At 41.5% G+C, this 121,929-nt stretch overlaps 1 protein-coding gene across 5 annotated transcripts; it reads left to right on the forward strand.

Moving 5' to 3' along the window:
* The first annotated feature begins 4,889 nt into the window (after positions 1 to 4,889).
* Positions 4,890 to 121,331, forward strand: LOC137452513 (cadherin-6). Of its 5 annotated transcripts, XM_068160984.1 has the most exons (14): positions 4,890 to 5,269; positions 39,234 to 39,349; positions 40,133 to 40,218; positions 68,610 to 68,965; positions 90,887 to 91,181; positions 92,697 to 92,816; positions 94,578 to 94,745; positions 96,356 to 96,543; positions 97,955 to 98,208; positions 103,922 to 104,058; positions 108,966 to 109,087; positions 109,888 to 110,005; positions 110,092 to 110,343; positions 114,557 to 121,331. In XM_068160984.1, exons 4-14 carry the CDS (start codon positions 68,735 to 68,737, stop codon positions 115,045 to 115,047), a joined length of 2,376 nt encoding a protein of 791 aa, XP_068017085.1. In that variant the 5' UTR covers positions 4,890 to 5,269; positions 39,234 to 39,349; positions 40,133 to 40,218; positions 68,610 to 68,734; the 3' UTR covers positions 115,048 to 121,331. The 5 variants fall into 5 exon arrangements, with proteins under 5 accessions (XP_068017085.1, XP_068017084.1, XP_068017086.1 ...); XM_068160983.1 differs by lacking the exon at positions 40,133 to 40,218; XM_068160985.1 differs by lacking the exon at positions 40,133 to 40,218 and having other exon boundaries at positions 4,890 to 5,265.
* The last annotated feature ends 598 nt before the right edge of the window (positions 121,332 to 121,929 follow it).

Raw genomic sequence — 121,929 nt, forward strand, 5'->3', positions numbered from 1 at the left:
CTCTATTGTATTTTGAACAGAAAATGTTTTTGTCCTTTCAGGCCTCTTCTATGGCAAGTAGAAGTGCTAACTGCTTGTGGGAGTGCTGATTAGAGCAATTATAACTTCCCCTACCTGTTGAGGCAATGAAACTCCCAAGGCGTTAACTGCTATTTACATCTTATTTGTTATGCTGACATTTTTATGCTTCTATCACAAATCAGACACATTGGTAATGCAGAGCTGAAGGACTCCCTCACTGTCATTTTTAATGGCAGTTTCCTTGTAGTTTGTGTGAGGAGTGAACCCTGAAATGCAAACATTCAGTTTAACTAAACATACCTAAACTAGAGGCGTGTGAAACTTACCTCTCATCCTTTCGCCTGTTACTTTCACAATTCCATAATTACTGAGTCCAGAAGCAACATAACAACAGCTGTTCTTGTGGTATTTTAATACCACTGGAATTAGGTGAGGTAAGAAATTCAGAGGTGTATGACAACTTTGAAAATATCTGTTTCAGTGTGAGTTTAATGCGATTGGTTTTGCCATCTGTAGGCATGGACTAGACACCAGAGGATGACTTAGAGGAAGGCCAGGATGGCCAGGATTATTGAATTCAGAAGTAATAGCTACTTCTTAAAGCAAAGTGTTGCTATTTGGAGGAGTTCACATGGACACAGAGTAGCAGAGGAATAGGCAGCATGGTAGCTGACTGACAAATTGAATTTCCAGAATGCTTTTTAAAACAAATTCTCATCTTCAACCAGGACAACAGATGGAAGTTCTGGTTTGTTGAGAGAAGCTAAACTATTAATGAATATAACTATTTCAAGGCTAAATCAAAAATGTTATTACTATTTTCTAATTACCTTCATGTCCTGACTTTCACCACTTACATGGGGAAAGAAAGGCACTCAAGAACCCATGAAACTGCAGAATTTGCAGTTTGGGAGGCAGCTGAGAGGTTCAGGCAGTAAGCTAAGAAAAACCAGGCAGGTTTCATAATGTTTCCATAAAATCAGCAAGCTCTGATGCAAAATTTGCTTCTTTGCTCTTTTGGACCTTGCAATGGGAATCTCTTTCACAGTACATCACAGGTTGGACTTGATGATCTTTGAGGTCTTTTCCAACCTTATTGATTCTATGATTACCTGTCTATGGTATAGGCAGAAATAGAGAAGTTCCTCATGTGGCTTATGATGCAACCAATCAAGCCATCACCAGCTTTTCTTCATCACTTCTAGGTGCTAAAACATTTAGCAAACCCTAATTAAAATAAGGAATTCAGATTTCTCTTTCTCTAGTTTTGGGGCCTCACTGAAAGAAGGACATCAACAAAGAACAAACCCATTCAGAGGAGGGAAAGAAATACGCAAATCTGCATGCAATGACTGGAGTCCATCTGGTAAACCATCACTCCTTCAGTGATCCAGCAGACCAGGGGGATGGATAGGAGAAGCTGGGAAACTGATTGGGGCCAACCTGTTTCTTTTGCATTTGGAACAGGTTAGGACTAGGAAAACACAAGGAGTCAGTTTCAGTGCTGTAAGAATTGCCTGGCTCATAGATCTGAAGGACTGGGTTTAGAGACTAAGGAGACATTGCAGTCCTTCTTGGGAAAGCAAGAATAAATTTTAAAAAATATATTCTATTAGCACAAATAAATGAAAATTGTGGTTGAAACTATCCAGGAGCTCATTATTTTCTTGATACTTAATATAAAACTGACATTGGCATGAAAAAGCTATAAATACAAAGCAAACAAAGAAACAAAGACCTATTTATGCTCTACACAGTTCACCTGTGGAATTCATTATCCCAGAAGGACGCAAGTGTTGGATTTTTAAAGATCTGGAGAGTGACCATGCATAGATCCATAACAATGTGACACCAAGTTAATAATTGATTCTACCCCCAAAATGTTGGCATCATCTAATTGCCTACTAGGTTCAATGTAATTCCCCCCCAACCCCCCACCCTTCTACTTGCAGCGATGCAAACTGTAGTCATACTCTGTTTTGGAATGTTTTCTACCTCTCCCTGGCTGCCTTTTCCCAGCCCCCTCCCCCTGGGAAAAAGGAAAAAAAAAAAAAAAGGCAGAACGAAGTGAAGAGAAATTATCTTAGACTTAAGTTTCCCCTTTATAAATTTAGAATAAGGTTCCTTCACATTTCTGGAAAATAAGCAGGACTGGGAAAACTCTGAAGTGCCTGACTGATGTGAGGAGGAGGAGTTACAAAGGGAGACCTTCAGATTGTTTCATAGATACTGCAGCTTGTAGTGAACCACAGGAGGCTTTTCATCAGCGTCATGATTTTTCTTTGTAGTCCTTAAATCCCATATAGGTATCTTTCATTGTTTGGAAACAAGATTTCTCCTGAACAGCTTAGAGAAAGACATCACATATTTCTAGCTCATGCTGTATTCTGGTTTTGTACCAGTGACTGAGACTCGTGGACATTTCTGTCACAGTCTGCAGTGTCTGGGCATTCCAGAGAGACCAGGTAAGCAGTAGTTGCCACTTTGGATCTTTGTTCTGGCTAATTCAGTGGTGTATCTGTCCATGGACAGGGATACCTGCTTCAGAAAAGAGCAACAGAGAAGTGAGGTGTGAGACATGTTTTACATGGAATATTCATGTGGATTTCCAAATATTAGATTACTACAAGAGCTGGGGAAAAAAAAAGTTTGATCTTCTTTCTAGTCTTAGTCAAACGTAAACATTCAGTCCTTATTTGGATCTTCTTAAATTCTCATGACAGGAAATCTGATTTCAACTAATGCTGATCTTGATTAATTTTCACAATCCTAGCTGAGCCTTTCACTAACTTTCAGCTAATGAGTCAGGTATAGGACACTTCATGGGCTAGTGACCTGATCTAGTCTAATACCATTATAGCTGTCAAGAGAAGAGAGTTAAGGAAGAGAACCATCTTGACAATGTCCATCAAAAATGAAAAAAGTTTTCTTCACACAGCTGTGGACCTAAAATTGTCAAGCACAAATTCATATAATTAATGAGAAGATAACAATCTCATACACATGCTCTGCAGAACAAAACAATTCTGTACTAACTCTTCCTTTCTGACAAAAACACAAATGTCCATCTTGGACATAAGTAAGTCTGTCCTGTCTGAGGAAATAAGAAAAAGAAAAACCAAACCACAAAAAACCCAGCCTTATTAAAGCTAACTGGAATGAGACATATCCAGGAAAGAATAATGCCCAAGGAGACCTCAGGGTCAGAGTGGGCAGTGAATCAGACATTGACAACGCAATATGGCACGGAAAAAGAAAGCCTGCAAATGTGGTCTGTCATAAAAGAGAGATAGATGGTCCAGAAGGCTCTCATGGGAATACTCTGCAAATGCTCACCGAGATCCTGACCTGTTATTGCCCAAAAAAAAATAAAATGGGGGGGGGGGGGGGGGGGGGAACTCGAGGAAGTTCAAAGAAGAGCAATCAGAACAATCTGCAGGCTGGAAAAACTCAGCTGTGTGGGAAGACTAAAATGGCCAGATAATGTCAGTCGTACCTAAGTGGCTTTTCTGGGTGATATACTTAAGCAGAGTTCACAAATATATGGAAAGCAGAATCCAGCCTCTTTACACTGCTTTAGCAGGTATGACAGAGTCCTTAGAAGCTAAATCTTGTGCTGAAGAAAGATCCACCAACACAGGGACTGCAGGGAATAGCTTGAAGGCTTCCTTAAGAAGCCCAGTACTGTTTTCAAGGATAACAGCTATGCTGTGGAGATGGTGCTGCAGCACTGTAGAAATTGCAGCACAAGCAGCTAAACTGTTACCTGAACTTCTGGTGCTCAGAATATTTAAATTATACTAAAAGCTTGAAATGGTCCAGAAACAGGAGAACACAAAAGTGGCTTAGAGCCAGCACTGACCCGTCCTTACGACAGACAGCAAGCACAAATTGGGGGGGGGGGGGGAGAGAGAGAGAAAGATGACTTCAGATTGACTAGCAGGGGGGGAAAAAAAATAACATCATAAAGGTCAAACTTCTCACTGTGGAGATGGAGAGGCAAATGGCAGAAAGCTTCACTTCTTGCAACATTTGCCATGAATCTTAAGGGGCCAGCAGCTGAATTGCGAGGGGAGTCTTGTCAGGTAAATAATGAAGTGTCAGCCAATTTCCATCTTGTCATTTAATATTTAGATTAGAACACCTAAAACGGGGTAGGGCTGTACAGCAAGTATGTGTGCAAAGGGGCTCCACGAGTCCCACGGCAAAAGCCCCGATTTCAGTCCGGTTTGCATCAAGATTAGTCACAACCTCCTGCGTGGGGAGCCCCCTGGGAAGACGGGGCCCAAGCACAGACAGGCACCCTGCAAAGCCCTCCTCCGCTGCTTCCCATTCACATAGGTATCACTACATGTGACCACCCCCACAAAGTGTCATCTCCATTAATAATTCACTGAAATTCTTGATTCATGAAGTCCAGGAAGTTCCTGGGAAGTGTGGAAAAAGACCAGGTGGGCACCTCTGCTGTCAAGCGAGACTTAAACCCGGCTCTGAGGCTGAGAAGCCGCACCGCACACATACACAGTTCACAATAGGTGCAGCCTCCCCCTCCTCTTTATCCGCTCCCCCTCTTCCCCCCCTTGGATTTTATTCTTCTTTTACTATCACTACCGAGCGATTAGGAAGAAACTGGCTGCTCTCCACCTCAGGCACGGAGCGGCACTCGGGGGGGAAGGGGGGACGCCGTACCACAGCCCTCCCCCTCTGCCCTCCTACCGCATTCACTTGCAAATCCCTGCCCGCCCGGAGGAGCCCTCTCCGCGCCCGCTCCGCGCCTCCCCGGCCCCAGTGCGGCAGCTCCGGCGGCTCCGGCATCCGCAGCGCCGGGGGCAGGAGCGCTGCGTGTGTTTGTGCGAGCGTGTCAGTGAGTGTGAGCGTGTCAGCGAGTGTGAGCGGGTGAGTGTGAGCGGGTGAGCCTGAGTGTGCCAGCGAGTCTACGACCGTGTGGCACCGTGTGCGCGGCTGCTGGGGAGGCAAGCGGGGAGGGAGGAGTTTGGCGCTCCCCCCACTACCCCCTCCCCCCCCCCCCTTTTTTTTTTTTTTTTATTAATCAGGAGCACTGAATGGAAACCAATCAGCTAGAGAGCCCCCTCGGCTTGGGCTGCCTGCATGCTGGAGTTAAAAAGTGCTGCTGGCCGAGCGGGAGCCCCAGTGAGAAGCGGGGAGGCTGAGCGGCGGCGAGAAGGGGCAGGGGAGCCGCGCTGCCGCCGACCCCGCTGAGGCTCGGCCCCGGCACCTCTGCTTGTGGGTAAGGAGATGCGGCTTTGCACTTCTTTAGGAGCAAGTTTCAATTGTTATCCCTCTCCTCCTTCCTCCCCCCCCCCCCCCCCCCCTTTTTTTTTTTTTTTCCGTGCTCATTGGGAATGCTAATTGGGGGGGGGGGGAGGGGGCGGGGGGGGGCAGGGGGAAGCAAGCACTTATTTTGCAAAGTTGGCAGGTGCCTTGCCGAGAGCTCTGCACCCACCGCCGCGCTGCGCTGCGCTGGCTACGCCGGGCTCCGCGGCGTGCCCGCTGCCTCAGGGGCGTGGGGGGCGACCACGTTTGCTGTCATTCCTAAGGCAGGCGAAGGGATGCGGCGTTTTCCTGGGAAATGGTATCGCCAGCAAGACACTTAGGTCGAGGGGAGGTGGTGAGAGCGGGAGGAAAGTCGTGTGTTTGGCAGTTAATAGCAACAACAACAAAAGGAGAAGCCTAATGAATAACTGGAAAATAATCCTAATAAAAATGTGGCTCGGTTTCTTGACACTGCCTACTTTTTGCGAAACGGATACAGGGCAAAACCCTTGGAATCAGGAGCAAAATCCGAGGCAAAGTGCAGTGCTGAATGCAGAGCACAGTTGAAACGAGGCTCTCCCTCAGAGAAAATAAGGGGACAGAGGGGGCAGATCTGGGGACGTTACAGGAATTGACAAATGTGAAATCTTGTTTGGTAAAAGAAGGGGTTGGGGAGTGATGGAGGTGGTAGCAGAAAGGAGGTAGGCGTACATGCATTGTACAGAAGTTGGATAATTGCAGAAAGAAAGTGCAGAATTTGGTTCTCTTGCAAATATTCCTAAGGAAGCGGCAGCATACTTTGTATGTCAGTGAACTGTATCTGTACTCACATGGATAGAACACCTACATGTGCACACAAAGAACACAGCGCACGGGATGTATACTAGAGATGTATTCTTATGCAAAAGGTTGAGTCAAGAGATAATAGCAGTAGAGGTCAGTGGACGTGGAAGGAAGTCTTGCCATTGCTGCAATAAAATCCATATTTTACAGAGAGTTAAATGCAGTACATTGTAAGTGCAAGTGGATGGTCACCCTAGTAATTCCTGATGACATTCAAGGATCAAGAAGTTTAATGACCAAAATTACTCCCAACACGATGGCACAGCTGCTACTTTTATACGAACTGAGAAGATGGGGCACCTTTTTCCCTTGTGTATGGTGTGGGATTTTAAACTTCTGTTAGTACTGCATGGAAGACTTGTGTAGCTAAAATTACAGAGTGTAAGGTCAGTCCTTTCTCCAGATTTACTGTACTTCTAGCACAGCTGGAATATAAAGTACAGTTCCTGTCTATTCAGGAATCTGTGAGGACAGAACATCCATCCTACATGTGTACTTCATGAGCTGTATGCATGAACATACGCACTAGGTGAACACTGCAATCAAGTGCAAGGTTATTTCCATTTCTTTTTGTCATAGAGCCATACCTAATAGCACCTTGGAAATAGCAGAACTCCAAGGAAATAAAATTGCTTGAACATGCAGACCTTTACAGTTTTAATCAAAAGAGACAAAACCCTCCCAGTCAAGATATAGGCTTATGTCATGTATTTGCTGGGCTGAAATCTCTATTATGCAGTCAGTTCTGTGCAAAAGTGCTTGCATATTACTTAAAGTATTCCATAAAATTGATTAACATCTGTTCCTGAGCAATATAATGCAATGCAGTATAATGCTATGGGTAATGGGGCATCCCTATTCTTTTTTTTCCTAATTCCTGTGTAAAGGCAGTAAGTTTGCATATCACAAGAGAGTTGGGTAGGGCTTGGAGGCTTGTGATCGAGATCAAGCAGATTCCTTTATCGTGGATACATACAGTTCCAAAGGCCTGACTGCAATGACACGATTGGATAGCTCCTTTAAACAGCCCAAACATGCTAATAAAAACTGCAGGGCTGAATCCCGTTTTCCTCTCCTCTGAGATGTTATCTGACACAGCACCGGTAAATATATAATCTCATATGCTTCTGGCTTTCAGCTGCACTGTAATCTTTCTGGACATATTTCTAGTGGCTTGCAGTTGACTTCTGAGCTGGGAGAGGGAGGGGGAAAGCAGCTAGTCTTTTCAGAATAATGTAGTCAAGAGGCAGCGATACATTACTCTTTTTTTCAGGGTAAATGGCATTGATTCAGTCCTGTTGTAGTTCACTGCAGTTATCCTCTGCAGCCATTTAAGGAACTGGGATCCCTGTAGGGACTTTTTAGTCCTTCTAGGTATTTTAGATTTCATGCTAGTTCACAGCTCTCACATACATTCATGCCAGCATGCCAAAGATTACATTTATAGACATGGTCATAATTTTCTAACCAAGTTGTTCAGTTAGAAATACACATCTTAACTTCTGACTCTTCCCTCTTTCCCTTCCTTCCTCCCTTGCGCAGCCCTCCCATGCAAAGAGTAACCTGCTGCACTAGGCAGCCCTCCCCTTCATAAAGTTTGCATTTTGCCATCTGCTGTTTCAATAATATTTAGTTGAGAGACTTCCTTGAAAGCAAAACATACATGTTTAAAAAAGTTGTGGATTCTTCTTCCCTCCTTTCTGCTGAAAATCTCGAAACTAGTGCAAACCTGATAGAAGTTAGGAATGTGCCAGCTGAGATCCTGCCAGAGCACCTTCTGTCAGAAAGCAACCCTCTGCTCAAGGGCACACTGGATTCCTTGGGGCAGGATCCTCCGTCCCATCCACTGTCCCCTCAAGTCTGCTACATCATTTTTGCTTGCACGGAAGATTTCAGGACACCAATCTGCTGTTTATTAATAGCATCCTGCAGTAGTTTGGAATTTGGAAGGAACTGCTGTCAGGTTTTCCAGGGGATGCCCGCGCACCATGCTGTGGTCAAGCAGATCTAGAGGTCATAGACACGTATCTGGTACATGAAATGATAGTCTCAGCCTTTTGCTTGACAGAACTTTCTAGTGTGCTGTCTGCTCGTTGTTGACTACTTTTAAACTATGTTCACTTGCTAGTGCAATCTTGAAGCATTATGGCTCAAGATGGGCAGGAAATTGCTTATGGATCTCCTTGGAAATGGTGGCTAATTACTAAAATGAAAGATAGCTGAAATCTATAAAAATGAGTGAGTAGAATTTGTTGAAAACAGCAGGCCCCACTGTGATGGTGCCTCGTCTTGCATAATGGTTGCAATTCCTCTAGTGGCTCTGCTGCAATTATAACAGAATAAAGTAGAATTGGTTTTCAGTATCTTTTGATTATCATAAGCGTGCGAGAAATGCCATGGAGGGGTTGTGCCTTGGAAGCTGGGTGTTAGGGAGACTTCTTCATTAACCCCTTGAAAACCTAGTTAGCTACAGTATTTTTTCTGGTTTCTTCAAAGGCTTTGCATAATTTGGGGTTTATTACTTTTTTGTTTTTCACAACTCACAGAAACAAGGCATCGGCCTTACTATGTTTATTAAAACATAGCTGGGATTACCCTGACTGTCCTGTGGGGCCAAATTCAGGATCATTTCAACAAACATCTTTAAAGTGAGTCCCCCGTCCTCCACATGAAGTGACTGGCTTGTGCTGCTGAACTTGCAGTATAAATACAGTTCTGAAGTTTAAATATGTTCTGGTAGAGATAAAAATCCAGTAGCAGCTGATTTGTTCATGCTGCTTGCATAGTCATGGCAGACCTTTCCAAGGGGTTTGGAGAAATGGCTCTGTGAGGAGGGAGGTGTTACGACATCTCATCTTGTTTCATTGGGGATGGAGAGAGATGTAGAGGGAATGTTTAGTGCCATTAAACTCAGTTGCTATCAGTCCTTACTGGTTAACAAAAGGTACAGAGCAGATTATTAGTCCCTGCCAGAGTTTCAAAAACACCTTTAAGAATGCATAATTAACGCAAAATATCAGCAGATAAAGTAGTCCTCTCTAGGTTGTGCTGTGAGTGATGCTGCAGTGGAACTAGCTGGAGAAAGTGCTGGATAAAAGCATTTTCAAAGTTTTAGTTTGAACATTTTACAATCATTTGGGTTTTTGGCCATAAATCTCAGCCTAACAGCTTCTCTCTTATCCTTCTTCAATGACTGCCCGGTATCTGTTGGGAATCCATCCAGCCTCAGTTTCCTAAGCTTCTCCAGGGCACTGCTGTGTGTCCTAATCCTCCTCACCCATCAGCAGCTTTCCCTATTTCAGGAAGCATTATCCTTCCTTGCACCAGTGACCAGGTGACCACTCAGTCCAGGTGGGGCTGGTTGCCAGCATTGTCTTTCACTATTTATTTTCCTAGCTGTGCACTTGGCAATGAAAGACCCATAGAGATTCTGTGAGTATTTGTATTTACGCTTGTGTTTGTTGGTTAACAGCAGCAGAAGAAATAAGGATAACTATAGCTTAGGACTATTTAAGAGTGGCATGAATTGATGTTACTCATTGGTATGTCTGGTTTCTTGGAGCTATCCATTCCTCGAGTATTTTCTTTTTTCAAAACAGAGGAGTTTTTCCTGCAGGGCTGGAGGGAGGCAACTTGTGTGGAAACTGCAGCTGCAACCCTTTCAGCAGCAGCAAGGAGCAATGCTGATAGGGAAAGGAAACTGCATCTTTCTGGACTTCTTGCAGCCTGCAAGTCTTGCGAGGATGGAAAAGACACGTCTGGCACAGTGTCCTTCATGAGTTATGGTGTTGGACCTCCAAAAAGAAGCTTTAAGCAAAGAAGCAACTGCTTAACTGTGACAGTGCCAGAGCACTTGATAGCACTCTGCTGAAACATCCAAAATTGCCCTAATACTGCATTATCTTTCTTCACACCCAGCCACAAAACACCCTCTCCATAGTCTCCTCTTTGCCAAGTGCACAGACAAAAGACCATATATATTTCCATCTGGTCACATTCAGGAACAGTGCCAACTTTTCTATATTTTAAGTAACCTGTTCAATAATGGCATTATTCTGGTTGGAGTTGTGGGCAAATATTTTATAGATTAATTAGCCCTTCTTGTCAGGATATACATCTGAAAGTGCTTCCTTCTAGCCAGAATGTGACTGTTAGATTTGATTTGTAACATGAATACCCATCCTAACCCCTCTGCTATTCCTCAGTGACACTCCACAATGCACAGAAGAGTGCACCTCATGAATGAGATTGGTCCTGTACTATCTGGGTACCTTAACTCCTCTCAACTGAACTAATTTAATTATCTTGCTGTAATGTTTACAGCTGCCTGTGAGATAATAGCTAGTGTATCTTTCCAGCATTCCCACTTCTGCATCTAATCACAGAGCCAGAGCAGGAGGACCTAGGAGAAGGGTCAGCAGGAATTGAAAATTAGCACAGAAATGAAACACTAGTTGACCTTACCCAGGTATTGCAGGTATGTGCTTGTGTGGCTGTGAGGCAGAGCTGCCTACTCCCTACCTGTTGCATTTCAGTTGTCAATAGCATCTATAAGCACAAGGGCTGCTTAATCAACATGATCATTTAGAATGTAGCTCTGCTTTGGAATGAAGGGTAAGACTGGACTCAAAGAAAACACTTGCCTTTGACATTTACTCAGAGCATGCTTTGACATTGACTTCAGAGGTCATGGGGATTCAGACCTGTCCTGTGTGTGGGGTGGTGGGGTAGAAGGAAAACCATGTGTGCCTGTAGGTCCCAACCAGCATGCAGATCACATGCATCATGGTGACCAACCTCTGTACTGACAATCTCACCAAAGGGAAAGCCCTCTCGTCCATCATCCCCTCCTACTTCCAATACATTAACAAAATTAAAAGCACAGTTGCTTTAAGTTTTGCCTTAAGCATTCAGGTGAAATCTCTTTCTTTGCTGAATTGATTCTTTGAGTGCCTGGTGGTTTGTAACCTTAAGGCGTAATTAATCTGGCAATCATTATTTGACAAAAGCATCTTCATGGACAAAAAGAAAACTAAACAGGTTATAGTATCCTGCCAGAAAAAAAAGCCAACACTATCATTGTGAGATGCTCTGGACATTTGGAAATCTTATTTCAAGTGAAGAACAAAGCATAGTTGATCAACATGGAGCCTTCATTCCAAAACTGTTCATGTGTTCCACAATATCTGAAAATTGTGTCTTTATCACACAGTCCCCCTGCAAGACTGGCCTGTATAACTGGCCTTGTTCTAGAGCAGGGAAAAGCAAATTACAGCAGGGATGAGTGACTTGGGTCGCTGGAGGAGGCCTTAGCACAGCAGGGATGCTGAACCAGGATCTTAGAGCAAGTACAGCTTGCAGTCAACCCTGCCGCCTCTCTGCTGCTCACTTGAGTTGTTGGAGCTGATCAAAGAATGGTCAGAGGGAAGAGAATCAGATTTGGATCTCTTTTTTTCATCCAAAAGAAAGCCAAGTATTTTTCTCAAGGACTTCTTGGATCCTCTTTGACACTCTCTCCAAAGAATTTTCTGAATGTTTTTTGCTTGTTTGTTCCGCCCTGTTCTGTGAGGAGGGGAGGGTGGAGGCTGGGTAGCTCCAGAGCCATCTGTGACGAGATTGAGTGTCTTACTCCCGGGAGAAAGTAATCTGAGCTGTCCCCAAGCAAGGTGGTGATGACCTTCCTCTCTGCATTGGCCCAGTTGGACTGGCCACAGAGTTTCTTTATGATTCCCTGCCTTGTCCATTCCCACCTACTTATGCCTGTGGGAGAAAAGGGGATAAAAAAGCCTCATAAAAGGCTGCCTTTTCTGCATGCTGCTGCCCGTGGTTTGGGGCAGCCAGAGGTCACATCACACTCTCTCTTGTTCACATCCATGCCTGTATGAATTCATTTCAAAGCACCCCTGCTCTGTAAACATCTAAGGAGCAGTATTCCTAGTGCATAGATATGAAGCTGAGTCAAAGGGAAGTTACTTGAATAAGGACATGGTATACACCAATACCCCTGGCATGAGTATTGATCCTAGTATAAATAAAGAGAGAATTGTGAAATCCTAAGGAGGTGGCATATACCAATACCCCTGGCATAGGTATTGATCCTAGTGTAAATAAATAGAGGAAGAATTAGAAAAACACAGAGGAAAAAACACTAATCAATTTCATAAGTTATATGTCAGGATTGGATCCAGATAGTAACCAGGTTCTGAGCCGTGTGCTACCTACGATGCCCCTAATGCTTTTGGAGCTGGCCTTGCAAACTGATCAGCCACTACAAGAATGAGCCTATTTCCTCATTTTCACACTCTGAAGAGTGCTCTGGCAGATCACAGAGCAGGAATACATAGAGTTAGAATTCCTTTCAGGGAGTAAATTCCTTTTTTGAAATTGGTGCTCAATTTAGTTGTCACTACTGAAAGGGAAAAAGATGCAGAAGCAACTTTCAAGCCTGGCAGCCACATCCCTTTAAGCAATTCTTGCTGTGCCAACCAGTTTTATAAACCTCTGTATTGCATCTAAATGCCATTTAAGTCTAAATAATATGAATGCCCTGCTATGGTATTTCACTTCTCACTGCTGATAATCACCAAGATATTTCTGCTATAAACAAAGCAGTGTTCTTCTCTATGCCTTATCATACCTGATCCCAAAGAAGTTCACTTTTAAACTTACCAATAAACTGTACTGAGGTCCACAAGCCTGAATACTTAGGTGCCTTTCTGGATCAAGACATCAGGACACTACAATGAAGAGTTTACAACCTTGCAATGATTTCTGTGGTGACCAAACATCTAATAATTTGTGTACTTGATCTCCCCAAATAGTAGACAAGGAAAAGTGGGGATGGAAAAAAATAAATGTAAGGAATGATCATTATTTCCCATCAAAGCTCCTTCACCAACATAGCCCTGGCTCATTTGTGCAGCATGGAGATGGATTCTCTGCTGTCATTCTGCTCCCATCAGCAGCTGGGACATTTGCAGCAAGGATGCAAAATATTTGACTGAGATTGTCACTTGCTGTCTGGGTCTGCTGCAGCATAGCAGGAGCATCTTCTCTTTGTGCAAGTGTCACTGTGTGTTACATCTCTAAAGTCAATTCTTTCTGGTGCCTGTGTCTTCAGGTCATCTGTACATAAGAGGAAGTAGTGCAGAAGCACCCAAGGAAAAAAGCTGGCCCAGTGTATCTTATTTATTAATATTTACACTGTCAGTCTATTCTAAGCAGCTTTGAAATTCAGTGCTTTTCAGAGCAGGGTTTCCCATCAGAAACAGAGGTATGCATTCTGGTTTGTAGAAAGAGTTCCTCTTCCTCTTGGAAAAGCAAAACAAAACAAATCCACAAAATCAGGCTCCCTCTTTTCTCAGCATAGAATTTGTATTATTATTAAATGTATTCCTACAGGGTAACATGTTAGGGTGTCTTTTGCAGGTTTTCTGAATTGGCTCCTCATTCGCCTACTGTAATTCACTTGTCAGATATCTCAAAGCTACTTGATATCACAGTTACTTTAAGGTATGACAGAGTTTTCCTTAGCAACAGGTTGTAATTTCAACCAGGCTGGTAAATGTGAGGTCAGAAGCTGGTTGCAGCAAATCTAGGAGGTTAGAATACCTTGCACATCCTTGTTCTCTGTTGCAGCACCATTCTGAAGCCCGGATAAAGAAAAGTAAATACTGGCCTTGCTCAGGAACAAAGAGGTTTTGCCCTCTTGGAATGGCTCACTTCATGTTAAGAGTATTTTCTGTTCATTACAGAGATATTTATGTTTGGTCAAACTGGCATTAAAACCATGCCTCATGCGATGCAGGCATCTCAGGTGCAGATTTTGTTTCGAGCCCTGACCTGACCAAGTATCTGTTACGTCTGAGAGGCTGTGGGTCACTGACAGACAAACGTGCTGGAGCAGTGGTGCTGCTGGGGGGTGGGGAGGGTGGGAGTTAAGCAGCAAGCATCCTGACACAGGCAGGCACCCTGATATGGGTGGCATTGCAGCCCCAGGAGGCAGCTAGGAAGCTTCTGGAAGCTGACCTTAGAAACAGCAAGGACATAGACTAGATGGCTACCCCTGATCACAGCTTCAGTCAGTGTTTCACTGGGGCCAGGTTGGTGTAGTCCAAAACACCAGAGATCTTCAGTTAAGTCCCAAACAGTGTGGTTTGCTACCATGGTGTTAGAAAGTACTAGATGGTGGCAGTGACAGCAGTTTTCAGCTGTGGAAATGGTGGGGTGAGCAGAAGGAGGAGATAGCCAGTTTCAAGTCCCATTGTTCGCTTCCTTCAAAGGTGGCACGGTGGAAGGTTCGATATATATTATATGTATATTATATGTATACTACTGATGGTGCAGGACACATGCCAGCATTATTTATGGGATGTATTATTTAAAGGTGAGGCTCAATGGGTCTCTGGATGACTTGATCTGGTTGAGGATGTCCCTGCTCACTGCAGGGTGGTTAGACTAGATGATCTTTAGAGGTCTCTTCTGACCTGGATGATTCTATATAACCTGGATGATTCTATATAAAGGGTATAAAGGGTAACAAGGACATGTTTTCAGGCACTACCCAACTTTCTGTATTCTCATTCTTGCACTGAACTGTTTCATTGTCATCTATTGTTTTTTAAGGTAACGATCCTTTGCCCAGCTCTGTGCACATTACACTCATAGAATTGTTCAGACTAGAAAAGACCTTTAAGATCATCGAGTCCAGCTGTTAACATAACACTGCCAAGTCCACTAAACCATGTCCCTAAACGTCATGTTGCCTCTGGGAAGACAAGGTGTGCCAGGAAGCCAAAAGTTCAGTAGACATCAGTGTGTTGGAAGTAGGTCTTTGTCCTCATATGATGCATCACAGGACTGGATGAGCTCGCTCTGCACTTGCTGTTTTACCATTTTCTCCTACTGCTCAAACACAGAAAAGAGACCAGGCAGGATTCAGCCACAAGCTGGGATAGGATGAATTATTGTAAATAACTGAGATGAGCCATTAGAAATAAGTTGCTAATGTAAGCAAGATTAACTTGATGTGCTGCCTGAAATGAGATATTAGAGATGATAGGGGAGAGAGAGAAAACTTTTCATTTACATGGAAACAGGACTGATTAATTAAGCAGTAACGAACAAGGAACCTTGCCTTGAATTGCTATGAGGCTTGCAGTGTTAATTTAACACAAAATACAGCTCCCAATTTGTTATTAAATTAAAATGGCTTTTAAAATTGTTTACTTTTTTTTTTCCTCCTTATCTGCTTCTGTGTGGCAAAATGATTATTCTGGCTAGTTAAAGAAACCAATCAGAGCAACAGAAAGTGTAGATTGAAGTGGGCAAAGATTGTACTGTTGTGTAATTAAGAAATATACACTAATAACCATGACATCATGAATAAGCACTTCAAAGTAGTAAGTGTGCTCTGTATTGCATATTAAACCAAACAATTAGCATTGCTAACAAGCTGCTCTGGACGTACAGTGAAAGGGCACTGCACTTAAGGAAATTAGGTGTGGTTTGGGTTTTTGTTTTTTTTTTTGGTGTGGGTCTAAAGATCACAGAATCACAGAATTGTCAGGGTTGGAAGAGACCTCAAACATTCACCAGTTCCAAGCCCCCTGCCATGGGCAGGGACACCTCGCACTAGATCAGGTTGCCCTGAGTCCCATCCAGCCTGGCCTTAAAAACTTCCAGGCATGAGGCTTCTATCACACCTATGAACCTGACTGACAAATATTATTAAGGAATAATAAGAAAATGTTCTTTTTCTTCTTTGTTTCCCCTTTGCTTGTAATTTTCAAAGCAGTTTTAATTTGGCAAACTTTGTGGTTAGCCTGTATAAGGGAACTTTTGCTATTCCCATCAAAGTATATGATGGAAATGTGAAACATGTCTGCTAGACAAATCCCATGGAACAACAGGGAAAATAACCTTGCTTTTTTAGCCTCAAATGAGTTTTTCTCTTGACAGGAATGATTCTATGTAATTTATTGTAGGATAGCTCAACAGTAGCAATTTGTCACGCCTTGTCATGTAATTTGATGGGTTCGTTTCTTGAACGAATTATGGATTATGGATTACCTCTGTATATCAACAACAGAGCGGTATCATTTATATAAGTATTCCCTTAACTTTTCCTTCCTCTTCCAATCCATTTTCCCTCATACAGAGATGACTTTTCTCCCATCTAATCTTTCTACTAATAAGGGGTTTAATAATTTAGCAGCCTAAAAAATGAGCATATTTCAAAGGAGTTGCTATCAATGGTAGTGTAAGAGCCTCAGGCTACAAAAATGTGGATGAGGCTACCAAAGTTTTAGAGTCAGGATCCCAACTGTCTTTCTGCTTCAGGCAGCTATTTTATTAAAGTTGGTATTAAACAACACCGCCTAAGGTCTGATTAACAATTTATGACTTACTAAGAAGGATTAGCAGAAGCCTATCATTTTTATATTTAAATACTAATTTGCATCTAAGAGAGGCCATACCCGGGTTTATATTTTCATTACTTGTTATTTTTATTATTACTATTGCTGCCTCTAAAACTTGCTTAGGTGAACATTGCAGGCAGTTCTGACCTTTCAGTACCTCAGCCCCTCACATGTGTCAGGCAGAAAACTGGCCTCCTGCATCATGCAGTGGGTTTGATCTTCCACAGTTAGGGCTTTTGTCTCTTGCTGTCTTCTGTCTCTGACTGTCCCTGAAGTCCATTTGGATGGAGGGTGATTGGCACTTCACAGTATCACAGTATCACAGTATCACTTAGGTTGGAAAGGACCTCGAGGATCATCGAGTCCAACCTATCAACACAGACTTGGCAGAGTCAGGCAAGGATCTGCAAGCTCAGGAGCTGAACATTACTTTAAAGAATGGAGTCCAGGTGTACGTGACTAAGGCTTGCCTGATACATGTTCCTGGAGAGGAGGAATTTTCCTTTCTGACATTTACTTTGTGCAACTAGTCGCATCTCTGTCTCCGTGATGGTCTTCTATAAGCCTCCCAGCCCTTCTCACTAGGTTACTACTGAGCAGCCTCTGCTAAGAGACGAGATGGGGTGATCCTGCTGCTATATTCTGGAAAGCAATGGAGCAGGAGCTCTTGCTGTCTGCTAATGCAGAGGCAGCCCAGGATGGAGCATGCTACTAGGCGGGAAGGGATTGAGGAGCAGATAGCAGTAAATCTTGCTGGCCAAACTTTGCTCACTCTCCAGAGTACAAAATCAGGCCAAAGATGTGTAGCTTAATGGAACAGAGTGGAATTTATTCTACTTCTGCCAAAGCTATTTTTGATGTTACTTTTTCTTTTTTTTTTTAATGTTCAACTAGAAAATAATAACAATGGTCTCTTCTTTTATCTATTTTCAAATTGACCTAATGCTCCCCCTTGACTTTGTCTTCTCCAAGTTCAGCTGCTTCAGAAAATTGTATGGCATATTTTCTTTTATTATTTTTTTCCCCCTGTGTATTTCCATTTCTGATACTCTTCAGTGGATTTAATGCTCATTTTGCCAAGGGTTGAATGTGGTGGTCATAGCCTGTAGAGCTAAGGGAAGAGATTGTCAGCTCTGGGCTATGAGCTCCACTGGCTCACAGCAAGAAATGTTATTTTTGTCTTCTTGAGCTTCTCTAGTCAGTAAGACACTGAAAGGCTCAAAAGAAATGCTGATATTTAAGCATCTTCATTGCTTTATTTGAACTCTCAACATCTCCATGGCTTTTTTTTTTTAATCAATAGCTTCTTTTTTTTTTGTCTTAGACTTGAGGGCTTTAAGCTTTAAAATACTAGAACTGTAATCTGAAAACTGCTGGTTCTTCAAAGCAAAAATGAGCATTAACACATTCAGAGAAGATTTCTCATTTTCCTGGCTTTTCAGGATGTGATAAACTGAATTGTAGTTTTAGGGTTGCATTCACATTTCAAGGATCTGCTGTTAGGAGGACTGAGGATTGCAGTCAGAATATTTTCTTGTGGCACTTTTCGTTCAGCATGTGCTTGTGGGCCATTACTGTCAATGGGATTTAAGCAAATGCTCAAAAGATTGTGCTGAATCAGGAAGTGAGCAGTACCTGTGAGGAATAAGGCACTTACATTCAGGATTAGCAACACTCAAGGTTTCTATCTTATTCTTCAGTTCTGACTGAAATTTTATCTCGTCACATTTGCAGTCAAAGGCCAACAAATTAATATTATTCAGCTGACTTCTGGGGAGCTGTAATGATAAACATGAGCTGAAAAACTGGACTATGCAAGCAGAAGAAAGTGGATGAATAAATTATCAACAGTGGACATGCCCAGGAACTGAGAGCAGTCAGCTCCCCCCACTCTTTCCACATTCTCCCACTAAAAAATCCTCAGCTGTGTACCAAGAGAGCAGGAGCAGTATCAGGGCAGTGGCATAGCAAACAAGAAGCATGAGCAAGTACTTCATACTTAATCTTTGTGATGAATTTATCCAAACCATGCCACTGCAACACATTATTATTATTTATTTGTATGGTATTCGTGCTCACAGGTCCTAGTTGCATGAGGCACTGCTCTAACCTAATAGAGTCCCAGCTGGCAAATATGTTCAGAGAAATCAGACTTGGCTGCAGGATTATTTGACCAAAATGTGGCTAACTTCAAAGGAAATCGTATTAGAACAGAGTAGTTGAGTTCTACCCTGTAATAGATGTGTAAGTTAAACACATCAGCAATGCTTTTGTCCCATTAAAGCACACATGAAAAACAAGTAGCTGGATGCCTACTATGGTATGATTTGTTCTGTAACCACTGGAATGATTTTAGAGTCTTCTGTGTACAGAATTCTCAGGTGAGGTCAGTGTGATTTTTCACTCACAATGATAACTTCTTGGTTCTCTAAAATATTTTAATCAGAAGTAAAATAATTATTTTTTTTTTTAAAGGAGGTCTGATCATAACACAGAAGCACATGTTCAGTAAAGGAACAACATGGTACCAGACCTAACCTGATATCAAAATTATTTGACAAAAGTAAGAAAAATAACTGGGAAATAACAAGTGACATACAAAACACTTGCTGGAAGCTCCTGCAGGTCAGTGGAGACTGTAATACTTGTCTTCAATGGTCTTCAGAATGACTTCTGCCCTTGGTGCCACACATCTTTCCACTGTATTTGTGGTTAGGACTGTTGCCAAGAAAATGACCTCTTCTTTGCTTTGCTTTTCATTTTATCCCTATTCTGTGACTACACAGACCTAGCCACTCTCTAGTACCTTGTTATATATATGCTGCTCATCCTGGGTCAATAGGTACTTTCTGGTTTTCCTGAGTTGCTGTCTGCAGCAGGGATGACAGAGTTTTGTGGGAAGTGTTGGCTTTGTTCCACACGAGTCTGCAACAGCACACCACAGTTGGCAGATACGGCCATGGTATGCGTCAAAGGAACTGCCAGATGAACAAAATCTGCACCACCTGGTTTGAATACATCTCTCAACCTTCTCTTTTGGATGCTTAGTACTAATTGAGTTCTACCACAGACCAATGCACTAAAATTTTCTCATGTGGATGTCATTTCCAGGAGAACATATTAGCTTGCAGTGGAGTGTCAGCTGGCCTGAATCCAAAGTAGAAGGCCCAAATGCCTGCACAAAATGAAAGTGTTTGGAGACTGAACTGAGGTCCGTGTTGTGCAAGTGGCCTCATCTTGGCATGACCAAATAAGGGAAATGCATGAAGTTGTGATGTGTTAACATCTTCTCCTGCCTAATTTCCTGAGCCTTCTGAGAACAAGAAGACACCCAGCTCTGGATTCACCCACTTTAGCCTTAAATGGGTTACTGACAACCATCTCTGCACTTTGTGGCTTGAGTTTTTCTGCTACTGCAACCCAGCTCAGAAATGTGTCCCTCCAGGTTAGCCTGCATAAATATAAAGCCCCAAATTAGCATTGCAAGCAGCCATTGCCCTCAAAAGCCAGTAGTTCATCTGTGCTCAGTGTATATTTGCCATCTGCTAATGCATTTAAAGAAAAAAAAAAGTGGGCCAAGTCCTTAACTGGAGTAAATCCATGCTTAAGTCTAGGAACTTCAAGGAACTGTCATTGCCTCAACCAGCTGATGAATGAGCCTCTGCCACTGCAAAGCAGAGGATGCTTTGGCACATTTGGGCTATGCATTGTTTCTGCATGACTGAAAGGATGCCAAAGGGAGGGAGTACATTTTCATGGAGGTAGCCTTCTGGATGTTGTCTGCTGTGCAGAACAGGGTGTATACCTACACACTGCAAGCTTGCTGTGCTTCTGCTGCTTGGCTCTAGGCACAACTTGCATACCTTGTAATATAAATACCCAGCTCTGCTTTCTCAGCTCTAACCCTTCCTATGCAAAGTCAGAAGCATGGACACTGTGCCAAAAATAGGAAGCTGAACGCTAGCTCCTGCAGAAATGATCTCTTTAAAAGCCATAAGCAAAGAGGGAAAATTTTGTGGGACCATCTCACAGCAGAAAGGGTGTTTGGGGGGTTTGTGATATTTGTCCTCAATCAGGGAAGGGGGGGGGGGGGGGGGGGGGAGAGAAAAACAAAACAACAACAAAAGGCAAACAGCAACCTTAAAAGATTACAATCCTAGTTTTTCTGGACACTGGGAGTGGTCATTTTAACATGACTTAAATGTGACATCCTGGCCAGTGAGCAATATTCCATACTAAATAGTATTCTAAAATTCTGTTTTCAAAAAGAGAAAGAGAGATTCTTAGCATTTCACTTTTCCTTATAATATGGTGGATTGGTAAAAGTTTCTGGGGGAATGGTATCTGGGAAAAGAACTGAACAGTCTCCAAAAGCTTTTAACTAATGCTACTTGGACAGTGCAGAGTAAGAGTGTTTAAAAGGCCTCAGAAGAGAAATTTTACATCTTCATAGCTCACCCTTACATGCCAGTCTCTTTCAATAAACTGCCATTGAGAGCACCTGGCCTGCTGGCTGGTATCACACATCTTTCAGTATGTTGATACTAACATAGCTGGTATTGCTCAGAGAACTGGCAAGCAAACAGGTTTTTGAAAGCCCTCTACTTTCAAGTCCCCTATTCAAACCCCATCTAGAAAAGATGCCAGCAGTCAGAAGCACCATTAGTACAATCTAATGGCTTTTCAGGGGACTGGGTTAAGTGAAACAAGTATTTCCATCCCCTTTCATGCAGAACAAAATTAAATAGCAGGGGTTGTATTAATAGCATTGTTTGTTGAGAACTCCAGTGGCCCATGAACTAGTAGAAGTGATGTGGGGGACAGCACCACAAAACCAGCTTGAAGCTCCTTGGTGAGGTAGGCTTAAGAAATTTTCAGTCCTGCTCTTCATCCATTATCTGCTCTGTGGACAAGCAAGAGTCTTCAGCTGCTGCAGCTACCACTGCAGAAGCATTACATCAGTGCAGAGATTTAAAAGAAAAAGAAAAGTGCTCATTCCAAAGTAGCTGATTTGCCATGGAGGCAGGCACAGGTAGGATTACTGAATTTTTGGGCCCCTGAGTTATTTGAAAAGCCTGCAGCCTGTATTTTCTCATATCTGCAGAGAACTACAGGCAGGACAGTATCTTATCTCAAGGTGGAATTCACTTCTCTCCCACACTACTTATGCAAGGAAAGATCTGCAGTGAATATATCTAACGCATTTTAGACCCCATTTTTAAACCTTAGACCTTAAAACTTTGACTTGCAGTATCTCCTGCAATGGAGGGTGAACAGGAGGGGACAAAAGACACAGCTTTGCAACCACCCATCAGAGACAAGTTTTAAAAATGAATGGGATAAGGCTAGGTATTTGAATGCCAGTGCCCTTCCTTTTATGAGTCATCATTACTTGTGGTAAGTTCAGTTCTTTTTTTTTTATATAAAATGCATTTTATCACTATGTTTTAAGGGCTTTATACCCCAGAGCAGATCATTTGCAAATTTACAATGGAAAAATTGTTTAATGAAGCCAGTGGTGACTCACTTGAATAGGAGTTTGTAAACCTAGACACTGATGTTTGAAGATTCTCTGAGTATTCATGCTTTGTAAATATGCAAGGAGAGACCATATGGCAGGCATTTGTAAATAGCAAAGCCTTTGCCCTCACACCAATAGATGTGCATCTGAAAATGCATATAGCTGTTCAGCTCACGAAAACACAGTTTTCTTCCACTTAGTTAAGTCAGACCTAAAGCTCAGCCTTAAGTTTCAGTTCATCAGACCGGCAGATAAGTATTCTAAAGGAAAAGCAAAGCAAAACTGAATGAAATTTATGAGAGCTGAGGACATGATCCTGTTTTCTGTCATTTAGGTTATCTGGTCAAGTGACAGCACCTACAGTCTCTCTTATTTAAATCAGATTATTGGTCTTCCCTCACCATTGGAGATCTTGGCAACTATTTACAGTTTTGGTCCCTGCTATACAAGAAGGATGCAGACAGGCTGGAAAGGGTCCAGAGAAGGGCCATGAGAATGATCAGAGGACTGGCAGACCTATCATGTGAGGGAAGGCTGAGAGAACTGGGTTTGTTCAGCCTTGAGAAAAGAAGGCTTAGGGTTGACCTCATAATAATGGACAAGTACATAAATGGGAAGTATTGTGAGGAGGGGAGACTCTCCTTGTACAGAGTCCCATGGTAAAGACAAGAGGTAACAGGGACAAGTTGAGGCTGAGGAGATTCGGACAGGACACCAGAAAAGCTTTTTTCACCATTTGAACTATTGGAATAAACTCCCAAGGAAGGTGGTGGATTCCCCTGCATTACAGAGTTTCAAGGCCTAGCTTGACAGGGTGCTGGACCATCTCATTTAAACTATAGGTTGGACTAGATGATCCTTGAGGTCCCTTCCAAGCTGGTGTTCTATGAATCTATGAAATATTTTCAATGGACTTCGATGAGTTTGGGAGGTTAAGGTCTGTAGTTTCTCAGCCCTTACATTTTATTTTTTGGTGGTGTTTATTTCATCCATTGCAATCATCCATTGCATCTGTCATTCATTGTTGTACACTCTTACCATTCAGTTTCCTTAAAGCTCTGACCTATTAAGGTAAAGATGTTATTACACAGGGATTTTAAATATCACTAAAGAAGTACAATTCCTAGCTCTTTTATACAGAGAAAGCCTTAGAAACGTGAAGGCTACCAGAGGATAAAAATAGAATAAGCTTAAGTTATTTTAAAGTCAGTCCAATTTATGATTTATTTGGAGACTCAGGGTTGGCAATACAGTTAATTTAATTGCAATAATTTACTAACAGGTAGCTTATTATCTTACCAGGAAACTTACCTCTCTGCTTTCCAGAGCAGGGCAGATTTCAGAACTCCACCTCTCTGTTCCTGTGGTCTCACTGGCTGGCCTGTGTACAGCCTCACACACAGATGTCTTCATCAGAAGCAGCTAAATAAAATGAAAATGCATCAAATAAAGGTGAAGGATAATGACTGTAATACTTAAGGCTTACATGTTCCTCCGTATCCAAGTGCTTCACAAGCAGGAACTAATTACAATACATTCAGTAATAATGGTGTGTTCAGAGAGATGCTAAACTGTGTCCTTACTGTAGTAAAACTGCTGTGCTGGGATGGGAAATCACTAGATTATAAAATAGGAGGCAGCTTTAGGATAATCTCTCTGTGACCTCATACACCCAGGTCCCTCATTGGAGATGGCACACATCTAGACTCCTGCACAAACACCTACTCTTCTTTTGGAACTGGTTACACCTTGCCTGCATTGCCTTTACTTCAGCTGTATTGGTGCAAAGGGGCTGCAGGGCTACAGGAACGTTTGCCTGTCTGTTTGTGATACAACACAGACACTTTTTAATTGCCACAGGTTTAAAGAAAGCTGACTAACCCCTAAAGCATTTTCTGTTACATACTGCAGAGCAAGAGGGGAAAAAATCCTCTTTGCAGCTCTCCTGGTACAGCTGTAGGAGAGGCATGTTGTGAGTTTTTTCCCTTGAAGTATGTGATGCCACAAAAAAATTAATTACTTGAGCAAAAAGAAATAGGATTACAGGGAATAAACAGATTTGTAATATTAACCTGATTATAGCTACAGGTAATAGATAATCTGCTGTATCTCGTGGGAGAAAAGATAGCTTGTTTAAAACATTTACTATCAAAATTTCCTAGTTTTATATGAGGTGTTTATCAACAAAGAAAAGGAAAAAAGCACCATCCATGGATTTTTGCATTTACTTATTTGTAGAAAACCTGCCAAGGGAGAATTCACAGTTCAGTGTTTTCTTGTTTTTTAACTTCAGCCAATAACCTTTTTCAAGAATTAATTCCACTGCATAGAAGAATTTTCAAGAATTAAGGTGACTGAATGGAAGAGGTAGTGGCAAATGATCTCTAAGAGTAAGCTAAATTGTGTGGGTTGTGGTTTCTGCCTGGTGAGCCTCTTTTCAGGCTCCATGAGGCTGCCCTAGAGCTGCTTTTGAGGGGTGCCAGGACATGGTTATGCAATTACCATTGCCCAACAGGGAACAAGGTCATTCTGGATCACAGAAAACCATTAACCCACAAAGTTTTAGGAATGAAAGAAACTCTGGAAACAAGCAGGAAGTTCTGTGTACTAGGCCAGGTTCCTGAACAACTAAGTTCATGGCATTTCTGAGCTCTCCCAGAACACATCATTGAGGGTAATTTTGCTTTTCTATGTCAAGGGTGGTGAGATTCCCCCTCCACGGCTGCTTTGGGCATAGAATCACAGAATTCTCAGAGTTTGACCTCAAAGATCATCCAGTTCCAACCCCCCCTGCCAGGGGCAGGGACAGGGACACCTCACACTACATCAGGTTGCTCAAAGCACCATCCAGCCTGGCCTTAAAAGCTTCCAGGGATGGGGCTTCTACCACCTCCCTGGCAACTTGTTCCAGTGTCTCGCCACTCTCATGGTGAAGAACTTTTTCCTAACATCCAATCTGAATCTATCCACTTCTAGTTTTGCTCTATTGCCCCTAATTCTGTCACTACGCAACGTTCTAAAAAGTCCCTCCCCAGCTTTCCTGTAGGCCCTCTTAAGATACTGGAAGGCCATAATAAGGCTCCTAGGAGCCTCCTCCTCTCAGACTGAGTAACTCCAACTCTCCCAGTCTGTCTCCATAGGAGAGGTGCTCCAGCCCTCTGATCATGGCCCTTCACTGGACACGCACCAGCATGTTTCCTGTTATAGAGGCTCCAGAACTGGACACATTACTCCAGGTGGGGTCTCACCAGAGTGGAATAGAGGGCAAGAATCGCCTCCCTCGACCTGCTGGCTACACTTCTCTTGATGCAGCCCAGGATACAGTTGGCTTTCTGGGCTGCAAGTGCATACTGACAGCTCATGTTGAGCCTTAGGTTCACCAGTACGCCCAAGTCCTTTTCTTCAAGGCTGCTCACAAGCCAGTCACTGCCCAGCCTACAATGATGCTTGGGAAGTTCTTAAGAAGACACACAGACACTTAAAAGTTGTAGTGGTGGATACCCTAGTTACTGACAATATTGAGGGTAATGGAAGAACACTGCCCCACACCCAACTTCAGTTTCTTGACATTAAAAATTTATATTGAAATACCAGCCCTGTAAAATCCATTGATTATTTTTTCTAATTCAAGAGAGAAGACATTTCTGAACTTCAGTACTTATAATACAGATTTAATGAAGGTGGATGTTGCCAGTTTCATGGGTGGTAACAGATTGGGTTGAGCTGATCATTGCTTAAGTGGCATTTGATGGCAGCTTCCATACACTAAGTTGCTGAAGATCTTTTTCTTCTCTCAGCTTTCTAAAAATCAGAGTGTAATGCAATGCCTGTGAACATCAGCCTGCAGATAAAAGATAGCTGAAATTCCACTGGATGCCTATTTAAAAAGGTTATTATTCTTTTAAAATAAATAAAAAATGAAAAGTCTGTCCTTTCTTATTGGCAAGGGGTTTGATTACTTCTCTCATCTACCTACTTTCTGTTCAGCAAATCCTGTAATTTAGGCAAATCCTAAAAGCAGTTTTAAAAAGTATTAGAGCACAGTTTTACAACAGATAACTCCTCTTTTTCTTTTCTATTTTTGAGAAGTCTTCCTAAAACTATCTCTTTGACCTAAACTTTCAGGGTTTACAAAGCACTAAAACATGGAAGATAATAAGCTTACTGGCATAGTTAGCATAGTCCATGATCTAGATGATCCAGAAGAAATAGTTAATTTTCTACAATGCTGTTTTAAGAAAATACCAAACTGAAGGTGTTTACACTCAGAAGACTAAAGTAATGCATTTATCATTGAAAACCAAAAAATAAACCAATGCAAGGCCAAAAATAAACAAACAATCCCCAGCTACACAAGCAGACTGTGGAAAATGGGAATGATTTAAAAAAGACCAAAAATCTCTGATCAAAAAAACATCTGCATGCTAATCCCTGTGTTTTCAAATGGAACAATGGAATCAGAGGAAAAACCCCACATATTTAAGAAGAAATGTGAGAAGCAAACAAAAAAATGAAGAATGGAAAAATACAACCAAGTCAGAAAAATTCAGAGAAAGAAACAGATTGAATCTGTGAGTTCTTTCACAATGGAGCTTCTGCTGGTGTGACTGCATATTCAGCAGTGTGAACGTTATAATTAAAGAATGTCAGCTCAAGCAAAATGTTGTAAAACCTTCCTATTAATAAACAGATAAACTGCTTAAAAACACTGATTATATTAGGGGGAAAAAGGATGTGTTTGGGTTCTGTGTTTCAATTTCTTTCATCCACTGTAACACATTTAAATAGCAGGTGTCTCTCCTAGGCAGTGTTTCATAGCACTACTGTTGATTTTGATTCTGAGGTGCTAAGAACATCACTCTGGAGGGGTTTGGTGCTGCACTGCAGATCCCAAAGATCACAAGGGTCAGAATCAGTGCCAGGCAGAGACCCCACAACAGCTGAGCTGTACCAGCCTTGTGCTGTGTCCTGGCTGGTTAACTCTGCCCATCAGCAGGATGGATGAGGCAAGGTGCAGCACGCAGCTGGTACAGTGAGGAGAGCTGGGGGCTCTCTACATTGCAGCCCGCTGCACAGCCTTGTAGTCATGCCCTTACAAGTGCTGCAGACAAAGAGCATGAGTCCATACAACACAGGCAGCAAACGCTTGCAGCACTTTATTATCCTAGGTTTGGAGCAGAACAGGAGCATATGAGAGAGAGCTTGCCAGCACCGTGAAACGTGGATGTGAGGTCAATGCAAACTTCTTTCATTTCTGGAGTTCAGAAAATTCTTCACACCAAATTGCTATTGAAACCACTGCTGCTGTTCATAGTGGTGTGACAAAACTATCAGGATATTGAACAAAGCACAGTTATGAGTGCTAAAAAAAAAGGTTACACTAAAATACAAATGAGCTCTGATGGTCTGAGGTTAGACCAGATGAGCCCAATCTTGCAATACTTATGCAGATACATATTTTTACAGAAAGAAAATCTCTCAAGCACTTGCACTTGTAGCCACTTGCTTATCATTCAGAGGTTTAAGAAAGATCTAATCATTGCATGCAACGATTGTAAGAAAGATCATCACAATGTTGCTTAAACCCATGTATTTTTAGGTTGCTTTAAGATACCATTCCAATGCAAATAACTCAGAGTTGTCTGAACTGTGAAAAATGGCAGATGAAAAAGAACTGCTGATGTATATATTCATCCTGGGCTCATAGGAAAACATTTGTCATTTGGAAAGCCACTCTGAGCCTGTATCAGAACATCTCGAGATTTTTGTCAGGCATTACTTCTGAGGCTGCAGTGCACTTTTTCTCCCCACTGTGGCCAAGCTCTGTGTTTTGAGCAAGGCAGTTTACCTGAGGTGGCATTACAAAATGTGAGAAAATCATCATCATAAATCGTCAGTGTGAAAGGAAACACAGCCTCTGGGATTGCAGGATTTCTTCCAAAATTTTCACCTTTCTAGGAGGTGTCTTGTAAACTAACATTAGGTTTCTGTCTTTATCAGTTGCTAGAGTGCTGTTCTGCATTTGTAGGTTTCCAGAGAGTCGCCATGGCAGTTAGACTGTTAACCCAACCTTGAAGAGCAAACGACAGCACAAGCAACAGCCTGGTTATAAATCTGTAAACATTACCTCATCCCTTTCAGAGGTATTTTAACTCTTCCTCATTCGGACAATGAGATACAAACTTCCAACTCCAATGTCAGCTGTTTGGGTGCCCAAACCATAAAACATTATAAAAAAAAAAGATTAAAAATCCACAGTAACAAAGTGCACAGCCTGGTGACATCCTGATTAGACATAATCTGAGTAATTGGTAGACATAACTAAATACTTTTTTTCTGAATTTATAAGTTTAACTTTGCTCTGTATAGAAATCTCCCAAAACACAACTGAAGTTTGGAATTTGACAGAGGAGAGGGGAATGCATTCCACTACATAGGTGTGTAGTAGAATTTTGTGATGCCCATCTAGACAAACAAAAGGCTTCATGTTTAACAGGCAGAATTTGAAGAGAATGCTGTAACATACATTCTGAACATGACTTACCCTCCTCATTCTTTCATTCAATTTTTGCCTTTTCATGCTGTACTAGTTTTACATTTTGGTATCAGCAAATTCTTTATTTCACATTCGTGGTCAATCTCTCTTCACAGTCCGATCATAACTATTTGGCCACTGTTTCTTGCTGTGTGCTGTTTTGGTTTAGGCTACTTAATTTGAAATAGCTAATTGGCCCTGGTGCCTTACAGGTGAGAAAATAACAATCTTAAACTGCATTAAGGTCTCATAAATATTTCACTCCATGCTAATTTCTGTGCTTCCAGCTGAACTGTTTAAAATGCTCAATTCCACCCTTTCTGTTACAGTCAAACACTAAGAAGCAGAGAAAGGATTAGCCGTTTGTGTTTTAAAGTACAGATCAGGGAAAGATATACTTATAAAGATATACTTATAAAAACCAAACAAGACTGGCAGCCCTTTTCTGCTTACCCTTAAATTATTTCCCGAGCTACATATCCCTTCGAAGCACCGATCCAATTTCTGTTTTAAACCATCAGCGGACCGAAGCTGAGGACCAGTTTAGGCCCGGGCCGACGGCGGTCTGCAAAGCCTGGAGCTCCCCCATGTGGCCGCCCGCGCCTGGAGTGGACCCGGGCCCGAGAGCGGGAGCCGGGCGGGGCCGGGGCCTGGGCCCGGGTCGCAGCCGGAGTCGGAAGCGGGCTGGGGCTGGTAGCTGGGGCTGGTAGCTGGGGCTGGTAGCTGGGGCTGGTAGCTGGGGCTGGTAGCTGGGGCTGGTAGCTGGGGCTGGTAGCTGGGGCTGGTAGCTGGGGCTGGTAGCTGGGGCTGGTAGCTGGGGCTGGTAGCTGGGGCTGGTAGCTGGGGCTGGTAGCTGGGGCTGGTAGCTGGGGCTGGTAGCTGGGGCTGGTAGCTGGGGCTGGCCTGTGCCTGGGGCTGGGCCGGAGCCGGAGTTGGGAGTAGATCGGGACGCCTGCAGGGTGGGTTTCCCTGCACCTCGCGCATACCTCGCCAGAAGTTCAGCCCTGCCGCCAAAGGCAAACGTCTGTCAGAATCGACACTGCAGTGCTGCTTTTAACTGTTAACCCCACCCCCCCAACAACCTGTACCGTTTCGTTTGGTTTTTTCAATCTTTTATCAAATCTACTTTTGCAAGGTTATCTTCAAGAGCAATGAAAGAGGAGAAACAAATTCCACCAGAGAGTACTGTAGTCAGACTTTTTTGGACTTAGTCACCCCTTGGGTCATAGCTCATTTCCATCCAAGTCACTCTGGGATGCCCTGGATGCTGCAGACAGAATGGGACTTGAGATGCCATGGCTATTGTAAGGCCAGGTCATGTCCTTTGACAGAAGGAGAGTAGAGAGGCTTAAAGAGGGCTATGTGGTGCTGTCAGACAAACACAAAAGGCTGTAGGCATGGGCAGGATGTGGGTCAGGGGGCCACAAATACCATGTGCTTCCACTGAGCATTCACTGGGGAAGCATTCAGCTATGGGACAGAATGTGGAAATGGTTTAAAAGGATTTTGGCACCACCTGCATGTTGCCATGCAGCGGTTAGTATTGACTGAGTGCAAAGTCACCCAGACCAGTCTTCACTGATGTGTAAGTTCAGTGTGCAGACTTTTTACCAGAGTAGCTGAGAACTGCACCCATGTAGACTGTGTTACATGCTGGGTAAAGACTTCCAATGAGGTGCTGTGACTTATCTCTTGGTCTGAGCCCTGCAAATACCTGCATTACATTGACTACAGCCCTTGCCTTTTTGAGCTCCAGAGCCTATGTATTGGGTCAGCCTGTGCCCTCCATGAGAGGGTGGGTTTGGCCTCTTTCCAACACTTATATTAGAAACATGCAGGCTATAAGGGATGAACAATTTTTTCTGGCAAGCACAGAAATCTACCAAGATAGAAAGCACAGGAAGTTACAAGGGCTGATAGCATCAACTCTTTCCTCAAATTTTCAGTATCCTTATTTTGATATGTATAACAAGGCAGTATGCTTTTATTTGGCCATATTGCTGCTTCTTGCAGCTTCAATTTATACCCAGCTGGTGTAATTTCAAAATGCCAGCTTTTGAATCACATGTGAAAGCACAGATTCTCCCTTCAACATCCCATCCTTTCTTTACTTTTTACTAGCTCCAGTCAGAGCTCTGAAGGAGCTCATGGTCAGAACATCATGCCTGTGATCAGATCACAGTTCAGTAATATGGACACAATTTTGTCCACCTATTTTTATAAGATGGTTCCTTTAGTGGCTTGATAAAGCACTCATGCAACTGAGTTGCATTAATGGGGACTGAAAATGGGTCAAGTTATTAGTTTAACAAATGAAAAATCAAATACCAAAGGGTCCAGCCTCCAGCCAACTAGGTCTCAGATATCAATCCTAGGCCTTAAATAATTCTGCTATTGTTACTGCCTTTCCAAAGTCAAACCCTGTTTGCATTACTGCAGACTGACACCATTCCTCTACTACAAATCACCTCTTGCTCAGCTCTGGAAAGCTTATCCGAAAACAAGTGAATTCTCAGACTCAGCAGAGCATTCCTAGCAGATTTTGTGTTACACTCTCTGCAGAGAGTGTAAGTCAGGACTTGGTCTTAAATGTCCTTTATCACCCTGTTGAATCCCTGCTGTGTTTAGCAGCTGGCACAACTTAAAATAGCATTCAGGCTACTCCAAATATTGCTGAATTTCCTGAGAACATAGCACTAGAAGGAGTCATTTGGGACAGGGTCCTGTTCTCCCATAATCATTAGTCTCCACATAACAGACATCTAGTTTGCAGGAGTGCATAGCACACTTCACCCTTCACTACATCCTGTTACCCACCTGAGACCTGAAGTACAAGATGCACAAGAAGCTAAAAAATGGCAAAACATTGCAATAAAGGAAAGAGATCAAGGGTATGATCTAGCAGAAACTTGATGGAAAAGTAGTAGGATATAAGGGTGACATAAAACTACCTTTACTCTCACCTTTGCTCCCCAGACTGCCCCAAGCTGCTCTTAAGCCACAGCTTAGTCTAAGTCAGGCTCCCCTATGCTGCTGTTGTGCAATGCTATCTTTATAATCCCTTCTAGAAGTACAGATCATTGGCAAAAAGATTTGTGGCGCTCATTTTAAAGCCTGAGTGCTTTGCAGCTGTGTAGGAGTTTGCACCATATGGTTTCTGCTGGATCATGTAATGTCATGCTGCTGAGCTGAAAACCGCATGATGAAACAATTCTGTTTGATACTGGCCAAAAGCAAGGTCTTGCTCATTGTGGTAATGTACTGCCCTGAGTCTGATGTCCCTGTCAATATATCCCCTTCTGAAATACAGGCTCACATGACACATGAACACAGTTCTGCTGCCTTTGTAATACATGACAGTAACACCTAGGGAATGCATTGCCTCGAGTTGTACCTATGCTTTTCCTACTTTCTTCCTACATTTCCAGTAAAAAAACCCACCATGGGTAGAGTTAATATCTTGACTACATTTTAGGGCCTACTGAAAAGGACCATGATCTTGTCAGTCATTCCAGTTTCTTTTAATGAATAATTAAAAATATGAATGTGAAATATATTAAAAAATCATTTTCAGGAGCCTGAATTTCACTTGCCAGCTTTTCCACAGCTTATTAGTTAGATTGACAATGACACATTATTGTTCAACTCAAGAAATTTCTGTGCAATACTGGACACAGTAGCAGGGCTTCATGTTTCCCAAGAAAGGAGCAGTACAAAAGCAACAATAATTCCTCTTTGTCAGAAGTCTGGCTGTTTGCAAAAACCTGGAAAAGTTTTATGTCCTCATTTTCCAGTATGTCTGCAGTAGACATTTGAGGCAAAACAGGCATATCAAAATGCATGTTTAAGAGCACCAGTAAGAATATATCCAAGAAAACAGTCTCATCAGGGCACACATTACTGTTAGAATAAGTGATAACAAGGACAGGATCTTGACATTTTCTCATGTATGAAATACAGCAACCAGAAGATCTTGGAGTAAGACTAAAATAAGCTGTTAGTGTCTGTAACATGCAAGAATCCTGCCCCCGCTCCGATTTCCTCCTCTCTCTCTCTCACGTGCTTGCAATATGTTGTGAGGGTGCAAGTGTGAAAAAGCACACAGAAGGAGTTACTCGTAGGCAGTACAGAGACACTTGTCAGTTTTCTAAGTGTGTGTGTTTATTTTCAATTCATGGAATGAATTGGGCAGTACATTTTGCTTCTGGCACATTACTGTTTGCCCTGAAGTCTTGCAAAGGTATTAGAAGTTAGCATGTTTCGAGTGGATCATAAGGACCTCATTTTCCCTGTAATCTGAATTTAGTTTGTGTCCTTGATACTACATTAACACTGCAAGCTCTCCTTCTACACATCCTAATACAGTCATACACTGACAATCACCATTCATTCAAACAAAACCTTGTAAAAAAAATACCTAGTTTATATAAGAATATGAATCATTTGACTCGTTGACTTCTATAATAAAGCAAAAGCTCTTACACTGCATTGTTTGCTGGGAAGGGAGAGAGTTTCTTTGGAGTGTTCTGACAAGTATATAATATTTCACATGTTGTATGAGCTTGACTCCTCTTGCATATTAGTGCAAGACTGTGGGATCAGCAAGAGACAAACATAATTTGTCAGATATCTGTGTTTTATTGGTTCTCATTCACATCACTGTTGCAATTCCTGCTACCATCTGTTCTTATGGCTGCTTTGCAGTGCACCCTGCAACTCTAATCTTTGTGGCCCCATCCCTAAATGTATAAATACCAAGGATAGGAAATGGTTGGGCTTTTTCATATAATGTGAATCTGCACTACAGGAATCACAGCAACACATAACCCTGCTTAAGCTCAGCTTCACTAATGTCCAAAAGGGAATGGGACACACGTGGACAAAACCAGCAGACTGTGAACAAGTATGCCCCAGGGTCCCCGCAACTGCTTTTGGCAAGACCATAGTACCTCAAATTTTCAGAGTTCAAAGCAGTCTCTTAACTCTACTAGATCAGGATCCCCACATAGAAAACACACTATACCTGTTTCAGCCTATTAGTGGGATCTTTGGGATCTTTGACCATTCCTCTAGGTGCTGAGCATCCAGCAGATGCCGGCCACCTTCAGAGAAGAGACAGCAGACTAAATCTGCCATGGGTTTGTTCTCACACAGCACAGTGGCTCTAGTCCTATGTTCTATACTATTTTATTTTTTTCCCCAGTGCTTCAGGAGTTCAAATTCCCACTTAAGTTGAACTGCTGTAATAAAATAGCTGTGGCCTGGAAGTGTTTTGATGCCCAATCATTTAGTGTGTCAGCTAGAGGAGTCAGAAAAGCACAGATGTAGCAAATGCCCCTGCTCTCTAGTTACTTGGAGGCATTGTGCTGTGAAAAGCATCATGTCATCAAGCACTTGAGTGATTCAGCTCCTTACCATCCTCAGTACTACCTTGTAAAAGGTATAATTGAGCCCTTTTTTTTCTGTTCTTTTCACATTTTTTTCAATGTGTTTTTATAAAATCAAACAAATAGGAAAATTAATGACAGCACATGAGTGCCTCACAGAATAATGCTACTGCTGTGCCTTTGGCTCCAGTTAACCTTACTGTTTGTTAGAGGTTGCAGCCAGCTGCATCAATCACAGTTACTCTGGCTGGGGGTGGGGAGGAAATTCAGCATTATTGCAGCCACACACAGACATATGCATTATTTTCCTAAAGTATCATAATCCTCCACTTACCAAAGAAGGCCTATGATAGCTGGGAGGAGATGAAACTCAATTTTCCTTCACATCTGCTTGATCCTTTGGTATAATCAGCACCACATGCACCAGGCAAGGTCAAAAACTCTGGCAATGTTCATCACAACATGCAATCTCCCCATTCTAGTGCCATTAACTGCTCAGCAACCTCTCCTTTTCCATCCCACTGTTTTTAATCTGCTGGAGCACTTCAGAGCAGGAACAGGAGAGCTTGCCTTGCAAACCTGGTTTCTAAGATCACTGTCACAGACCACACTTTGAGAAGAGTCAGCACTGAACCACTACCCCATGTGTTTCAGTGGAATAGGAAAAAGAAGAGCACAGTGGGATTTAATTTAAAGTTTGCTAGCCAACACCTGCATCTCAGAAGAGATTCTGATGGTGCTGGCATACAAGCATCACAGCATCTCCTTTGTGTAACTTCCTGAGAGTTTGTAGAGCCCTGTTGCTGATCTAGATCTAGATACAATGGGACCAAAAGCCTCCTTTATTCTCTTCCTATTTTTAAAAAAGTAGGGAGTCAGTGGTGTCACTGCCCTCTCAAGGTGGTTATTTGCAGAATGATATGACCAGCCATGTACTAGGATTTCTGAAAGCCTGTTTGCTTAACCTGCATTGGTTTGGCTGCATTTTTGTTCAAAGCCTCTAATTTGCTTGAACCAGAAATCAGAGCATACATCGCCTGAGACAAAGGTGGGAGATTCTGGGGAGTCTCACCTAATACTATTTCATGACTCTTATTGTGCTGCAGTTGCTTCCTTCATGAAAGCAGACCTTTCCCAAGCTACCTCTCTGCTTATCTGACAGGTCAGCTACACTCCCTTTGGCATTGCTGACTACTTTTCCTGACAGTCATTGGGATCTCCTTCCACCTCCCAGGGAGGTGGTGGAGTCACCATCCCTGGAGGCGTTCAAGAGGAGATTGGACATGGCACTTGGTGCCATGGTCTAGTCATGGGGTCTGTGTTTATAGGTTGGACTCGATGATCCTCGAGGTCTCTTCCAACCTTAGTGACACTGTGATACTGTGACACATAGGTCTCTCCTTCCACGTGGGTCTCTCCTTCCACATGGGGCCCTCCCTCCCCAGGCAGCACCTCGGCATTGCACTGTTTCACTGTCCGAGAGTAAAGGTTTGCCGGGCGCAAGGGTTAGCACAGCCAAACGTTAGCCCCTTACTTTGACATTGCCCTTAGCTCAAACGAGGTGAGGTAAATGCAAGTAGAAATAAGCAAGATAGGCCACAGGTGCACAGAAATATGAAGATAACAAAGTCTCTATCTTCCAAGTAGCAACATCAGCTCTAAATAGCTCTTTCTGTGTGTATCCAGCTGACAGGCTGACAGATACTTCACAGCCCTCTGGCTGAGGATTTGCTTCTTATGCAAACCTATAACTTCAGATTGCATTCACACAAGAGGATCTGGGATTTTTATAGAACCAGATGCGTCTTTTGGCAGGAGGTGTATATGTGCATGTGTGTGGAGGGGAGCATATTCAAATTCAAATTCTCCTCTCTCTTCTCTTTCCCTGTAAGGGAAATTGTTACCTCAATTAACTGAGAAGACATTTATGTTACCAGATTGTTGTTTGCTTTTCCCAGTTTCAGAAACACCTTTGTACTTTGGGAATGCCGAGGTGGGGTGTTCTCCAGCATAGATGATAAGCTGCCACATCACTCCTGGTCTGCTAATCCACTGTAAAAGAAAATTCTTTGACGTTTGGCAATGGGAAAGTCTCAGTACAAAGCTTCCCATGTGGAGCCTCCCACCACACTTACAGATCTATCACTGGACAAAAACTAAGACTGCCCTAAATTTTCAGAACAATCAGAAGAGTCCATTCACCTGCTTCCCTACCTGGCTGAAACACAAAGTACCTGTTTGGATGGAATACGTTAAATAAACTTACTGGAGACATAAACCCATTGATTTCAATGAGTGAGAGAGAAGATGCAGCAATCCATACCTCGCATGTAAGCCCTACTGCTTTTATGTGCACTTCTCTTGGCGTGATGCTAGCCCATCATTTCTTGAATAATGATCAGTGTTTCCTCTGTTGTGCTCATATTCTCAGGCTTCAATTCAGCAAAACATGAGGAGAAACTTCTTTACAGTGAGGGTGATGGAGCACTGGAACAGGCTACCCAGGGAGGTTGTGGAGTCTCCTTCTGTGGAGACTTTCAAAACTTGCCTGGATGCAATCTGTGTGGACTACCCTAAGTAATCCTGCTTTTGGCAGGGGCGTTGGACTCGATGATATCTGGAGGTCCCTTCCAACCTCTAACATTCTGTGATTCTGTGTTTCTGTGAAAGCATTCAGGTACCCTTTATCTTCAGGTCTGCTAGCAACCTTCAGTAAAAGCATACCGTTTGAAAGTAAAGTGCTCTGTTAAATTGGGTCCTTCACAGGACTAAAGAGAAAGCTGACACAAAAGCAAAGCAGCATTGCTTTCCTTCTAGTTACACTTGGTTTATTCACTGTACAGCTGTGGATTGCTGGCAGTATGCTTGGATGGAATTTGAGGAATTCAGAGCTTCAAAGATGAGATGTGCCAGCCTTTAAAACAAGCTTGTGGAAACTCAGCAAACAAAAGCATCCATGTAAAGAAAGGCAGGCAATACCTGTATTCACACCTCAGAAAATGCACACTTTTACCTGCAGCTTTGTACCAGCAAGGCTTCAGCAGGTGATAGAGCATTCACTGCATCAGCAGAGGTAGCTGTCATTTCTGCTATTGCTTTTCTCCTTGCTTCAGGATCAGAGAAGCACTGGGGCCAAGCCTGATAGTTTTGCAGCGCACTGTAACATGTATGAAGAGGTTCCATGGAATCATAGAATTGTTTTAGTTGGAAAAGACCTCTAAGATCAAGGAGTCCAACCATCTACCTAACACCACCATGGCCACTAAACCATGTCCCAAAGTGGATAAAAAAGCTCTGACAGTGTTGATCTATACTGAACCAGTACCTAGCATTGAAATCCTATCTTACTTTGCATTGTCCCTGTACTTTTTTAGTATCTGTAGTTTTTGCCTGTAAGCATGGATTTGTCTCTTGTTTTGCTGAGATTTTGTGTTGATGGAGATGCTGGTTTATTTTTGGAGACAATGAGATTGTAAAACACATCCTTTAATTCAAAAGGCTCGTAAAGGCTGTATATAATCATACAGATCAAAGGATCAGCAGTAGGAAAAAAAACCCAAACACTGCAAATATTGAGCACTTCTGAACTCCCCACCACAAAAAAAGCTCCTAGATATCTCAATACTTCAGGGGAAACAGGTCACTTCCTTGTTGTTTTCACTGCCTCAGCTCCTTCCCTGCCCTACCACTAACTACACCAAGAACCACTATCTCCATGGCTGGTGTAAGATGAGCTAGATTTTGTTTCCTGCTCTGTTATAGAGTGGCATGTGCAAGTCACCATGGAGCTGTTAGTCTTTGGTGGGCTACCCAGTGCCATCCTAAGTACCAGGTAGATACTGATCCTGGACACAGAGCCAGAGCATATGCAGTCTTTTCAGTCTTGAGCACACTTGGCTGACTAGACCACTAGATTGGCAGGCTCCATTGGCATTGTCATCCCCTTAGACTTCTACAGGTTGATAGCTAGAAATGTTTAGCCCTTATCAGAGTCAGCTCAAGGCTTGACACACTTTTCTGTATGAGATTTGCAATGATTTAATGTTACTTCAAGAGACTTGCACAAGATGAAGGAGTTCATCTGTGGCAGTTAAATGACCTGAGGGAGTTCATCTGTGGCAGTTAGATGCTGTCATGGGATGTACAAAACATAGTGGGGTGCCTAACTTCCATTGCTTTAACTTACAAAAATATTTTTGTAAGTGTCTCTTGTCACTAATTCCTTTTGGCTTCCCTTCCCTCTTCTTCTTCTCCCTTGAATCTTTTAAATAAAGCCAGTATTTAGCATAAAAATGTATTGCAAGGCTCCACTCAGTGTTTACAAAGTGGTTTTCAACTTTGGCACAAATGCCTGAGTGTACAATATTCAGTGAAACTGGAAACTGGAGATTTTTATGGAGCTGATGTGCAAACTCTGTTCTACCAGATACATTCATCTCAAATTTCCCTGGTGTCAACAACGTATGGTTTAAAGAGGGTGCCAAATCCTCAGGGCTCTCTGTGCCTTTTGCCACTGCAATTAAATCCCCCAAATCTGATTCCCATTTCATACATTTCTGTGTGACTGAAGCACGAGATGTGGGTTTGAGGTATAAAAGAACAGGAGATATTTTAACTAAAGTGACATAGCTTAGTCTTGGTTACACTTTGTAATGTTCAAAGAGAAGAGAGATAATGCATAAAGCTACTGCATTACAAACAAAACATAGAGAAGGAAATGATGGAAGCATGCAGCTGACAAAGCAGTTATGTGATAACAGCAAGATGAAATACAACAACTGATTTGTTTATCAGACCATTCTATTAACCTTTAGTGCAACATTTCATCTTTCATAATTGAGCTTTCCATTTTGTAATTAGACTTTAGTAGCTAAATTGGCACCTTGCAGACCAGGCCAGAAAATACAAGAAAGCACAGGGGTTCAGACACAGTCCAGTCCCTTCATCTATCTGCACAGAAGCTTCATCAGCTCTCATTTTATAATGTGGCTGAAGTCTTGTTCCTATATCCTCTCCTGGCTATGCCATGCTGGTGAAGAAGACACCACTCTTTCACCTGCAGGCCATCTTCTCAGAGATGTTTACTCAGAGACAGAACCACTCCTGGGAGCTCCCCCCACCTCCTTTGTGTCAAGACTACGGGCTCTCTAGAAATCTGCAAGCTGCAATGAGCTTATTTCAACTGAAATGGATTAAGGCGTAGTACAGCTAACAACCTCTTCTCCTGGCAGGGCGTGCAGATGAGTGTCTGGTGACAAAAAGGCTTTGAAGCCAACACAGCTGCAGCTGAGAAAGAACATGTGGACAAGGCCTCACTCCCCCATCTGAGCCCATCTGGTTGTGTAAGGTAAAGCTGCAATACAGTTTATATGTTGTCCATAAAAGGAAAAGGAAAACCATCAAACAGGAGAAAGAACTTGAGCCAAAGTTTTCCCTTTGCTACGGGGCCAAAGAAAGGCTGGAGCAGAGGCTTAGATCTGGTGGTTAGGACAGTCAGATGGATGCCCTGAGTGCTGTGAATATTGCAATATGTCACACAGCCTTAGCACAACAACTTGAAAAGGATCCAGCTCAGAAAGCCCCTTCCAAAGCAGTGCCTGGAGTTCCGAAATGGTCTTGAATGCTGTTCCAATTTGGTGGACACATTTTGATGTCCCAGCTGAGGCTCCTGAGGGGACAGAGGAAAAGAAGAGTCTAACTTGGTAATCATGCCAAGTACTGGCTGCCACATTGCCTGCCTGCATCAGATTTGCATAATTTTGCCCTTTCTCAGTAGCAGAAGTACATGCACCTGGAGGGCTTTGATGGCAGAAGCACCAGTGCCTGGGGAATTCTGGCACCACCAGGGTAGGCTGGCAGCTGAGAAAAAGTTCAAAGGCTCTGAATACTGAGCCTCAGGGCCCAAGTTCTTTGTCCAGGAGACAGGATGCAAGAATTGATCCTGTTGCCTATTTTATTTCAATGGTTGGACAAATATTACTTCCATAATTCGAAAGTTGCCCTCACACTTCTCGACCAGCCTTGTCCCTGAAATGTCATTAGTCCATTGAAAATGCCACACAATACTCACTCTTACTCCTTTCCTTTCTCCCTTTCTTTTCTCTTCCTGATGTACTTATCCTTTTAAAAGGAGACAAATTAAGAAAACTTGTTCCCAAAACTTTGCCAGTGATGTAAGTGGAGATTCTTACCAGCCTCTTTGGGGAGAAAAAAAAGGTAGGAAATTACCTATACTGTCAGCTAATGCCAGAACACATTATACATAAAATTGATTATATTCACACTGATGATATGGTTCAACAAACTAGGACACTTCATGACCATCCCTCTGTGTGTAACATGACATGTTTCTTGAGGTGTGGAAGGAAGAAGAAAGTACCATCTGCTAATTAGAAAGGCATTCTATGTTACTCATTCCAAAGTCCATGTAAAAAATTCCTCTGAGTTTATGTAGGTGCAATAAAAAGGCAAAACCCAATAAAGAAGGAAGTATTATTGAGGAGTAACAAACATAACATGAAAGCTACAGAACTCCACTTGACATGAATGTCTTGTATAAAATAAACAGCCATGTTTGATTATTTGTAATCCAGTATAATCCACTGTGTAATATTAAATATTTTAAGAGAATTTCCTTCCATTTGTTCTCAGCATGGTTGTCCTGAAGCCAAAATGTTGTTATTTTTAAAGGCAACACTTCACTAAGGTTTTGAATTTCTTTCATGTTGGCTGTTTTTATAGCAGTTTGAAACTAATTGTGCATAGAAAATTCACAAAGGGCAATAAAACTCCAGCAGCATATATCTCTCCTGTAGGTAAACTCCTGGTCTCGTTTCCCAGGGATATGTTAGCTCTGCAGTCGGAGGGACTCTACAAAAGTAGTTGCTAGGAGAAATAAAACAGACCTGTAAGTACGGAAGAACATTTGAAATCCTGGTTTTGCACTTAAAAAGCCAAAATACAACTGGTTCTCATCTGTGCTTCTGCCAGAGAAGCAGCAGGTGGATTTCTTAGAACACTCCAGAGCTGAGGATGCCACTGGTCAAAGAATTTGCCTGAGCCTTAGCCAGGTATAGAGGTCTGGAGAGAGTCTGGGTTGTTTATGGGTGGAAACTAGGGCCCAGGTTTTATCATACAGTTTTGAATACACTGTTTAATGGCATTTTTGGAGCCAAAAGATGAAGTAAATCAGGCTCTGTAAGGAGCCGTTTTCCTCAGAAAAGATGACACAGCAGTTTTTCTCTTAGTTGTCATTCCCTGGCAGGGAGCATGCTTTTTCTCCTCAAGATGCAACTAGCAGATAGGAGTTTACAAAGACTATAATGTTCCTCCTGGTTCCATCAGGCATTGCATACCCCCTGCTCCACTCCCCTCCCTGTGACAGGCTGCCACAGCTTTTTCCTTTTGCTGTTTCCATGTGCTGGTTTCAGTCCCAGCACATGTTAGATCTTCAGTTTAAACTTCCAGAATTAACCATGCTGCATTTGAAAGTCTGGGGCCTGGCCCCAGCATCTACTAGCTTGGCTTTCCACTCAGGAAGCATTTTGTCTCAAACAATGGAGTACACATTGCCCTTCATTGCATTCCACCTCTGGAGTGGATAGGGTGCAGGTTATGTTATTTGGCAAGTAGCAGCCCAGAAATAAACTTTCTTAAATGAAAATGGTGATGCTTTGACAATCACGTATCTCCAGGAGCTGGGGCTGTAATTAACATATCAATTATTGCAAGACTTGTTATGAAATTAACAGTTGCCTGTGCTGAGTATCTCACATTCCTGTCCTCCTCACACAGGCTTCTAAAGAGGTAGCATCCTTTTCTTCCAAAAACTTTCTGCACTGTAAAAAATCAGCTGTATGAGCAGCCCAATTCTCTTGCAAGATATTTGTATAGGCCTATAGCCTCTTTCAGCGATTTTTTCTTATTTTGTATTCATTCACAACCAGCAGAGAGAATGAAAACTGTGGCAGGAGAAACTCATTCCAGGAGTTCTGCAGCACCCTGCAGCTTAGCAAAGGTAATTTGTGTAGTTACAGCTCTTCTTTTATTGAACACATCTGCAGCAGTCATTGGATTGGGATGTTTCCTTTATGCCTCTTTGAGAGCTAGTACATGTCCTGGGTGGAAGGTTGAATTTGAAAAATGTTCCTGCAGCCTGTGACCAGCTATGGGAATAGAAAAGCCAGACTGCTTTGATCCTATCAAACCACAGCAATACTATAATACACACAAAAAAAAGGAGAAACAATAGCAGTTTACCCATGAGTCCTTTCCATTTATTTGTTACGACCTCACCCTAAAGATTTTCTTGTTAAGTCTTAATGTGGTTTCTTACAGAGCTTAGTGGAGGTCAAGCCTATAAATAACACCAAGTAAGAAAAACAGATTAAAAAAATTATTCAGAGCTTGTCTAAAGTAGAATTTATAGATTTTGCCTTTCTACTATGAGGATGAAAAGAAAGTACGATACAACAGCCTTAAATTGCAATTAGAAGCAATTCAGGAGAAACACACACACACACAACCAACCAACCAACAAATCATGACTAGAACAAATGTAGCTGCAGGCAGAAGGCTGAAGAGGGCCCACAGCCACAAAGCTGATGTAGCTAAAAGCACAAGGTGTAGGGTTAGATACTCACTGCTCATGGACTACTACCCCCTCACAGTGGCTGAAGAATTACAATGACAGCACACAGTCCCTTTTAAACCCAAGAGGAAATTCTGTTTGAGACAGAGAGAGTTCTCTATCACTCCTTTCATATCCTTCCCAGGCTCTGGAATGTTTAGAAGTAAAATGGTGATGCATTCTACTTGCAGTTTTCTTGCTGCAGTTTTGCATTTTAACATCTTTCTTGCCACACTCAGAACTAGAAGCATTCCATTCACATATATAGAGGGAAAGATGACAAACCAAACGTATTCACAGAATCAGGGGAGTGTTAGGGGTTGGAAGGGACCTCAAAAGATCATCCAGTCCAACCCCCCTGCCAGAGCAGGATCACCTAGAGTAGATCACACAGGAACACATCCTGGTGGGTTTTGAGTACCTCTAGAGAGGGAGACTCCACAACTGCCCTGGGCAGCCTGTTCCAGTGTTCCATCACAGTGAAAAAAAATTTTCCTCATGTTTCCATGGACCTTCCTATGCCTCAACTTTCACCATTGGCCCTTGTCCTGTCATTGGGCATCACTAAGCAGAGCCTGACTCCATCCTCTTGGCACTTACCCTGCACATATTTATAAACATGAATGAGGTCACCCCTCAGTTTCCACCAGGCTAAAGAGAGAGAGCGTTCCTCTCAATCATTTTTGTGCCTCTGTGCTGGACTCTTTCAAGCAGTTCCCTGTCCTTCTTAAACTGAGGGGCCCAGATCTGGACACAATATTTGAGATGCAGCCTCACCAGGGCAGAGTAGAAGGCAGGTGGGGGGAACCTCATTCAACCTACTAACCACACCCTGTCTAATACACTCCAGAATGGCGTTAGCCTTCTTGGCCACAAGAGCACATTTTGGAAGTGTAGATTCCACACAGTTGAAGTCTGCCAAAGTTCTGCACAGTAGACCACCTGACAATTAATCTTCCTTTCTTCCTCAGCCACAAATTGTGCTTACATCCCCCCACATGAGAAAAAGCACATTGATCAGTTATCTGTCTCTTTCCCATCCCACTCACCAAACAGCTGTAATTAAAAACCAGCCCAACTCTTCTAAATTATTTTGGAACACAAAGGGAAATCTCTCCATTTTGTAACAACTGCTCATTTTAAATGGAATAAGGATTATTTCTCCACACCCCACCCCCCCCCACCCCCCACCCCCAATTCTCATGCTAGTGTATACTTTCTAGGACAATATATTTTCTTTACACTTTGGAGCAGGTATTCATCCAAATTACTACAGAGTCCTCCAGCAAACGCAGAAACAAATTGACATTAAGAAAGCACACATTTTCTGTAGGGAGTCACCTTCTGCAAACCTTGCCTACCCATAACTATGCATAAAAATGCAGCTCCTGGGGGAAAAGATTGAATTCTTATCCTGGGGGAATGGAGGAGAGAAATTGTACTATTAATAAATCCAAATGTTAGGCTTAACAGAGTTTACTCCTGTTCTTGAGAAGGAATGGCAAAGCAAGCTAGACATTGCTATTTTTCCTTGAAGATAACTCATTTTCCTTCATGTGTTTATTTAGGATGCATGGCTCAGGTTCCTTTTAACTCAGAGACCCCAGGAAGCATACCCTGGCCCTTTCCCCACCATGGCACTTCCGTGGGTATGCAACTTCATTAGCATGATGTGCTCTTTTTTCCTGTTTAGCTTTCAAGAGCAGTGAGGCGTGTTGGTTTTTTCCTCTTTATGACTGAGAAAACCAACTCACCTCTCACACCATACATTGCAATTGGATATTAATAGGCAACCATCCCTCATTCTCCCAGGTTCCCTGTGTTACTAAAGGATCTGTTTAAGAGATGTTAAAGGAGCTTTAAAACCCCCAAACACCATCAGAAAGGACGTGTCCCCCCAGACCTCATTGTTTGCATAGGAACTGAATTCCAGCAACTCTGCTTACATATATTATGAGCACAGGGAGCATGCCCAGGGTGGTCTTGGACTGCAGCTTCTAAATTTGGGGATGTAGAGACTGCTATAGTGACTACAGAGTCGCCCTCATCTGTGTTTTTCTCAGGCTGCACCTTTGAGCTGTGGCTCTGAATTTCAGTCAGCCTTGCCTAATGAATTGATGTTGTCTGTTCTGGCATGGAGCTCATCCCTGTGGTGCAAAACTGCTGAGAATAGGGGGCTGCTTCAAGAGCAACATTAATGCTGTGACCAAGAGCACAATCACAGCCCCTCTGGCTGCATGCAGTCACTTACTTGCCTTCAGTGCTGTTCCAAGTGGACAGCACACGGGAGGGACACTCATTCAAATTCCTTGCTGGTCTGGAGCCAAAGAAAATATCAGACCCCTGTGATGCTGATCGGTATGTCAGAGTGCTACTGCCATGAGCTTCATAGAAATTCAGTGAAAAGGTACATCTGGGAGGTGTGCCCTGCGTCTTCCTCATCTGACTGCATCCCAGGCTCACAGCTGGATAACCAGCTGTGTCCCAGCTCTGAAGTGCTGACAAGCTAGGAGCCTCTCTGCTGCCACTCCTTTTTCTCCTTGCTGCTAGTTCTCATTATTTTCCCCATTCCCACACTTCTGCTGCATAAAAATTGCCGGTCTGACAAAGAGTGTTATAGTCAAAATCTCATTATGGGCACAGGGGAACACACCTTACATGCAGAGCCAACAGTTAAAGTTTATTGTTAGTCTAATTAATGTTTCAACAGTAAAATCAAAATCAATCAAACTCTTAAGTCCAGTTATGATGATGCTAACTTTTATAGTCCACATTATCTAATTATTTCTAATTCCTATTAACAATACAATCCAATTTGTTAGTCACCATCTTCCTGGTATCTACATCTTTTTGTCATGCCATGCTCAAATTTTGTATGAGTAGCAACAGCAGATAATTAGTACCCTAAGTTCCTCACTGGGAAGAGTATGCTGTTGATGGTCAGAATTTCTTCCTCTTTGGTGCTGGGTCTCTATGGGCTATTCACACAGTCTGTTGCCAGTGCTTTTTTAGGTGGTGCCAGACTTTAGTTACAGAATATTCACTTAAGAGTTGCTGGGACAGCACACATGGTACAATTTCTTTAGGTAAAGCCATGCAATTTTCACAGAGGTAAGCTAACACGAAAAGTAAGTTGGACATGAGTCACTTGTTTGGGCACTTGCTGGTTCAGTTGAAAGAACCTAACATAAGCATGGGAATAGACAATGCCTAGAGTGGCCTGTGTTAAAGTAAAAAAAAAAAAAAATCTGCCGTTTCTTTTTGAGCAATGGCAACATCTTATTTCCTGAGGTGCAGGACTACAAAAGCTGTGTTCACACTGGTACTGCTGATGCATACAGAGCAATTCTGTCAATGCTTCTGTCAGTAGAGCTCTATTTACCTGATCTTTTCCTAGTACAGTCAAGTGAACTGCAGTCCAACTGTTAGATGTTATTCCCCCAAATACCTGAGGTTTTCTTTCAAGCTGAAGTCGCTCAGCTCTGTTCACATCAGATAGAGTCGCCCTTTCAATTTCGAGGAACAGCGGCTTGTGGTTTTAAGCCTCTATCTTATTCTGGATGAGGGAAACACTTCAGCCACTCAGCACTGAAATCAAGGTTCACTTCCCACCAGCAATAACAGCATTACAACAACCATTGCTAGTACAGGTAGCAGTGTGCAGCACACAGGTGCAGCCGTACATATAAATGTGTGTGTGTATATATCTATATATGTAAGCTCAACACTTAGAATATGGTATTAAATGACAATATATCACACTTCCAACAAACTTCAGGCATTTATAAAGAGAAATGCATAAAAATTTAAAACTATAAATCTTAGGCTACCTACTTAGTGAAATACAATATTTTTTTTCATAGACAGCCTGAATCTTGGATCAACCCTACTGCTTTATAAGTGCTCATACTTCAAAATAAATCCACTTACACTCTACAGTGTAAAATAATCTGCAGTAAATCATGAGGAGTATTGGGTGGAGATTACGGGGAGGGAGCAGAGGCAGGTAACTCCAGAGCAGACTTCTGATCATATTGGAAAGAAGATCATATTGGAAGAAGATATTACTGTGGGGGTCTCCTACAGGCCACCTGACCAGCAGATCCAAGCAGATGAGGCCCTCCATAGGCAAATAGAAGCAGCTTCCAGGTCACAAGCCCTGGTCCTCATGGGTGATTTCAACCACCTGGACATCTGCTGGAGGGACAACACAGCAAGGCACCAGCAATCCAGGATGTTCCTGGACTGCATAGAAGACAACTTCCTCCTCCAAATGGTGGAGGAACCAACAAGAAATGGTGCTATGCTGGACCTTGTTCTCACCAACAGGGAAGGGCTGGTAAGCAATGTGAGGCTCATAGACGGCCTTGGCTGCAGTGACCATGAAGCAGTTGAATTTAACATCCTCAGGGCAATCAGGAGGAAGTATTCCAAGCTCATGACCCTAGACTTTAGGCATGCAGATTTTGATCGCTTCAGGGATCTGCTAGCCAAAGTGTCATGGGACAAAGCCCTGGAGGGAAGAGGGACCCAGGACAGCTGGTCAGTATTCAAGGACCACCTCCTCTGTGTCCAGGAGCTCTGTGTACCAACAAAGAGAAAAGCAGGTAAGAATGCTAGGAGGCCTGCCTGGATGGGCAAGGAGCTACTGGACACACTATTACTTAAAAGGAAACTCTACAGGAAGTGGAGGGAAGGACAGGTAGAACAGGGGGAATACAAGGAAGCTGCCCGAGCAGCAAGAGTCCTGGTCAGGAAAGCCAAAGCAGAGTTTGAGTTGAATCTAGCCAGGGAGATTAAAGGGAATACTAAGAACTTTTACAGGTATATTAATGGGAAGAAGAAGACTAGGGAAGGTGTGGGCCCCCTCAGAAAAGAAAATGGTGACATGGTCACCTGTGATGAGGAAAAGGCTGAGGTACTTAATAACTTCTTTACCTCAGTCTTCACTGCAAGGGCCTCTAGCCACACTCCTGATGTTATGGAAGTCAAAGCCAGGGACAGGGAGGAAGAACTGCCCATTGTAAGTGCAGATCAGGTTCGTGATCATCTGAAGAACCTGAAAGTGTTCAAGTCCATGGGACCCGACGGGTTACACCCACGGGTGCTGAGAGAACTGGCAGATGAGGTTGCTAAACCCCTCTCTATTATATTTCAAAAGTCCTGGCAGTCTGGTGAAGTCCCCACAGACTGGAAAAGGGGAAACATTGCCCCCATCTTCAAAAAGGGCAAGAAGGAGGAACCAGGGAACTACAGGCCAGTCAGTCTCACCTCTGTGCCTGGAAAGATCATGGAACAGATCCTCCTGGAGTCACTACTCGCTCAAAAGAATAGTGAAGAGGTGATTGGGAACAGTCAGCATGGCTTTGCCAAGGGCAAATCCTGCCTGACCAACCTGGTGGCCTTCTATGAGCAGGTGACAAAATTAATAGATGAGGGGCGAGCAACTGATGTCATTTACCTGGACCTGAGCAAAGCCTTCGACACTGTCCCGCACCACATCCTGGTCTCCAAACTGGTGACACATGGGTTTGATTGGTGGACCACTAGATGGATAAGGAACTGGCTTGATGGCCGCACCCAAAGAGTGGCTGTCAATGGCTCCATGTCCCAGTGGAGGCCAGTGACAAGTGGAGTCCCTCAGGGATCAGTCCTGGGACCTATCTTATTCAACATCTTTGTGGGGGACATGGACAGTGGCATTGAGTGCACCCTCAGCAAGTTTGCTGATGACACCAAGCTGTGTGGTGCAGCAGACACGCTGGAGGGAAGGGAGGCCATCCAGAGGGACCTGGACAGGCTGGAGAGGTGGGCACAGGCCAACCTCATGAAGTTCAATAAGAGCAAGTGCAGGGTCCTGCATCTGGGTCGAGGCAATCCCAGGCACAAATACAGGCTGGGCAGTGACTGGCTGGAGGATAGCCCTGAGGAGAGAGACTTGGGGGTGCTGGTGGACAAAAAGCTCAACATGAGCTCTCAGTGTGCACTTGCAGCCCGCAAAGCCAATCAGATCCTGGGCTGCATCAGGAGAAGTGTGGCTAGCAGGTCGAGGGAGGTGATCCTCCCCCTCTACTCAGCCCTGGTGAGACCCCACCTGGAGTACTGTGTCCAGTTCTGGAGCCCCTATTACAAGAGGGATGTGGAGGTGCTGGAACGTGTCCAGAGAAGGGCCACGAGGATGATCAGAGGGCTGGAGCACCTCTCCTATGAGGACAGACTGAAGGAGTTGGGGCTGTACAGTCTGCAGAAGAGAAGGCTCCGAGGTGACCTAATTGTCGCCTTCCAGTATCTGAAGGGGGCCTACAGGAAGGCAGGGGAAGGACTTCTCAGGATATCAGGTAGTGATAGGACTAGGGGGAATGGAATGAAGCTGGAGGTGGGGAGATTCAGGCTGGATGTGAGGAGGAGGTTCTTCACCATGAGAGTGGTGAAGCCCTGGAATGGGTTGTCCAGCGAGGTGGTCGAGGCCCCGTCCCTGGGGGTGTTTAAGAGCAGGCTGGATGAGGCTCTGTCCAGCCTGATGTAGTGTGGGGTGTCCCTGCCCATGGCAGGGGGGTTGGAACTAGATGATCCTTGTGGTCCCTTCCAACCCTGAATGAAACTATGAAACTATGAAACTATGAAACTATATTACCTACATCAACCTAACACCTAATTGTTGCTAAATTGCAAGGGCTTTAAACAGGAAAGAGAATCTAATTTTTGTTATAAAACACATGAAATGTGGATTAGTTATGTAACATTTCATTACAAGACAATGAGTTAAACAGATAATGTGTAGATGGAGCTAATAAATTGCTGGTGTTAATTTTGATTATATATTGATACTTGTCTTCACCCAGCAGGTAAGAAATGTCATAAGAACTAGAAGTGTCTTCCAGCTTATTTAAGAAAAGTGGCATTGAGTGCACCCTCAGCAAGTTTGCTGATGACACCAAGCTGTGTGGTGCAGCAGACACGCTGGAGGGAAGGGAGGCCATCCAGAGGGACCTTGACAGGCTGGAGAGGTGGGCACAAGCCAACCTCATGAAGTTCAACAAGGGCAAGTGCAGGGTCCTGCATCTGGGTCGAGGCAATCCCAGGCACAAATACAGGCTGGGCAGTGACTGGCTGGAAAGCAGCCCTGAGGAGAGAGACCTGGGGGTGCTGGGGGAGGAGAAGCTCAACATGAGCTCTCAATGTGCACTTGCAGCCCACAAAGCCAATCAGATCCTGGGCTGCATCAGGAGAAGTGTGGCCAGCAGGTCGAGGGAGGTGATCCTCCCCCTCTACTCAGCCCTGGTGAGACCCCACCTAGAGTAATGTGTCCAGTTCTGAAGCCCCTATTACAAGAGGGATATGGAGGTGCTGGAACATGTCCAGAGAAGGGCCACAAGGATGATCAGAGGGCTGGAGCACCTCTCCTATGAGGACAGACTGAAGGAGCCAGGGCTGTTCAGTCTGCAGAAGAGAAGGCTCTGAGGTGACCTAATTGTGGCCTTCCAGTATCTGAAGGGGGCCTACAGGTAGGCTGGGGAAGGACTTTTCAGGATCTCAGGTAGTGATAGGACTAGGGGAAATGGAATGAAGCTGGAGGCAGGGAGATTCAGGCTGGACGTGGGGAGGAAGTTCTTCACCATGAGAGTGGTGAAACCCTGGAATGGGTTGTCCAGGGAGGTGGCTGGGGCCCTATCCCTGGAGGTGTTTAAGAGCAGGATGGATGAGGCTCTGTCCAGCCTGATCTAGTGTGGGGTGTCCCTGCCCCTGGCAGGGGGGTTGGAACTAGATAATCCTTGTGGTCCCTTCCAACCCTACTGATACTATGATACTATGAATTAAAACCAAAAGTTGTCAAGACTTGAGCAGAAACAGGTGAAATCTTACAGAGTAATGAGAAGGATACATGTGCATGTATTTCAGTTTATGTCTGTTCAGTTTAGAATGATTCAGCAGATTTTTGTGTGTCCATATTGTCTTCCATTTATGAATTAGTGGTAAAACAACATGGAATTTAGAATAGAATAGAATAGAATAGAATAGAATAGAATAGAATAGAATAGAATAGAATAGAATAGAATAGAATAAACCAGGTTGGAAGAGACCTTCAAGATCATCGCGTCCAACCTATCACCCAACACCACCCAATCAACTAACCCATGTAACCAAGCACCCTGTCAAGTCTCCTCCTGAACACCTCCAGTGACGGCGACTCCACCACCTCCCCGGGCAGACCATTCCAATGGGCAATCACTCTCTCCGTGTAAAACTTCCTCCTGACCTCCAGCCTGAACTTCCCCTGGCGCAGCCTGAGACTGTGTCCTCTTGTTCTGGTGCTGGTTGCCTGGGAGAAGAGACCAACCTCTGCCTGTTTACAACCCCCCTTCAGGTAGTTGTAGAGAGCAATAAGGTCACCCCTGAGTCTCCTCCTCTCCAGGCTAAGCAGCCCCAGCTCCCTCAGTCTCTCCTCATAGGGCTTGTGTTCCAAGCCCCTCACTAACTTCGTTGCCCTTCTCTGGACTCGTTCCAGCAAGTCAACATCCTTCCTAAACTGAGGCTTAAATGCCATTAACCTGATTACAATAAGAGATTTCTAAATGGCTTTGAAGGTTTGGCCTTTACATTCACTCTGTTTCCATTTTTAGGAATGGTAGCTTTGCAGTTCTCTCAAAATTACTCTGAGGATAAATACAAGAAAGTTTATTAAGTGATCGAACTCCCCAGTAATTGAGACGATGTGGATACCTTAGACAGGTGAATAAACACTGATGTTTGCCTTCAGGGCACTATGACAATTTTCAGCTTACATTGGTTTGCCCATAATTAGAGGTGAGAAGGAAACAGGAAAGCAAGAAGTGGGAGGACTTCAGGATCAAAGCTAAGTGACCTTGACAGGAAGGATGCTTTTATCTCTCCATAACGAAGCAGCCTAAGCTGAGAACAGTCACAAGGCACTACAAGTGCATGTAATATTTAAGATATTGGAGTGGAACACATTGCAAGTGCAAATACATGGAATTTTTAGAAATACTTGAAAATAAATATGTCCTTTGCTGTAAAAGCCTGGATTTCCCTAGATACAGTCAGTAAACATTTGGTCACATCATGTGGTATTTAAGCTTTGGTGTCAACAGCTGTAGTCATTGAAAACTGGCTATCAGAAATTTCATAGATTCATAGAATGCTTTGGTTTGGAAGGGACCTTGAAGATCATCTAGGTCCATGAGCAGGGACCCCTTCCACGAGACTAGGTTGCTCAAGGCCTCCTGCAGTAAGTCCTGCAGTACAACACAATACTGCTGTGAAAGGAGCATCTACTCCATCCCAGGAGAAAGCTCCAAGATGCACATGGAGACAAGCAACAGAGGCCAACAGATGCAACATACAAGAGATGCCAAAAACTTAGAATTAAGAAATATTAAAAAAATTAATTAGGAGTGACAAGATGGCTCTAATAACATTAAATTCTCATCAGTTTCAAGAAGACTGAGGCTGGTTGTTTCTGTTTACCACTTTCTGTAAGAGCATCAGAGAAGTTTCATTTTGGCTCAAATAATTAAGACCTAGTCTTTCCCCTAATGGAAGAACTGCATATTTACCCCTCTCTGATGTGAAGAATAGTGTCAGAGGTTGTAGTGATACTTAAGTTGGTCAGGTTTCTTTTCTTACTGGATATACTTTCCTTAAGCATTAACTGCTCAGGGGATGAAAAGGATTTTCTGAAATAAGAAGGAAGTCTCTCTTGTCCAGATTAGTATCTCTTTGTTTCTTTAAACAGAGACATCTGTTTACAGGCATGAAAGCACAAATTATGCAGAAATAGTTTCTCTTAATTCTGCTGTTCCCAAGCCACTTATCCAGTGGTTTTGATCTTGACTATAAATCCTGGCAACTCCATAGAATGAATTCAGAATCAAACCCAAAATTCCACTAAACAAAGACGGCAAATTTTGCAGCCCTCTGTGGTGCACACAGAGCAATGTTCTGCTGAATCCTGGACTGAGAACAGCCACTTGCATCACACGGTTTGTATTTTTAGGATTAGCTACTTCAGTTGTCTAAAACATAATAGCAGAGTTGTCCTAGAAGCTTCTCATCACCAATGTGCTGCATATGATTTCTTAGTTTTAGAATAAACCAAACCAGGTTGGAAGAGACCTTCAAGATCATCGCGTTCAACCCATCAACCAATCCAACCCACCTAAACAGCTAACCCATGGCACCAAGCACCCCATCAAGTCTCCTCCTGAACACCTCCAATGACGGCGACTCCACCACCTCCTCGGGCAGCCCATTCCAATGGGCAATCACTCTCTCTGTATAGAACTTCTTCCTGACATCCAACCTGAACCTCCCCTGGTGCAGCCTGAGATTGTGTCCTCTTGTTCTGGTATTGGCTGCCTGGGAGAAGAGACCATCATCCACCTGCCTACAACCTCCCTTCAGGTAGCTTTAGAGAGTGATAAGGTCACCCCTGAGTCTCCTCTTCTCCAGGCTAAGCAATCCCAGCTCCCTCAGTCTTTCCTCATAGGGCTTGTGTTCCAAACCCCTCACCAACTTTGTTGCCCTCCTCTGGACTCGTTCCAGCAAGTCAACCTCCGTCCTAAACTGAGGGGATGATTGGAGTTTTTTAGCATTGACAGTACAGTTAAGAGTTGCAGCATGACTCCCACTCCTTTCCATGGAAAACAATAGCCAAGAGTCTATTTTTAAAACCAGTTCCAGACAAAGCACCACATTCAATTCTCCATTACACAAATGGAAAATTTCAGTAATTTCTTTAGAGACCCCACTTCCAAAAATATACAAACTCTGTTTATATCCCCAAGAGATTTCACATATAATTGCAGAGAATTTAACAATATTACAAACAGTGTTTGTTTTGATTCAGACCAGACTCTTTCTTGCATTCTGGGGTGTTTTTTTCACTCTTAAGAAACAACATATTTACAGGAATTTGATCATATAGCACTAAAAGGAATTTTCTCACTAGTATCAATGCCCAGAGGAGTATGCTTTAACAATTCTCCCCCTCTGCTCAGCTCTGGTGAGACCCCACCTGGAGTACTGCGTCCAGTTCTGGAGCCCCTATTACAAGAGGGATATGGAGGTGCTGGAACGTGTCCAGAGAAGGGCCACGAGGATGATCAGAGCATCTCTCCTATGAGGACAGGCTGAAAGAGTTGGGGCTGTTCAGTCTGCAGAAGAGAAGGCTCCGAGGTGACCTAACTGTGGCCTTCCAGTATCTGAAGGGGGCCTACAGGAAGGCTGGGGAGGGACTTCTCAGGATCTCAGGTAGTGATAGGACTAGGGGGAATGGATTGAAGCTGGAGGTGGGGAGATTCAGGCTGGATGTGAGGAGGAGGTTCTTCACCATGAGAGTGGTGAAACCCTGGAATGGGTTGTCCAGGGAGGTGGTTGAGGCCCCGTCCCTGGAGGTGTTTAAGCCCAGGCTGGATGAGGCTCTGGCCAGCCTGATCTAGTGTGGGGTGTCCCTGCCCATGGCAGGGGGGTTGGAACTAGATGATCCTTGTGGTCCCTTCCAACCCTGACTGATACTATGATACTATGATACTATGATACTAATGCAAGCAAAAGGGTTAGTCACCTCTGTAGTGTTTGACGTTCACAGTGTATGTATGCAGAGCTGTGTGAGCCCAGATAGTATAAAAATAATAAAATATAAGCCATGCTATTCACACTGCCTAAATACTCCTAATTAAACAGCACCTAAGATTTTTCAAAGAGCTAGTGACATAAGTGGTATTATTAAATACTTCAGAAGCTATTCAGTAGCAAGCAGCATTATTCTTTTACACATTTTCATATTCTGAAAAACATAAAATTACTAGCAAAAACATATTTAAAGGCCCTTTTAAAAAGAAAAAGCCATTTCTCAGATTAGTGATTTGAAAAGCAAGTATGCATGTTACCTATTCAAGAAATTTCAAGAGTTTTAGAAACATCACTCACTGTTCAAAAAACCAGAAGTCACCCCGGCTGGAAATACACTCTGAAGCTGTTACATGTATTGCCTCGTGTGAAGACACAGGCAGGGTGTAGATGCTTCTGGCATGCAGTTGTATGGTGAATAGATAACCATCCTGCCTCAAAAAGAATGCCCTACCAGTCACACTGCTAGAACATCCCTGTCATCATGGCATGGTATTTATGAATACCCTGGATGAACTGTAAGCATGACTTCTTATATTTAATAGTCACTTGTCACAACCTGGTGTCCCAGGCCAACCCTGGGCAGTGGGGGAGGTTGTGCTAAGATTCAAAAATTCCCTTGCTGTAAATTAAAGTGAACCAGCACCAGAAAGCTGATGAGTTTGTTTTGTTAGAGACAGTGAAAACGCTCAGTAATGGACTGGAGCAGAGGTAAATAGGAAGAAAAGGGAGAGGAAAAAAGAGAGAGTCAAAAAGAGCGTTAAGAAGTAAGAGAGAGGGAAAGATACCACCACCTTTGGTTCTCATGAGGCCTCACAGGCATGGTCCAAGCCGTTCAGGGTGTACATCCCAGCAGGGTCTTCTGTGGAAGATGCAAGATATGGACCCTGGACGCTGGGTCCTTTTACGCCCTTTTGACAAGGGGGTATGTGTGTGTGTGTCCAAATCACAAAGTGTGCATGAGTGAGGTGTGCACTCCAGTGCAACGTCTCCATTGGCCTTTCAGTGGTGCTGTTGCAGTGGCTGTAAAGAGGGAATTCTCACCTCCACAGTAATTAGTTCTTTTCCTTGTTAAGCCAGCAGCTCTCCTCCAGAACTACTGAAGACCATCAATGTAACGCTTTGTTTGAGACAAGAGAGTCAGTATGGGCTATCAGCCCGGTCCTGCCGCATTGTTTTGAGACAACAGAGGATCCTAAAGGTTGGAAGACCTCTAAGATCACCGACTCCAAAAATAACCCAACTACCACTACTACTACTTCTATATCCTGAAGTGCCACATCTACATGCTGCTTGAACAGCTCCACCACCTCCCTGGACAGCCTGTTCCAACATCTCTCCACTCTTTCAGTAAAGAATTTTTTTCTAATGTCCAATCTAAACCTCCCCTGGCACAACTTAAGCTCATTTCTTCTCATCCTATTGCTAGTTATTTGGGAGGAAAGACCAACACTGGCCTCCCTAGAGCCTCCTTTCAGGAGTAACTCTCACATCACACCAGAAATGGTCAGTTCCTCTCACTGCTGCAGGTTTATTTAATGCTAGCCATGAGTATAACCCTGGAGGATTAACTGTGATTATTCCTATTATCTGCCATCTATTCTAGACCTTTTTGAGAAGATCTCCTAGATCTTTAATAGGATACCAAGTAGGATCAAGAGATCTGAGAAGGGAGGCCAGCAGAATTGTCTTTTGCTACAGCTTCCTAAGCTGTGCAGTTAATACGGGTAACATTAAGTGGGTTTAAAGAAGCTGTAGCATTTTAGTACAGCCAGTTACTATCAGAATCAAAGAAATAATAGACTCCTTCATCAAAAAAAAGAGACATGACTTACCAATCTACAGTTCTAATAGCTCATTCACAGGGAAATGAGTCTTAATGGGCATCCCTCCATTCCAGCTGATTGCTCCTGTTGGAACCTGTTTGCGCAAATGGAATTCACTTGCCCACAATAAGCTGAGCGTTGGAGGCATTTCTGATTTGGTAGCACTCTGCATCCATTTCACAGTGGTAAATGATCATAAAAGTCATAAGAAATAAGAAAGCCTTTGAAACCTAAGTGATACTGTGTGATACTGTGATACACTCAAAGCCGAAGTTCAGCTGTTTCTGTCCTCTCCAGATCCAGTACCTTATGTCCCACCTAGTGATTGTTTTGGCTTAACTCGAGAGTGGGAAATTAGCATACATTTCTGTCAAGAAGTAAAGCAAAATACAGTAAGCACTAAGCCTCTGGCAGAGAGAAAGAAGCAAGTAACAGCTGGTGAACAGAAAAATACTTGACAGACAGCTGCTTTGCTCTACCACAGATGAAATGAGGTATGCTGGGAATGGGGTTACAAAGGAGAATACCTGTAAGGGGGAACTGGAAAAGGAAAAAAACAAACCAGACCAAACCAAAAGATAGCAGTAGTCACACGTAGGGTTGTGGCTGTCCTGGAAGTGTGAAGTTACAGATTGTAACTTCAAAAAGAAAGAAAGAAAGAAGGAATCTGTCTTCTACATATGAAAAGTGCATAATCTATTATCTCTAGAATAGAATCGGACAAGCTCTTCTTACCAGTTTGCACTCAGCCATACCACTTGCTATAACAATTCTGCTCTCTCATCTGTGTGTTTCTTCTGTAGGAAATAAATAAGGGATTCAGCAATTAATACCATGTTTGACAACAATACCCACTGCCCAAAGCACAACCTAAACATTGCTGTCAAAGAATTTTCTTTTACTTGTGTCTGCTATTGAACTGCTTAATTACTACTGTCAAAAAGAGTCAGTGTTTGACAGGAAGAGAGGCTTGTGCCTGTTGAAAAAGAAATTTCACCTCCTCCTTTTATTCCTGCCTATGCATGTGGCAGTTCAGCATCCGCCTTCATTATCACATGCCAATACTTGAGGGAGAACTGCAATGCCACTAAAGCAGCTGCAAGCCCAGATTTGTCTCTTGTGTTTGGAGAGTATTACTGACACCTTCGCTTTAAGTAACTGCCGATCAGCTACAGAAAGGATCTGTTGTCTGTGGTTCTGTCTCTCCTGTGCAAGCTTGTGGATGAATTTTCTTCAATGGCTGAGAGGTGGGTACCTAATGGTAGCTTGAGCATACATGGAAAAATCAAAACAGGGTAGCTCACCTGCAATGAGAAGAACACAGGAAGAAGCTGACAAGGTGTTTTCTTTTTTAATGCGTCTAAAGATTTGGTATAGTTCCCTTATTAGAGATTTTGGGGTACTGGCAGCATCTCATACTAACTCAGAATGGAGTCTTGGTTTTTTGCTTACAAACGGATGGCCTGAAAATTCACTGATTACTTCAAAGAGCCTGTTTAGGAGACTACAAGTACCAAAGTGAAACAGAAGGAGAGGTATTCAAACAATGTAGTTTTTCAGCAGAGAGACACAATGCTTTTAATTCAGGCTCGTAAGTCATCCAAGAGCCTTCCGCTTTCTGTTAACTGGGTATGCAGAACTAGCCTCCTTTTCAGAGATTAGATTTTGATACCTTATGTAGACTGAATTTCTTTTAAATTACACTCCCACTTTGAAGAACCTGCTAGTCTCCGATCCTAAAATAAATAAATAGGGGTCGAGAACCCCCAAACTTTACAAAAGCAAGTGCATCTTTGATTGTAACTTACTCTGTCTCTGAGAACAGCAACAACTTTTACAACAGGATGACAGTACTGCAGACTTCCATCAAGTATTGCAACAAGCAGTAAGGTTTTCTTACAGCACTTTCATGACATTGAGGGCACTTCTGGTACAGCTGAAAAATCCTTTGGCTATTATTCCATACATATGTGCTACTCTCTGCCATTAAGTTATTGATCAGTAATAAAAGATCCATGTACCGGATATGCACAGCAGTAGGAGTGCCACCGATTTGATCTGCTAAATGTAGTCAACTGCTTAACTCTTTAGTTCCTCTCTCCACCAAGGAACAACTTAATATAATTTACAGCATTATTCCCTGTTACCTTTTAGTCTCATACCTGTACCCTGTTTTAGATATGGTTTGGCTGGAAAAGACCTTTAAGATCAAGCCCAACCATTGCCTAATTCTATCAAGTCTGGTACCATGTCCCTCCACACCCCATTTATGCATCTTTTAAACACCTCCAGGGATATGAATTCAACCATCTCCTTGGGGAGCTTGTTCTAGTCTCTTGTTATTTGGGAGAAGAGATCAGCACCCACCTCGCTACAGCCTTCTGTTAGGTAGTTGTAAAGCCTGCTTAGGTCTCCCCTCAGCTTCCTTTTCTCCAGACTAAACAATTCCCTCAGCCACTTTTCATAAGACCTTTTCTCTAAACCCTTCACCAGTTTTGTTGCTCCCCTCTAGCACCTCAATGTCCTTCTTGTAGTGAGGAGCTCAACACTGAACAGAGTACCCAAGGCATGGTCTCAGAAGTGCCAAGTACAGGAAGACAATCACTTCCCTGGTCCTGCTTGACACTATTCCTAATACAGGCCAGGATGCTGTTGGTTTTCTTACCCACCTAGGCACACTGCTTATCTATATTGTGTCAGCTATTGATCAGCATCTTCACATCTTTCTCTGCTGAGCATCTTTCCAGCCACTCTTGCCCAAGCCTGTACATGGGGCTGTAGTAACCCAATTGCAGGACCCAGCACTTGGCCTTTTTTAATCTCATACAGTTGGCCTTGGCTCATCAATCTGTCCTGTCCTGGGCTCTCTATATAGAGTTTTCCTACCCTGAAGCAGATCAACACTCCCACCCACCTTAGTGCCATCTGCAAACTTACTGAGGGTGCACTCAATTCCTTCATTCAGATAATTTCTAAATACATTAAACAAAACTGGCCCCAACACTGAGTCCTGGGGAACACCACTTGTGACCAGCTGCCACCTGGATTTAACTCCATTCAGTACCACCAGCCATCCAGCCACTATTATACCCACCAAATAGTCCACCCATCCAAGCCATAAGTAGCCAAGAGAATGCTGTGCAACATGGTGTCAAATGCTTTACTAAAGTCCACATAAACAATGTCCACAGCCTTTCCCTCCACTACTAAGCAGGTCAGAAGGGGCACCTGGATATGAACCAGGGACCTCTTGATCCGTAGTAAAATGCTTCCCTCTGCAGGACAATGAAATACTATTGAAGCCTGCCTCTACAGCAGTTGCAATGCTAGGAGTCTGAGCAGCTCTTGCTTCCTGTTAACACTTAAGCAGTGGTAGCTCATAGAGGACAGGGTCTACTAGAGCTGAGCCTGTCCTTCTTCCTCCATATAACTGCTTGCAGAGGAGACTAGCCTGTGACACATATCTAAGGTTGCTGCTCTAGCAGCAGTTACTGCTCTTGCCCACACACTTAAGGAATGTCAGATCTTTCTGCAGGTGCTCCAGCTGCAGTGTCCATACACCCGCCAGCACAGGCCAGTGTCCGGCCAGTATATGCAGCAAAGGTGCACGTGGTTATTAAAGCACAGCTATGCCTTGGAGTGCACTGGCACACCATCAGAAAGGAGAAAGAATAAACTGGTCACTAAAATGCTGCTGTATAACAGGAAACAGGAGTCAGGTTCCACCCCCACCACAGATGTTCTTGAGCAACAACAGAAAAGTCACTTAAGGCAATGATACAATGGAAACAAGATTTCATTTTCTGTGTCTTTCCTCTGTCTTGTATGTTGAAGCTCTTTATGCACAGCAGATAAAAGTTACACTCCCAGTGTGGATGGATAGAGAGATTTAGAGTGGGTACTTCTGAAACAAGATGACACTAAAGCTCTTCTCAAATGCCAGGTGAAAAAAAAAAAAAAAAGAAAAAAAAAAAAAAGAGCAGACAAATGTTATCATCAATACACTCACCAGCCTCTGAATGAAGCTATACAGTCATCTTTTGCCACTGCCATTCACAAACTGAAAAAGGAGACACATTTCTCACTTTTCCCTCTTTGTCCATGTGTGCTTTTGTGAAGGCAGATGTTCATCTCATTCAGGTCCACTAGGGTTAAAGGATTTGCATGGTTCAAAAGCACCATGTTAACAGATCACAGTGCAAGATGGAGATAGTAGTTACCTTAACATTTCTGCTGCATTTAGTTATTTTTATAGCTCTGGGTATTTTTCCCTGCTGAGAGTCAACTAAATTTAAAAAAAAACAAGGCCAAACGACTTTGAAAGACACTGTAATCAGCCACTGCTGGCTGCAATTACATTGTGTACTTGATGTCTTCTGAAAGTACCCCGCGTTTAAGACCACAAATCTTTCACTTTGAACTCTCTTTCGGCTCTGTTCTGTTCTGTTATTTACAGGAATGATCACCAGAGCATACAGGTTTAGATAACAAAGATAGAAAAAAAAAGTGAGGATCAGAATATTAACGTTTCTTCAGCTGCCTTTCTTCTGAAACTGTGACTTTTTTTCTCTTTGTGACTGATATTTACAAATGAATGCCTCGCAGACTTGCCGCGAAGGAAAAGGGACATTTGGATCTCAGAGCTGCAGAATCTAATTCGCACTTGAGAAAATTACTAGACGGCGACTTTCAGATCTGACTGGTCATAAGAGAGACATGATTGTAAAGGAAGATCAAACTCCACAACTGTTTTTTAAGTCCAAGGCAATTATGGACACATCTGCAGTGTTGCAACTTCTGAGCACATGAAACTTAACTGTTACTGAAAATATCTAACAAGGAATTCTTTGCTGGGTATGAAAATACTTGAACGAAATACTTGAACGTGTCCAGAGAAGGGCAACAAGGCTGGGGAGAGGCCTTGAACACAAGCCCTATGAGGAGAGGCTGAGGGAGCTGAGATTGTTTAGCCTGGAGAAGAGGAGGCTCAGGGCTGACCTCATTGCTCTCTACAACTACCTGAAAGGTGGTTGTAGCCGGGAAGGGGTTGGTCTCTTCTCCCAGGCAACCAGCACCAGAACAAGGGGACACAGTCTCAAGCTGCCTCAGGGGAGGTTTAGACTCGAGGTGAGGAGGAAGTTCTTCACCGAGCGAGTCATTCGTCATTGGAACAGGCTGCCCAGGGAGGTGGTGGAGTCACTGTCCCTGGAGGCATTCAAGAGGGGATTGGACGTGGCACTTGGTGCCATGGTCTAGTCATGGGGTCTGTGTTGATAGGTTGGACTTGATGATCCTCAAGGTAATTTCCAACCTTAGTTATACTGTGATACTGTAAAATGTATCAGAATAAACTTTATTAGAATAAACCAAACCAGGTTGGAAGAGACCTTCAAGATCATCGCGTCCAACCCATCAACCAATCCAACCCACCTAAATAACTAACCCATGGCACCAAGCACCCCATCAAGTCTCCTTCTGAACACCTTCAATGACAGCGACTCCACCACCTCCCCGGGCAACCCATTCCAATGGGCAATCACTCTTTCTGTATAGAACTTCTTCCTAACATCCAACCTGAACCTCCCCTGGCGCAGCCTGAGACTGTGTCCTCTTGTTCTGGTTCTGGGTGCCTGGGAGAAGAGACCATCATCAGCCTGTCTACAACCTCCCTTCAGGTAGTTGTAGAGAGTGATAAGGTCACCCCGAGTACGGTATATTAAAATGTATGAATCTGACACAGAAAAGAAGTGAATATGATCAATCTGGAAGCTTCTCTTTTTTTAATTTTTTTTGGGGTGTGTTAGCTGGAATACTTTCCTTTGTGCAGCTATTGCTATTTTAACCTTTCCCCCTCATGATGAAAACACAATTTTTCTGCAGATTTTCCTTACGGACTTAATCCTTTCCTTGCAGTCTAACCTGCAGGGTGGCAGAACCACATACTTAAGGTTTGTAAGGACAGTCTCAACAGCATCCTAGGGTCCTGGCTCTTCTGAGTCACTGAAGCTCTCTTGGGCACTTGAACAATGCTTCTTCAGCAGGGATTTGCAACAAGGCAAAAGCTAAGCAAATAATCTCCAGATTTTTACCTAGCATGCTTCATTCATAGTAGTATCATAGTATCAGGGTTGGAAGGGACCACAAGGATCATCTAGTTCCAACCCCACTGCCATGGGCAGGGACACTCCACACTAGATCAGGCTGGCCATTCCATACCACACTTAACAGAACCAACACAGGACTCACTAACTGGCTATTATCCTCCTCTCATATTAATACCTTCCCCACCTTTTCTTCCTCAGTGTTGATGTCTTCTCTCTCAGGCTTTGTGTGTTAAACACTTGCCCCTGATGTTTAAGCCAGGGGAAGGTCCTTCCAGCAGGGTCATGGGGATATGGAAGAATATCTCCACTGCTTGCGGACTATTCAGGAGAGCGAGAGGGAGCTGGACTGGTGGAATCTGACTCTACAGTCTCTCAAACAGTCCCATCAGCCATGTACAAGCCAGGACACTACGCGCTCCCTACTCTCTTGCCAGCTTCCCAAACAGAATGACTCAGAATCTGGAGATCAATGGAGATAAATTCCTTCCAAGTGCACCAAGCGCACCAAGAGGCACACCAAAAGCCACTGAACCCCCTCAGGTGCCCCTTTGTAATAGGTTTGCTGTTCCTAGTGAACCTCTTTTCACCAAAACCAATGTTCAGCAAGTGAAACCAACTACCAGCAGCTATGAAGGTTTGTCTAGTTTACATCATTCAGAAAGGCTAGGAGTGAGCAGACCTACTGTCACCGTCACTGGATGTGTTCAGGAGGAGACTTGACAGGGTGCTTGGTTACATGGGTTAGTTGATTAGGTGGTGTTGGATGATAGGTTGGACGCGATGATCTTGAAGGTCTCTTCCAACCTGGTTTATTCTATTCTATTCTATTCTATTCTACTGTCAAAACATCTGCAGTTAAGAAGAAATGACAGGTGCTTGCCACCAGGGACTCACTTCTGAAGGGCGCTAAGGGTCCTATATGCAGACCTGATCCACTCTTTAAGGAAGTCTGTTGCTTACTTGGGGCCAGGGTTAAGGACACAGTAAGAAAACTTCCTACCCTGTTCTGTCCAACTGACTCCTACCCATTGTTGGTTTTCCAAGTAGGCAATGATGAAATTTCAAAAAGAAGTTTGAGATCAATGAAGAAGGACTTCAGAGCCTTGGGACAAATGGTTAATGGGCCAGGAGTACAAGTAGTATTTGCTTCTGTCCTCTCACTAGCTATGCCTAATGATGGAATAAATATGAAAATCCAGTAGATTAATGCCTGGATGCAGGACTGGTGTCAATGGCAGGATTTGGGGTTCTTTGATCAGGGCTACTCTACAAGACTCCAGGCCTGCTGACTATAGGAAAAAAACTGCTTGTCTCTAGGAGGAAAAATAATCCTGGGACAAGAATAGGCAGGGCTGATTGACAGGTCTTCAAACTAATTTCAGAGGGCAAAAATGAGCCTCACTGAGGACATTCCTGGGACAACTGAGAGGCAGGGTACCAGCTCTGCTGCTATCCCAGGGGCTGTAGGAGATAGTGGATTGTGCAACACCCACAATGCTAACAGATACTCCTCTGCTAAGTCTGTTAAGTGTCTGTATACTAATGTAAAAAGCATGAGAAATAAGCAGTATGAACTAGAAATAGGGGTACAATTTCAGGGTTATGATCTTTCAATTAACAGAGACATGGTGGGACATCTCCCATGACTGGAATGTGGTTATGGGTGACTGAATTCTTACATTGGTGGTATTAATACATTACTTACATTAACAGGATACTGGCAAAAATGGTGACTAGAAAGGCTATGAGTATCATCACCTAGGGGATATAATTTTTAAGTCAGCTGGTATTCATAGTGATTAAGCAATTGTCTGAGGTTTTGATCCTTCAAACTGCCATGAACATAAACTTTAAATCAGTGACTTAGACTCACAGAATCATAGAATCAATAAGGTTGGAAAAGACCTCAGAGATCATCAACATCTCATGACTACTAAACCATGGCTTCAAGTGCCACATCCAGTCCCCTCTTGAACACCTCTAGGGATGGTGACTCCACCACCTCCCTGGGCAGCACATTCCAATGGCCATTTACTCTTCCTGTGAAGAACTTTCTCCTCACCTCAAGCCTAAACTTCCCCTGGTGCAGCTTGAGACTGTGTCCTCTTGTTCTGGTACCGGTTGCCTGGGAGAAGAGACCAACCCCCTCCTGCCTACAACCTCCTTTCAGGTAGTTATAGAGAGCAAGAAGGTCTCCCCTGAGCCTCCTTTTCTCCAGACTAAACAACCTCAGCTCCCTCAGCCTCTCTTCATAGGGCTTATGCTCGAGACCTCTCATCAGTCAAGGTGTCACAGCGAAGACAGTTCTGTTACTGCAAGTGACATTACTTTTATGTCAACAATCACCTAGTTAGACTGGGAGGTTTTTTAAGCTTGGGTATGCAGATTCCTTCTTCTAAAAACCCCAGATTTGCTATGTATTTGAGCTGACAGAGCCAGCCAGTTGTGTGAGGCTGTTGTACACTAAAATCATCTTTAACTCTTGACAGTTGGTTAACAGAATGAGTTCCCCAACCAGTTGACCAGCTGATGGTTTTGAGAAATGCCAGGTTTAAAGCATCCCTTTTGTCTTATTGCCTGTCTTTGTGCAAAGTGAAGTAAAATAAATTTTAGCTCCCTTCCCAAGGTCCTATCAGTTTTATTTGTACATCTGCATCTAAAGAAAATAAAATATCCCTGTTGAATGACTTGTTCTCCAAACAAAGAAAGAAGATTGCATGAGAAAAACAGTTACATTGCAGAGGCCTCTCTGGAGCATGAGACATTGGGACTGCAACACAAAATGGCATTTAAGAGCCACAGGAGTTCAGTCTTTGCTAAAGGCTTAGCTCAGACCATAGTGCTTCTGTCACTTAACTGAATTTATCATCAACTCACTATCAGCACCTACAGGGCAAGGAGACCTTGGACTTCAGTTGGTACTTACCCCAACTGCACACTTAAGCCGAGATTTGTAAAGGTGTGTCTCTGTTGCCGCTCACAGGGAAGCTGCTGGGCTTAGCTGCTTTGCTGATTCGTGAAGACTACCCAGTCAAAAGCACATTATGGGATCACAGCCTTATTTCAGCATTTTGGACACATCTCTGCAGTACAGAGTCAAAGGCTGTATTTCACAGTTATGATATCATTCTCGTGAGCTATATTTCAGCATGAGCCACCATAAAACTTCTCCCATGACATCAGAGCTGTGAAAAATAGCTGACTTCAAGTGCAGAAAATTTCCCCACAGGAATAATTGTTTCCTGGCAATTGGCATTTGAAGGACTGATCCTTTAAAAGGCAGGCACAAATCCTGTGTTGTAATGCTACTCCAGGCAGCACTGCTAAGGCAATGTTACACATAGGAGCAGAAGTACTGAGACCCACTGTGGAATTTGGCTGTAGAGGTAATGAGATGAAGCCTTTCAAGTTATGGTTTTCAATCCCTCACACCTCAGCAATCCATGCAGACTTCACTAATAGCTAAATAATAGATTTGCACGTATGCTGTGCTCTCTATCTTAAACATTGCCTCTCCAGTAAGGCAAGCCACATAGCCAGAGCTACTGTCTCATCCATGTTTTCACATCTGCACTCCAAGCACAGATCATGATGGGTGTGCTGTTACATGGCCACCTGCTACTGCTGCTGCTGCTTGGGTCACTAATTATCTTACCTGGGCAGGCCCCAACCTCCCTGCAAAGTAACCTGGTGAAAAAATAGAAGTCAAAAATATGTTGTGAGACACAGTTTCCTCTTTCATGTCATGTCAGGGAATATACCAACCATAACAGGCTCCACTTGGAGCTGGGTATTATAAGGTCAGAGCTGTAAAGGGCAAGGCCCTTTGCAAATCAGAAGGTTACAGAAAAGGGTTAAGAGACACTACAAACTGAGAAGAGTTAAAGCCACCTTAGCTCTCCCTAGCCTAGAGTCAGAATCTGTCCTCTAGTGACCTGCACATTTATTTGCCAGTGCTCCATGACTCACACTGAACCAGTTGTTGAGCACATTGTAAAGCTCAGTCACACCGGCTCTTTTCTGTTCCTTCTCTGTGAAGTCCTTCTTGCGGTGAGCAGCAGGTCTGTTCTTGCTGCTACGTGTGTGTGTGTGTTTGCATGTATGGGTGTATACCTCTGTGTCTCTGTGGACAAAGCTCCCGTGACCTGCAGGACAACTTGGTTTTCCCTACAGAAAGTTCTCTGGCTATCATGAGACCTAACTGAATACATTCCCTCTTCTCCAGAGAAAATTACGCTCCTTCACAACTCCTTGTACCTTTTCCATTCTTCCTCTTAATGCAAAAAACCTGACTCTCACCCAGAAGTTACCTTTTTACAGTATTTTGCCTTGTGGAGCAGTAAAACAATATTGTTTGAACAGTCCTGTTCCATTACCTACTATCCATCTAAACACTAAGTGGTATTTCTTTACAGAAAATGATTTACTGAGAGGAGCAGTAAGAGACTTGAGCTTATTTTATACAATTTATTGCTAAGAGCAATGACAACCAGGAAAATGGCTAGCTCAAGGCATTGTAAATGGTTTAACTCCGTGAGTATAGCTCAAAGGCTAAATTCTGCATGATCTGCACCTTAAAAATAAACACATATAATACAAGGAAAAAATTGGCCTGTGATATAGAGTGCGATCCAGTAGTGTTGTGTGAAATGCTTACAAAATAAAACAAACAAAACCCCCACTTCTTTTCAATTTGGCATAGTCAGACTGTCATTCCACAGTCTTTATTGAGAGCTGCTGAGCTGAATTTTTAGCTGAGTTTTTATCAGAATATTGAACAACAACAACAAAAAAAAAGAACACAAAACTTTTCCAAAGAGCATCTGTGCAAAACCAAATGAAAATTAATCAAATGATCCTTCTTTAAGGGTATGGATCTGGCTGGACATACCAAAGTGTTTAATATATGTTGTGTAATGTTTCTGTCAACCAATTCTGATTTCTTCATCTTATAAAAATGTTCCAAAGCTGTTTCTTCATTCATGGAATGGTTTGGGTTGGAAGAGACCCTAGAGATCATCAAGTTTCAACCCCCTGCCATAGGCAGAGACACCTTCCACTAGACCAGATTACTCAAGGCCTCATCCAACCTGGTCTTGAACACCTCCAGGGAGGTGACACATTCATGACCTCCCTGGGCAACCTGTTCCAGTGTCTCACCACCCTTACTCTAATGAATTTCTTTCCAATGTGTAGTCTAAATCAACCCTCCTCAAGATTCAGTCTATACCCTCTCATCCTATCACAAGAAGCCCTTGTTAAAAGTCTCTCCCCAGCTTTCTTGTAGGCCCCCTTCAGGTACTAGAAGGCTGCTATAAGGTCTTCCTGGTGCCTTCTCTTCTCCAGGCTGAACAGCCCTAACTCCTGCTGGCTGTCCTCACAGGGGAGGTTCTGCAGCCTTCTGATTATCTTTTTGGCCCTCCTCTGGACCTGGTCCAGCAGCTCTATGTCCTTCTTTTGCTGGGGGAACCAGAACTGTTTATTAGGTAATGACTAAGACCTAAGACCCTTAGTATAAATTCTTCTTCCTGAATAGGAACTTTCAACTTTTTTAAAACAGAAGAGCTGCCTGCACTGCACTGTACTATGCCACTGTATGTTATAGCTTTTGCAGAGATAGGGATCATGTTTGTAATTATTCTGTAGGAAGCAGGAGCTAGTAAGAACCCACAGGTATATATTAAATAGCTGAATGGGTTTATTTGTAGATATTATTGATGGAAGTATTTACATATATAACTATATACAAATATACAAAATGCTGGCAGTAGGTAACTGAGAAAACCAAAATATCCACTTACCTTTCTATGCAGTATCAAACAGGTCTAGTATGTGGGAGATGCTGACAAATATAGACATTTATTTCACTGATCTCTTTACCTAACCCTTCCTTCCTAAATGAAGTTAAAGGCAAAACTCCTTAAATGTGAGGGGAGGAAGTCTTGAGTTATTGAAGTCCAGGCTCTTCAACCCGTAACATTAGCAAGAGAATGCCTCCTGGGAAGGCAGTGTGCACACTTGCTGGCCTTTCTTCGATGTAATACAGTAACCTCATCAAGATCCCTGGTTAGAAACTAATCAGTTACATCCTAAAGTTCATGTAGTAAAAAGATAAATGTCTGGTTTGCCTCAGTCAATGAATGGAAGTAAATGAAGTTTAAGAGGAAAAAAATGAACAACCCACAAGCTCAAAAGCCCCAAGCATCAGGACTCCTTTCTCCTGGAACTCCGTACAGATAATTTGAAAGACTTCTTGCAATGTCTGGAAGCGGCATTTCAAGAAGCATTATTACTCTCCTACTTTTTTGACTTACTTGCTGTAGTGATGAATGTTAAGTATCTTTGAAAATGCTTCTAAAGTTTTTTGTGTTTTTTGTTGCGTGTTTTTTTCTTTTTCAGAGATCCTTTGAGACTGCAAAGGCTATTTAAAGAAGGAAGGTGGCATGAGATTGGATTCAGAGAAGTAAAGTAGGTTAGTTTGAGGACAAGACAAAGAGTCGTTATTTAAACCATCTTGTGTTGCCATGATGAGAACTTACCATTGCTTCTGGCTGCTGTTTTGGGCTGGTCAGCCCCACCAAAGTTTCTTAACTCCATTACCCAAAAGGACTAGTGGCTTTCCAGAAAAGGAAAAGGTTTTGGTATTGTCTGGAAACAGTAGGCGAGACCTCCACCGTTCCAAAAGGAGCTGGATGTGGAATCAGTTCTTTTTGTTGGAGGAATACACAGGAACTGACTACCAATACGTTGGCAAGGTAAGATTCTTTCATATGCATCTACATTTTGCTTTTAGAATCACTGGAAATCCAGAAATAGCAAGTGGGTGAAAACAATGCTTGCTATAACTTTTAGTTCACCTTCCTGTCTGCTTACCTTCTGCTGAAGAGTGCTCAACAGAACAGTTAGTATGCTTCAGCTTCAACAACAGGAAGTTCTTCATTTAACCAGCAAGTCCCATGGCCAGTCATGCACAGCTATGTTAAAGATTTCAAGCTTTCATTTTTGTCCAGAAATAATGCAGTTTATTAGAGTTGTCTAGGCCAGATTTTTAGCTTTAAAATGTAATTCGCTTTTTCACTTATGCTGATTAATTTTGCTGGAGTCATGATAGATAAACCAGGAGAAGATTTGGTCCAAGATATTTAGGATTCACAGTACTCATATTTTGGCAAGGATTCTGTCTATCCAGAAGAAGGTAACCCTTTGCCCTTTTATTCCCCACTGTACACAACAATGCTGCAGTCATTCTCTGATGAAGTTTTGTGGTGCCACTGAGGACTCTGACATGACCTTAATACCACAATCCATGCTATTACAAAGAGCTGACGCACGCTGTGCTTGTACACTAAGAAGCAAGAGGCAGGTGAACATTTCTAAGCTCAAAGCATGCTGGCAGTTGGAAAAGAGTCTATAAAAGTAATAATACAATGATTAAAAAGCAAAACCAAATAAACTAAAATCCCACAACTAAAATTCACAGCTTAACTCTGAGAATACCCATCTCCCTGAGAAGCAGACCTCCCTGTAGATAACAGCACAGATGAACTGTAGATCTAATGCACCTATGGAGTGAGTCTATACTGCCCAAGCTGCTGCAGTCCATAGAGTCTCTCTTCCAGAATGCAGAAATTATGCTATTGATGATGGCACTTGAAGCAGAAACAATACAGCTTAGTTTTCCAAACTAAAATGGGATTATGTCTCAAGACCACTTGGCAAAGGCTGCGGATCACAGCAGTTTGACATTTTATCTCCCTCTGCAAGCTTCTGAGCATTCCCAGAAGAGATAGTGGCTGCTTTTCTTTCCTGCCAATCATCTGTCAGTCAGAGCTGGATGTGACACTCCTTTCCTGTAAATGGCCACGAGGCGTGATTCAATGAAGAGCTACCCAACTGGTGTAATAGTCTTAGAGCTCCAACCAGGATAATCAACATTCATAAAGGGTGCCATGGAGCCCAAACTACAGGAAAAAGCCAAAGGCAGAGAAGCCTTAGGGAGGAGTAGAGAGGGAAGACAAGAATGTAAGAAAAACACCCAGAAGATAATGAGAGGGAAGACTTAGACTGAGGTGGAAGGAGAGAAAACTAAAACAGGAATCAAGATGGAGGTGAAAGGGACATCAAATGAGGGGATAGGAGTTGGGAGGAAAAGATTACCTAAAGAGAGCACATATAAAAACAGAAGATGAGACAGTGAAGAAAAAACAACAACAAAACCAAACAACCAAAAAACCCTCAGCAACAAACATAACATAAGAAATATGAAATCGGGAAAAAGGAAAAAGAGAAAAGAAAATCAGTTGAAGGAAGTAGTCCTAAACACACACTCCTGTTTGACAGTCTACTCAGGGAGCATCAGAGTAATGAACATCTCTTTTTCCAAAGATAAAGCAGCATGTGAGTCCTACAGCCTGTCATTTTCGCTGTGATTTTGATATTAATCCTGCTCAGCCCCAAGCCCCCCTTTCTCTCCTCTGCAGAATTAGAGCAGAAGCTACTGGCTTCAGAGGGACTGATGGGAAAGTAAATATTCCTGCAGGGTGAGTTTGCTGAGAGTTTCAAAATTATCTAGTTGGACCAGAAAAATAAGAAAGTTTGAACTGGAGTCAGAGAGAAAAATAATGTAGACATTATTTTTAAAAGTTGTTGTTCTGCCTATCGGTAGAAGCACAGAAACAACAAATACTGCATGAATGTCACTGATTCTGTGTTCTTGGGCTGTTCACATGTGGCCTTTCACACATCTTTCAAATGCCAGAACTACTCACCCCCTTGTAATTGAACAATTAGCCAGAAGGCATGGAAGAGCAGCCATTTGTTATCAGAGAAAGTTGAGTATTGGTGTGAGGATAAATGATAGAAACAGCTGAATGTTTCCAAAATGAGGGAACCAGGCAATTTAACTGAACGATTAAAGTTGATTGGTGTGGGCAAATGAAGATAATGAATGTGTTTATGAAGCATGTATTTCCTCAGGGGATTAGATGTTAACCTTAAATATGAACGAAATATAGTAAAAATATTTGGTTATAGTATTTATATTATAGTACAGAATAAAGAAATGGGGAAAGGAAAATCTATTAAGATAAGAGAGATAGAGATAGAGATAGAGATAGAGATAGAGATAGAGATAGAGATAGAGATAGAGATAGAGATAGAGATAGGGGCATTGTGTTTATGTCTTACTGTATAACCACTCAGATCAGGATCATCTGGGGGGTTTTGTGTTTAGTGGGCATTAACATCCTAATTAGAAAAACTGGTGGGTATTAACATCATAATTATAAAAAAGGCCTCCATATAAGCCGCAGGGGGAACAAAAATCTTTCACGTGGGCTTTTGTCTTTTAATTTGTTCACATCCATTCAATCAAACATCTACATAAAAATGTGAGATACAGGAAACCTGTTATGAAAGATTCTATCAGCATTATTTCTACAAACTGTCCAAACTACAGTTGTAAAACCCTGTAATTGTTTATATTGCAAATACCACATTCACATCATAATAATTTTAGGGGCTAAGGGGAGGGGAGTGGGAAACAGGGCAGGGTGGGGGAGAGGTGAGAAAAGTGAAGCGGAATGCATTCAGGTTTAAGAGGAAAAAAGAAAGGTAATCTCTCTGAAGACACAGCTCAAGGCAGTACTGAAGACAGTGCTGAGGCATTATCCAAGTCATGGCCCAGAGCACTACTGTGCTCCCTAAATACAGAATACAGAATTAACCAGGTTGGAAAAGACCTTTGAGATCGTCAAGTCCAACCTATCACCCAACACTATCTAATCAAATAAACCATGACACTAAGTGCCTCTTCCAGCCTCTTTTTAAACACTTCCAGTGATAGTGACACCACCACCTCCCTGAGCAGCCCATTCCAATGGCCAATCACTCTTTCTGTGAAGAATTTCTTCCTAGCATCCAGCCTAAAACTCTCCAATTAACCCAAATGCATTCCATCCTTTAGGAGATAATTACCTAAGCACATACAAAACCAAGTAGCCCTTTTTTGGAACCCATGGGTACTGTCAGCTACTAAAAAGTTTTGTATGCTACACACTTTGCTGTCAGCCCAAATACACTGCTCTATCACACTAGACAAGACTATGTGGCTGCCAGCAAGAAGCTCCAGTTGATCGTATGCTGTGGCTCTGACACCAGATCCATCATTTTATTATCCAGTTCTTATATTCCTGAATTTCATTCCTGTATATTAGTGAAATAAAGTAGAAATTCTCCCAGTCGTGGTTAGTCTCAGACAATAATATGAGGAACTTGCAGCAAAGTTCTAGAATGGAATTATTCATTGCACTGCTGAATAACTTGTGAACTACAGCTATTCATTGAAGTGTGATTGATGGGAATGGTGACATTTTAACCTGAAGATATCTTTTTTTTGTGGTTCAGAAATTATGGCACTTGGCAGGAGCTCGATCCCAAAATAAAAGGATTACATGAGCATCAAAGTACAGAATTGCCCAGCACTACCACCTAGCCAAAATCTGCAACAGTAGAGTTGGGTTCTGAAAGAGATCTAGGTGTACCTGTGGCTGCTTAGTACTGTTTTAAAGGGCTGGGGTAACTCTCTAAATCACAGGTAAACAATGAAGTGGTAGGGCAGCTGTATATAAAGATAGATGCTACACTCCCTAGATGTCTTCAGATATTTCTGGGCAAAAGAGTGAAAAAAAGTTTGCCCTGTTCCAGGATTCTATTCAAAAGTATAGTTACTATTTGTATGCACTTGATGTCAATTCATGGCTGTGCCATTGGCCACATAAAATCTATAGACTGGCATCCATCACTGAGCAGTCTTGTAAAAGTATATACCTGCAAATCATTGTTATGTAAAGGAATAGGATGGCACTTTCTTTCAGACCAAAGAAAGAGCTGAACAAGTCTTAAATCTTACTCATTAACACAGGAACAACTTCTGGCAGCATGCAGTGGAAAGGAACAACTTGCATTCCTGATAAAAACAGCACAACCGTGGAACTACAAGGAAACTTCCAGACATACTTTTCATTTTTTCACTGTCTTATTGATGTTTGTATAATTCAAGCAGTATGCTCGTCTGGAAGCTATCTGATGTTACTACCTGTACAACCTATCATAAACAATCATCCTCTGCTGACAGCTCTATTTTTCAAAGAAGATAAAGTCAAAGTTCTGCTGCTGTGTGGCTTGGCAAAAAAGAAAGAATACTGCATTGCTGTAGGCAAAACCAGAATCCTTTTGTTTGGTGTTGAAAGAACCACAGGGAACTATAAATTAACCTCTGTCAGGAATGGTTTAAGGTGCCATTGATCCTGCTTTGGAGGAGGAGGGTATGAACTAAATGATACCACAATATAGTTTCAGTATTGCTTTTCTTTCTTTTGCCTGTTTTTACTTCTGGCTACAACTATTCTGAAAACAAGCAGAATCATTCCTTGCAGTGTATCCCAACAGAAGCAAATCAAACAAAAAGTAGAATCTCTCCAAGCCACTGAAAGTTGTGGGACTAAGCAACATACTGCAACAAAAAAAAGAATACCTGGCTGTGAGCAGACCCAAGGGAAATTATTGCCATGTAATACAGTCCGTGCATTTGCAGCAGTAATGGGTCACATTACCCCAATGTTTAAAAGGTATCATCACATCTTATTTGGATGACATGATAACTAGAAAGAGAAACCTCTCTTTCTCCCACATTGTTAGTGTGCTAGCATTCTGTACTCGTCATTCCCCCAGAAAGGCAAGATATGAAAAGTCTAACTAAAATCACTCTTGCCACCTGCACTTTTAATATCCTTTATGCAGTTCTTTTGGCAAACACTTTCTCAGTATTTCTCTTTACCTTGTAACTTGCACTATGATATAAACCCGAAACCTGCAGTTTCCTATTCCAAACACAGTGATTATGTGTTATCTTTGCAAGGTCTACAATTAAAAGTTCCCCTTGTGACATCTATTTATTCAGAGAGTCTACTCCAAACAGTTCTCCAGTTCTAGATTCTGCATTCTGCTACCAGGAGAACTGGTGGTCCAAGAGATAGGTTTTAAGTCTCTAAATGACCAGTCAGCCCTGAACAATTCCTGGCCTTGAAGTGGCTTCATAACAAAATTGAAAACAGCTGTTAGTCACCCCCAGGTTGAATCAGTCAATGTAAGGTGCTCTGTGGGTTGCAGAACTGCCCAGAGCGTAAAGAATGCTCTGGCCTGGACCCCTGTCCCTGTCAAGTCCTCCATAATCTTCTTCCACAGCTTAATGTGCGCATAAAATTTGACTTTATGTTGTTCCTCTCAGAGGACCTCCACGTCTTTTACCATGCAGAAGGACAAAAGTTTTGCACCCTTTCCGATTTAGGCTTCCCTCCAGCACACTATCTGTGTGAGAGTGCTGTGGTCCTTGAGGAGTACTAATGGCCATCTGCACCTCTCTCTGCAGAGGAATAAGGCTTTTGAAGGCCATTCATAGTACTCCTGCCCTTTCTCCTGACAAGAAAGTCACAGAATCCTTGTTTGTGTCCTTTATATGTCTCAGTGTTAGTCAACTGCAATTATATGCTTAACTGTGTAGTGAAAAAAACATTAAGATCAGCCTTTTACACATGAGGAAACTGGTATACAGGGAGGTTAAATAACTTTATGCACAGATGAAAGGCAGATTTCTAAACTGAGATTAAAATAAATTAAAAAAAAAAACAACCAAAGTTCTTTGCCATCTTCCCTACCCCACCCATTTAAATTATTAGGTCACCTGCCTTCCACTTCAGGAGGCTGAATATTTGTCATTCTCTTAAAAGGCAGAACAAATGCCATGGTGCATCTGCACTTCCTTTATTCCTCATCCATCATTCATATTTGATGTTCCACCATTTGACTTTCCCAAGTGCCCTTCATTCCTATATTGTATTGCACACACACACACACACACACTTGTCTTATATTCCTCTTTGAAAGATTTACTGGCACTGATAGAACTTCTCTGTACTGTCAGTCTCTGTGGAATAGAGATAACTCTGAAATGAGGGACGGTTGAGAGGTTAGAGGCCCAGGATGACAATCCAGAAACAGCTTGCAGATTTTAAACTGTCATATGGGAGCTAAGAAAGGAGGTAATGAGGAATGGGTGGGATGGACAAGAATGTTACTCAGAAAATGAAAAGGCAGGAAATACAGGATGGTTAATGTTTATTATCATCATAATTGTGAATCTACTTGGCATCATCCTTGTATCCAAATATATTACACAACATAAGATCCTTACAACCATCTGTTTGAAACATACCACATTTCCTGCATTATGGCACATGATGGTACTTAGGCTGTAACAGTACATAACCTTCTTCCCATTCCACCTAGAGAAGCATGAAATCCTGCAACCTGCAAGCCAATCTTTCTGTTAATTCTTATTTTTCATTTTTTTGTGCCTTGAACTAAACAATCTTGTTTTCCATATGCTAACAACCCACTCATACCAGTACTTATGTTTTGGGCCACATCATGTCACGGATCATCGTGCCCTACTCTTGGTAGCAATGTGATGTGTTCCTGAATTGTGTGCCCCTAGACTTCTAGCTATAGAAAAACAGCTAAACACAATGTTCCTCCTCAGGGAGAAACTACTGGTGAAGTTTCATGCTTTATTTCGATTTACTTAGATCACAGGTCTTTGGAGCTGAGATTACCATTTTCCTATATACAGCACAGTAAAGTCCTCACCGTAAAGCTGCAACATCATAAATGTGGAATGTGCAGACTAATGACGGTTCAAGGGAAAGAACCATTGTTACACCACCAATTTTTTGTTTACAGTTGGCTCACCAAAAATATTAAACCATAAACTACAATCCCTTTTCTTTTGCTGCTGTTTCACCTAGTGGTGAACACAGGTTCACAACAGGGCAGCAGATTGAGAGCTGTGGTCAGTCAGCGTAACATTTCAAAAGACAAACTGAAAATGTGTTGTGATGTGAATGCTGTTGATATTGTTGATCCGTATGTGCTAATGCAGACTGTGGCTTGCTTTCACCATTAATGGGGTGAAACAAACCTCAGCATGCACTTGCAAATACTTCAGGATTCAGTGAAGCTTGTGGTTATCATGCAAGTCAGAGGTGGCAGATGAAGGAAAGGGAAGAATTGCCCTCTGGAAAGAAAGGAAAAATATCAATCCTTTCACTTTTCTAATGTCACCAAAAAACCCCAACAACCACCAAGAACCCAGAACATCAAGGGTTGTAAAGAAATAAAATACTCCCAGTGAGCTGGAAGTTAAAAATGTATATTAAAGGAGAAGGGGAAAACTAACGAATGTTTATGTTAGAACTATCATTCCCATGGATTGATTTTCAGAGCTGTTTACTTTTGAGTCATATAATTTAGCCAAGACTGCAGTCCTCCTATCCTTAATGTGCATATGCCATGTTATAAAGAGCAGGGGTCCAGAACAACTCAGCTGGAATGGCCTTGCTGTTTAGGAATATTGTCTCTCTGGCATTATTTCTTACTTTGTCTCTTTGTGAAATATCCAGCAATATTTTACCATTAGATGTCTACTGGAACAAAGAAGGTTTTACTGACCCGCACAGGATCATATAATGGTCATTCAGTCATCTTTAGCATGGTTGTCAGCTTTGCCCATACTACATCTTCATATTGGAAGGCAACAAGAAGTCAGGTCTCTTGTATAACTTCTGTGTTTAATGTCATCTATCATTAATGGAAGGTTAAGTTCTCCCAAAGACAGAACCAAACAGTTTAACTGTATGTTTGGCTCCATGACATGCCCCGTCCTACCCAGCAGCCCTTGCAATGAAGCTCACCAGAACACCAGCAGAGGATTTGAAGGGCATGCAAACAGACGTGTCAGAGCGTTCATAGTTTCTTTCAACCCCATGCTCATTCTGTGGTTTTACACATCTCAGGTCAGTTGCTTAAAAGAGAGTTAATGCTGCTTACAACTGCTAAAACTCCTCACAGAATATCCTGTGCATATAGGAAGTAACAAGTGCCAAGGGCATTGCAAGCAAAGAGTTAATGTCTTGTATTTGAAAATTATTGCATGAATATTCATGGCAATTGTAAAATAATGTGAGCTTGAGCCTCTGCTGCTTTAAAGTAATAAAGCCTGTCAGGATGTAGAGCACTCACCTGATAAACTCACCCCATGTAAATATCTATTATTTTACCTACAGAAAATATTTTATGAAAAATTCCTTTTAGATTATTTAGACTGATAGGCTCACACCAATTATGTGTGCTTCAGAGAGAATTCTCTTCTTTCATGAATACTAGATATGATGTAATTGGAAGAGCGTAGGCAACTATTCTCACCAAAAGAATTCCCAGGTTTCCAGTCAATATGAACTCACATTCCTAGACAGGCAATGTTGGATCTTGAACTATTAGCTGAAGCCTGGGATTGACTATCACTCCTGGCAGATAGAATCACAGAATAACTAAGGCTGGAAGAAACCCCTAGAGGCTATCTGATCTAACCCCCTCCTCAAAGCAGGTCCAATTAGAGCAAGCTGCTCAGGGCAGTGAGTGTGTGTTCAAATTTTGTGTATTTCCAATGATGGACATTCCACAATTTCATTAGGCTCCTCTTTCAGTGCTTAACCATCTCTCCCTTCTTTATTTTTCCCTCTCCTAATATCTAATCAGAATTTCCTTCACTGCAACTTATGTCTACTGCCTCTCATCCTATCACTGCCTTCTCTTTCTTCTCAGCAAGGGCATATAGCTGATTCATGTTCAATTTCTTGTCTGTCTGAATGCCCAGATACTTCCACTGCAACACTTTTTCCTGTCCAGCCTGTAATGCTGCAAGGGGTTATTCCAGCATAAATGCAGGACTTTGCATTTGCCTGCACTGAACTTCTTATTTTTCATAAGTCTATTTCTCCTGGCTGCTGGGGTCTCCCCAGATAGCAGCTTGGCCTTCTCAATATTGAGAGCATTCTACCCAACTAACTTCCATTTTTTAACAATCTGCAAAACTGCATTCCATCATTTGAGCCATTAAGACATTAAGTAACATTTACCGCCAGCACCAATGTGAGAGAAACATCACTAGTGATCAGCCACCAGTCAGAGTTCATACCACAGATCACAGTCCTTTGAGTTTGTCTATCCAGTCAATTTTTCACCCACTTTTTCCATATCTCATTTTCCATATCTCACTCATTTGTCTGCCAGGGTACTGTAGGAGACTGCGTCAGAAGCCCTGAAAAGTCATACGATATCCACTGCCCTCTACTTGTTCACAGTGCCATCCATGCCTTCATGAAAGGCAGTCAAGTTAGCCAAGCATGATTTGCCACTACTAAATTCTCAGCTTCTTCATCTTGCTCTCTTCTGGAATGGGTATGCCTTTCAATGTTTTCAGAATTTTAGAACATTCCCCAACAATTATGGCTTTTCAGACATTATAGAAAGAAAACATTCAATTAGCATCCTTAGATCCATCCAATGTTGTCCTATGGAGACGAGTTTTTCCAATTTACTTAAAAGGCTCCTAATATATTGGTTTCTTGTCTGCTGTGAATAATGCTTCACTCCACCAGAATTTTCTGCTAGGCTCAAGGATCTTTGGGGGCTGTGGGCAAATTGCACTTTCACATGCCTGAGCAGGTCTTTTTAATTCATGCGTAATGGGTCCAACATAATGCATCCTCCACTCTGGTTCGCTTGCACACAGACATAGTGCCATTCAGCAAACAGGAGAATGATTAAAGTCTCCCATAAGTACTTGGGCCTGCAATGATAGAATTTTCTGCATCTGTATAAATACAGCTTCAACTACTTCATCTCTTTGAGGAGGTGGTCTGTAGCAGATGCTTGTCATGATGTCTTGTGTTGGTCTGTCCTCTTATCTACAAGCTCTTGATTGTTTTGTCACCTGTTCCAAAGAGAAGCTCCACCTATCCAGATGATCTTTTGCTAATTCTCCTCCTTGCCTTCCTGGAGTGGACTTTCTAAAGGACCTACATGTCTCAGCTGCAGCATTCAAGTCATGTGAGCTGTAACTTCATATCTTGATTAATGCACTTTGAGGAATATTTACCTGAAAGAAAAACCTATTCAGTGGCAGCCTTGGCTAAAGTTTCCCATAAACATATTCCTAGGTGAGCAGCCTTTTTGAAGAAGATCCTGTGGAAATTTAAATGTGAAGCTTTTTAGATTGTACCTGCTGTTAAATCCTTAATTGTGTTTACATGATAAAAACTTTAGTTTAGAAACAAAGTTGGGGAACACAGCAGCATGGAGATATTTTTTTTTTTTCCCTAGCTTCTGAACTAAATGATCCAGGCATGCAGGTAGATTAAAGACTCAACTAAACCTGTGGATATGAATTAATTTCCTTCTTATTAAGTCTTCATTTAAACCTGAATGTGGGTTTTTATTTGTTTAAGTGTTTGTCTATATTTTCCCTTCTCCATTTCCTCTCCTTTCTTCCCTGCCACGCACACCTTTATATATCATATAAAATTCTTACACATATTTCAGGATTTGATTGTCAGCATCAAGTACTCAGAATATCAAAGGGTCACCTTTGTCAGTAAGCAAAAGATGAGCATTTGCTTTCAAGCACATCCATCAGGGAGTAGTCAGAAGCTGTTACTTGCTGAAGAAGCCTGATGTTTTATTCAGCTATATTCCAATAAGTCATTTCTGGATATTGGGCCAAGGGATTTTCTTGGTTTGTTTTGTCATTTTTTTACCCTAGATAATTGTTAAGATAGATTCTTCCCTACCCTCACAGGGATTTTCACTGAATTAGAAATGTACTGATTCACATACCTTCATTAAGGTGCTGCATTTGCCTATTGTATCATTTTGAGGCATTTTTGAAAGTTCATAAGTCCAAAGAAAACATTTTCTCACTGATAAAATGGATAATTGTGATCAGTGATAAAAAGTAAGCAACTGTCCCTGAGTAAAAGGATTTCCTGAGAAATCAAATGCAATCAAAGCTGCTCCATAATATGGACTAACTAAACACATCACATAATTTAGAGATTAGGGCACATATATTAAACCAAATTATTAATTATGGAAGTGCTCATTTGTTGAATGCACTCTTTTCTGGGGGAAAAAAACCAAAAAAAGTAGTATTTTCTTCTTATCTCAGTGGAGTATTTGCTGTCATCTACTACTATGTGAGTTCACTTTTTGACTATGTAAAGCAGTACATGGCAGAAGTCCCATTACAGTCAGCTGAAGACCTTCAAATTAACTGGACAATATTTAGATTAAACCCACAAAAGTATTCTGCCATAAAATAGCTGGGTACCTAGAAAAAGTCAGATGATTTTTTTTTCTCCTGTGTAATTTTTAACAGATGAGATACATACCTGGGCCTTTTGTCTTAGTGAGTATCTTCTCTTGAAAAAAAAAAAGTAAAGAAAATGAGACATCGTTTATATGTTAATTAGTAAGCTTAAACAGTCCAGGTACATTAACTATGCTGTAGGTACCTCTTCCTGTGCCCATATCTGTCTTTTAGATATGCAATATCAGGATATTGGAACTATTTTGCTCTGACTTGGAAAAAAAGCAATAATGATACTTGATGCTCTTGAATTGTTAGTACAGTTCTCATTGAAAAATGGGAATTTAAGGGAGAAATTTCCCAGGGAGGCATGCGGCCCATTAGGGACTCATTGTATTCCCATTGAAAGTCGTTACAAGTCAGGCACTTAATTTTCCTTAACCCCACAGCTCACCTGCCAGAAATGAAGCTCATATATTCCTTTTCACTTTAGCACAGAGTCTTAAGGTACCACGGAAAAAAGCAGAGGACTGTGGGTTTTTTTAACCACCTTGGCTTTTCTTAAGAGAACAACCAGATCTTGATGCTTTTGTGAGGGTAATTGCAGAAGTCTGTACAATGCCCTTTTGTTACCATCGCTACTGTTTAGATGAAGAGGGCTCTTTAGTCTTTCAGACAAAGGCATAGTGAAATGCAACTGCTGTAGGTAAAACTGGGAAAATTCAGTTTACAACCAAAGAGCTTTTAATTTTTTTTAAAGTGAGAAGTGAGCTATTACTCAGAGAAAGAATTGTTTTGTGTTCCTCAGAGTGTAAAAGAAAGATCTGCTTTTTTTCTTACTATTACACAGTAGTTCAAAGAAAAGCAAGAAGTTTGATAAAAGAACATTAAATTCAAGGGCCCATACATAGAGAGAGCAGACTTGACACCACAGTTTCTTGTGCCTTATAAATTAAAGACCTGCTTTGTCTTTGTAAAGGCAAACTTTGTAAATTCCTGCTGTAATTATGCTTGGAAATAATAGGAAGAGTAACAAATAAAACAGCATTATCACAGAAGAGCTGAACACCTCTCAGCTCAGGAGAACACAGACACCTTTACATAGTTTGAAGCTTTGCTGAATATTCATTAAGACCTAATAATGAGTTGCCCCTTGAGAAAAGGGCCAACAGAAAGAGACCTTTTTAGTCCCAGGTAACAGTTAACTGCAGGGCAGGACAAAAGTTCTTGTGCCTTTGTCCCTGTTTAATCACTATGAAGGGCTGCAGCAGCTGGGGAGCCCAAGAGAAAAAGAGTAGATAGGCCCTAGGCAATGTTGAAAGGATTAATACTTTCCAACTGATTTTTTGCAAAGCTGATTAGCTGTGACTGCATGTTGGCACTTCAGGTTAGAAAACTCATTTGTGATTTTGAAGGATGTATCATAAAGGTAGGAGTCACCAGAGTATGGGTGTTTATTCGTAGCTTCATGCATTTGAAATAGAAGAGTATGTTCCCAGCTACTATTTGGCCAGCCTGTTCTGTAACCAAAGATCACAACATAGAATCATAGAATCAGTAAGGTTAGAAAAGACCTCAAAGATCATCAAGTCTAACCTGTCACCCAAGACCTCATGACTACTAAAACATGGCACCAAGTGCCACATCCAATCCCCTCTTGAACACCTCCAGGGATGGTGATTCCACCACCTCCCTGGGCAGCACATTCCAATGGCTAACAACTCTCTCTGGGAAGAACTTTCTCCTTATCCTGAGCCTAAACCTCCCCTGGCACAGCCTGAGACTGTGTCCTCTTGTTCTGGTGCTGATTGCCTGGGAGAAGAGACCAACCCCCTCCTGTCTACAACCTCCCTTCAGGTAGTTGTAGACAGCAATAAGGTCTCCCCTGAGCCTCCTCTTCTTCAGGCTAAACAATCCCAGCTCCCTCAGCCTTTCCTCATAGTGCTTGTTTTCGAGGCCTCTCACCAGCCTTGTTGCCCTTCTCTGGACATGTTCAAGAGTCTCAATGTCCTTGTTAAATTGAGGGGCCCAGTACTGGACACAGTACTCAAGGTGTGACCTAACCAGTGCTGAGTACGGGGGCACAAAGACTTCCCTGCTCCTGCTGGCCACACTATTTTGGATGCAGGCATCAGCCAGGCTGATGTCCCTCAATATCTTGGTCATGCAGCCTCACGTATAGCCCTCACAAAACGAGAAAGGAGTTTTCCAGCCTGCCCTTGTCCATGGTCAAATGACAAATCATAAAATCATTAAGATTGGAAAAGACCTTTAAGATCATCAAGTCCATTACCCAACTACCATGATCACCAAACTATATCCTCAAGCGCCACATCTGTACACTTCTTGAACACTCCCAGCAATGGCAATTCCACCACCTCCCTGGGCAGCCTGTTCAAATGCCTCAACACTCTCTCAGTCAAGAAACTGTAACTAACATTCAATCTAAACCTCCCCTGGCCCTACTTAAGCCCATTTCCTCTCATCCTATCACTAGTACTTGGGAGAAGAGACCAACACCAGCCTCACTCCAGCCTCCTTTCAGGTAGTTGTAGAACAGTAAGATCTCCCCTTAGCCTTCTCTTCTCCAGACTAAACACCTCCAGCTCCCTCAGTCACTCCTCATAGAACATGCCCTCCAAACCCCTCATCAGACTTGTTGCACTTCTCGGACACATTCCAGGACCTCTATGTCTTTCTTACACTGTGGAGTCCAGAACTGAACACAGCATTCAAGCTGTGGCCTCACAAGGGCCAAATACATAGGTACCATCACTTTCTACTCCTGCTGGACATGCAGGTTTTGATGCAGGCCAGGATGCTGCTGGCCTTCTTGGCCGTGCGGGCAGCCAGCAGTCCATCAGCACCCCTAGATCCAGGCTCTTTATTTCTTACTCCTTTTTTCCATTCCACCACCATTTACTATTATTCCAGTGTCCTTTCCATGGTTTGTTTGTTTTGAAATCAGATGCCACCATCTTCTATTCTGAGTTTACCTTCTGAATGCCTGCTTGTGTCTGAATGTTGAAATGTTTTTATTGCTTTTCAGTCCCTTTTTATGCCTGAAGTTGTTCAGCAGCATGTAACTGTGCTTTAGTTTCTCTTAGTGTCATTCATTTACAGGGAATAGATTGGCATTCCTGCTTTTGACATTTTGATGCTCTCAAGAAATAGAAAGATAGCATCACCTTGCTGCAGGTTTCTTCCTAGGTGTTTTTTTTATTCCTCCTCTACATCTTGGTATCAGGATGATATTTTTTTTCTTTACAGATGATATTGCTGTTACTGAACAATTCTATTTGACATCTAGTTGTTTTCTCCATTTGCAGTAGATGCAATTTTAGGTGTGGGGTTTTTTTGTTGTGTTTTTTTTGTTTGTTTGTTTGTTTGTTTGTTTGTTTGTTTTAGATCTCATGGCTTTTTTTTAAGTAAAAAAACCTCAGGTTTAGATCTAAGAACAGTACTTAGGTTAAAGCAGGAGCCTTATAGGGCATTGTTTTACCCTTTTCCTGTTACAATCTGGGATGATTCCTTTACTGAAACATTTCATTTGCTTTTTAATAGAAATTATTGCAATTTAACAGAGAATGATCAGAGAACCGGCAGAGCTGCCATATGAGTGAAGGCTGAGGTTTGTTCTGCCTTGAGAAGGCTTAGAGGAGACTTTATTACCACATACCATTATATATAGGGCAGATACCAGGACAATGGAGACTCCCTTTTTACAAGGAGTCACATGTAAAAGACAAGGGATAATGGGTACAAGTTACTCCTGGGGAGATTCCCACTGGATTGCAGAAGAAAATGTTTCACCATGGGAACAGTCAGACATTGGAATCATCTCCCAAGAGAAATAATGGATTTGCCTACAATGGTAATTTTAAGACTCAGCTTGACAGAGTGCTGGGCCATCTCATTTAAACTACACTATCACCTAGAAAGGCTGGACCAGATTATCCATGGGGTCCCTTCCAACCTGGCATTCTGTGATTCTGTGTAATAGTCCAAGTATTGGATCCCTGTGTAGTTTACAATTTACTTATTTATTAATGCATTTTTTCTTCTAACATACCTTTGATTCCATGCAATGAAGGCTGGTATGGTTTACCTAAAAAAAAAAAGGCAGCTTTCTGATATAAACTTTATATAAAAACATAGTCTGTTACTTATTATATTAAAAAGGGCTGAATGAGCCAAGGTTTAAAGTAGTTCTGGTTCTGCTATACAACCTTTTATAAACAAAACCCAAAAATGTAAGCAAACTCCAGATAGGACATAGTCTATAGAGGCATGAATTGCTCTGCTTGGAAAAGACCTCTGAGATCACTGAGTCTAAGCATCAAATTTTCCAAGGGCTCTAAAGAAAGCAGTACTCCAAAATGCAGAAATCTTGTATAAACTCAGTGATTCTTCAGTGCTCTTTTTTTTCATGAATTTTCTCCAGATTTCATGTTTGCATGCCTGATTTCAGTACTGAATCATACCCTTTACTGCTTACCAGAATACCGTATGGGTAGAAACAGATGCTCTTCAAAACAGAAGGAATAGAAGCAAGATGAAAGTGCAATGTTTGTGAAATAATAGTTATTAAAAGTAATCCAACGAATGGTCATAAATTAGAAACAGCAAGAGAAGGAGGAAAACTGGCATGTTTCAGTCAGTCATGTGATGACAGAAGCTGATTTGATATTGCAATGAAAATTGCAAATGTTTGTACTCATTTGTAATAGAGACAGGAAAATATTAACATCATTGTTCAAAGACCTGTGTCCATTTACACAGAAGGAAAGGCAATTGAAATGCAGCAATTACAGAAAAATTACTAGAATCATCAGCCCGTCATATCTGGCCTTTTCTTCAACGGCTCTGCGTAGAATCCATTCATTTGGAAATAAGAGACTGGAGTTATAAACAGGATTCCAGCTGAGGACTCAGAAGTGCCTTTTCTACAGGCAAAGACTGTATATAGGCTGGTGTCCTAGCAAAGAAAAATACTGAAAGAAAATAGGATTATTATCTATGAACGTTGGATGAGGAAGAATGTATGTACGTGGGAAGAGCTTCTTAAAACAGAAAAACAATGCTGGCACAAGAATAGCACATCTCATCCGGAAAACAGGAGTATCTTCTAATCACCAGAGCAACCATCTTTTCAAATGGGAACATTGTACCTGGTGAACCTTTTCTTCACCAGGCACAGGGGGAAGCAAGCAAGTTAAATTTGCATTGCTAAACTGAAACACTTGGGAATCAGGCACACTGAGCCATACTCAGGTTTACTGTATTAACTGTAGTATGGTAACTATACTTACAGTAAACTAATAACTTTCTATAGTTCACAGGACCACAGAATGTTAGGGGTTGGAAGGCACCTCCATAGGTCATCAAGTCTAACCTCCCTGGCCAGAGGAGGACTACAGAATGTAGCACAGGTTGCACAGGAACACATCCAGATGGGTCTTGAAAGTCTTCAGAGAAAGAGACTCCACAGCCCCTCTAGGGAGCCTGTTCCAGTGCTCTGTGACCCTCACAGTGAAGACGTTTCTCCTCATGTTGAGGTGGAACCTCCTGTGCTGTGGTTTATATCCATTACCCTTTGTCCTACCACAGGGTGCAATGGAGAAGACCCTGTCCCCTCCCTCTTGACACCTAGCCTCAGATATCTATAAATGGTATTCTATAAATCATGACATCTGTAAGCTCAAGAAAGTGATGAGCAATGAAGACTGCTGATTGCTTTGGACAGCAGATCTTGGGTTAGTTAGGAGATGGAAAAACATGAGAATCTAAGTAGCCCTGTATGGAAGTGCTGTTTCTGACAGCTGTACATCTAAAATCATGGTGCTGTGTCTGGAACTGTTTGCATTGCAGGTATTGTTGTTTTCTTTTGTTTGACAGTGTTTGGATCTAACTTCAAGCTCCAACTCTTTTGAGAATGTAGAACATAAATCTTAATATAATCTTCAAAATACCCTATGTAAGAATGGAAAGGAATCACCTTTTCTAGTTACTCTAAACATCAAGAAAGGTTGGAAGCACTGTAGCATCTTTCTGCCATTGTTTTCCAAGTTTTTTTTTTAGCATCCTCTCATTTTTAACAGAAGCTTAAGGTACCTTTTGGAAATAGTGGTTCCTGAGGCTTAATACTTAAGTCTTGACATAACCTTCCAGATAGCTGACCTAAGCAGATTGCTAGCTTCAGTACTCCAGCCTCTCTTTCCATTGGCCACCTCTAAATGATTTTTAAATCTATTAACTGCTTTCACTTGCATTTTATAGAGGACATAAAGTGTCAAAACCATTAATTTCATATACAGTTTGGAAGAACCGTAGCTGCATAAGGCAAAGAAACCTGTGTTGTGCCTTGACTGTTTGGTCAGATGGCTGTTCTACAAATGCAGAAATAAGCCACCACCACTGACAGCCCACACTGTCTTTTCTCCAGCCAGTATTTAAAGAACATGAGAAGTAGCAGCATTTTGCAGTCAAGATGCTTTGAGGACACAGGTTGGAGCAGGAAGAATAAAATACCATGCAGCAGATGAAGTGGTATGAGAGAGAGCAGGATGCTTTGCCTGAGGGGTGAGTCAGAGGTTATGTAGACTATGAAAGGGACCAGAGCTTAGCATTACAGGCCATAAAACATGGGACACATAGCCATAGGAAATCTGTTATTTCTGTTGATGCTGGATCTTGCTATGAATCCTGCAGAGTATCTTTTTAGAAGACAGGATCTTTTATGGCTGGAAATAAATGATTTGTGTAGGTATTTTGTCCTGACCATACATGATATATTGTTTGTATATGTAAGAATGGAACATATATCTATATCTATCTATCTATCTATATATATAGTGTTTGGGGAGTATTTTTTTGTGCCTTGAGAAGAAGTCTATAGTTAAATTTCATACTTGATTACCTTATGTGCAAAACCCATGTAGTTTTCCTTTTAACACAGAGTGGAGCAAAAACTTTGGTGCTGATTATTTGATGATATTAATGGTGTTAATTATAATATTAAGTGAAGAGATTGGTTGATTATATAGGGACACAGAGCACCAGAAGAGATAGGAAAGAGTGCACAGTTATTAATCTGAAATAGAAACTATGTGCAATATTATAGTATTAGCCATTTCGAGTGCTTTAGTGTTTCTGAATGCTGTTAACATTGCACTGTGTGACCTCAAGCAATACACGTGGTTGAATTTGTTCACTACTACACAGGACTGCTGTTTGGATCTATTAAATCTGGAGCAAAATCATGTGTTATGACTACTGCCAGAGGAAACCCATAATTCTCTCTTAGCTACCTACCACTTACTTACTATTTTAATAATTGGTCTTTATTTCATTATGAAGAATAAAAAAAAATGTGACCACAGTAACCCCACATTAGCAAGTTCCTCTTATAAATACAAACAAAAAATAAGACACCACAGGCAGCTTATTTCAGGATAATTGTAGGCTGATGGTTCAGTGTGTACATTCCAAGGCCTATTGACTTTGATCTTTGCAGAGGTTCAGTAACTGCTCTGAAATTTAGTGAGTAAGGTGTTATATTCGCAACAGGAAACAGAACTTGGTCTGCAGGGTGGATGGAAAACTGTCTTACCCACTGAATTGTCAGGTATCAATCATAACCTGCAATATGACATTAGTGGGAGCTAAACTGCAATTTACAGCTGTCTTGGGTAACTTAAAGCCACTTCATAAAAGAGATTAACTCTGCTGTTTAAATCAGTGCTTCAGAGTGTAGAATAGAATAGAATAGAATAGAATAGAATAGAATAGAATAGAATAGAATAGAATAGAATAGCCACATGGAGAGCATGGCCTCTCTCCAGCCACTCTGACCCCAGCCTATAGCGCTGCATGGGGTTGTTGTGGCCAATGTGTAGAACCCAGCACTTAGATGTATTAAATCTCATGCTGTTGGACTGCATCCATCTGTCCAGCCTCTCAAGGTCCCTATGAAGAGCTCTCCTATCCTCTAACAGATCAACACCTGCCCCCAGCTTGGTGTCATCTGTAAATTCACTAGGGATGGACTCAATCCCCTTGTTCAGATCATCAATAAAGATATTGAACATTCTGGAGAATATTCACAGCCTGCAATTTCAATTTTTTGGAATCTACTTACTACAGCTATAAAAGTACATTTTCAGTACAACCTTGTTACAAATTTGTGTGTTAGAAAGCTGCCTCTAATGTATTCCATTTAAACACACAAAAAAAGTTAGTGCTTAGCCTTAACCTATTACAGTGTAAGGGATTTCACTTCCATTATACACCTTTGGTACTGCTATTTCATACAGCTTCATATCAAGGTGAATTAAGCATGGTTAGAAAGAGGCCCTGAGAGCACTGTTAGACCTGACTGTTCCTGCCCAGGCCAAGGGCTCTCCCATATGGCCTGGGATCTATTGTCAGCCTGCAGGGCCATCAGACCCTGCCCCAGTGACACTACAGCCCTGCCCTGCCCTGCCCTGCCTCGCCATGGGCCTCGCTGAGCCATACCCAACCATGGGTACATATCTCAGCCTGGCCTTTGCCCATCCCTATCCCCAGGATGGTGCTCGATGCCTGAGGCTGAGGTTGCCCCAGTATCCCCTGCTGCCCTGCTCCTGGCCAGAGCAGTGGGAATGGTGCTACCTGCCAGATCCTGCCTTGACCCACCTGGGAAGCCACAACCTTTCACCTCTGTTCAAACCCACTGACATTGCTTCTTTTTTAAGTGCTGCACTTACAGAGGTTAGCTAGAGATGGGCAATAACAAATTGTACATCTTAATACCAATTAGATCTGCTGTTTAAACAACCTGGTCTAGTGACAGGGGGTTGGAACTAGATGATCTTTGAGATTTCAGCAGATATCAGAATTAACTATGTTGGAAAAGACCTTTGAGATCATCGAGTCCAACCTATCACCCAACTAAACCATGGCACCAAGTGCCTCATCCCGTCTCTTTTTAAACACCTCCAGTGATGGTGCCTCCACCACCTCCCTGGGCAGTCCATTCCAATGGCCAATCACTCTTTCTGTGAAGAATTTCTTCCTAACATCCAAAAGGTCCCTTCCAACCTAAATCATTCTATGAATCTATGAATCAATTCAATTTACAGTTTTATTGCAAAAGCACATGAAATATGCCTCTAAATTCTCCTGTATACCTTGCTGAAGTACTTCCTATCTCTGTAGCATGGGGCCCATCTAATTTTTAAAAATCCTGGTAAAAATCTCCTGGAGTGTTGTTTCAAAGTGAAGGAATACTGTCTATTGGAGATGAAAACAAATATATTCACTCAGGGGGAAAAAAAAAATAAAGCTCTAAATACTTTGAGCACAGCTTTCACTTTGCCTTTTCTTTTTTGTCATGCTGAAGATATTCTATTGCCACCACCCTTGGTGCTTTCAGAGGGCTCTGCCAGCAATGCTGCAACCAAAGGGATTACAGATTGTGGCTACTTTGAAAAAAATAAACTCACAAAACACTTTTCCTTTAAAAATAATTATCTATGTGACAACAAGCAGGATGTCAAAGGCAGGCAGCTAATGCTGCAGTCTTGCATGCACTTGAAGCACCTCTTCCTGGAGGCAGGAAGCCGTCTGTGATAGAAGGTTGACTAGATGATATTGGAGGTCTCTTCCAATCAAAGATATTCTGTGATTCTGTGTACGTTTTCAGTATTTTGGCCCAGGACATTTGGGGCAGGGAAGACAGACCAGACCTGGACAGTTTTTATCTGACTAGAAGTCATTAAGCATGAACCAGATGGTTCTCTTAACAGTAGTATTAAAGTAAAATGAGTACAAGTATGCCTAAGGCATAATAAAATCTTTATTTGTCATTCATTCTCAGCCAGTGATTGATGGGTGATTTCACAAAAGTGTCCAGATTATATCCTGAATGAATCAAGTTACTATAATATTAATACAGTGCAATTGCTGATGCATTTACTTTTTATTGCATAGACTCACTTCTTCATGATTTTACTTCCTTTGAGGTGTTGCTCAGTTCAGTTACCAACTGAAAAGAATGCTGTTGACAAACACCGAGTTCTTCATGAAACAAAACAAAACAAAACAAATAAAAACAAATCTACCTCTAAGTGGAGCCCTAAAAACCTGGGCACTGAAGTAACTTTGTATTGAGGAACAGTATTATGATACAGCCAAACTGACATGAGCACTATGTCCCAAGACATACCCATCTTCCATGGTCCATTTATCTGTCCCATGACCAACTACATGTAGAGGATAGAGGACAATTTTGCAACACAGATGAGCATGCAGAGTTAAGCTGTAACATTTCGTACTGGCAAGGATCAGTCTGCTAAAAGTATCTGTAGTACCAAGAACTGTATTCCAATTATTTATACCCCACTTTTTTTTTTTATTCCCATTTCACAAACAGCTGCATTCAGACCAGGATAAAGGAGATGGATCCCTTAAGTACATCCTTTCTGGAGATGGAGCAGGAGACCTTTTCATTATCAATGAAAACACTGGTGACATCCAGGCTACAAGGAGACTAGACAGAGAAGAAAAGCCTGTATACATACTCCGTGCCCAAGCTGTAAACAGAAGGACTGGAAGACCAGTGGAACCAGAATCTGAGTTCATCATTAAGATCCATGATATTAATGACAATGAGCCAATGTTTACAAAGGATGTTTACAATGCCAGCATTCCCGAAATGTCAGATGTTGGTAGGTGCTAACCAATTATTTCAGTGTCTGCTGTGGGCTCTTTCTGTGGAGCTAATGAAGGGCTCAAAGTTTACAGACACTGAATACAGACATCTGCTGTTTGAGTCTAGAGGAGAAGCACCTCAGCCTTTCAAAAAATCCACAACACATAACTCTAATTCCAGGAAAATACTGGCAACAGTTTGATGGAACCTGAGGTGTCAGCTGAGTGAAATCCACTCCCTCTATAGTAGCACAAAAAATGCAACTTAATACAATCTAGTTTAGCTCACAGTGGAAATGCACTGAGCTAAGCTGTGTCCGTGACACTTACAAAGAGTTTAATTTGCTTTGTTAATATGATTTAACAGCAGTGTAATAATCTGGCAGTCTGTGGTCACCTAAGTGTGTCCATGTCACCCCTAGATCAGTTCAGCAACCCTTCTTTAGCTCAGAAAGGTTAAAAAAAATTGGAAAAGGACAGGTACAAAAGTGGTTGCACACACTTAAGGAGCAAAAACTGTCACTCGAGTCAACTTGTCAGTGATCTGAGATACGCCAATAACTTCCTATGGCCTTTGTTAGTCTTTTCATGCAAAACACAACAGCTCCAAAGTCCATGGAAGTCCACTAAAATAATTCTATCAATTTGAGGTGTATCAAGCTGTAAGAATCAATACATTAAAAGAAAATAAAAGAACGTCCTTGAAATACAATTTTAAGCTTGGCTCTTTTCTAGAGAAGTTGACAGGTTTTGATTCTTTGATTCTTAGGGAAGTAATTTTGATTTCTTTGTTAGAGAGCGATGGATAGTTGAACCACAAGAAGCACATTTCTAATCTCAAATAGTATCCAGGGATAGAAGCATTAATTAATCATAATCAAGAATGAGATTAAAATAAAGCTCAAGCAATATGAAAATAAAGACTTTGGGGCATGACAATAAAGACTTTGGGGCATGAAAATAAAGACTTTGGGGCATACTTTCTCCTCTCATTCACAGGACTTGTCATATGGGTGAAACCTCATATGGTGAAGAGAGAGCCTAACAGTCACATTTTAATATGTGAAGTGAATATTCAGAAATCTGTTTTAAATGCCAAGACCTAAGCTCATTTCTTATGTTTGATAACACTTTGTCTGTGATTCAATACCATTGCTTTCTCTGGAAGACACATAAACCCCCCAGGTTTACATTCCTATGTCAAACATCTTACAAGCATGTGTAAATTTGCAAAAGTGTATTATTGACCTAGATTCAAATTCTGAATGTCTTCAGTATCTGGGGAACAGTGCATTTCTGGCATGATGAAGGATCCACATATTCAGTCAGTAACTGTGGATTTTAATGCTCTGAGAATAAGCAAGCTATCATTTTGGTTCTGGATATATCTCTTTTATGAAGAGAGAAACTTATACAAAATAAGAGTATCTCTTTTTGTCTCAAGTTTGACCTGCACATTAGCATTGTTTTTTCTACATCACAAACTATCTTGGTCATGAAAAAAACTCTGTGGTCTTTAATTTTCTTTGCAGGTACCTTTGTTGTGCAAGTCACTGCAACCGATGCTGATGATCCCACATACGGGAACAGTGCTAAAGTTGTCTACAGCATTCTCCAGGGACAACCATATTTCTCTGTCGAATCTGAGACAGGTCAGGGGACCTTATCTGTCACTCTGTGACAATGTCTGTAATTCAAAATGACGTGCTAAGCCAAGCTAGGACATATTAAGACAGAAACTTCAAAGAGACTACATCTTGCTCAGTGTAAAATCTGACAAACTTAATAGAGCGATACATCTGTAAACATGACACCTACATTATTTTCATCTTGCCAGCAAAGTCTAATAAATACAATTAGTACTGGATGTGAACCAGTTTTCAATCATTTTTAACAAGCAGTGGGTACAGAGACTGCTGTGGATGCTTAAATTAAACCAAATAGGTTGGCTTCTAGATGAAAATGAGAAACAGGTGGGTGTGGAAAAAAGTGTGTAATTGTCATAGATCTTCATAATGGCTAAATTAAGACTGAGGGTTTGTTCAGGTATGTTGGTTTGGTGTTTGTTTTTTTTTTCTTCTCCTTCTGCTTCTTCAAAATTTATTTTAAGTAATTACAATTTCTCAACATCTGCAACATATCACTTTAATGCTAATTTTATGAACAAAATCTTAATTAAGAATAATGATTGGAGAGGTAAAATTGGCTGCTGTGCTACACTAGAAGATAACAAATAGAATCCCAAACTTCAAAGTTCTGTTTTTCAAAGATGTTTAAAGTATGCACAGTGGCTGGCATTTTGTATGGTCTGAATAAGAGACAGCTTTGGAACCTCTGCATGTAAACCAGAATTATGGGTGAATCTCCTGTACCACTGACTGTCCAACTACACAGATAGTCCCTTCCCAAGATTTATAACACAATTCTACAACAAGAAACAAAGGATTTCAAGAAACTCCTTGAATGGGAATATCCAATCTGATAGGCTGCTGGAAGCTTGAGAAGTCCGTTCTCCTCAGCATCCCTAAAGGAAAGGAACAGATTATCCCAAATAGTTAATCAAGTTCTAGTATTGTTTTAAAAATAAAACTTAAAAGACTCAGGAAGAGAAAAGGAGGGAGAGATTACATGTCTCAAAGTGAAGTAAGTCTGCTGGAGCTGCTATGAATTTTGTCATATATTTCAGTGCCTGAATTGCACCTCTTTTGTCTACAAAGGAGCCCATTATTAGCCTTAACAGACCCAGTGAGAAGATAAACATTTTGCTTCATGGTATATACAAATGACTAAATTTCTGTAGGAGTTTGCCTCACAACTGATATTTGTGCCTTTCAAGAAGGAAGTCACTGGCAACATAATTTCAATGCCTGTATAAATAGGAATATATATACTTGGGCGTGCTTGGATGTTCATAATTTTCTTAATTAATTTCTCCTCTCCCTTGTAATGTTGTTGTACTGCCTCTTTAATGATGAATTGCTGAAGTTAACTTGCCTTTTCAAAAAAACAAAACAAAACACCTCTGTCAAAACAATAATATTGACAGGAGAGGAGAGAAAAAATGAAGCGCATTATAATGAACAAAGAGCCTTTTTCCACTACAGTGAAAGAATTTAGCATGGAACTGAAAGGGGGTAAATAGTTATGTAAAATAACACTGCTCACAAATGAGTAGAACATCTTTCTGGGGATGCCACTACTATTGTGCCTGTCACATAGGCAGCAGCCTGAGATATGATATGACACGTCTGTAATTTAATGAGCCATCTCATAACAGTAAAAATTTACACTGGGCAAAGTTTACTTATTACACAGAGATTGTTTTGTTCTTTAGGTTGTTGTGGTTTTTTATTATGAATTTCCATCAAAGTCAGTACCTTACTTGGCAACTCTCTCTCTTTTCTTATTTTCAGGCATTATTAAAACTGCTTTGCTAAACATGGACCGTGAAAACAGGGAACAATACCAAGTGGTCATCCAGGCAAAGGACATGGGAGGCCAGATGGGTGGATTATCAGGAACCACCACCGTGAACATCACACTGACTGATGTAAATGACAATCCACCTCGCTTCCCCCAGAGTATGGAACATTTCTGTTCTGTCTTTACACTGAAATGGACAAAAATTGGTCTGTTGGGGTTTTTTTCACCTCAGATATTGTTTCTACTGTTGTGAACTGAGTATCAAAATTCCTTTAAGAAAAAGAACACACAAGCAAGCAATAGCATCATGCTAAGGTTCATTGCAGTAACTGGGAAACAAATCTTTGGTATTTTTACTCTAGCTGCAGCAGACAGTCTGAGAAGTGAAGTAAAGCACACAACCTCTGCTTTTCCTACCTATTAAATAGCTTTGATCCATATAATTTATATTTCTTGTTCAATATCATTTATATTATCTTATGGTTGGCTGCATTATAAGCTGACTCTTCTAATCTAATACATTTGTGTTTTGAAACATATTTATTTAAGTATGTAAAATGATCCTGAGAGCAGTTCTATTACAATTACTATTTCCACCCAGGAAGCATTGCTTCAATGGATCTCCCTTTATTCTTTACCTGCAGAAAAAAAAGACATATACATAAATATACTAGATATTTCTGCCTATTTTCCTCTCCCTGTCTCAGATCATTTGGCAGCTATGTATGTGATATTTAAAGGAATCACCCAAGCTCTTTTGGAATGTAATTTCTAGTAATGAGCATTCATGGGGATAAGTGATTTGAAGCAATTCAGCCTTTGTGCACTTCTCTTTGCCTCTCTTTCCTCCCTTCTCTCCTTACTTCTCACTTTCTCTTTCTTCTTTTTGGTTTTGTCTAACCACTGCTCTCTGTGTGATGTGTGTGTATCACTGAGTCAGTGTGTGTATCACTGAGTCAGTGTGTGTCGAAAGTCAGGAGCAGCTGTTAGAGAGAAAATAATTGCAGATACTATCAGACAAATCAGCAAGCTTTGGCGGTTAAGTCGCTGGGAAAGTTATTGGAAGCAACTTGTCATTTAAGTTCAAAGTCTGTTCATAGCTATAGGAAAAATCTTTCCATTTAAATTAGAACAACTTAAGAGAAAATACAGCACTCTGCCCCTGACAAGTTCATTATACATCCTTGGACATAAGCATCTTCAATATAAAACCCAAAGATACAGCTTCATAATGCTGACATTCCCCAAGTAGATTTCTTTCAGACTAGAATTCAGTGTAGCACATGATTAGTAGGAATCTGGGCTCAATTTGGCTGTAGTGTTACTAAGCTGCACTGGCCTTCGGCAGTTCTCAGTATTTGTCCTTTGACCTCAAGATGTTTTTTGTTACACAATTTTAACACCACCAACAGAGACCCTGATAATACCGAGAAAAGGCCATGTGTTGCTAAAGATACGTGAGATATGTGTTCATAGGAAAACAAAATGCCCATCCTTCATACTAGAAAACAGACAGAAAAATGTTACTTTTATCCACAGGAAAGTAAGGCTGAAGGCTGTTTCCCTGAACAAAAAGGGGGACTTGTGGGAGTCGATGAGCTCCTATAGGCCAAGGAACTCACTGCCTCCCACATTTCCCTAGGAAGGTCTGAAGACACAGCGACTCAAACTCATCTGTACATATCCAGCATGGAAAGTGGGCTCAAAGATAGTGTCCAAAATACCATGAGACTACTGACTGACAAATTTCCTTCTCTGTCTTCTGTAGGCACATACCAATTCAGAGCACCTGAGTCTACGCCATCTGACTCACCAATTGGCAGGATAAAAGCTAATGATGCTGATGTGGATGAAAATGCAGAGATTGAATACAGCATCACTGAGGGGGATGGATATGACATGTTTGGAATTACCACAGACAAGGACACACAGGAAGGAATTATAACTGTCAAAAAGGTACATATCCTAACACAACCCCAGCCTCTGAAATACCAGTCAAAACTTTATCTAGCACATATTCCTTTTCCTTTTTTAGTGCACCATGTGTTGTTGGTTAATTTGAATGCCATCTATTAGCAATCTCTGTATTACCTATGTAAAGTTTATTTTATACAAGCAATTAGGGTTTTTCCTCTTACACCCTCCTTACTAAACCAATACACATACTTTGAAGGACTTGAGACAGGAAATAACCTAGGGAGTGGGATGGGACTGAGGAAAAAAATTCTATACTCTGAACATATTAACGGAATAACTCAAGGAATAACATCGGCTGTGATTTTCTCCCTATGATGCTTATGAAATTTACCCACTTACTAGAATGTGCTAAGATCACAGAAATAATCAGTATGGCTTTGCATTATCAGAAGGTGTTGAATGGTATAGCTATATTGTAGTAAAGTACCTAGACACATTTCTTTTGACTCACATTTTGTAAAAAAAGTGTAATTAATAAACACATCAACATGCTTTTGCACAGTGCCTTGCTGGATCACAGTGGACATCATCTACTAGGTTGCACATTGGCTGTCAGAAAAGGTTTGAGAAATATTGTTTACAGTGGGTTATCAGGCAAGCTTGATAAGGTTACAGATATCATCCTCCATCAGTTCAAGTTCAGTCATCACTAGATAGACATTGTGTATTTTCTGAACATGCACTTGCTTGGTGATATCAGTACGACACCTGTCATTACTTGTTTTCAAGGAGATGCCTTCCAGGGCTGCTGCTGATATCAGTCTAACTCTGTTTGCATTTCTGGATGTTGCTGACAGAACCTGCAAATTTTCTCCAACATCATGGAAAAATGGGGTGGCTACTCTTTTCCCACATTTCTCTAGCTCCTGTAACAAAGCATCATTAAATGCAGCTGCTTCGTACTTTCAAGAGTGCGATATAGTCACAGTCTATCATAAAATCCTATTTTCCTTGATGGATGGTCCTGGATGTCCAGACACTAGATGTTAAAGTGTTTCCTTTCAGTGATGAATGCCAATATTTAAACAAGCAGCTCCTAGAAAATCTTTCCCTCTTTTGTATGTGGTGCTTAGGGGTAAGGAGTAGAGAAGATGACATCAAAATGACAAAATAAAAGGCAGGAAGAGTTCAGGCTGTTTCTGAAGGAAAGACTAACTGGTGTTCAGGAGTTCTAGATATAGAATTCCCTGAAAAACATTGTGGTTTTTTTTCAATAATGTATCACCAGTGGCACAGAGATCTTTCTCCTTTCTGCTGGCATTTTCATTCCAGTTCAAGCCCCTGTTACCTAGCACAGGCCTGTCCATGACACCCCCCCATTCATTTTGCTCATCTGACTACAAATCACAGCAGTCCTCACAGACCTTCTGAACTTTCTTCATCTTCCCAGGCATTGGATTTTGAAAAGAAAAACCTGTATATTCTGAAAGTGGAAGCTACCAATACTCATGTGGACCCTCGATTCCTCTACCTTGGGCCATTCAAGGACTCAGCTACAGTCAGAATTCAGGTAGAAGATGTAGATGAGCCCCCTGTGTTCAGCAGACCAGCTTACATAATGGAAGTGAAAGAAGATGTTCCAATAAACACTGTAATAGGAACAGTAACTGCTCAGGATCCAGATGCTGCCAAGAACCCTGTCAAGTAAGCACAGACTATTTCAGTTTCTACGTAATTTTTGTTCAGTTTTAGTTTTGCTTTATTCACAATAGCACACACACACACAAATCACTTGTAACAAATCGTTTGAGTATGATTAAATATGGAGTATTGTAGATGGTTAATTATCTCTTACAGTCAAACGTGTCTAGGTATTTGTGACTGTGTTTGCATGGCCCTTTCATCTTGAATTACATCCTCTCCTCTTCACTAACTAATGTTTGTGGTTATTTCTACCATGGAAGAATTTGCTGCAAAAAGGGCACTAAGAAGATGCTAGCGTTCTCCTTCTACCTTTAACATTTTCCAGTGCAGCACAGTGCATCCTCTTGGCTACATGACAGGGAGGTGATTCAGCAGCCTTTTCTTCTCCCATCCATGCAGACCTGCTTAACAGAGGTCACATTTACCTTCTCTAAACTGCAAGTAGAAATGCCTGAAGAGTATCTCCTGTGCACACAGACTGATCACACTTGTATCAGTACAAAGTTAGTAAGATAAGAATCAGTCCCGTGCACTTTATAGATTATATTTGCCATGGATCCATAAAGTAGTCTTAGAGGAAGTGAAGTTAAAGTTGGTGCAGTTAAATCTAAGCCTTCATTCTTGGGGAACTTAACATGTAAGTTGTTTCAGTACAGTTGAAAATATACTGGAGTGCTTAAGTCATACTGGAGAGACTACACAAGAACTTTTAAATAGTCATGTGCTTTAATTAAAGTTCATTGCTAGTGACAAAGTAGTAAGAGGAGGAAATGAAAAATACAGTAATATTAAATCCAAGTCAGTTTTCAGCATGTCTCTGGGTTGGGCACCTTGGAAATGCCATAGTAGTCTTAAGAACAAAATGGAACAATGCAGGTTTAATAAAAATCCAATCTACCAATACTCTGCACTTCTGCAAACAACTGTCTTTCATCAAGATAGCTTACACTGTTTATGAGGCGTGGGTAAATTTTAAGCTCTCTGCTCATCTTGGGGGAGGAGTAAATACTATCATTTTAATTTCCTACATGAAGAAACTAAATCTAGAAAGGTTTCTGTCAAAAAGCCTATCTGTCTTCAGTTTATATGCACAGTTTATGTGCTTTGCACATGAATTCTTGTTCGAGACTAAGCCTTCTAATTTTAATTAAGGTTTGCTTTCATTTATATCACGACACACAACAATTATACAGAGTTCTGGACTAGCAGAGCATAGTAATTTCAAATGTAGCATAATGTTTTGCTGACTTTGGTGAAGCCCAGGAACAGAAAGTAAACCTACCACACATCTTCATGGGCATGCAGGCATGAAGATGAAAAATTGGTTGGGGTGACACCCAGGCCCCTTGCTGTCTTCGTATGAACTTGCTTTTTAATATTTAATAGCACTGTACAGTGAGGGGAATGCTTCCCTGCTTTCCTCTTCTTCCCTGTGGTGATAACTACAACCATTTGCATTTCACACCAGCCCCAGCTCCTAATTATAAGTGATTTACAGCGGATAGGGATTATGCTGTTCATTGTTGAGTATTGCCTACCGGCTCTTTTCTATTAATTGAATGTGTGTGCTAAAACTTAGCTATCTTTCCAAGGGCAGTTCTTAATACAGTACAGGTACTTTGCATATTAAAATATCAGATAATTGTTGAGTAAAATTTAGCAGAGGTGTCAAAACTGATGCACTGCAGCAGAAGACTTGTCTCCTTTACACTCAAGGTGAAAGGAGAAGCAAACAAAAAAGAAGTTAGAGTAATAAAGACAGCAAGAAGAAACATGAAAATCAGTAAGAGGAGAAGAAAATCAGCCGAGAAGTTAGCTTGCAATTAATGTAATTTTATGGTGCTAATATCTTGGATATCTTCTAGAATTTAGGGGCATGGGTTGATTCTGCATCTTTCTGACAGGGTGATTTTCACTCTGAGCTTCAGGGAAGATGCAATTAGACTGTATATATATGACTTGTCACTTGCTTGTCAATATTTCTTGATGGCTAAAAATAAATTCTTTAGATACTTGATATTACAATGAAAACTTCCCATTTTCTCCTCCACTCAAGAGTTTTCTTTTTAAACAAACTGAGCTCTAACTCTGTTAGATGAAAGCCCCTTTGATCTTCCATTAAAGGAAACCTTCACAATATAATTATGAAAATGCATTATGAAAAATTTACACACATATGCCTTCCTGACCCACAAATCTTCCTGACTTGTGGTTACATTAGACAGCAGGCTCCCGAACATCAGAAGACAATGAAGCAATAGCAAAATATAAAGCAGATACCTGCCCTAGTTGTAAAACCGCACAATCGTTCAGGACCTGTGCATTGGTTGAGCTGCATTTCATCAGTCCAACTTCCATAAATAAGCTTTGCTGTGGCATGTCAGTAAGAAAATACAAAATACAACAATAGATGTTTGGCTATATTTGAATATACATCCATGTGTAGTGACATTAATATACTCCTGACTAAGACTCCATAGTCCAGCAGTGTTATTAGAAAAAGTTTTCCATTCTGCTTCTGTTTGATCTAAATAGAAATATTATGAACTGCTGCATTCTGAAAAAGACCGTGCTGCAACTGGCACTGCCACTGCTGTATTGTACATCAGGTCTTTTCAAATCACTAGTTGAGCTTTTTTGCTAGTAATTCCTCAGAGGCATAATGAGGTTCATCAGTCACTGGAATTCTCTCCCTGCTGTGATTTGATTTGCTAAAGTATACCAGCTGAAAATGATGTGCAAACAAATGTAAGGCTTAATTTTGTTTCTGTATTTTACTGACAACGTATTTGCATGTGTTAGATTCTCTCACCCCTTCTTTCTTCCTGTTATGTACAAAGAGAGACTGGAATCCACACATGTTACTTTTAACTTCCTAGCTTGTCAATTCCTCAGAGTTTGAAAGGGATGAAGTCCTGAAATCTGACAAATATGCACCAGTAATTTCATTAAATAAATGTAAAAACGCGTTTGATGTTGTCTGCTTAATTCTTACTAGATTATGATCCATAAATCAGAATTACCACCAATTCAACATAATTAACAGTCCTTGATCAAAAGAGACTGGATTATACAAACTGAGAAATAGAAGTGACAGTCTAGCTTATTAAAATCATCCTTCTAGACCAGGGTTAATGGTATAATTAGAATATACTTTAACTGCATTGACCTTGTATGTGTTTTCTTTGGATATGAAAAAATAAATTTAACATTTCATTAAGAAGCTGTTCTCTGGTTGGTGTTTTTCTTTGGTGCTTGGGTTGTTGGCTGGGTGTTTTGGTTTTTTTTAGTACTAATGACTGAACATACATACAGCTTTACAAAGTATTTTAAAATCCTTAGTATCTTGAAGTGGTCCTCAATGTTCCAGCTCAGGTAATGTCTGCAAAATCCCAGAACATTTGAAAAAAAATTCCTTTTCCGTATACTGTACCACAAATTCAATTTGGGAACTGTTTTAGTGATTATAATGTGCTAAGGCAGTAAGGTTTTTTTAAACTCTATTCATAGTACGAAGCATGAGTGAGATCATAACTGAAGAAAAAAAAGGCAACAAATAGACAATTCATGCCTAAAGCTAGTTACTTTAATACCTTGCAGAACATGATCCTGAAACATAATATTACAATTGGCTGGAACAGCTAATCTTTGGAAAATCCTGAAACTTCATTTCAAATAGGACTGCAAACTCTACTTTTACTGCCAAATGGAAATGCCAAAGTATTTCAGCTGAAAGATACAGAACTATGCTATGGGATATCTGAAAAATAATTGCATTCATAAAATATCAACATAATATCCTATAAAAGCCTGAATTAAATTAATTTAAATAAAATATTTACCATATCAAGTACTTTGTCAAAATGTGGGAGTTTATAGTGATTTGTGTACATTTGTTTCCATCAAACATTGCAGGTAAGTCACCAAATTCACATGCTAATTCAGATGTGGACAAAACACCACAACCTGCTGGAACTGTCCCATCAGTCAGTGCTGTCTATTACATACCTTCTTACATGCTCTTTTCAAACTGATGGTAATGTGACAGTGCTGCATGAAGGAACTAGGTTAGTGACCCCACAGCAGATTTCAAGCAGCTGAAATTGCAGTACTGTTGGTCAAGTGACAGCAACAAATAAAAACTAAATTAAGTCCTGAAAAACTAGAAAAGTGGGCCTATGCAAATCCACAAGAGTTAGCTTTTTGTGGCGGTACCTTTGAATCTTATTTGGTTGTTTCCATAGGAGTACAATGTGGAAAAAGAAAAATAATTTGGTGCAAATAATTAACACTTACTATAGGGGCGTTTTAGGAAGGTAAGCTACTCTAAAATTCTTATTTTACAGTAAGACTAGCCTGATCTGCTGTGAATATTATCTCCCATTTTACTTGCAAAGAAGAAAACAAACAAATGGGGAAAAAAAGTGCAGTTACAAGATTGTTAGCAAAGTAATTCATCCTAAACCTCTGTCATAAACATGTCAGCTGGGCTCTTCTACTCTCTTGTTCCACACAAAATCTCTCTCAGAAGTTAAATGGCACTGCACAGTCACTGGGATCTCTGTGCAGAATAAAAAGTTGCTCCTAGGACAGAGCAGGGAATGTGAATTTTTCATCAGCTTTTGCATTCCTATCAGTTTTGTAGTGGCAGTAAACTCTGCCAATCATTTTCCTGGCCCAGTTTTCATGTGACTGCATACCAGCTCAGCCATATCTTTATCGTTGTGTGGACACAAGGGATAGCAGTGGCTGCCTTGCCTCCACAGACATGCCCTGCAAGGCCATTAAAGGAACATACTGGGCTTCCTAAGACTCTGTCCTCAATTGTACAGCAGGACACATTCAGGCTTGAAACAAAAGCAGAAGAATGCAATTGCCTTCTTGCTTTAACAACACCAGAGACATACTTCCATCAAAAAATTCCACAATTTATGCAAGAATTTTCTCTTCGTGAGACATGAAACAAAGTCACAATTGCTGCCCTGGGATCAGGGCAGCAGCATCCTCACCTGTGAACTGAAGAGCTTTTAAAGTTGGATTCAGTTCAGCAGAAAAACTAAGAGATCACACTGACAATCTGAATGAATATTTAGACTCTGAGCTCCTCCAGAGCTTGTTAGCATTCATTTTAACATACAAATACCATCAAGCAGGGCTGAGCATGCTAGTTCTAATGAATTACAGCAAAGCTTCACATGATACGTACTCTGGAATAATGGATTCTTTTTCATGCTGACCTGGTTTCAGGGGGTAGTCTTTTTAAATGCTGGGAAGTGAAAGGCAGAAATGCACCCCAGCTGTCAAACTTTTATATCAGAAATTATTTGGAACAGTGGAGATATCAAATAATAAAGTAAGGGACTTAAAATGGAAAGCCAACTCAGCCTTAAAATAAACTTCATATCTTTCAGGACACAGTCTTCACATTTCTCACTAAAAACAAAGCTTTGATGATTCTCAGTGGCATGTAAATTCTGCAGTAATTCATTTAGTCAGTGACAATGCTCCACCTTCTAAATCAGACCTCCAATGTGTCATTATCCAGTAGCTCAGAACTACCTCTTTGTGTGAATATATAAAGACTGAAACCTGTGCTGAAAACAAAAGACAACCCCATTTACTAGCTCTTTGGCGTCTCACCTTAAAAAATGGTTTAAGAAGAGAGAAATTAAAAGGAAAAGCATTCTCCTAACCTCTGTCTCTGTATTTGCAGGTACTCTGTAGATCGACACACTGATATGGACAGAGTATTCAACATCAATTCAGGAAATGGTTCGATATTTACTTCAAAACCCCTTGACCGGGAAACACTGCTGTGGCACAACATTACAGTAATAGCAGCAGAGATCAGTAAGTCAAACCTAAATAGAACTGCTGTCCCTGCTGTAATGAATTTAGCCTTCTAGCTGAATATGTGGAAATCAAGGCTGGGCACATGTCAGGCTATAGGGATAGTCCAGTCAGTATTAATGAAGAAGAAACTCTGCAAGAGGTGGTCTGTAGTTCTGTGTTTTACTAAGGGAACAGTTCATGAAAAGAGGTAACTTGGCTGAGCAAGGCAGAAAGGTAACAATTCTGCATTTTCTAATCATGATTGTTGAATTCTGCAATTGCATGCAGCAAGCAAGATGGTTTAAAGCCAAACTGAATTCAGTGTGATCCACACTGAGTGCAGTACAGGCTGGATGTTGACAAGACTAAGGTGGGTGAGCTGAGCTAGGTCCAGTTTTAAGGATTTTTATTTTTAACTTCAATTTGTATCCTTTGAAATTACAATTTTAGTTACAAATCAATCACTTCAGGATTGCTAAGAAGTAATCTTGTGATAATAGTAGCCATGTTGATTTCTGGAACTGAAATCCCATGGATATACATAAGGATGTGCATGCTAGGTGGCCTCAATAAACAGTTCTCTTTATTTTAATGCTTTAAGCATATGACATGCTCAAGTATTAGGAAATGCAATTCTATTTGCTTTTGAAGAGGCACAGTGCCTATGCTTGTAAAGCATGGTGTAATGGTGGATAGATCTAATATAAACACCAGTTCCATGACCATCACACAGTCAACTCAGAGGCTAAATGGCTTTAAAAAACCAAACCAAAACACAACCAAAAAACCCCCCAAAACCCCACAACCAAACACAAACACAAACCAAACACCAAAAACCCCATAACCATATTCTGATTCAATATAACCTTTACTTTCTTATGTTGTGTATGTACATATGGCTCAATCAGCTGCTGAATAGTGAGAGGAACGTAACTAAGGAGTACTTGACTACAGCTTTCCTTATTCTGCAGGTCTTTCTAAAATGGAAAACTCGTGAAACAATGCTATTGATGCAGGCAGATAGGTTATGTAAAAAGACAGTGGGCTAGAGCCTGCAGGAATGATGTTTCTTACTAGTTTTCTCCCTCTTGGTATGTGGATTCAGTGTACCAAACACTGGCTTCTGGCTATCAGTCAGGTGTTTGTGTTTCTATTAAGTCTTTGAAGGGGTGATCTAGGGTTAAGATCTGTATGTTACAGACTGAGCTCCTGGATAAAACAGGAGAGGAAAAATAAACGCCTAAAAAGGAACAAAACACAAGAACTTTAAAGAAACACACTTGCATTGATTCTAGCAGAGGTGAAATAATATACAGTACAAAAAATTGTATACTGTCTGAAAACCAAGTCAGTATCTACACAAAACACTCATTTAGTTCCTTGCCTCCTCCTCTAAGGGCAGACCTTCTACTGGGCCAGACTAAACCTTTTGTATCTGACACAGGCTTCTGTCTTAATTGTTATTTCTCTTTAGTCTGAATCCTTCCAGGCTGCAACAACCTACTTCCCAGGTTGTGCTTCAATGGGTCTAGACCAAATTTGGCGTAAGTGGGGTAAATGCCTTCCAAGGGTAATTTTCTTGGTTGAAATGCAGCTACTGTTTAAACAAGCCTTTGTCTGAGCCAGGCTACCTCACTAATTTTAGTCTCAAGAGACCAGACTGGAAAGCATCACTGCTTAACATTCCTGGCAAAATCCAGTAATTTCTAGGACAGCTAGATAAAGTCCCAGTCCACTAAATTCCACCTAATCACTGGTTGCTCTCAGTGATGCATCAACACTTCAAACTCCAAGTGTATTTCACTGAAGTAATCTAAAAAAATATCAAGAATTCTCAGAGTCTTTTAAAATATTCTTTACTTAACACATAAGGGTGAATCAACCATTGGCAAGACTTTGAGGCTGCTGTTTCATCAGCGAGTCTGCAGATGACACCAAGTTAGGAGCAGATGTTAGTCAGTTAGAGGGTAGGAAGGCTCTGCAGAGGGACTTTGACCGACTGGACAGATGGGCAGAATCCAATGGGATGGCATTTAACAAGTCCAAGTGCCGAGTGCTGCACTTTGGCTATGGCAATCCCATGCAGAGCTACAGGCTGGGGTCGGAGTGGCTGGAGAGCTCCCAAACAGAGAGGGACTTGGGGGTACTGATCAACAGCCACCTGAATATGAGCCAACAGTGTGCCCAGGTGGCCAAGAGGGCCAATGGCATCCTGGCCTGCATTAGGAATAGTGTGGCCAGCAGGAGCAGGGAAGTCATTGTGCCCCTGTACTCTACATTGGTTAGGCCGCACCTTGAGTACTGTGTCCAGTTCTGGGCCCCTCAGTTTAAGAAGGACATCGAAACACTTGAACGTGTCCAGAGAAGGGCAACAAGGCTGGTGAGAGGCCTTGAACACAAGCCCTGTGAGGAGAGGCTGAGGGAGCTGGGATTGTTTAGCCTGGAGAAGAGGAGGCTCAGGGCTGACCTCATTGCCCTCTACAACTACCTGAAAGGTGGTTGTAGCCAGGAAGGGGTTGGCCTCTTCTCCCAGGCAACCAGCACCAGAACAAGGGGACACAGTCTCAAGCTGCGCCAGGAGAGGTTTAGACTCGAGGTGAGGAGGAAGTTCGTCACCGAGCGAGTAATTCGTCATTGGAATGTGCTGCCCAGGGAGGTGGTAGAGTCACCGTCCCTGGAGGCGTTCAAGAGGGGATTGGATGTGGCACTTGGTGCCATGGTCTAGTCATGGGGTCTGTGTTGATAGGTTGGACTCGATGATCCTCGAGGTCTCTTCCAACCTTAGTTATACTGTGATACTGTGATTCTTTTAAAAAAGGGACATTTCAACAATTTGGTTGCTGCCTCGACAGAAAACATACCGCTACAGAGATGAATGGATGTTTGTTTGAGTTTGTTGAGGCCGTGGAGCTGTGAAATGGAGACCAGCAGTAATTAAAGGACAATGCAAACAAATAATTAGAAAAATGACAAAGCAAACAAACCAACCACAAACCAACATTTAAGGATGTATACATACATTTCAACTTCCATTTCCATTAAATCAGAAAAAAGGCCCATGTCTATAGAGCACAACATTTTTATGATGCTTCTATTTATTACAGTATCATTTTAAATTGTGAGAATTTTAAGCACCTAGAAGTAAACCAAAAAAAGGTAATTCATTGTTCAAAAAGCACGTTAGAAAACTATTGTAATTCTTGAAAGAGAAGAATCACGTTTGCCAATATATTTGAATGTTTTTGTTAGAAAGCTATGCCCTTACAAAATAGTCTTGTGAACAGCCCTGTGACTTCAAATGAGTACCTTTGCTTTCTGCCTGTTAGAAAAATTCAACATTTGTATTGATGTATTTTATCACAGAATTCAGCCTAGTGTATGTTATACATAAACCATTATTTTATACATGGAATGAATTTACTCCAGTGATTCATATTAGGAAGTGGTTTATGCTTAAGGGAATCCTATTAACTTCAATGGGACTGTGGTGCTTGAAATCATAATATTTTGTCCAAATGACTGAGCTCTCTAATACAAATATACAATGCCAATTTTGGAGAAGGCATTTTCAAATTTACAAAAGCATGATAAACACAGTAATAGGACTTTTATTAAACCCTAACTCAACAAGCAACTACAATGAATGCTTGTAGAAACATAGAGCCTTAGATCTGCAGTATTTTATTGCACTCTTTTTTTCACTTGAATCACAGGTTAAAATGCATTAGTAACATGGGTAGGAAACTAACATGGCAAAATGCTGTGTGAGCCCTCATGAAAGAGAGGGAGAAGGTATTTGTTTTAAAGGAAACTCATTTGAGTCACACTCATTCCCACAGTGAGTATGACTGGGTGACCTGGCCTTTGTGTGATGTGAAACACAAAGGGAACAGAGCAAGTCCTGGCAATGTCTCTTGTTTTCCTTTCGACTGGTGATGACAAATTGGTTTGGGAACAGAGCTTGTGCCTTTTAGGAATCACTAATTGTTATGATGTGATTTTTTGTCTTAGAGTCTTGCCTGTTTCATCATTGATGGTGCTTAGGCAAGGCTCCTGCCAGTGGCCTTTCTTCCTTATTTTGTGCAAAGTCTGTCTGCACCCAACAGAAAAAGCAACCATCTATACACCATGGTGCATTTCCAAACGTTTTGATTTTTATCGAGAAAGATAACAATATTTTCCTCAGCATGTTATGCTCAGGAATATCCTTGTCAAATTCAGTCTCTTCACACTACACAGTCATTACAGGAGAAGAAAACCCTACATTTACATATGGGGATCTACAGATTCTATATAGTGTTGATGTTCTTCGGCTGCTACACTTTAGTGTTAACTCTAGAATATCAGAAAAATCAATTCAAAAGGGATTAGAAAATATGTAAGCACAGCTGCAGTTACTACTTCTGTAACATAAGGGTAATCATGGTAGCTTAAGTAACTGTGTCACAAGATGTAAGAGACAGAATATGATATTACAAATGGAGAGGGAAAAAAAAACAACTGCATCTTCATGACTCCTCAGTCTTCCTGTTTCAGAGTTATCAGAGGTATTACATTCTAAAAACTTTCTTGCCCGCAAACTGTGTCAGGCTAATAAACAGGCTTCATTTAATTCCAGTATTGTATTTCAATACACGTGTTTGTCACACATACTTATGTGGAGTGTTCAAAGGAATTTGTAAATCCTGAACTCCAACTCATCTTAACTGTTTAGCTTACACAGAACCAGGGTAATGACAACACAGCATCATTCTGTGGAATTCATCCCATACCATGTTCTGCAGAAAGCAGCAGAACAAAAGTGGAGTGTTGTGTGTGACAAGAATTAAGGCAATGAGGTCCTAAGTTTTCCCTTTTCTTCTCCTGCACTAAGTCAGTAGCTGTGCTAAATAAAATCTCTATTCTTTCTGGTTTTGTCATTTCAGACAACCCAAAACAAAGTAGCCGTGTCCCAGTGTTCATTAAAGTTCTGGATGTAAACGACAATGCTCCAGAGTTTGCCATGTTTTATGAGACCTTCGTCTGTGAAAATGCAAAGGCAGAACAGGTGTGTTGTCTGCTTGTACCAGTACTACAAATTAATTGAGTTTTGTTACTACTCTTGCATCGTCTCATCAAGAGGCATACTTTGCATTGCATCAAACTGTCAGGTTTGCAAAATTAAACTAAACAGTAGCTGCATTGATCTGATTACACTTAGTATTCTTGCAGCTAATGTGACAGTATGTTTTAGACTGTTGTTTTCTGTACTGCCCCTTGTTATCCCTGATTAATTATCATTCCATGATTCTCTGCTTTATTCAGACACCTCCACTGTCTCCTTCAAATACAATTTCAGGTCCATAAATGTTGCAAGTCCTGTCTGTGATACAGCTAATTCCTGCCAGATAACTCTCACTCTTAACAGTCTTATTACTAAATGGTTCAAAGTAGCAGATAATTTGGAAGATTGAGCCAAACAATTACTGTGACATGAGATTTGGGTAGATAAATAGACAGTCAGCTTGGACTGTCAACACCACCTTTCATCTTTATTTCTTGTCCCATGCAAAGGTTTCCTACCTGTCTGCAGTGCCATCAGCCCAAAGCGGCTGGTTCAATTCAGCATGATTTTCTGGCCAACTTTCAAGTTCATTATGTTACTGGCTGGTGGCACAGGATAAAATATCATGGTTATCCTAATCAGCAGCATATGAATCACTTTTCTTAAGCTCACCATAGCAGCATCAGCTGCTTTAAAGATGAAGAAAAAAAATGGATACAATAAGATTGCTTTACAATCCTAGAGTACATAAATAAGCATAAGGTCCACTGACCCTGAAGGTAATTTTTTTCCTATCATTCCAGCTGATACAAACGTTAAGTGCTGTTGATAAAGATGACTCTCACAATGGACATCAGTTTTCATTCTCCATACCTCCCGAGGCAGCCAGCAGCTCCAACTTTACACTACAGGACAACAGAGGTGAATTTCTAGGAAGACCTTTCTTATTTTCTTATCCTCGCTTTCATCCCTCAGATAAAGATATAAGGTGTGCTTTGTGTTTCCAGACAACACAGCAGGGATTTTCACCCGAAAAACCAGGTATAACCGGCATGAAATGAGTACCTACTTCTTGCCAGTGGTAATATCGGACAATGAGTACCCTATCCAGAGCAGCACTGAAACTGTGACTATTCGAGTATGTGCTTGTGACCATCGAGGAAAGATGCTGTCCTGTAATGCCGAAGCCTTGGTTCATCCTACAGGTCTTAGCACCGGGGCTCTTATTGCCATTCTTCTCTGTATCATTATATTACTCGGTAAGTAGCTCAGAGGCACTCTGAACCTTTCATGGTTATTTTGCACAGGCACAAGTGATTATACCAAGGCTAGAACAACAGCAAAGCAAAAGTATCCTGCATTTGTGTTACAGTATTTCCCTCTCTGAGGGAATATCACACCTAATCTTAGTTATTTCTTTATTGGTTTCAGAGGTGGAACAGACTAATCACCACAGAAGGTGGCCAGATAACTTAGTGTTAAACAATTAACTTCCTGTGTCTAAATTGAGAAGTCTCAGTACTTCTGAGAAAAAAAGTATGCTGAAATGGGTGGCTACTTAAGGCACTCTCTCAAAAGCTGTGGGCTTCTCCTCCCCAGGCACCTGGAAGTATGAAGAGATTAGATCCTGAGTGTGAGAGCTCACAGCTGTCTCCCTACAGCACTTACAGGTGCTCAATATCTATTTTTTAATAAAAATAAGGACAGTTTGCAACATCTCTCACATTCCTCTCACTCAGGTTCCACCACTCTCATAGCGCAAACAGAGATGGTTGATCCCTCAGCCATTAGCCATAGTCTGTTCATCCGGGGAGAACTGTACAATACAACACAGGCAGTTCTCAGGCAGACACTATTAGTGACCTTTAGTACCTAGACACAAAAGAAAGGAGTCAGAACAATTTTATAGCAGTTCAGTCATGCCAGGGAGAAAATGTTTCCTCAGTGATTCCACTTCTTTCTGCAATAGTTGTATTTTCTTTGGACATGACTGGAGAAAAGAAGGCTCTGGGGAGGCCTAATAACAACCTTCCAAAACCTGAAGGGGGCCTACAAGAAGGATGGCGACTGTTTACAAAGGCCTGTAGTGATAGGATGAGGGACAATGGCTTTACACTAGAGAAGAGCAGATTTAGATTGGGTGTTAAGTTCTTTACCATGAGGGTAGTGGAACACTGGAACAGCTTGCCCAGCAAGGTGGTTGGGGCCCCATCCCTGGAGATATCCAAAGTGAGGCTCACCAGAGCTCTGGACACCCTGATCTAATTAAGGATACCCCTGCTTACTGTGGAGGGGGTTGGACTAGATCAGGTTGCTCAGAGCCCAAGGCTCAGATCCTTGAGTGTTTCCAGGCATGGGGCATCCACCACCTCCCTGGGCAACCTGTTTCAGTGCTCCACCACCCTCATTACTGATCATTACTATTAACAAAATTTCTCTCTCCAGTGATGACTCAAATATCATGTTGTGATTCTCAGACTTCAACAGTATAGTCATGGCTTGCCCATATATACACTATCCCATTTTCAGAAAAGATTCCCACAATAACAATCTTACCCTTAATTCACCATTAAATTCATTTCCCAAACCATGGTATCATTGCCTATAAGGGCTGAGTTCACTTTGTATCAAGTTCCTTACCAGAAAAAGAAATCTAATGGTGCAGATAGTCTTGCACTCATTAGTACAACTTTGCTCATTAATATCAATCTGACATTGAATGATTTACTGGTTTATGTCAATCGAAAATAATTGATTCTGTGTGCTAAACAGCACTTTATGTCAATTACTGCTCACGCCGCCATGCACCATAAGCAGGTTTTCAATTAACTCAGCTATATCATTTTCTATTTTCAGGCTGGTTGCAGGGTTTGTGTGTGCAGCCACTACTGAATGAAAAACAATACTCTGGGCAGCTCTGAACCACAACTTAAAGTTTAGCAGCAACAAAACAATGCCTGTAAATTGCTCAGTTTATTTACAGTTTGAGTAAGTCTAACAGCTTATCAGCAGGCCTCAGACATGCCCAAAAACTCACATGCAACTTCAGGTGATGTACTTTAAAATATAACTTCCAATGCTTTGGAGTTTTTACCTTTGAGTTCAGCACAAAGTAAGAAAAGTCAAGTATCATAGATGTAACATAATTACCTAAGTTTCATCTTTGCACATTGGGTGTAACACCAGTTTTGTTAATGAGTTACTTCAGCAGCCCCTCAGAAAAACTACCATTCTGGTGCTTTCTCAGATCATTCTGTCAGGCAATAATCCAAAAGCCCATACAAAATTGATGCTGTGTTTTTCAAGTCCTCCAGCTATCTCTGTTTTTCTCATATAGACCTTCCCTCAATCCTCTCACAGTCTCAAGCTGCGCCAGGGGAGGTCTAGGCTGGATATTAGGAAGAAGTTCTTCACAGAAAGAGTGATTGGCCATTGGAGTGGGCTGCCCAGGGAGGTGGTGGAGTCACCATCACTGGAAGTGTTTAGGAAGAGACTGGATGAGGCACTTGGTGCCATGGTTTAATTGATTAGATGGTGTTGAACTCGATGATCTTGAAGGTCTTTTCCAACCTGGTTAATTCTATTCTATTCTATTCTATTCTATTCTATTCTATTCTATTCTATTCTATTCTATTCTATTCTATTCTATTCTATTCTATTCTATTCTATTCTATTCCATTCCATTCCATTCCATTCCATTCCATTCCATTCCATTCCATTCCATTCTCTCATACAGTGTCATTGATTTATGCTCTTAAAGAACAGAATTCTCTTACTGCATTTTTGCACAGCAGCACAAAGAATCTTCACTCAGAGTAGGAACTTTACATCACACCACAAGCAAATCCTCACCATTAGGGTAATAGCTTGAAGCTTTTACCATCTGAACCAGCTCTCTAATTTCTTCAGTTTCACCTTCTCATTTCTTTCCTTTCAACTCATATCAACAGATGGTGTCCCTTACACTATTCTTACAATAAAGTCACATCAGGAATTAACAGCATTTTCCTGTGTTCTTGGGATCCCTCTGTAATCAATGGAGAGAGACTTCCACAACATGCTTGAGCACACCTATAGAAATCATCTTGCTCAAAACAATCCTGCAGGGGAGCTCCTCAGATTTTAAAAAAATAAATAATTTAAAAAAAAAAAAAATCAGCTGTTTGTTGAAGGAAGCTAAGACAGACAGGTTTCAAAGGGCTAAAATTTTGGGTAGAAAATGTCCTTACCCTTTGGAATTGTTTTTAAAAGGGCTACAAATAAGGAAGGGACTGCCAAAAAAAAAAAAAAAAGAGAAAAAGTTAAGTGTGCTTCAACTTACATACAGCTTTAGAAACACAGGTGATATGGAAGGTAATTTTGATCCACTTCATCATCTCATACCAATGAGTTTAGACAGTTCCTGCTTTGATTTGCTTTGAAAGAACAATGAAGGCAGTAAAATGTCTCATCTCTTGGATTTCGCACAGCAGAGCTGAAATACTGGGCACTGTGGATTTCAGACTGATAAAGCAACAGTGGTAGTATTAATACATCTCTGCTCCTTGATGATGTTAATTTGTAAATATTCAGCCATTCACCATCTTAAGGTAAAAAATCTGAAATAAGCTTCTAAGGGAAATAGTATTGAAAAGACTCCCTTTCATCCTCTGTGCCTTCTCCTTCAACAGTACCATTGGGTAAAAATATTTAAATTTGGATCAGGGCTTTGGAAAAAGTTCCTGACCTCCAAATAAATTAAAAGTACATGTATAGACAATGTAGAATGGAAGGCATAAAATATGTTTGAGAAATCTCATGCCTTTGTCAAATTAAAAAATACCATTACCATATCTCATCATGCAAGACTTAAGATGTGGTTTTTTTAAGGTGATGGACTTTTTAAAAATATGCCAGTGGCATTAATAAAACTTGGACTTTGTGCTGGCTAAAAATCCACTCCATATTCCAAGTTTCTTTCTTTGTTTGTTTTTTCTCCAGAAGAGGACAGATTTACTTATCTTAAAATACAGCTCTGCTAACCTTTTATCCTAGCCCAGTAGGTACTAGCCTGGTACATAGCACAAGTTGCATCTCCTTCCAGGGGTTAAGGTAAGTAACATCTGATGTTCCTTGCTTTGAGAGAAAGTGTTTCCTACTTCTCAACTCTCATGAAACTTGTTCTGTTCCAAAGGCAATGAAATTTCTGTGTGACTCTGAGTAAAAATGTGCCTGCTGACAAAAAGACATTCTACATGGCTTCTTACAAGCTTGATGTTTCCTTTCTTCTAGTGCATGTTCATGCCATCTCATCTCCCAGGGTACTCACCGGCAGAACAACCACAGTCTGAAAATCTGATGTCTGTGTTTGCAGTTTTGCAAAACATCTTTTACAACTTTGAATTCAAGCAGAGGCATAGCATTTCTTCTGGGTTTTAATGGAGTTAGGGATTAACCTTTCCCTTTCTCTTCCCCTGTTATTTTTGTTTCCAGTTACAGTAGTGCTGTTTGCAGCACTGAGACGGCAGCGGAAGAAAGAGCCTTTGATTATTTCCAAAGAAGACATCAGAGACAACATTGTCAGTTATAATGATGAAGGTGGTGGAGAGGAAGACACCCAGGCATTTGATATCGGCACACTGAGGAATCCTGAAGCCATAGATGACAATAAATTACGCAGAGATATTGTGCCAGAAACGCTTTTTATGCCACGGCGAACTGCAACAGTGCGAGATAACGCGGATGTCAGAGATTTCATTAACCAAAGGTTAAAGGACAATGATACAGACCCAACAGCACCCCCATATGACTCGTTAGCAACCTATGCGTACGAAGGTAACGGTTCTGTGGCCGAATCCCTCAGCTCCTTGGAGTCAGTGACTACAGAAGGAGATCAGGACTACGATTACCTCAGTGACTGGGGCCCTCGGTTTAAAAAGCTGGCAGATATGTACGGCGCAATGGACAGTGACAGAGACTCTTGATATGTTGCCTTTTTTCCCCCCTTACTCGTTTTCAGAAACAGCATTGAGATAAGTGAAGTGGCTATTTCTTTCTATTTCTCCACAGCTGTGTGAAATTCTACCTGTTCCAGTTGTATAATGACTGCAGCCCATGTGGATCAGCTGTCAGAAAACTTTTTCTAGTATCATTATATGAGCTTCCAAGAGGCAAAATTCTTATTTTTTAGTGCATCCAGTTTACCCAGCCAATCTGACTGGCATGGCAGTGGTGGAAAGGGAAAAAAGGATCAGATGGGGAGCAATATTTTTACTTTTTCTGCTTATATTGTAAATCAGAGTATATTACTGTTTAAGGTCACTTGCTCTTTTTACTTGTATTCAGACTATTCAGCAATTAATTGTGTATTGCACATCCCAATGTAATGAGATACCCTAGTTTACCTTGTGTATTATAGTCAAAAGTAGTGGTGATGGAATGAAGGTTTATTATACGAGTAAGCTGAGAAAAAAAAACATCAAACAAGCATTTTACTCATAAGGAGGGTAGAAGGGTGTAATGGTCATTCAAATCTAAGTGTTTTTCTAGAGCTTGCCATTGCCCCCAATGCACTGAATCATACTAACACAGAGAGAGAGAGAGAGAGAGAGAGAGAGAGAGAGAGTGTTCATTGACTGCTGTGTATATATTCTTCTGACCTAGCACTGCTGGAGAGATGTGCGTGTGTGCATGTGTGTGTGGTCACTGGCCCCAATGTCTAATTCTTGGATGGTTTCCTAGTTCTAACCCAGACTTGCCTTATGATACAGGGCAAGTCATCTAATCTAGCTCCAGATTAGATCATGACTTTGGAGGAAGGAGCAGATCGTAACTGTGCTTTTCATCATACTTCTTTGGTTGGCCTCCTTTTGTGCCTCGGTTCAGCGATGGCCACTCTGCTGGGGAGGTGGGAATCAGACTTTTCATACTCAACTACTTCTGCTTGTTCTCATTTGCGGGAGGGGAGCAGGAAGCTCAAAGGGCCTATCACCCTTTGGGGCAAAAAGAACAAGTGCGAAGGAAGAAGTACTTCTTTTCTTGTCCTAACCTTCCCTACCAGGATGCCTAAGATGGCTTCCTGACTTACTCTCTGCCCAGTTTTGCTATCTGTAAAGTGGGCAAATAATGCCTACCTCATCAGGATGTTTTAAGAGTTATGTAAGTCATTTGGAAAATGCTTCAGAGGTTGAAAATGTTGTCATACTGCAGGAGGAAGAAATTTCTCATGCTTTTGGGTGGTTATTTCCACCCCGCCCCAATTCAAGCCCTGAATGCAACAACAAGAAAGAATTGATCATCATTCCAGTGGCCTGAAAAGTATGGTTTATAACTACAACTCGTTTTATACATAAACTATTCAGACAGGGTTCTCCAACACTTCAAGAAAAGGTAAAATGTTAATCACAAGTCTTTCTCTGTGCATTTATCTTCCTTGCCAAACTACATTATTTCTGTCCAGAAGTGGGAGGAAGCTGCCATAGTTTCAGGCCAAACCACTTTTCTTTACAGCTTCTGCACCATTCAGTATTTCCGTTGATTTGTCAAACGCACACAGTTGCTACTCTTCAAATGCAGCTACCTAGGAGAGGCTTAATGGAGAAAACCCTAAGAGGCTGCCATGGACATGTCCAATTCCAGGAGCTAAAGTTGTACTGTGTTCTCAAGTACGGAGGCAGTCTATGGTACTGTGCCAAGGAAAGATGGCATTTTAAATGTTATTTTAATATACCTCATATACAACTAGTCTCATTCATTTCATTTTGAAACAGTATTTAATAACAGAATTGCAGGAATGGATCTTTCTTCCTCCTCCCCAAAATCTTAACCGAATCAGTTTGAAAACTAAGCAGCTCAGATTTACTCTAAAAAGAGTGAAGGGGGAAAAATTCCTTTTACATTACTGTTTATTAGGTTTAAGACTGAATCCCTGGAACTCATTACTCCTAGAGAGTTAAATAAAGAAAACAGTATTAGACTCATAGAACCATGATGATCTATTTCAGGTTTTGCTAACCAGCTCACAGTGAGGAGGATGAGCGAGTCACACTCTGCTACACAGCTGGAAGTGGGAAAGACTCCTTCACAGCGAGGAGCATGTTCGTAGGTCTAGGGCAAAGCATCCAATTGCTTGCAGATGCCCAGCATAATTGATTAGGTGGATTTTCAGAGGAGAAGCCCAGAGCTGCAGAGTCCTGAACCCCTGGACTCACCTGAGGCCCCTCACAATGCTTCAGTCTAGCAGAACAAGGTGTCCAACTCCATTATCAAGGCAGAGCTGGGCCTTTTGTGCCAATTACAACAGCAATGGCACAGTTAGGCCCTTATTACATCTTATTGAGGGCCCCTTAAGAATTTATATTGTAAAAGCCTTTGAATGAGTCAAAATGGGTACAAGCTAGAACACACAAATTCCACTTCAACATGAGGAGACACTTCTTTATAGTGAGGGTGATGTAGCACTGGAACAGGCTGGCCAGAGAATTTGTGGAGTCTCCTTCTCTAGAGACTTTCAAAGATCCACCTGGATATGTTCCTTTGTGGCCTGCCCTAGATGATCCTGCTTTGGTGGGGGAATTGGACTTGATGATCTCTGGAGGTCCCTTCCAATCCATAACATCCTGTGATTCTGTGAAGTAGAGTCTTTCATGGCTTCCTTGAAATCAGAACATCCAGGAAACAACTTCTCCAAAGCCTTGTCTCTGGCACACAGGGCAGACCGTGTGGATTTCAGGTATCTGAAGGACCAGCAGACACCCAGCACCACCTGCCACAGGTCACTCACTTCAGGCTGCTCTCCTCATACAGTCAATGGAGACAGTATATCCCCCAGGGAGCTCTTCAGAATTGCTCCTAAACACAAGCCTGTGTCTCACTCTTACTGTATGGAATTGCCCCAAGCTCAGCATCACACTGACCTTAAAACTAGTAAAACTAGTAACCTGTCCCTTCTCCTCTGCAGGCCCAAAAGAAACAGATCTAGATCTGTGTGCAGAGGGAGTGGCAGAGATGGCTGTGAAACCACACACTTATTTGGTCCTGCAAGCCAACTCCAGCTCACAAGGAAGAGGGCATCACTGTCACTTGATGGAAGACAGTGCTGGGCTACCCTGCAGGTCAGCTTGCACTAGTATTTCTTTGGAGTGGAGTAACAAGACAGTAGAATCATCACTCTCCTTGTAACTACTTTTCTATGGTTGTACAGTTGTTTTGTCTGATTGGGTGATTGCTAATAGCAGTCCATGCAGAAGTTTTAGGTTTTGGGGTTTTTTTGGAGTCGTTTTTTGCTTTGTTTTCTAACTGAAAGCTGGTTTATCTTGTCCATTAAGTGATAACAGAGGGGCTACTTGTGCCTATTGTGTAAATATATATAAAATTATGTTATGTCACCACAACTATGTTGCCTGAATACCAAATTAATTCATGTAAGAAAATTCAAGGCAAACTTGCATCTAAATTATTGTTTACGCATCTAGGTTTTAAGGTCTGTTTTCTCCTGCAAACCAGACAGATTTAGCATCTCACACAGCAAGAAGTGTTCAATTCTGTCTTCTCCTCTTGCTTGGCAGTACCGCAAAGTGCAATTTATGAAACCATTACTGCATATTAAATATTTAAAGTGCCACATTGCAGTGAATAGAAAACTTCGCAGTAGTATTTCTTTGCACTTTGTTGCATGCCAGTGTGCCAGATGATAGAAGTTAGTATTTAACAATTCTTTCACACTATGCTAGATTTATTATTTATAATAAACAAGTGTTAGACTGTGGGCTATGAAGTGGGGCTCAAGGCTGTTCTAAGCCTGCTCTTTTTACAGCCACACATATTTGAGGAAAATAGTGTTAGGAAGTTTAAGCCAGGTAGAGAGATGAGCAATGCAGCTGAGTTTTAATTTGGAAAAGCACAAAGGACCTATTAAAAGATTCCAAGGAATTCAGTGGAGTTAACATGATAGACGGGTGTGTTTCTTTAAGAGACTACACCAGTCATGCTACTGCAGAAGAGTAACACTGCTACCCTTAAAATGGAGTACGGTTTCTAGTATGGCTATTTCATCCCAGCTACCAAAAGAGCAAATTTATTCCAGAAAAATGGATGGGTTTCCTCCAGAAGAATTATTATTTCTGGTTTAAACTGATTTTATCCTACAGCAGCACTAGTATGGGGGAGACACAGCAGCACATACCTCCAATGCAGTTGTGGTAGGACTTCTCACTGTGTAGACAAGCACTTGGAAGAGAGCTAAGGCAGAAAGTTGCACCTGTGCTACCATAAGTATTTTCTAAATTCATCCTAAGAAACAGAGATATTTTTCTGACAGTTTTTATTTTGCTAGTTGTCAGATCTTACTTCATTCTATGGGCAGGTATTTCCTGCCCTTAAAAATGAACAGGAGAGGCAACCAGTTTTGGAAGTAGCAGGCTACAGTACATGGCATAACACTTCATTTCTTTGTCACAAAAAAACCCACACCCCCACAAAGTCACACAAACCCCAACTGATTATCTGTAGTACCACAAAAAACAGAACAATCATAAAGAAGTCAAGCAGGGAGAAATGGATTTGGAAAAGGGAGTCCATACATGTACAGGATGAATAAAAAGAAGGGGAAAAGTAATCTGGCCATGACATGGATGCAGCTGGCCATGTTTCAAAACCAGATTTGTGTTGAGCAGAGCCAACAGTGCACAGCCACTTCTGACACTTCCAGGTTTCCTGCAGCAACCAGAGGAAGATTTGCATGGATAGAAGACAGACAATCTTTTTCAAACCAAGCAAATTAAATTCAGACAACTTCCAGCAGATCTCCAGGAAAGAAAGTTCCTTGTGATTATTAGTAAAACATGTTGAATTTCTGCAGCAGATCTATCTTGATGGCCTTCTGCAGGGTGAGCTATGGACAGTAATTCTGAGCAGGTAGCTCTGCAAATACCGAGTTAGCTCTTCCTGCCACCCATTTCTTGTAAATCTCTCCATGTTTCCTTTGGCTATAAGTAGTATTGAAACATCTCAGAAGGCCAGTGTCCCCACTGGATGCTGTCATCCTCTGCCCATTTGTGTTTCAATTAACACTGCAGTCTGAGGTCCCTTGTCAAATAAGAGGTAACAAATTAACAGTCATTATGCTACTTCCAATGAGTATGAACTATATGTCAGGGTTTTTTTTTCCAACCCCTCCAGACCTGTTAAACAGCAGTCTCTTCCAATAAATGTCAAAAACAACTTTTTTTATTTTCCCTTTGGACTTCAGAAAGACTTGTTTCCTTAGAGGCTGTTTTTGTACATAAGAATGAAGAGGAACAAAAGCATACTTAATGTCTATAGCCTCATGATTGCTCCATTAGGAAGGAAAAAAACTACAGCAGCCAACATAACTTTTTAATGTTAGTCTCCCCCCTCAGCAGTTTTTTTAGGCACAGCTAAAACGATCTTGATCCTACTCTTCATTTTGCACTATTACAGTTTCCAGCACAGACCGGCATTTGACATACGCTACCCCCTTTATCCTAAACAGCTCATAAGATTCAGCAGTAGGTATCCAAAAGCCGTGGCTGGGGTTACAGGGATTCAAAAAAAGAAAGTGAATTGCACGGGGGCTGGGGGTGAGGTAATCAGTCACATGCAAAGCAGGTGCATGGCACTTAAAAGCCACAAAGCTGCCTTCATCTGCGTAGAGTAACTGGATTTCAAAGTAGTTTTTTACAAACCTGCTCTTGTTTTGGTTTCCTGCATGTCTTTTGCTTTCTTAAAAAAAAATAGTTTAAAATAAAAAAGGAGCTGCTACCTTTGAATTTCTCCTTCCTCAAAGTCAATTTGACAAATAAGGCATAAGTTCAGCATACAGAGAAATCTTTTCCAATTCCATGGGGTTTTGACCTTTCCTATGAGACTGCACTATTTATGTAAATATACCTTGAGACACTTTCTATAAGCTTTTAGTTTTCTATGATCTATTACTTTAGTGTTTATTAAAGAAACAAATGTATAGAATTATGATGCGTTCAGGTGTACACAACAAAGAAACACCACTGCAAAAACAAAATTGTTCTGGATTTTGACACAAAAAAACAACTCTAGAAAAATCACTGTACTGTTTTAATTCTGTGACTACTTTCATTGCTTTGAAAAATTAAACTGAAATGAAAGGCCTTATAATAAATGCTATGTGCATCTTAACTGTGTTACTGAGCAAAATCAATCTGGCAAACTCCTATTGTGATTTGTGATTTTTAAACTCTTAAAATAAATGCTTTTCAGTATTGATTTTTTATTATTTTTTTTTATTTTTTAATTAAAAATACTTCAAAGCATAAATTCAAACTGCTGCCACCACCTAGGAAGATTCACTTGCTGGCAAGTTCCAGACACACAGTCTCTTGTAACGTCATCCGCTCGTAATGCCAAGGGAGCCTTAGCATCAGGTGGATCTGGTCACCACTCAGCACAGGGGAACATCTGCAGACACTGAGAATTTGTTACCCAAAGGATTTACACCTAGAAGCTTCCCTGTGTTGCAGAGGGGCCCATGCTGGAATGATTATCTCTTCTGCAGCATGGATGGGCAATTTGTTACAAGAGTGTGCACTCCCTCCCTTATATTTCCTGTTCACTGTACTGGGGTTTTTTTGTTTGGTTGGTTTGGGGTTTTTTTTGGTGGGGAGGGGTTTGGGGGGAGGGCAGTGGGATATGAAATTTAGGGATTTAATGAGAAACCAATTTGAACAGCAATTTCTCACACAGTGAATTTGCCTTTTTGCAAATTGATTTTTGTAACAAGCTATTTATATGATATTACTTAATAAATTGGTTTTTTCTAACTTGTTTTTTTTTTTTTTCTATCATGAAGACAAGCCTTATAAAGATTCTGC

Source organism: Melanerpes formicivorus, unplaced genomic scaffold (genome assembly GCF_026170545.1).
Source record: "Melanerpes formicivorus ecotype bairdi unplaced genomic scaffold, bMelFor1.0.p_v2 SCAF_55, whole genome shotgun sequence".
Classification (NCBI taxonomy): Eukaryota; Metazoa; Chordata; class Aves; order Piciformes; family Picidae; genus Melanerpes; species Melanerpes formicivorus.

Coding starts and splice junctions, on each gene's coding strand:
- LOC137452513 (XM_068160984.1), top strand. CDS start 68,735: ATGATGAGAACTTACCATTGCTTCTGGCTGCTGTTTTGGGCTGGTCAG. Junction 94,746..96,355: donor TCCACCTCGCTTCCCCCAGA/GTATGGAACATT, acceptor TGTCTTCTGTAG/GCACATACCAATTCAGAGCA. Junction 96,544..97,954: donor GAATTATAACTGTCAAAAAG/GTACATATCCTA, acceptor TCATCTTCCCAG/GCATTGGATTTTGAAAAGAA.